The sequence below is a fragment of the Malus domestica genome, chromosome 09, assembly GCF_042453785.1.
Source record: "Malus domestica chromosome 09, GDT2T_hap1".
In the NCBI taxonomy this organism is placed as follows: Eukaryota; Viridiplantae; Streptophyta; class Magnoliopsida; order Rosales; family Rosaceae; genus Malus; species Malus domestica.
The window spans coordinates 837,386-938,832 of record NC_091669.1 but is presented as its reverse complement, the minus strand read 5'-3'; the positions used below and the strand labels follow the sequence as shown (position 1 = coordinate 938,832).

The following is a 101,447-nucleotide window of genomic DNA, read 5'->3' as shown; positions in this document are numbered from 1 at the left end:
GACTTCCTTTTTAATAATTAAAAAAAAAGTCCAATCACATCAACCAGCACATTATATGATTTACAAAAAAATGATCATGATAAAGTGTAATTTATGCTTGCCTTGATTTTTCATTGGAAAGAAAAATGAAATCCTAGTTCAATTGAAGGTGTTGGTTTCTCATAAACTAAGTGTCTTATTTTTTAGGGAGTTTTAACGAAAAGCCCACGGTACTGTTCACTTTAACGAAAAACCACATTTTTACACTAAAAAGTCAAACCTGGTACTATTCATTTTATACTTTATTTTGTCCTTATCATTAAAACTCAAAGTTTTCAAACTATTTTCATTAGTTTTCCTTATTTTTTAAAGCTATCAAACATGAGAAAGCAAGTAATTTTCATTTTACGTGCAGTTGCTCTAAAGCCTATATGTTAGATTTCGTGAATTATGTTATTATAAGGAAAAATGTTAGGGAAATTATATTCTTGTAATATGTCGGTCTACTATTAGCAAACATAAAAGTAGCGAAGATGATAATGTTTCATTGGATTTGTGGGGACACAAGAAATGACAAGATTAAAAACGAGGATATCCGAGATAAAGTAGGAGTAGCCGTAATTGAAGATAAGACGAGAGAAAACCAATTAAGGTGGTTTGAACATGTGAACCGAAGAGTCACAGATACTCCAGTTAGAATATGTGATTATGAGACAAAGACTTATGGCAAAAATGATAGATGGAGACTTAGGAAGACTTCGAAAGAGATTCTAAGAAAAGATTTGGAGTACTTGAAGTTAACAAAAGACTTGGCGCAAAACTGAGCGCAGTGAAGTTCTAGAATTCATACAGTGTACCCCACTTAATGGGATAAAAATTTGTTATTGTCGATATACATACTATCTAATGTATTAAATGATGTGTACATGTCATATTTTTAACATCCATGTAGTACAAAAATGTCGTTTTCCAAACATCAATCTATCACAAAATGTTTTGGAGATATCCGTCATCTAATTTATAGGTTAATTAGATTATTTTGTTATTATAAAATGTTTTGGAGGCATCTGTATAGACTTTTTAGATATATGCCAACTGCAAAGGTTGATAGGGCATCTGTATATTTTACAATTACCAGTGCTTAGGTGGCCTCACTTAATCGACTCACGTACGTCTTCAGTTTAAACCTAATCAAAGTGTACGAAATGTTAATACTACTAATTAAGAATTTGGAATTTTTGTACCAAATGCATGCCTCGTCCAATCAAAACACTGAGTCCACCTCTCGCTTTCTCATGTTTTATGTGTATTGTTAATGGTTGGAATACATCCCTCCCTCAAAGAAGAAATCAGTACTTAATTGAGCAAGTTTCACCAATCAACATTGGGTGAATACTGATTAATTAATTATTAAACATGGAAGTCAAACTTGTGAGCAACTGGACTTTCATGGATAATCCAGAAGACTTAAAAGTATATTGACGTTTATTTTGAAGGAACCAAATAGAGATTAGATATGAAAAGAATTAACTTATCGCTTCTTATCCATTTCAAAGAATTGGAATAGATAAGTTTCGTTAATGAGTAATCTATATTATCTTCAAGTTAGACACAATTTTATCTCTTTCTTCCACATACTGTGAATATAATGGATTATCTATTCCAATCCAGTCCTAAGACAAAAGAAACATTGAGCTAATTAAGTGGATACAGAGAAATAGTTGTCGATGTTTGATGAAAGAGTGACCGTCAGATAAAGAACCATGCAAAAGGAGAGTTGGAATCAGGCAATATCCTTGAATGAGAAAGAGTTTCAAGAGAACGATCGAGATACTGATTACAGTGCATGCAGCCTTGATGGTCAGTTATGGAGGATGATATGTTTGAAGGAATGAAGAAAATATTGAGAAGATGATCATCACTAAAAATATCAAGCAAGAAAGAATAAAGGAAAAGAAATGAGGAAGGAAGACGGGTTATTGCCTTTGTTACATTGAGGTATTTAGCACATTTTTTTTGTAACCATTTCATTTGTAATTAGTTTTTAGTTTTTTTATCTTTATGCATCTGTTATGGGGAAAGCACATAAGAGAAGGAATGATGAATAAGAGTGGAGAAAGGACGGTTTGATAGATGTAGAAGAAATGTATAAGGTAACATACACAAATTGAAAACTAAAACCAAAATCTATTTTGAGTTGTGCTTTCGCTTTCGAGATTTTGTGTTCATCTTATTCATCCTCTCCCTCCCACCACGCTTCTTCATTCATCCATTATCTCCTATACTTTATATCTCAAGCATGAAAAGTGAAAACTAAAATTAAAAGACGAAATGGTTATCAAATTGGCACTTACATTTTAATCTCTGGATAAATAAGATTTATTTTTCATTAAACCAACTGTTGGATTGAATTTTGATTTTATTCCTTTGATTAATTACATTAGTTTGAATACACACACACACACACAGACAGCTAAGAGTAACACGATTAAACACTATGAGCATGTAATTACCTACGAGAGATTTCGTACCCATTCAAAATAAAGTACCTAATTAGGATGACTAAAATGAAAATCCAATTAACACCCAACTTTAATTAAGTATCTGATTTTCTATTAAGCAGAAGTTACGGGAATTTTATGTTTTGCTAGTTTTGTTAGGGTTTATTAGCTTGGAATGCATATTGCAATTAATTTAGACTGTAAATTCCTGTTTTATTTATCCAGCTAAGCAGATTGTATTATCCCTTCTTTTCAAGTCATTGCAGTGTATTTTATAATTTTCTTTCTTTTAATTACTGCATGCTGATGATGAAAATACGTACGTAATTATCCACCAAAAATGGAAAAAATTTAAGAAAAGAAACGAAACAATTCAGAGACAGATCGAAAAGCAATATATATAATTATTGGACATCGATTAATCTCTGATGATAACATGTGCATTACTGCATTAGAAAAGCATAAACATACCAGCAGTTTTTTACATAGCTTGCTTGCTCATACATTATATATATACGTACTCAAACCTTTAAGGATTTCATCAGCAGCTACTTTAATTTGCTGCTAAATCAAGAGTATACGTACAGTAGAAGTGGAGTACGTACTGCTTCGTATCCCTTCTTTTCAACTCAATGCGTTTCTTGGCATTGAAATAATTCAACATCTAATACGTACGTACTGCTTCGTGCTTACCAGTATGTACACTTTCAAGACGCTACTGTTCAATTATTCTTCAGATCCACAGAAGCTAGCCAGCCTCCTCGGGAAAGATCAAACCCTGTTACAATAATTCTAGCAACAAAAATTAAACATTAATTATTATATGCATAAAACAATAATTAACAAGAAATGAAAACAGGGTATATATATGCATAAAACAATAATTAACAAGAAATAAACATTAATTACTATCCTCACACTCTTTTTTATTTCTCACACATATTTCTAATTTTTAACCGTCGAATATGATGAATTGAAAAAAAAAATGACAGAAATTAACAAGAATTTGTAACACGTAAAAAAATATGTTGGATATCACACTTCAAAAGTTAAAAGAATTACACAGAAGATATGAGCTTCTTCTGTAGTCCACTCTATATATCTTAAACAATGTCCCGGGGCAGAGATCCAAAATTCCAAATATAGCACTAAGCAAGCTACAGTTTAAGCAGATATCTCTACTTTTGGAACTTTTTTAACTGTATGATAGAGATCACATCAAGGATACAGTACACGTTAAAATATAATAATATTATTATATATTCCAGCTGGTTCCACGAATCCAAACATTTCTGACTTTTCTTCTGAACCAATTAATTCGCTGAACATGTCATGCATGCAATATAAATTGAATGAAAAGACTGATGTTATCAGATAATACTACAACCAGCGGGAGAAGAGAAATTCAATGAGCTATAATGCAAGGTAGTTGTTTTCTTGGCTGTCATGATGTAGGGTGAAGGAATGTAAGTCTACATGGATAGGTGATCAAGTAAGCTAAGTTCTTAGTTATATAATATTTTGATTTATATTTTTATTTAGCGATAATCAAACTTAAAATTTTTCATTTACAAATAAAGAATAATATTATTAAAACTTAATACTATGCGGCAATTTAAGTACTTATCAGACCAAAGGAATAGTAACTTAGTTACTTAGTTTAAGAATTACAACGCAGGTTCTTCATTTTTCATCAGCAAATGAATGAGGATTCGATCTTGAAAATCTTTTAACAATGGGGGAAATTCTATTTTTATAACACACCCCCAAGGAAAAAAGAGAAAAAAATAGTAGAATTCTACTAGGAACAATCAATATCCACACGGAGTAAATGACAATATACTAGTTATCTATCTGATACCGAGCAATTGTTCCAATCATCTCCTCTATTCTATGTAAAAAAATAACTTACAAGAAATAAGATCACTAAACTTACAAGGCATTAATTAATTATGTGACACCAAGTAAAAAAGTTAAAGCATATAAAAATGTGTAATATGTGTGGGACAATGCCACCATTTTTGTGTTATCGGCTCATGTAAGTCTCTCTCTTATTTCTCTTATTAATTATGTGCATATGTGTGTATAAATATATATGTGTGTGTGTGTGTGTGTCTATATATATATATATAAGAACTATTTTTTCAAGTATTGATAAATAACATCATTCAGATAACCCATTGTTGATTGACCACTGGAATCTAATTAGGGTTCAAAAGTTCAATTTAGTAATTGACTTTCCCATGATTAGAGATGATATTTTCAGATAGATAAATATATATATATATATATATACACAATTTGTTAATCGTTTCGTTTTGCCTATTAATTAGTATAAACATCATGTTTCTGGCAAAGACGTGCACCAAAAGCATGATGCCATGTAAGCCAACCAGCCAGATGGTTATATATAGAAGGATCAAATTAATTTAAGGGAAAGTTGATATAACTCCTATTTTTGTAGCAAATAGTAGGAATAATCCAGTTTATTAAAATAAGTCCAATTCGTTAAATTTAATTATTTTATTATCAATAATTATCTCTTAAAAGAAAAAACTTATTGTAAAAATCAAATTTCTTTCTAATTATCTCTTTGATTATTTCTTTTCTTGTTATTTCTTGTTATTCCTCCTGCTTTAACCCATTTATAGATTTTTTTTTAATTTTTATAATCAACCTATATCACAAATTAATTGTATTTATCTACCTATATGACAAATTATTTTTCATAGTCAACCTGTCACAGATTAATGTGTCTTGCTTATAAGTATATTATGTTTTTTCTCTACCTTTTAGTTAGGTTTCATATCTCACTTATAGGTATAATATACATTCATATATTTGCTACTTGAGTTAGGGGTAAAATGTTTTGCAGATGGATTTATGTTAGTATATTATTATTTTTTTGTTTATAAGATATTAATTAAATATTTTGGAGTTGAAAAATGCATAATATTAAAAGATTTTAATTGATTTTTAATATTTTTAGAAAATATAAAAAGAGTATAAAAGAAATAAAAACATATAATTAGATAATTGGAGTCACTCCTAAAAACACTTTATGTTTTTAGACCTGAATCTAAAAGCCCCTTAATTTAAAGGGTTAGATGTAGATGAGATGACTGTGGCTAAAGTTGGCATTACTGGCAGGATAGAAAGAATAGGGCAGTCTCTCTTTATCTTACCTGGCAAGAAGATCAGAAAAAAAAGGGGATTAGTCTTGGCTCAAGCTTAATTAATACAATAAATATATCAGAGATATGGTCATAAATTAACCTGGTCTCTTTTTAAATTATCCTGGTGTTTAAACATTGGTTCTTGTTAATTTGAATAATTACTTAATTAGTTACTCGATGGCCACGACTCTACCAATGAATTAAAAAGCAAAAAACTAAAACGAAATGGTCATAACTTTGTCCCACCTACACCACAAATAAAGTTTTGCCAGATATAGCTTGCTCTACCACTTGTTTAGGAGTACTTCTTAATCCGTGTTTATCTTAATTTGCGCACTTAAATTAAGTTTAATTGGCGAAGTTAATGACCAAACCAACTCAAATGTTTATAATATATATGAATGCAAATTATATACCTGAGATCGTAGGCTTCCATTCCATAATCTACTGATAATCGTATCCATAAATACGATTACAAACGACTTCAAATCAACGGCCCAGAGTGAGAGCAGCGTTAACGTCGAGCCTCCATGCAAATCCTCCATCGTCCATTCTCCACAAATCACAAGGCACAGTTCGAGAGCACCTCTCCTTACCCACCGTGTACTGCAGCTTTACTTGGCATGTTATTAACGCTGAAGCATCCGCGTACGGCAGTTTCTCCTTCACCACCAACCACACCGCTATCTCCGCCCCGCGCTTCTGCTGGCTCACCATCCTCTTAAACGCCCCGTTCAACCACTGCACCCTGTTCTGACCGTCCGATATAAAACCCGGACACGTGTCCCCCTCCAGATCACTCTTCATCCTCTCGGCGTCCCTACTCCTAAAACTTCCAAACGTACCTTGCACATTCATGCATGTGCCTGTCACGCACTCCACAGTCACCCAAGACTCCACCGCCACCATCTGCCGCATCCCCTCCGTCGGATCTGATCCTCCTCCACCACCCATGTAATTCCTCAACCACATGGGAATTCCTAGGCCTAAGCCCTCATCTTCTTTACCAGTAGGATTACTATTTTTGTTATTTCTATGGTTATTATTGTCCGTCACCGTAGGATCTAACGGACGCCAAGATTCACCGTTCGATGAGCCGTTGTTATCGTTTTTCTCCGGCAAGAGCTGCAGAGTCGTCACCACGCGCTGAGGATCCTTATTCTTCGCCCTACATACATTATTCTTGGAAACCCTAACGTACTTTCTCTTTCTTCTTGCACTCGTCAAAATACTCGCAACCGAGTTTTCGTTATTACCAACCTCTCCGGCTCTGTTCGTCACCGGTTTCGGTGCAATCGGCCGAAATCTAAGCATGTTCGGGTTCACGATTGCAGGCGCATCCTGCCCCCCACCATCTCTTCTTAGCATCCGCCGCCGTTCTCCGCCCTCCATATCAACAACCTTTACACAATCTCTCTCTCTCTCTCTCTACTTTCTCTCTCTCGTCGGATTGGAAGCTAAGAATAGCGATGATTATATTAATAGGCGGCAGGCAGAAGTAGTAACAACGACACGCGAGAGGAAGCGCGTGTAAAGACTTGTACCACCAACGCCCCTTCCCCACCATGGGCTAGGGTTACAGCTCCGAAACAACGACGGGATCCAAGTGGTTAAATCCTTTTCACCCCTAGTGGGGCCCACTAGAACTCATGTCCCTCCCTCCCATCCAATGAGAGAGCAGTATGTGTCAGCCACTTTCAAAAGCAGACGTCGACGTGGGGCTGCCTCGAGCATAGCGTACTGCTGTTGCCCTTTGGGGAGGTTCGAGGTATCAAATACGTGGTCGTCTTCCATTCGCGAAGAACATCAAAATTCGGTTTGCGAAAGAGTAACATTAAAAGCTTTCACGCGAGACACACCGCGTGACGCGCAATCTCGCGTGGACGGGCTCTCACTCACGACAACAATTAGAAGGGTAGGTGAACGACGTGGAGTTTGTGCGAGTGAAAGAGATCAAATTGGTGCTTTTACGATATGGACGCGTGGTTGGTCGGATGGACAAGTGAATCTTTGGGCAAGATTTTTTAGGTTTATTTTGGTTTTAATTTCCGTTTATGGAATAGAACATTTTCTATTATTGGATACCTGTGAATTGTGATCGAGCGCTGCCACGTGATACCTGTGATCGACTGCTGCCACGTGTTCTTAAAATATCTGTTGTAAATCCTTAGCTTTCTATTTGTCAAAGTTGTAAATTCATAGCTAGATCTACTATTTGTGAGAGTATTATTTTTAAAGAAAAATTAATGAAAAATATTTTAAAATTTTATATTCTAATTAAAAGTTATCTAATAATTTTATGAGAGATTATACTCACACCTTAAATTACTTTTTTCATATTCTTTTAATTTTTTAATATTTTTCTATCAAGTATTAGTGGTGTTTAGAAAATATTAAAAAATAAAAAATATGTGGAAAAAGTTATTTGGGGTGTGAATATAATCTCTCTAATTTTATTTAATAATTAAAATAAAAAAACATAAAATATAAATATGTGTGCCCAGCATGTGTTAAATTTTATAAATAGTATAATACCGTTAAGTTTTATAAATAATGTAGTAGCGTTAAGTTTCATAAATAATATAATAAATATCATAAATAGTGTAGTAAATTTCATAAATAATGTAGTAAATTTCATAAAATACAGTTAAATTTTATAAATAGCGTAGTAAGTTTTATAAATAGTACGTGTGAGGACCAGTAGTAGAACGTCGGGGAAACATCCACTCGAATCCTCCGACAGTGGGCATCTGGCCTGATTAGGACCAGACTATCCACCCCACAACAGCAGCTAGCTAGGTCACCACCAAGTCCCTCATTAGAATCCAACATCCTCTTCCTCCAGTCTCTCTCACTATCATTATACTGCAAAATTCCAGCCAAACCATCATCCTCCTTTGATGGTTGAATCCATATGAAATCCTGGGAGGGGGGGAGGGAGGGTGGGTGGGAGGGAGGGAGGGTGTGTGGGAGGGAGCGAGGGAGGGAGGGAGAGAGAGTATAAAATCCTGGGAGACAGAGAGAGAGAGAGAGAGAGGAGACTTGGTCGGCGTCTATGAATATACGGAGTTGTCGTCGGCGAGGTGGGCTGGTCGTGGTTTTGGGTGATTCGGTGACTATCGGTAGAACTGAAGAATTTGGCGTTTACTCTAAGTTGGTATTTCTGGGTTTTTTGTTTTAATTTCCAATACAAAATAATAATGTTAACAGTGTTAACCTTTTATTAAGTTAGAAGACAAGTGTCAAGCTATTAGATAAGAGACACTAAAAAGATAAAATTTAGAGACAACGGATTTTAGGAGTGATATTCACACACTTATTTTTACATCTCACATATTTCTTGTTAATTTCTATCATTTAATATTTTTTAATTCATCTGATCTAACGAACTAAAATTAAAAATGTGTCAGAAGTAAAAAGTGATATTCTTCTATCGCTTGGATTGGTGGACATTCGTGATACAGGTGGAAACGATTTGCATCTAGGCCCCAAGTTTTCTAATTTTTTATTTTTTGAGTCGCAGGTCGGGCTACTCTCGTTCTTCCAGTAGATGACCCTGAGCAAGAGGAGGCAGAGCACGACACCACCAGCAAATTCAGTTTGAGGAGGTTGTGGGTGAAGGCGACGAGGCCCTTGCGGAGGCCATCGAGGCTGGGGATCGTAAGGATGGGCACTATGACGACATGACGACTCTGCGGCGGTGGGGCAGCCAAGGACAACTCACTTCAACGTCATCAAATATCTGTGCTGATTGTTTTTCTGGTTCTTGCTTTTATTGTTTTTTGTTTGGAAAATTTCAGAAGTATGCTTTGCTTTGTGATTAACTTCTATCGATTTTAATTTGCATTTTTGAAGGGAGAACGATGAACTTGGTTTTATTATTTTAGTTTCAATTGTAGGTCTAATTTTTTATTTCATTATTTTGAATAAATTACAAAAGTTAATCAATTATAAATGAGTGGGAGAACACATGACAGCCTAAAAAGTGTGTGATTAAGATACATTACAGTTAATGTGGACGAGCTAAAATGCTCCTATTATTTTTTAATCTAAGGTTCAGGGTAAGTTTACCACATTACTGCATATCCATTGAACGATACTATATCCTAATGCTTTATTTTTTTATTGTTTACATAGAATGACAAGTTTCCAAGGACAGAATATTGTATATATTTATCTGTAATTTATTTACTAAGTTTGGAGATGCCTATGTTTGGTATTCAGGGCGTATAGCATTACTTTATAAGCTGTTGGACCATCTAAAAGTTGGGCATATATACCTAAACCCCGGCCTTGGAGGGATGCCCTAGAGACCTCATTTTCCATTTTATTGAAACAGTTATATTGCCAGTGATGTTCAGTTAAGCAACATAATACATTATCTATATTATTGAACTCGTTCTTCGATATAGTTGAATATAAAATCCATTACTTAAGTTTTTTATAATAGTTCAGATGAGTTTAATTTTGCTATACAAGAATTCGACACCTTGAATTTAATTTTCAATAACACTATTCATGATGTGAGGTTGGTAGAGGTTAGGGCTAGATTGGGGTTAGGCGTAAGAAGGTTTTGTAAAGCAGGAAAGTGTTTAGTAAACTATAATGTCGTGAGTACTTTTAACAAAAAATAAAATGATGGGGGTAGAATAGTACTTACGAAAGTTTCATTAATTGGTATTATTTACTTGCCTCCAAAAAAAAATTGCTTTATAAAGAAGAATATGTAGTGCTGTTTTGGACCCATGATTTTGAAAAAAAAAAAACATTTTTTTTTCATTTACCAAACACAATTAAGACAACTTTTTAAGAAACTGCTTTTAAAAAAATTTAGGCAACTTCAAACTAACCCAATTTTAACTATTGGGGCACCCATCTATTTTTTCCCTATTTTATAATTATTTATTCCCTTTTCTCTCTTACATGGTTTACCAATTATTTAATAGAAATCAAACTCATAATTTTAATATATTGAAGGCTAAATAGCTAAAATGGTCCATGAGATTTGCATAATTCATCACTTTGGTTTCTAACATTTCAAATCGATAAAAGTGTTTTATGAGATTGTCCACCATCCATCATTTTTGTCATTATGTTAAAAAATCCGTTAAGTGTCCCAGAGCTATTGCCCGGAAGTTTGGACAATTTTCAAAGCTTTGTAACTCAATCATTTCTTAACCAAACTCGATCCATAATGTATCAAAATAAAGATAGGAAAGTGTAGAATAAGATTATACATATTTGGAAGCCTAATGACTGTCGAAGATTTTCGAAAAATAACCTTAAAGTTAACTGGTCCGAAGGAAAACTCGTCGGAAATTGGGTAAACTTTAAATGATTATAATTTATTCAATACTCAATGAAATCAAGTGATTCAAAAACAAAAATCATACTTTTCGACGTGAATAAGAGAATGATACCTTTTTCGACGGCTAGCTCACCATGGTTTGGCCAGAAAATGGCTGTCTTGATCTCGAATTAGCTACTTTCGAGGCGTTTTCTGGCCAAATTAGTGGTTTAGCAGCCTACAAAGGTACCATTCTCTTAGTCTCGTCGAGAAGTATGATTTTCATTTTTGAATCACTTGATTTCGTTAAGTATTAAAGAAATTATGAACGTTTAAAGTTTACCCAGTTTCCGGCGAGTTTTCTAGTTTTCCCCAGACCAGTCAACTTTGAGGTTATTTTTCGGCCATCTCCGGCAGTCATTGGGATTCTAAATAGGTATAATCTTATTCTATACTTTCCTATCTTCATTTTGATATATTATGGATCGAATTTGGTTAATAAACGATTGAGTTATGAAGCTTTGAAAATTGTCCAAACTTCCTGCCAAGAGCTCCGAGACACTTAACAGAGTTTTAACAAAATGATCAAAATGATGGATGATGGACAATATCAAAGACCACTTTTATCGATTTGAAATGTTAAGAATCAAAGTAATGAGTTATACAAATCTCAGAGATCATTTTGACTATTTACCCTATATTGAAACAAAAATTTGAAATATATCAACCACGCTGGACTCAAAATATTCGACGAATTATAAGAATTTGATTCTTATATAAAAAAAAATACTACTTAATTATACGTGGGGTTCTTGAAAACATCTCACAACAGGAGAACGTACGACACACAGCAGCCAACAAAAGATAATATTTCCATCAGCTCCTTTAATTATATATATCTTTATCTATATCTATATCAACATAGATGCTAGGTGTGGCTCAATGAGAGCAACCACGTGTTGCTTTGTTTGAACTTCTCTTCCTCTCCTCCTTTCCCTTTCCACGGTTTTAGATCGAAACAAAAGCTTTTACCTACTACCTGTAAGCTTTCATCACATATTCAGTATTTATTTGACGGATAATGTCTCCGAGACTACATTTTGATTGTGATACAAAATGTTAACCGCCGAGAGTCCCAAAAGAAAAGTAAACCAAAGCTTTTACCCCTGTACTTATATGTCTATAATTCTATGTTTTGGTAAGTTCGCCTAAGCTTCCGTCCGTCGTCCGACTAGCGTCTAACATATTTCAGAACCTTAATGATTTTACACTTACTAGTAAAAGTGACACATATAAAGACGTTATCATCAGAGATTGAGCTTTGTTCCCTGTGCGAGTTAGTCTATCGTTTAGTAGTTTGCTTTATTCAAAGGTTTATATTAAAAACCAGAATTAATAAACATATACCTGATTTTTATTAGCACCTTCTGCTCCCTCAAGCTTTGCTTCTCCTAGCTTAAAGACCCAAACTAAGCGCCGCCGTGATATCCAGCCTCCAAGCCAACCCACACTCCATCCTCCACACATCGCACGGCACCGTCTTCGAGCACTTCTCCTTCTGCAACGTGGAGTACTGGAGCCTCACCCGGCAACTGAACATCGGGTGAGCATACGGCAGGCTCTCCTTCGTATCCAGCCACACCACAACCTCCGCCGGCGGCAACTGCCCCTCTACATAGCTCACCATCCTCTTGTACGCCTCGTTCACCCACTGCACTTTGTTAGAACCGTCCGATATAAACCCCGGACACGTGTCTTTATCCAAACTCTTCATTTTCTCCATGTCCGTATACCCTAACCCTCGTACTTCCATGCACGTGTCTGTCACGCTTTCCACCGTCACCCACGACTCCACCGTCGTCACACGAGGCACCACCGCCGCACGATCTATCCTGGACCGGCTGTCCTCCTTCCAGACGGACCTGTTCATCTTATGGTTTAGGTTCTTCCACGTAGGAATCTCCCTGTTACCCCAAGATCCACTACCTGAAAAACCTAGAGAGTCTGTTTTTTCCGGCATCAGTGGAAGAGTGACGACATCCGGCGGATTATCATCTGTGGAAGATCTACTGTTGATTAATTTTCTTGCGCTGTTATTATTCTTAGGGTCCTTCGCGACCCTAATGTACTTCCTCTTTACTCTCTTGCTTGCAGAAAGGACGGTTTTACCATCCGCCGAAGTCGGACCGGAGGAAGAGCCGCCAGCCGCCGGTTTCGGAGCGATCGGCCGGAATCTGAGCATTATCTGGTTGATTATCGTCTTATCCGGAGCACCAGTCTCACCGCCTGCCACGCGCCATCCATCTCCCGCGTCCATCCACTCTCCTCGTACGATGTTCCCCTCCTCTCTCCCTCGGATGCCTGATCTCTGTCTGTCTGTCTCTCTTTCCTTTCTCTCTCTATCTCTCTCTCTCTCTCTCGTCTCCGGAGGACAGAAGCGATAATCATAGCAGGAGCGTGGTGGCTGGGTGAGGAACCACCACGTGTCTAGGGCACCACTCCAGCAGTTGTGACTACCCATTGGCTGATTCGTTTGCCTGCAGGGCCCGCCTAACGTTTGGCGTATCTAGGAAGAATATATATATATATAACACATAAGACGTATATATATATATATTACACGAGTAATGCTAATGAAATTAAATTTGAAGATTAAATTTTAAAAATTAAAAGACATATATGTTGATGATTGGTTTATAATTTAAGCATTGAAAGACGTGTTCATTTTTATTAGTGATATATCATTTAGTTTACAATTTTAATCTCTAAATTTTAGTCCCTAACCTTTAGCATTACTCATATTATTTTATGTGTCATGATAAACGTTGACTGGGTAATTGGACCAATTGGCATGTCTTATGTATATAAGCTATACTAAAAACAAATACACAATGTTACCAACACATTTATTTTTATTCCCATATAACCTTTTTAATTTTTTACAGTGGGATCTAATAAATTAAAAAAAAATTAATATAAATAAAGTTGGAGTTTCACCGTGAAATTAAGTGACAAATTAAGAGTAGTCTAATTTTTTGTAAGTTCTCGCATGTTTGGTCATACGTGGAGAATTTTAAAGTTTAACATGTGGACAACATAAAAAGTGTGGCGTAAAGCACGTGTGACAGTTAGGCTTCACATATGAGCAAAATTTCTCTAATACCAAGAAGAAAATAGGGGGTTTCACTATAAAACTAATTGATAATTTGAGGAGTACCAAACTTCTCATAAGTCCTTGCATAATTTGGTTATTCATCAATGTATGACAGTATTTTGACGTAAACGTGTTTCATATAAGTTGTTCTCGTATATTAAAAGCGTAATCGAGTTCCATGTTCTGGAGTTGGACCCACATGTTGGCCAACCAGGCATCTGAGGGTGGGAAGCACTCTCACAAAAAGGAGGGACACGTGGAGTTAGGTTAGGGGGAAAGTATCATGTTTTCCAACCGAAGTGGAAATTGAAGTTTCCTACTTTGTGATTGAGAACGTTCGAGAATGTCCACACGTGTACCAAAGAGATTAGCCAAAACAAGTAATATGGCCTTTCAGCACAGTTGAGGAATGTGGGTGACACGGTGGCCCGGAAGTGCGTGAGGTTTGCGGACCAAGGCGTTGGTTTGACAGTACGACTTGATTGGTGGGGTGGTCGGACTGGACCACCTGGCTTTTCCTGCAATTCATGAGCGTATCGACGCGTGGATGGTTTCAAGAGATGACAGTCAGACAAACGCATCACCTTTTGTAAGCCAATGACCTTATATATATATATATATATATATATATATATATATATATATATATATATTTATGAACGGTTATTGATACTCTAAAAATTTTATTCTAAATATATAAAGTTTGAAGTGTAGAATGAGAATTTTGAAGTGTCAATAACAATTTTTTTTTGAACTTGGAAGTACTTAAGAAATGGGAGATCTTAATATGTCGGCTATTATATAATTTTAGGTGTTTATTATGCGACTGTAATGAGATCGGGTGTAGTCGAAATATCCAGAATTTCATATTTTTGTAAGAGTTTAATAGGTGTTTTACGAATGATGTAATTGAAGTATTCTCTACCCAAATATTTGTGGACCGTTCATGGCAGAGTTGGTTATTGGTTGCCTTGACTCTAACAACTTCAAAAACTCAGTGTATGATTGTTGGTGTATTGTATTTGACTCCTATAAACAGTTAGGGCAAACTAAATTACAATCTCCTCCAACTTACTTGTTCCATTTTCTCCTATCATCTTTGTTTTCCTATTCCCTCTTCTTGTATGCGACTTTATTGTGTGCATTATTTGCTCAATTAAATACTTTAGTTGATAAGCCTTAGTAGCCTTCAACATTGCTCCACAATATCCTACAACTACCCTCAGCAAGCCTCCATAGATAATTGTAATTATCGACACATGTTGGCTTAAGTTTTCAGCATATGTAGGGCCAAATTAGCAGATGCCTACTAAATGTTTGACAAAATGGTCTAATAACGGTTTTTTGATTTATATCATGACCTATTATTAAAGAATTACGACTCCACCCCGAGTGGTGTACATATTTCATCGCTCAAAAAAAATTTAGAAAGTAATTTTGGACACCGATTTTCTCCTCATGCAAAACCTTGGTATCTTTGACCTTTATGTTGAAGAAAGCAAAGAAGAACAAAGGAATAGGAACTGAATGTGTACCAAATGTAGACAGACATGTGCATAACTTAGGGACCACTATTTTACTTGTACGAATAAAACGGAGGTGTAAGCACTTGAGATTCATAATTTGTAGGGAACAAATGTTGCCACGTGGGTCTATGACAGATAAGGGTTATGAGTCAGCCTCGATTAGTAGGAGGCAGATTCTCTGTCCTTCCACTTTTCGTGCCTTTTATTTGTATGGTCACGGTTAAAGCATGTCAACATTTTATATTACTATTCATTTTTGTCTTATTATTTCTATAAAAAATTATATATATATATATAAAATATTAATGTGGTTTAACCGTGATCACATAAAACAGAAGGGCACGGAAAGTCCCGATCAGTAATCTCTTGCCGCTGATTCGCCACCAATCCATCTCACATCTCATCCTCATTCCTCACATCTTCTAGAATTTAATATTGGATTGGGCTTTATGGAGACTACGGGCCTGATATAGTTGGGCTACACTTTAGCTTCTTTCTAAATAGAGAGCCCATTTATGGACATTTCCGATTAGCTAACTAGAACATCAAACAAAGTGTCCGGATCTCTCTCACTCGAACAATCTGGATTTTCTGGTCCTTAGGCACCAAACAGTAAGGTTAGGATTAGGGATGGGCAAATACCCATTGGTTATGGATAACCGCGGTTACCCGTCCATTTAAATTAAACGGTTACGGTTATGGGTAACCGTTTAGATAAATAAACGGTTATGGGTATAACCGTTTACCCGCATAATTTAAATTGGTGGTTATGGGTATTAACCACGGTTATAAACTGGTAACCGTTTACCCATTTATTTTATATATGTAAAACTAACACAAATCATGTTCTCGATCGAATAATACTTAGCACTCAATAAATTAGCAAGGAATTCATCGGTCATTCTCTCAATAATACTACTACAGGAATGATGATTCTCATCATCAATGAATTGGCCAAATTAATTTAAATTCCTTGCGGGTAACCGTGAAATTGACAGAAATGTCTTCTAAACAATTTTTGTAACCCAATAATACTTAGCAAATATTATATTTACCTTCATTGGTAACAGTTAAAAATATCATTCGTAAACTATTATTTCAATTATTGGAATGGTATAAGGACTTAAAAAATTAAAATATGGAAATGTATGATGAATGTACCTATAACGGTGTTTAATTGTCAAACAAAAAATTATGACAATTTTTTTTAAATTTTCAAGTTGTTAAAAAACATGTAGATGAGTGAAAAAAGGGTAATAGTAAAAAAAAAAAAAAGATAAACGGGTTAAAAAAAATAAATGGGTAAACGGGTATTAAACGGTTACGGTTAAATAGGAATGCGGTTATGGGTATGGTTAACCGTTTATAAACGGTTATGGATATGGATATAACCGTTTAGGCAATTATCCAATGGGTAAACGGTTACGCGGGTATGAGCATAAACGGTCATAGGTAAATTAACCGCGGTTACCCGCCCGCATAACCATTGCCCATCCCTAGTTAGGATAGGATCCAATTTGGAAACGACAAATCCTTCGTCCAAATAATGCATTACCACATAGAGAAAAAACTCACACAAAACAACGGATTATTAGATCCAGACGCTATGTGACGGTGAACCAATTCTATGCAAGTCTTTCGCTCAACTTTTGGTATTATTTGTTACTTGGGCGTTGCACCAAAACAAAAAAATAAAAAAAATTGTCTTCAATCTAGAAAATGGAACAATATCTACCGGTACACATGAAGACTAACTGTAATCCAACGAGTAGAATTCGGCACTTGAAGAAAATTTAATCAAAATTCACATGCCCAAGCAAGGAAAAAAAAAAATTCCTTGTGTATGGAGTAGCTTATTCTCTCTTAAAACGACATTCCTAGGGTCACTCCATCACCAATTTCGGATTCGAGCCAATTTGACATGGAAGAAACGAAAGACTTTGATTACAATGTGAAAAAAAAATATTTCCAAAACAGGTCCTCCCAGAAGCAAAACATTGAAAGAAACCAAAGTAAGGCGGCTTAGTTGACAACGTCGAGAACCAGCTTGCGGGACTTGAGAACTGACCACTTCAAGCGCCGGTAGTATGCAGCTTGAAGTAGCGCCAGAGAGAGAACAAAGATCCATTTGAATCCCATCTGCATTTTCAAGGCTCATCGTGTCAGGATTTAAATAGTTTCAGGCTTTCAGCATTGTCAATGAGGGAAATTGCATAATGAAACTTACGAGTTTCCTCTCTTCCATTTCTGGTTCCGCGGCCCATGTCAAGAATGACACAACATCTTTCCCCATCTGCAACATAGCAATATTCGATTAGTTTGAGCAACCATTCAGAAATAAGATTCGCACGTAATATATACAGATACTTTAACCATAAACCAACCTGAGCCTCAGTTGCAGGAGTACCATCTTCGTACTCAACAGCACCATCATTAAGCATTTTAGGCATAGCAATTGCTCCCCCAGGAAAGTACGGATTATAGTGCAGGCCATCTCGGATCTACAGAGACCAGAGAACATTTTGCAGTTGATAAGAATTAGAGGACATCACCTCCATTTCAAAGAACCACAAATTCGCAAACTCCATACACAAACATAATTCTCAGTAGGTGGAACTAAGCACCAGATTGAAGTTCACCGTTCAAATCTAATCTAATCTAATTACAACACTGATTGATGCAAACACCAGACACTCACCGCCAAACAACAAATTAGCAACGACAACAGCACAACACAACAGGGACCAGGGGCCCAACAAACATACGAAATGTTATTTCCATTTTAGTCATAACTCAGAAATAGATGGGTATTAGTTGGCTTCGTAAATAGCCATATATACATTTTGCCATAGTTCTACAAAATCAGGATAGTGCAAATTCATATAAACATGTAAGCCTTCTTTCTTTTTCATGACATCGACAATTTTTTTTTCAGAATAAATTTAAGAATAGAAGTTACCTGAACACCAGCTGGAGGATCACGGTAACCGGTGAGAAGGGCAAATACATAATTCTGACCATTGTGACGAGCCTGCAAGGATATGGGTGAGATATTTCCAGGGGAAATACCAAAATACAAATCAATAAGAATTTATTAGCAGAAGACTGAGAGCACCTTTGTAATAAGACTCAAATCAGGAGGATATGCTCCACCATTAGCAAACCTAGCTGCCTGCTCATTTGCATATGGCTGCGGGAATCGATCACTAAGTTTACCAGGGCGAGTAAACAACTCACCCTCGTCGTTAGGCCCATCTGTTACCTCAATCTCAGCAGCCATAGCCTTTGTCTCCTCTTCGGTATAAGCAACACCCACCAAATCACGGTAGGATATTAAAGACATGGAATGGCAGGATGCACAGACTTGTGTGTAAACCTGATGACCACGACGAATCCTGCAAGTAGAAAAAATTGAACTTCAACCATCAACGACCCACATCATGATATAACATTTCAGATACAATAAATATGGGATTCTTGCTTGAGGGGTACCAGAGTGTAGGGTAAAATCTGAAGGCTAGAGATATAAACCAAAATGTTTGGCAAAAACCAACGGAGCTCAAAATATTATAAGACTTGACACCTTTAAGCTTCGGTTGCATCAAGTAAAAAACAACTTCTATTCACAAGAAATAAATAATCGAAAAGAGACGCACACACACACACAGAGCATGGATTCTGTTTTAACTCACGAAGCATGATCATATGAGCTAAGGATTCCTGCATGAGGCCAGGGGTAGTTTGGGCTCTCTAATCCGTGTTCAGCCTCATCTGCAGATGCAACAGTTGCAAAACTTAACAGTCCTGAAACACCTGCTCCAAGGAGCGCAAGTGCTCTGAGGGACCTTGCCCCAGCAGAGCCAGCATCATCTTTCTTATGTATTAGAGAAGCCAACAATGGAGAGGCCTGCAATTAAGTGGCATACAAAAACCATTATTATGCTAATCTAGAACTAAGATTTACGATATTTCCACGAGAAAAAAGGTAAAGAGAGACTTTAGTTAGAGACGGAGTTACTAACATAAATGATTGATTTCCTTCTTTCAACAAATGTAAATGGAAATGGCATTTACTTTAAAAAGCATACATAACTCACAAATGAAAGTTAAACTAACATAATCCTAACAATTTCTGGATGCTACCATAAATTTCCAATTAAGTAATGTAGAGCATCACGACGGGAAACGTTGAATGCCGAAGAAAACATAAAGGACAACGATGCGGGACGAAGATCTTACAGTAGATTGAGAATGAAGCTTCCTCCTCAATAACTGGTGGATCGCTCCTCCAGCCATTTCAGTCAATATTCCTGTCAATTACCGAAATCCCAAAACATAAATAAACTTGCACAACTCGTTTGCTCAAATTAAACCTCCAATTGAACAATGGAACTGCGCATACTAACAAAATAACGATTACAAAAACGAAATATAATTCTACAACAATTCAAAGAACATATAATTTAAAAAAAAAAATTGGAAACAAACAATCATAAAGTTCAAATTTTGACCGCAGTAACAGTTAAAATTTGGATTGGAACAATCATAAAGTTCAAATTTTGACGGCAGAAATAGTTGAAATTTGGATTGGAACGATCACAGATAAACAGACACGAACCCTAAGTCGGAAGGGGAGCACAGATCTGGGGAGGCATCAGAAATGGAGAGGGAGAGAGAGAGAGAGAGAGAGAGAGAGAGAGAGAGAGAGAGAGAGAGGGATTGAATAGGAACTCACAGTGGGAAAGCGACGTCGTCTGAGATAGAACGGTCAAGGAGCTGCCGGAGCTCGGAGATCGAAATGAAGGGGGAGAAGCAGCAACCGAGGAGGAGGACCTTAAGAACTGTTCCTTCGTTCGCCGTATGCGAGAGAAAATGTGGGACTACGCCTTTTACCACACGCCCCTCTCTCTCTCTCTCTCTCTCTCTCGTTGTAGCCTGATAGAATCGTGGGCCAATGGTGGGCTGAATAGCCCACGTGTGGGACCCGGCGGCTTCTGTTTATGGGCCGGGCTTTTACGGTAATCCGCGGTTAAAAACCGCGCCACGGTTTCCTGTGTTTTCGGCCGCAAGCCATGGTTTCTTTTGAGGGACCGTCGTTTTCGAATTATTATTGTGCTTTCATGGTTTGTGATTGTGATGAACAAAATCATATAATTAATTTTAAGAAAAACAAAAACTTAAGGGTTTGTTTGGTATTATACTTTAATCCAACTTTTTAAACTCAAAAATAATTTTCAAGTTTTAGATCTTAAAAACTTGTTGAGTATGACTATTTTAAAAAACTGAACTCAATATTAACTCAAAAATATAGTCTATTATTTAAAAACATAAAAAGTGAGTTTTTTCAGAGTTTTTAAACTTAAACTCTCTTATTTATGTTCTATCTCTCTTTTCTTCTTTCTCTCTCCTCTTTTTTTTTTACCTTTTTTGTCTCTCGTCCAATCCGTTATCTTCATTCTCTTGATTCTTTCTCTCACTCATCTTCCTCTCTATCTTATCCGATCCTCTTCTTTCTTTTTCCTTCAATGATCTCTTACTTTCTTTCATTCTCTCTTCTCTTTCTCCCTCTCCTGCGACCCCTTCTTTTTAGATTTCTTTATCTAGTTTAAGTAAGATTTAAAAAATTTAAATCACAAACCAATTAAGTTTTCAAGTTTTAAAGAAAATTGTTTTCAATAAATGTTTTAAGAAATGATAAAAAAAAATTCAAATAGGATTACAAGCAGGTTCTAAGATTTTCAAATATTGGGCTTGAAAGTTGGACTGGACCTATGCATATGGTTCATAGTGGGCTTATTATGGATGGGGCTGTTAGGGCCCATGAACGTTGCTGGTAAGGAGTCAAATATGGTGTCGACAAATCATGAGATGATAAAAACTTGTGTAGATGTGCTTAGATCCGTTAGTTGGGTCATACTTCATCTCTAAATGTGAGAATTGTCTTTGATAAATAAAAAAAATAAAAAATAACAGCTAATGTCTTAGAAGTTGGCAACATGACAATGTGACATTAAAATTTCTCTATGTCCATCCTCTGACTGCCTCATCAAAAGATGGTCGGACCACCTGATGAGATGATGTCACATGCGCAATTTACTTTTTAGCTAGGCGCCCACTAACAACATATCGACATGTAAATAGTCGAGAGGGAAACGACTTTAACTTATGTTTGTTTCAAGAGTAATGGTAGACAAACTTTTTAAATCAAAAATTTAAATTGTATTACGTTTCATCAATAAAAAATAAGTACGTTAATAAAAAATTAAGCACTAATTCAATAATCAGTAATCATGTTATATTATTTACAAAATTATATTTAAAATTTGATCTCTTTAATATTACTGTTTTAATAAATAAACACTGAATATCAGAAAATAATAAATAAAATAATTAAAATGTTTGTTCATCATGTATCATCCTATAAAATGTTCCCAGCTGTGAGCTGTGAGAGTGAGTCCACACAACACCACCACCAACGCCAAACAGTATCTTTTCCCTCCAATCGGATTTACGCTGCCAAATTCCGCGCTCTTATCCCTCCCAATCCCCCCTCACTCCCTCTCTCTCTCTCCCCGTGAATTTTTCAAATCCCCGACCCTCCGCCATGGAGCTCACTCCTCCGCCCCACCGTTGCATTTGGTCCTCGCCGATTCGTTCGTCCTGCTCCTCGCACCGCCCTCTCCTCGTTTCAATTTCGCCTCGGAAGACCAAGCTCCTTAGGTCCGTACCTTCTTTCAGATCGATTCGCCGGAGAAATTTGTGCTCCGCCTCCAGCTCCGAGACGTTGGTTGGGTCGCGGAAGGAGGACGGCGGCAAGGAGATTCAGGTGGTGAGCAAGAAAGACGAGGAGGAAGACTTGAAATCTTGGATGCACAAGAACGGCCTGCCTCCTTGCAAGGTCGTGCTCAAGGACAAACCTTCCTACGACGAGAAGCTCCGGCCCATTCATTACGTAGCTGCCAGCGAAGATCTTGAGGTGATGAGACTCTCAATTTTCCATTTCTGTAAAGTAATTCATAAAGTTCATTGGGTTTTAGTTCTTTGAGTTTCTTGGTGATGGGTTTTGATTTTTGTGTTCTTTGAATTGTTGTGATTGCTAGGTTGGTGATGTCGCATTTTCGGTGCCGGATTCTTTAGTTGTGACTCTCAAGAGAGTGTTGGGGAACGAAACAATCGGTAATGTGCAGTTTGTTGTTCAATTTCTCGACTTTTCTAATGAATGTTCATAGTCAATGGGGATATGCAGGCATACGTTAATGTGCATTATGCGTGTTTTATTCTGCAGCTGAATTATTAACTACGAACAAATTATCGGAATTGGCATGCTTGGCATTGTATCTGATGTATGAGAAGAAACAAGGAAAGAAATCATTTTGGTATCCCTATATAAGAGAGCTCGATCGTCAGCGAGGGAGGGGTCAATTAGCGGTGGAATCGCCCCTTTTATGGTCAGAAGCTGAACTGGCCTATCTTACAGGCAGCCCCACAAAGGTATCTTATGCTACGATCACTGTACATCCAAGTTTAAGTAAGTTATGAAATTCTTCAGTATTTCATAATGTTCTTACCCTACATTCTTGTGATGATGAATCAGGCTGACGTTCGTGCAAGGGCCGAAGGAATTAAAAGAGAATATAATGAGCTTGACACTGTCTGGTTTATGGCTGGTTCCCTATTTCAGGTATCACTCAAGTGTATTTGACTGGCACTAGTGTTGTATCCAATTATATGGACTCAAATTTTCTTCATTATTTCATTTTGCAGCAATACCCATATGACATTCCCACAGAGGCCTTCCCATTTGAGATATTCAAACAAGCTTTTGTTGCAGTTCAGTCGTGTGTTGTGCATTTGCAGGTAACTTCCTCATTCTATCGGCAATATGTTTTCTTGTTACACTTAACCAACTCAAGATAAGAAAAGGGTATACGTATTTTCTTAAGTGCCCCATGTCTCCTCTTTGTGCCATGCATTTGTAATCAAGCCATCTGGATTTCTTACATTTTTTTCCCTTTCCGACGCAGAAAGTTAGTTTGGCTCAAAGATTTGCGTTGGTTCCTCTTGGGCCCCCATTGTTAGCTTACGGAAGCAACTGTAGAGCAATGTTGACAGCTGTTGATGGTGCTGTTCAACTAGTGGTTGATCGGCCATATAAAGCAGGGGAGTCTATTGTTGTGTGGTACGTTATTTGAATTTTTCAAGGTTATGTAGCTACAGCGTGGCCTTATCATGTTACTTCCATGTAGAAACCATAAAAATGTAATTTTGTAAAATATTATAGGTGTGGACCACAGCCTAATTCAAAGTTGCTTATAAACTATGGTTTTGTTGATGAAGATAATCCTTATGACCGTTTGGTGGTTGAGGTAAATACTGGACAATTTCATAAGCTTGCTGGTTCTGTTCATGTCAAATGTGTATGTGTTTGAAATATCCCATATGTCCTATGTGTTCCAGGCAGCTTTGAACACTGAGGATCCACAATATCAAGATAAAAGAATGGTTGCTCAAAGAAATGGAAAATTATCAGTACAAACTTTTCAGGTGTGTACTTAAAACTATTTCCCTTAAGAAAGTTATAACACGATGTTCTACATTAGTCTTTAATCTGCCTCATTGCTTTCAGGTATATGTGGGAAAGGAAAAGGAAACGGTCTTCGATATGCTTCCCTATCTGCGACTGGGCTATGTTTCAGATCCTTCAGAGATGCAGTCTGTTATCTCTTCTCAAGGTCCAATTTGTGCAGTAAGTTAACTTTTATGTTAAGAGCAAAGTGATTTTCATCAGTAGAATTTGATGGCACTACACCATAAGAGACTGAAGCGTAGAACATTTGGGGACCTTGTTAAGGTTTAATAAACATTCTAAAGGTTGTTATCGTCAAGTTATCTGGCACGTGGTTGTTGATATATACTATGCCTATGATTGTATGGAATTCAAAATTATTCGATTAACTGGTGAATATGTCTCTTGTCTTTAATGAAGCCAAAAAATTAATGGTGATAAATGATGTTGACTGCTGGATGTTATAAACTTATAGGTGAGTCCTTGTATGGAACGAGCGGTGTTGGACCAACTTGCTGATTATTTTAGGACACGGCTGGCTGGCTATCCAACTACATTGAGCGAAGATGATTCTTTGGTAATCTTGGCTCTGTCAAATTAGTAGTGGTACCAGGTTATTGCTAGCTGAATGAAAATTAATATTCTCACTCTTGTGCAGTTGGCAGATGCTAATTTGAATCCAAAGAAGCGAGTTGCTACTCGGCTTGTTAGGTTAGAAAAGAAAATGCTCCATGCATGCCTGAAGGTGGTGGTTGATTTGATAGGCCAGTTACCAGACGACACTGTATCACCATGCCCAGCTCCCTATGCCCCCTCGTTGAAATAAAAAGGTGCGCGTGTTGCTTATTGGTTCAAATGGGAGAACGTAATCCAGTTAAGCTGAAGGAATTTTATGAATCTGTTGGGATACGGGAAAGAAAGAGAGTGCGTAGGAACGAATGTCACTCAGAATCTTAAAAGCAGTGGTCTTTTTTAAAAGATATCTGAAAAATGAATGTCTTTGGTTAAATTATTTTGGAATGAACAATCTGAATCTGCAACCAAACCTAAAACACTAAATCTTCTGTTAGAGTTGTATCTTTCCGCTGCATAACATATGATGTCTTGTTGTCTTCAGAACCAATCATTATTTGTGTTATTTCCCTTGATAAGATTTTACCGCGTTTGGTCCGTTTGCATCTGGATCTTTAATGGTAATTTCTGATTGTTAACAGAATAGAAAAGTTTCATAGTTGAACGAATGCATCCTACTAAGTTCCTTTCCAAAACTATTTATCTTTGCAGATGGATCGAAGGAAGCGGGCAACGCATAGGGCAACCAAGGAGAACTGGAAAATGTCTCCGGCTCCATCAGGCATCAAAGAGGAGAGAATCAGGCATTCTTTTTCAGTAACATGTAAATTCCTTCCCACTTGTTTGTCAGCATACAATATAATCCGTCCCGACACTCTCCATCGTACATTCTCCCGAATTCATTTTCTTCCTCCCTCAGATGAATGGGGTGCCGGAAAAAAGAAACGAAAGGAAATGAAAATGATATGAAGGATGAATGCCTTGATGATTTTGGTAGCTAATGTAATCTTTGGTCGTTCTCTGTAAATGTGAATCGGGACGACCAGACTCTTAATCCGTTTGTGTTCAATGTACATTACTTTGTTCGGAATACGCATAACCCTTCTCGTAGAAGCTTGCTCTGCCTCCGCCATTTTAGTCGAATATCTGCGTTGATTGTCGAAAAACCGATATAAATCGTAGGTTGTAACTCATACATCAAAACTTGATTGTTGAGTTCTCGCAAAATCGTTCATGGATGATCAAAAGAAAAGCTAATATAAAGCATGTTCAAAACTGGTTCTATAACTAGACAGTAGCCAGAGATATCTACTTCTCATCCGGGAGAAAATGACCGAAAATTTTCCATCTCTTTGCAAAATAAGGAGCCAAAAAAACAATTCAATGCTGCAGCATGTTTGTTCATCGCCATTCTCAACTTCAAGTCGATATGTTGGGTGAACCTGCTTAATTCATATGTTAAACTTCTGAGGAACGCCATCATAATCATCGAAGTCAAATCTCTGCCGCTCTCTTCCAGTCTGAACATATATGCAGGTATTAGTTTGATTGACGAACTAGCTAGTTCAGTATCACCACGGAAGCAATTCACTCACCTTTGATAGGAACAAAGGATCAGTTGAGATGTTTTCATCAATAGCAGTCAGCTTCCTTGACAGAGCCATTATCCTGGATGACGAGGGGAACCGCATTTAAAATGGAAAAAAGCACACCACCTCTCCCGCAGACAAAAGAAAAGAACAATGCGAAATTTAATTGACATTCGGGCAATTTACCTCTGTATTGATGAGTCAATGTGTTCAATCATGTGACAGGTTTTATATTGCTCAGGATCCTCAAGAAATCTAACCATTCCATCCTTCTGGTTGATTGTTGCGAATATCTGACCATCTTCAATCTATACTTTGGTAAAAGAGAACATTAGGGTACAATACAAAAGATTTGTAATACCGATACTTTATTGCTGCTAATTTTGATTTACCATTTGTAGCACATGCATTTCTGCTTCCTTAGCGCTGTTTAGTTGAACGCTGTTGGCTATATCTTGAAGGGAAAGAGTCAAGTATGTCTGAGTCAGTCTCTGAATGTTTCGCTTATACTGGGAAGATAATACCTGCTTCACCAGTCCAAGATTGTTGTCCTAGAGAAAAACACAATTCGAAAGCCAAATTAAGAAGGTTGAAGAATTCAAGTCAGAGACTTGTAGGTTACAGAGGAATCATGTTGCATCCACTTTTTCTTTGACACCATGGATACGACATACGAATAAAGGAAAAACAACAGGATGAAAACATTATAAGAACTCACATTTTCATACTTTTCCTTGTGTCTGTCAACCATTGCCTCCAAATGTACAATTTTTCCGCTGACATAGCAGTGCGCCAATTCAATGTAGGGCTGCTCGAAAGGGAGTTAAAAAAACCAAATAAAGTCATCGGAGCTGGTAAGTTTAAATGCTAGCCTACTATGGAATGCTTGATTATATCAGGATTCAAATAAAGCAATCCATTAAAGAAAATACATGCAGCAAAGAGCAGCGCTCAACTTTGCATTACCTGACAATAGTTTTTTAGATTCCTCTGACATACTGAGGAGGTGTATTTAGGGAGACTGGTGCAGAACTATCACCACGAAAAGAACAATCATCAAATTATCCTCAAACAAATTTACAGCACAAACAGATGAACTTGTCAAGTCAAAACCGAGTCAAATTAAATGTCAAGGTAGATGGATCTATAAGAAGAAAGGCATACATTCCAATTGTGAATGAGTGAAACCAATATATGCTTTTTGTACGCTTCAACAGCTATTGCATTAAAAGAAGTCATTGGTGATGTTACAACCTGGAAAATATGATTTGCAATTAGAATGGACAAGTAAATCAAACTTCATAAAGAACATAATTTGAAGAGTATAAGAAGGTAAACTGAATATAGATCACAGACATTGTGAAGAAGCTCCAATGCTTTGCGAAAACGCTTTTGTCCGATGCATATCATCCCCCTACAATGATGTCAAAAGTGAAATAGTGTCAAAAATTTCCTTAGCAACACAACACCCCCCCCCCCTAAAAAAAAGATTAAAGAATTAAGAAGGAGCAAAACATGTCAAATATGTCAAACGAAGCAAGGACACTTCCAAGAAGAAAATGAAAGTAATTTCCTCAATAATTAAAAACAGCTAACTCAAGTGAAAGCAAACTGAAACAAAGATAACACTGTTGAAAGAGCAACCGACCCGTAATAGCAATAGAGAAAAAGATCCCTTGGCTGATCAACCTCAAATATGTCATCATCTAAAACGGAATATCCAACTTTATAGGATTTTGACAACAAACAAAGCAGAAGAAACTCTGGATGCAAAGAAGTCAAATGTTCTGAGGAGGTCTGAATTTTCCGAATAGCTGTCAGCATCGGTGCCACCCCCCGCAGTGGTGCTTCAAGAAGCATAACATGATCTTTGAACCTCTTGCAAACAGATATGACTGCAAACCAAACAAATCCACAGAAAGAGGAATGAAATATGCCGTTTAACGTTTACGCAAATCAAATAAAAGAGTAAACATGAATACATTTATCAGGTTGCAAACGAATCTGCTCCGCAACACAGGAGTTGATAAATCTAGCAATGGGCAGGACCAACGCACTCGCCTGCTCTTTTGAAATCGAACCAGATGAGCATGCCTCCCTGTCACCACATTCACAAACCCATGATACTGTCAATTTCCACCAAATTTTCAAATGCTGGTGACTAGCAACCAGGCGGAATCTTAAACAAATGAACCGCACACTATACATGTTTTCGACAATCAAATTTGTGAACACAATTGCAATTTTCAAGCACTGCCAGAATTCTTAATGCAAATTATGTAATATCAAATTAAAAGATGTGTCTGAATTCTTTTACTCGATCACCATCGCTCCCACATCCCCCAACAATCAAACCCTAGCACATTGCGAACGACGCCGTCTGACCACACCCTAGGGCATCCAATACTGAAAACGAAAAATACACATAAAATTCGAAAACGAGGAGTGTCAGAGTGACGAAGAGGCTCACAGGATGTAGAGGTATCCGAGAGAGTGCGTGGCGGGGTCGAGCTGGTCGAGAACGGGAAGCAACCGAGTCGACTCGGCGTAGAGTGACTCCTGCGCTTGCTTCAGAAGGACGTGGAGGTGCGAGATGTCGCCGGAGCTCGACAGCCCTTGGATGTTCGTTACCAGAGATTGCATGGCTTCCATGGCTTCCGGTCAAGTTTCCGATTTCTGAGAATCCGGGAGCGGAAACGAGAGAGAAAGCTTCGGGAGCTAGCTCTGGTTTTTGGTTGCGTGTGTGCGTGTTATACGAGTTGATAAAAAACACGATCAACTAAGCCCATTAAAATGGGCTGTAGGCCCAGTAAAGAAAACAATGTCCATTTGTTGGGCCCATAATAAAAGTTGGCCCAAAGTGAAGGATCTCTCTCTCTCTCTCTCTCTCACTCTCACTGGATCTTTCACTCTCGCCCTCGCTTCTCTTTCTCACTCCTAAATTGGACGACGCCATTGACAACCAGAGGAATCAATTTTGAGCTTTTCTTCTCTTCTTGCTGTTTGAGGCGAATACCAGAGAGAGAGAGAGAAATGGCGGACTATCACTTTGTGTACAAGGATGTGGAGGGAGCATCGACCCAGTGGGACGACATACAGAGAAAGCTCGGGAACCTTCCGGCGAAGCCACCGCCGTTCAAGCCGCCGAAGTTCACACCAGCTCAGGACGAAGCCTCCCTTCCCAAAGACAAGTCCTGGATCGATGAAAAATCCGAACAGGACCTCGAAGACCTCGAGGACAATCCCGATCTCGATGACGATCGCTTCCTCGAAGAATACAGGTCCTTACAGTTCAATTTTTTTACAGAATTACTGCTTAATTTACTTGCAATTGAAACCGTAAATGTGAAGAATTGGATGTTGGACAGGAAGAAGAGGCTGGCGGAGCTGAGAGAAGCAGCCAAAGTTGCGAGGTTCGGATCGGTGGTGCCGATTTCGGGATCGGATTTCGTGCGGGAGGTGTCGCAGGCGCCGCCGGATGTGTGGGTGGTGGTGATTCTGTACAAAGAAGGAATCCCCGAGTGCGGGGTTTTGATGCAGTGTTTGGAAGATTTGGCGACCAAATATCCGGCTACGAAATTCGTCAAGATAATATCGACGGACTGCATTCCGAACTACCCTGATCGGAATGTTCCGACTGTTTTAGTGTACAACAGTGGGAATGTCAAAGCTAATTACGTCGGCTTGCAGAGCTTCGGCCGCAGATGCACACCTGAAGGTATTTCATTTATGCTTTATTTATACAAAGCGATAATTATTTAAAAGGAAACTGAGAAATGGTTTGAATTTAACGATTTGAATAAAATAAAGAGACAAGTGAATACTATCAGATTGACTTTTTAGTTTAAAAATGTGATTTTTTGTCAAAGCGAACAGTACTAGAAGGTTTTCGTTAAAGTTTCCTTATTTAAAACTAATCTAAATTGCGGGGAGGGGATTCAGACTCAATTTCATAGGGAAACACATTCGCTCGAGCTAATGTAGTTACACTCATGTCTGCAATGAAATTTTAAGCTTTTTAGTTAACATATGGTTCGTTTGGAAGTGTTTTTAAAATCTAAAAGCGGTTTTAGTGTTTTTTGAGAACGAAAATCTATTTCAATAAAAACGTTTTCAGTTATTTTAAAAGCACTTGTAAACGAGCCATAACGTGTATATAGAACACAAATTATTGTGGGAAGTGGATTCAAGTTAACATGGACCGTGAGGAAGTGGAGTTTTTCATTTTGATAAAACGACATTGTAATCTACTCTGATCTACGGGGAGGGGGATTCGAACTTGGGTGATGGTGCGGGTACACCACAAGTTGTGGCCTTCTGCTGCGATATGAGATCGTTTTGGTTTGGATCCCACAGATGATTGTATGCTGAGGTCTTAATGCGAGCCACTTAAAACTCTTTTGAATAAATCTTTCTGTGCTCTGCTGAAATATCAGGTGTGGCATTACTTCTGTGCCAATCAGATCCTGTACTTAATGATGGCCTGAGCGGAAATGATCGGTCGAGGCAAGCTGTGATCGACGGAGTTCGCAAGAGGTTTATAGAGAAGGTTGTGACAGAGCATGAAGATGTTGACGATGGATCCTCGAGCGATTAGAACCTTGGTAACTTTATTTTGGGTTTCTGTAAGAGTTTGCGTTTAGATTGGAATCAGATGACTTGTTTTTTCTTCTTTTTTGTTCTAGTACGGCGGTTCTGGTTTCTCATTGCTTGTGAAAGATAATGTAGATTTGCTCATCAACACATTATACACGCCTCCATGAATTTGAGTTTTGAGATTTGTGACGCGGGGTAGATTAAATCAAACTCATCCAACAGCAGAGCAGTCGACTTGTTTGAAAACAAAATTGTGGCAAGTGATTTATATATCCGTAGAATTCAAAAACCGCAACAATACCCAAAAAGATTATTGCTGGACGAAAACAAGAACTTAAAATTATGACCCGGCGAACACCATCAAACATTGTTATAGCAAAAGTGTTACTCCAAAGAGTTTATGACCTTTTTTTTTTTGGTCGAATATGACATGTTTACTTACCTAAAATTAACAATTACTTCGTTCCTTGTGGTTCTCTAATTCCAAATCTTAGAACGCGTTTTTACTTTTTAAATAATTAAAAGCGCTTTTAGATAAAATATTTTTAGATCCAAAAGCACATTAGGTGTTTTACTTCTTGTAGAAAACATTTTAAGTATTTTTTTTTAAATTCACTTACAATTTTACCAAAAATTGATTCCAAAAATATTTTCACCAAAATGGTTGAAATGAAAACATATTCAAGCAAGTATTTCTTCTTATTCCTTCTCCGCTCATCTTTAATATTATTTGTTGTTTTTATTTATTTATTTAATTTGATGGTAAAAAATTTAATATAAAATATGCGGGAGGCTGAAAATAGTACTTAACCAAAATATTTCTAGGATCAAGCATGGTTCGAACCGGTTCAAATTATGGCTACAACCTTTCTGACTGGGCCCGGTTTGGACCGAATTGGTAAATGGGTTTACAGAATTGGAGATTCAACAAAAATAAGCTCCACGGTGGTTGCTGAGAGTCTTTGAAACTTGAATCAACAATGGCTAAACCTTTCGAAAAAACACCGAAATGTACGAAGCATGGATACGGATACGGATATAGGGATACAATACGACACGACATGGCAAATATTCTAAATGTAGGATACGCGTATCCATCGTGTCAAATTCGTGTCCATCAACCAAGATAGGTGTCGGATGAGTATCCGTGAGTATCGGGCAACTATCGTATCCGATCAAGTATCGGATACGGGCTACAGAACCAAACAGAAGTATCCGTGCATCGTAGCGTACAACTAATAAACTTGCTGCAAAGGAGACCATACGACTACGAAAACTAGCGCCGTCTACAATTTACGCAGGACGATCCGAACGCTATGCACGCACGTACATAGTTTCTGAGGTGCCTCTGTTGACCATATCGTCATCTACCCACGTTTTGTCCCGTTTCGGACGTTTTGAGATCAGTATATCACCATAGGAAACATCTTGCTTCACATTCACATACCCTTGAGTCTTCAACACCTGCAGAAAAAGAAAAGACAATGACGTGCTGCACAAGGTTTTGCATCGGCATGTTTGAAAGTTGCAATTTCGGTTCATGAATTCTAAAACAACTAAAATGAAGCTGGCTCGTGGACGTAGTTAAACGAAGATTCTACACCATATCAGCGCAGAAAGATCGTACCAGTAGCTCGTAAAACAGCCTTGCAGTTTCTTTCTTTGTTCCTCCTTTCGAAACCTCCAACAAGTTCACTTCCTCCTTTCCTCCATTTTTACAATTTGGAAAGCGTCTATGCAAGCACCTTGCGACCAGTCTGTATGCACAAAGTTTAACATGTTGAAGAAAAAATTGTACAAAGAATGAATAACCCTGACATTTATGCCAAAAAGAGTTTCAGGGGGCCGATCCACCATACCTGGTTCTCCCAGACAATCCCTCTGCAACAAAAAAAAAATGGTTTCGAGATTCAGTTAGTGAGAAAAATATACAAGTAGAAGCTTAGCTTAATGAAAACAATTTGAGACTCCCACCCAGTTGCGGGTTGACTCCTTCGGATGAATCAATGTCCTGGGGCAAGATAGAAATAACAAAGTTAGGAAAAATAAGGAACAACGAAAGATACAAACTGGTTCAATTCTGGAACCACATGAGAAGCAACTTAATAACGTGTAGCGGCATCAACATCCTACATGCTCATTTCAGACCTTTAGTTTGGTATGTGCGAGCTTGTTACGTGCGCTAAAGATGTTTAGTACCACAAATAGAAAGGTTTAGCGAGATGGCTAGGCGGTATGCAAACGCAATCATTATTACTATACCTCATTCAACAAATTAAAATCATGTTCCTGATCCCTGTCCAGAAATGGTACTTCTTCTGCATATCCAGATGGGGCAGGTTGCTCCCTGCTGCCCAGGGGTGGCTCCTCTTTCTCTCTCTCTCCAAATGTCTCAGGTGTTAAGATTTCCATGTCAACAGCGTCAGGGCTCTTTGGAGTCCCAAATGATTTCACTGATTGTGAGCGAAGAACGGGTGTTTCTGGTGCAATTTCTACTTGCTCTGACTTAACACCACTTGGAGATTCTGGCGCATGTAACTTTTCTGGAGGGGCAACTGGTTCGGCTGGTGCTGTAATCTTTAATTTCGTTTTGCAGAAGATGGATCTAAGTTCTCGCGAAACAGCAGCTGAAACTATATGGTTAGCAACGGTTCCACGAGGACCAGGACTGATGAAACATAAAGTGAATAATGATAGAAAATTACCAGGTATCAATGGCTCCGAGAAATCATGGCAAAGATTTGCAATTCGACTGGCTTTCCAGATAGCAAGGGCAGTTTGAGGAACTTTCTTTCTTTTAGAAACCAAGTCACTTGCATCATTTATGCTTTTCCTGATTACCCTGTGAAATTTTTTGTTGCAAATTTACATTCCGCGGTCAACTTATAATCCATTAAAACATAGCCAAAGCATCCTGAACGATTTTATCATGAACGATTTTATCAATACACAAAACAGAAACACTTCAACTAACACATGTAAAGGGGAAGTAAACCGTTGCGTACTCATTAGGCAGGACTATCATATCATCCATGACACATTTTCTTTTCCTAGAAAATCGAGCAAACTCCTTAGAAGCTGGTGTATGAATAACCATAAACTTTGGTGCACCTGCATTAGGAGAAATTATTTCAGACAAACTTGTTAAGAACGCGAGAAAGCTTTAATTTCGCATATATTGCAAAGCATAAGATGGAATTTAGAAAAGTGACAGGCCACGCAAAATAACGTCCAATTGTGTATGTTAGGGTGCAAAATAAGCCCTTTACCACAGACGTATAAAACTAAGGAATTGACAATGTTGTACCTGCATCGGGGATTTTGACACCAGGAGTTCCATCACATGAAACAGAGAGAGGATCTCGATCTTCTTGCATGATAATTTGACGTTCTTTACTATCCGGTGAAATCATCTCGGGTAATTTTTTTGGCTCTCCATCGTTATGATTTGCTTGACCAGATGAACAAACAAGTCCTTGAGGTTGCTTCGCCCCATTAAATGTATCAATGTCCATGTACTCTTCTTGAGAAACTGTACAACTCTGCAACTTTTCCATGCCAGCTTCTACGGTGATTAGATTATGGTCTTGTACTATATTTGGACATGTCTGACTTTCTGGTTGTACCAAATCTGGTTCCATAATCTCCTCCCGATCAATTTGATGACCTTCACTGGATGATTTAACATGGTGGGAAGGTTCTCTCTCAGTCCCATCGAATGTCTCAAGGTTCAAACCTTCGTGAGACAACCTAAGGTCTTGAAGCTTTTCCCCCGGGTTTGCTTGTCCTCGAATAGCAACATCAGAAAGTGCTACATTAGTTTCTTGACCTTCACCAGATGGTTTAACTTGTCTTGGAGGTTCGTCCTCAACTCTAAAAGTTGTTTCTAGGTCAGCGCATTCTTCTTGATAGAACATCTTCTCTTGAAACTTCGCCACAACTGCCGCTGACTTGGTTCCACTACTCGATGCTCTTAGCTCCGTGTCAAAACCCAACCAGTGAGACGAAAGTACACTGAAATAAGACATACCTGTCAAACATAAGATAAAAGGAAAATATTGCAAAACTAATCTAGAATTTGAGCATCTGGAAAGATTGTACATACTCTTTGGCTGGGGTGTCACAGGCACCAAATTCCTCGTAATCATGCTGCGCAAACACAAACGCAGTCATATATGCATGTTCGCAATACAAATTAATCAAACCTATGAAAATGCTTATGAGGAAATTTGGAAATCATTAAGAACTAATTGTTACACGAAAATGAACGGCTTGAAAAAGAAACGTGAATAACATCGAAGTTTAAAGACGAAGAATGATCAAGTGACGTACCATTTCTGAATAAAATTGTCCTCTTCCATTCCCCTGCGCACTATCTGTTTCATATCATGCTGAATCATGTAAAACTGTACAAATAAGACCAAGTAAAATAGTATTCGAGACCGCAGATTAATACCTTTCATTGTGATTTCTTCATCAGCCACCATATTGCCTCTGTGAATTAATCGAAAAACACATGTTAAATACGAGTACTAAATACAGGAATATCCTCACACAGTTTTATAAGTTACACAGCTTACCCACTGACATCTTCAATTTCAAGGATCCCCAGATCGAAAGCATCAAGTTCAAACCTATCAGGTAGCGTAACAGCGTAATAAGGTGCACGCAGCTTATCTGCGTCTGCATTCTTTTTTGTACTGACTACAAATTTGTTGATTTTAACCAGCACTTCACTGCAGTCATCATACAGATATTCAACTTTCTTAGAGTATATTCGAACGACGCCAAGAAGAAGGTATGCCAGTACCCTGTATGCAACAGCATCCCACTCATCCTGCAAAATTTCATCTGCGGCAACAGAATCCGGTTTCAGGACAATCCAGGCTTAATGCTGAATAACATGCATGATTTTTCCCAACACTAAACCTGATAAACTCGAAGCGAATGTCCTCAACCCTTATGAATGTAACACTTTAAAAGGACAGAATCCCATCCGAAAACTACCACTCTAAATAAACATGATCGAGTTGAAATAATACTTTTACTTAAGATTATGTAATCTGTTAGTCTTTCAAGTTCTGTTTCAAAATCCCAGATATCATATCCACTTCTCCTTGCATTACCAAAACCCGAAACGCAAGTAAGACTGTCCAAGAAGCAATTTGCAATTTTCTTTTCGCCAATAAGTGATTCGGTTTCTTCTAGCGAAAGACTTTGCGCAAAAGCATTCTAGAATTTATACAATCGACCCCACTTAATGGGATACGGCTTTTGTTGTTGGAAAATTTTCTGGTAACTTCTGTTTCGAAATTTTCTGTAATTTCTCCAAACAACAAAAATTACTACAGCAATAAAATTTTCCCAGATGGTTGATAACAGAAGTTAGTGGAAAACCCAGAAACCAGATAACAAAACTGATCAACGTCAATGCAAATATGCATAATTAAGCACCAAAATATGAGAAGAGAGAAAGAGAAGAGAGGAAACGAACCGATGGAGGAGGAGATGTCGGTCTGGTTGACCTGCGACCTCTTGAGCTTTTTGAACGAGTAGGCGGCAACCCAAATGCCGCCCAACGGCCCTTTTCTCGACAGCAGGCGCTGCGAGTAGAACATCGTCGCCTTTGAAAAGCTTGAAGCCTTTCACTCTCTGCGATTGGTTAGTGTGCTCGCTTCTCTTCAGAGTCGGAGATCGAAGGAGAAAGAAAAAAAAACAGAGGAATGCGGTTATGTCAGCAACCTGCTAACAAATGTAAGTGCGGGCCACGGAGGGAGGGAGGGAGTTAAAAGACAAGAAACGGTCGACTGGTGGTGTAGTGTGCCTTGCAAGTCTCAGACCGAAAAGAAAAAAAACAAATTAGCAAAATCTTTTTTATTTTCAAAATTAAATGTTAAATTAGTGACAAAAAAATATTTAATCACATTTACCCATTTTGCGCAGTCACAGTGGTTAGAATAGATGTCTTCGCTCCAAAACACGCGAGTTTAGATTCTACTTTTTAACGTTTCCATAATCTGAATTAATTTAAAATAGAGTAGTACTTAAACAAAAGAATAAAATTAAAATGCCAATTAGTTAGGAATGCATTTTTGCTCACCACCATTTAGTGTGATGTATGCTCACCACCCTATTTATTACCGTTAGATGAGTTTGAATATTGAGATTTGTGTTTATCCACTACACGAATCTCGAAATTCAAACTCATCTAACAGTAATAATTAGGATAGTGAGCATACATCACACTAAATCATGATAATGAATCGCCTAAAAACAAAAATACATAAATGATGGGCAGCCAAATTTGCATGAGATACCATTTTTATTGCAAATACATAAATGATATTCCTAAAAACAAAAATACATAAATGATAAAAGGGAAAGAAATTGGTAGGGTGTAAATTGAATTACTATATTTAAAATAAAATAAAAAAGTTTAAAGAAAAATATCTGAATTTGGAAACAAAAAGTTAAAACTTTATGCTAAAATGGGAAAAGACAGAAGAACGCCAGGACCAAGAAGATAATTTGATATTTTGCTTTAAAGTGCCTACTACGTGTCATTCCACCATCCAACTTTAACCACCCGACCAATCATTGAAAAACCAAGACCTGCATTTTTTGTGCGCTGACCTCAAATTTCGAAGAGCAAACTTACTAGTTACGACTTACAACAGTGGTTTTCGGTACTAAACGCCCCGTTTGTTTCACCTCCTCGGCTAGGATTATAAGATCATCTCTAACCAAACGTTAGCTTTATAGTCTGGCAAGAAATTATATTTTAATAAATAATACTATATTATATTTTATATCATCTCCAACCGAGGAGACCAAAAAGTTATAGACCAAACATAGCTATTTGACAAAAAACCATCTTCAACCGAAGGGGCCAAGGGGCCATAGACCAAACATAATTTATTATTTTATTTTAATTAATATGGTTAATTAAATTAAATTACCATATTAAAATAAGGTTTTTTTTATTGTCACTTGTCGTTAAATGAATAAGCTTCTGGATTTCTTATCTTTATATGATCTCAATAATTTTTTTGGATATGATTTCGAGTGACACGTGGCTCTAACGTTAGTAACTCTCCATATTTCTTATCTTTATGTAATCTCAATAATTTTTCGGATAAGATTTCGAGTGGCACGTGTCGCTATAGTAAGTAACTCTCCATATTTTTTATTTTTATGTAATCTTAGTAATTTTTCGAATAGGATTTCGTGTGCCATGTGTTGAGATGTAATTGGTTGTGCAAATTTTAGATAGGATTCTTATCTACGTGACACTTCTTATCTTTAGCTTTCAATGTTGTAAGAATGGTGTAGGTATTTATAAGAAAAAAAATTAGATTTTTTTTTTAAATTCGTCCAAATAAAAAATATTCAAATTTCAACAGTAACCTGACGGTAGCATGACATTAGCTAGCCGTTGCTAGATGGCGTTATGCTGACACCAGGCAATTGGCATTCATATGGGTTGAGTTGGAGGGCTGGCAAAATGTCAAGCTTGACATTCTGGCACTGGAGGGCTGACTGGTTAGGTGGAAATGGCTAGCCCGCTGGCTTGATTTGGGGGTTTGGGCCCGGTGGGGCCCATAAGCCATTTGGTCTAGCCTTCGGTTGAAGACGGTTTTCATGTCATTCCAAGTTATTTTTAGCCCAATGATTCTTTGGGCCGGGTCGGTTAGAGATGGGCTAATATGGTTGCTTGGAGGCCCAAATCTGAGGCCTCGCAGCGCGCGGCGGGGTTTATTCAAAATCTAAAACCCTAGAGAGCTCCACCCATGTCGATCTTTCTGAGACGCGCGCTGTCATACCGGGACCTCTTTCTCCTCCGTAGCTCCCAGCTGCTCAGTCGCAATCTCCGTCAATGCAACCCCGAGCCACCGCACAGGGTTCTCTCTCTTCCGGGCCTTGAATTCTTCAGAGAAAGCCGCAGAGGCTTCGCCAAAGGCCGCAATCAAAGTACCTTCTATCTCCAGCTCTCTCTCATATGTAACTTCTTCACTCTTTTGATGTGATTTTCCAATTTTTCCACATTTTCAGAAAAAGAAAAGGAAGAGGAATCGGCTGCGAGTACAGTTGAAATTTTGCCAAACATGGGGCCAACGATCAAGGCGAACGCCACCTTGCATATGGAGGCGGATATTGCAGCATTAACCGCCGATTTAAGCGAACTGCGTACCGGAAGAGCAGCTCCGGGTACACTCTCAGTTCCTCCGGTGCCAAATCACTGTTCATTTACTCAGTTTTGGTTCTTACTGTTCTAAGTTGTCTGAAATGTTTATGCAGGAATGCTTGATCACATCATTGTGGAAACCGGCGGTGTGAAGTTGCCCTTGCATCAGATAGCCGCTGTTTCGGTCATTGATTCAAAAACTTTATCAATCCACCCTTTTGATTCAACGGTAATGAAGCAAATGCATGCGCGTTCCAGTAACATTTTGTTGTATTTGTATGTTGTGGCTTGTGATTTTGGTAAATCTCAAAAGTACATTTTTCCCTCAAATGTTTATATTTGGCTCTGTAGATGAAGATGCATCGCCAACTTCGAAAGAAGATACGGAAATTTTTAGAATAACTTTAGACTGTATACACATTTGATGTAATTTTCCAAGCTTTCAAAATGAAATAAGCTAACTTTTCTGCTCTTCGGGTTGGGATAAGCGAGATCGTAAACATCTGGTAAAAAAAAATTCCAATAACCTGACTATCTTATGCAGGCCATATCAAGCTTGGAGACTGCCATTGTTGAATCTCCATTGGGGTTAAATCCTAAGGTGGACTGGGACCGACTGGTTGGTTGCAGCTATTCCCCCGTGAGCAGGCATCTGATTGTCACTCATGCTGTCATGAATTTTTGGTTTTTATAATTTTTCAGCCTCTTAGTTCTTAATAATAACTCGAAAATATTCGCCAAGCTAACTTGGACTCAGCCATGTGTTTGATTACTTGACTAATTTTATCTCTTCTAATTTTTGTGATGGCCAGATTGACGAAAGAGCATGTTCGGGTGACTTACAACTGCTTTTCCCGTCGTTGTTTTTGTTGTTCTTGATAATTACCATATAAGATCTTATCAGTGAACGTATCCTACCAGGCTATCTGTAAAGTGGTTACCAAGTCCTCTGAAGATGGCAAGCAGAGTATTCGAAGAGCTCGCCAAAAGGTAACAGAAGTAAATTTTGTTTTTGTAATATATTGCATATTTCATTGCACGATATCCATCTAACAGATTAACTAGACGATATTCTGCACAGTTACCATCACATGCTTCAATTGCAAGTTTATACATGTTAATAACGCAAAATACTTTGTAGTAAGAAATGATCCTTCGTTGCGATGAGCAATTTACCAGTACTATTGGACAATTAGTAATATCTCTAGTTTCCTGGTCTCTTGTCTGGTGGTCTCAGGAAGAAATGTATCATTAGTAGTACTGAAGACCAAAACAGTGAGGGATGTAGAACGATCACTCGTTCTTGGTATGTGTGTAACATCCTACATCGCCCAGGGGAGCGATCCTTAAATGTATATTCCCATCCCTACCTAGCACGAGGCCTTTTGGGAGCTCACTGGCTTCGGGTTCCGTTGGAACTCCGAAGTTAAGCGAGAAGGAGGCCGGAGCACTCCCATGATGGGTGACCCATTGGGAAGTTGCTCGTGAGTTCCCAGAAACAAAACCGTGAGGGCGTAGTCGGGGCCCAAAGCGGACAATATCGTGCTACGGTGGTGGAGCGGGCCCGGGAAGTGATCCACCCCGGGCCGGGATGTAACAATTGGTATCAGAGCCTAACCCTGGCCGTGGTGTGCCGACGGGGACGTCGGGCCCCTAAGGGGGGTGGATTGTAACATCCTACATCGCCCAGGGGAGCGATCCTTAAATGTATATTTCCATCCCTACCTAGCACGAGGCCTTTTGGGAGCTCACTGGCTTCGAGTTCCGTTGGAACTCCGAAGTTAAGCGAGAAGGAGGCCGGAGCACTCTCATGATGGGTGACCCATTGGGAAGTTGCTCGTGAGTTCCCAGAAACAAAACCGTGAGGGCGTAGTCGGGGCCCAAAGCGGACAATATCATGCTACGGTGGTGGAGCGGGCCCGGGAAGTGATCCACCCCGGGCCGGGATGTGACAATGTGAATACGGATTCTAAAGTTTGGCCGCTTTGCAGCACAAATAAATAGCAAGGCCGGCCTTGAGATTTTGGGGTCCTGAGATTTTATTTTTTATGATTATTTATAGATTGAGTTAAAGAAAAAATTTCTTTCTGTGGTTAGATATTTATTTGCTATGTAAAAGAAAAAAAATTGGTGCTATGTTTTTGGATTCGAAACTCTTTATTTTAACATACCCAATAAAAAGCCCTTAGAGGGTCTAACATTTTGTTGCTATGTTTTCTTTTACATTTAATTATGATCACATATAATTGAGATGATGTAAGGAAAACAAAAATCTTAGTGTGGCTGTTAGGTACCTATTTACATCCCCTATGTTTTTGGGTTTGAAACACCATGCTTTAAATTAAACAAAATTAAAACAGAACTCATTCTTTTAAATACCAAAACAATTAAAATAAAACACAAAAGAAATTAAAATAAAACATTAAATAAACACCACATACCCAAAAAATTAAAAAAAAAAAAAAAAAAAGGCGCCGGGTACAGTCGAACCCAGTTTCATGGACATGGATTATGGATAAGAAGCGGAAGACAATTGGGCTATGAGAAGACTTTGGCATATCATTGCAAATTTAAAAACTTATACTATATCTACAGGTAAAATAAAATCGTAATCGGGGGCCTTTCTGAATTGGGGACCCTGTGCGGTGGCATCACTTGCACACCATCACAGCCAGCTCTGCTAAATAGGTTGTTGGTTTCTTTTACAGGCAATGGATACGATAAAAAAGTTGACCAAAAACTACTCCAAAGACGACTTAAAAAGATGGGAGAAAGAGGTGAGTTTAACTTAAGAACAAACTGCTCCCAAATTGATATGGGGTTTGGCTACAATACACCGGAGTATGGCATACTCCGGCATCTAGAGCCGTTATATCCAATTAGGTTCAATTCAAAATTGGATCCAACGGTTATTGCAGAAAATTTAATTGATATGATGCAAGTTTTTGTTTTGCTCATTGGTTTTTCGGAATGGCTACATTTTCCAGGTTGATGAGTTGACTAAAAAGCTTGTCAAGACAGCAGAGGAGTTATGCAAGGCAAAGGAGAAGGAGATCAGTTCAGGCTAAAAGGTGGTGTTTTCGGTGTATTTTGAATCTGTTTGGCGCTCGATCCCACTCCCTTCCGAAAGAGCTCTACCCGAGTTCGTTTCAATGGTTACAAAGATTTAGTTTCGATTCAAACCAGTTAATGGCCCGCTTGGTAATCATTTTGTTTCAGTTTTAATTTTTGGTTTTCGATGTCCCTTATGACGAGAACATACAACTGCGGGATCAAAACCTTTACAATGAAAAGAAATCGACTCTACTTCTAAATACTTCAAGACGAAGTATTCCTGGAAACCTCTCTATACACCATCCTACTTCACCGGTCACCACCGTTCACAACTCCCTCTGTTTACCGAAAAGAGCCTCCCTGGTCACGAGCTTTATGCCTCTCACCCAAAGCTTGGCGGTTTCAACTCCGCCTTCAGACACAAAATGCACCTCCTTGTTCTTGGTAGTCACCACCCTAAACACTCCGGGTTCATCTGCATCACTCTGGCTCCTCCTATTCCTCCTAAAGGCTGGACTAGGCCCCACCTCCGCCTCCCGGCATTTCACATTTCTCCGGTTTGACTTCCCCCAGCACAGCACCCCTACAGCTCCCACCATCCTCACCTCTTTCCCATGAGGGCTTCCTTTCCCTCCCCTTGTATGCTTCCGGAGAAGCGCCCCTCCTAGCACCAGCTTGCGAGCTAGCTCATCTAGTATCACCCGCTCCGCATCATTTTTCAAACCGCGGCTTGTCCTCGCAAGCGAAAGCGGTGTTTCACCTTTGGCATTTTTGACATCCAAGTTTGCTCCGTAAGAGATCAAGAGTTCACACACGAGACCATAACCTTCCCTAGCCGCTAACATGAGCGGAGTGTTACCATCTCCGTCAGGGACATTCACATCATATCCCCTACTTGTTAACAATTTGACTGCATCGACATCCCCACGGCGTGCTGCGCAATGCAGAGCGTAGAACCCTCCAGCGTAAAGATTGCCCTTTTCTAGTGCATATTCGAGCATTACCTTCTCAAACAGGTCACGGTTTTGGCTTATTTCTGACAGAGTAATTGCAGTCTCACCAGACTTGTTACACAATTTTACATCAGCCCCTGCATAAACCAGAAACCTGAATGCTTCAACGTGTCCCTTCAAAGCAGTGATCATAACGGCCGTGAAACCTTTACCGTCTTGATAATCAATGTCAAATTCTCCTGAAACAACTACGGCTTTCAAGGCCTCAATATCGCCGGCTTGAGCTGCAAACATTAGGGGAGAGAAAACAGAAAAGTTGCTGGATTTGGGCATCTTTCCGTCCCTTATTACAGACATCAACGCCTGCTGAAAACCAAGGGACCACCTAGCTATCCTGGCAATCGAACTAACAGACTGACCAGCCGCGTTAACCAAGCCAAAATCAGCACCGGCTGCCGCCAATACTCTGAGACATTCTTCATGCTTGTATTTTGCGCAGATCATTAGAGCTGTCTCGCCGGAATCAGTCTTGGAGTTCATATCACATCCCGATTCAATTAAACATCGAACGACTGTTGGCAAGCCAAGGCGGGCAGCCATGTGTATCGGATTAAACATGGTACTACCGGTTGTTTTAACGGGTGATTCTACATTGGCACCGCAACTCAAGAGCACGCAGACGGCTCCTGCATTACCGCATAGAATAGCGTGGTGCAGGAGAGTTCTTCCACAATGAGGGGTATCCGGAGAACGGCCCTGGAGGAGCACGTGCAAGACAGAACCGCTTGCTTCAAAATACTCTACTGCACACCAGGTAATGGGATAAGGCTCCGCCAGCCCTGCCCCAACCCGCAACTCTTCCCCCGTAGCCGGGTCCCAGGACCATGCTCCCAATCTCACGTTGACATCCGTCCTCACGCCGGCCTAATTTTTCAGTTTTGGAACAAAGAACAAGCGAGGGTTGTTAGTCATGTGGAGTGAATAGAAGAAGGATACAAGGACAGTAGTAATTTAGAAGATGAAACAGTAACAGTACTATTGTCCTGTCAGAAGGATAGAATCAGAATCATTTTCTGTTTAGATCTTACTGCAATCATAGAACTGTGTACCACTCTATCCCTATTGAAAGGTACAAATCCAGCTGTCCAGGTTAATGCACCTCCTTAGAGGGGGCCTACGGTTGGAATCTCAGTTGAAAATTACTTACCTACAACAATTAAGCCTTATCTCATTAAGTGGGGTTGATCCTGTCGAACCCTGGACCTGGTGGGAATGTAAGGTTCATGAAACCACCAGGACACAAAGGACGGGTAAAAAAAGCGGAATTTCATTTAGGATTCATATAAGAGGGATTCGAGGTGCAACTACTTAACGCACTCCCCCTCCTCCTTTATCCGAGCTTAAGACCGGCAGCGGAAGATTAACTTACACTAGCCAAGTTTGAAAATTACTTCTCTACTATTGCTAAATTATGGGTTTCGGGGTCGTATCTGATCAATCTAATGATACGTTTTTAGGCTTAAGAATGAAGGGAAACTGACAGTAAAACAACCTGGCCGGCTCACCCTTAACTTGTCCATATGTCCATCATCATTGATTTAAACTAAGCAAATTGAAAGTGATGTGGGAATCACCTGTAGCAGCAAACGTACGATGGGGACCTGCCTACTCACAACTGCAGCCACAAGTGCACTACAGTCAACATTAGTGTGAAGAGCTGGCTTAGACGATTGAAGTAGCGTCCTATCAGCCGCACTTGCATCCACACCGCACTGCAATTGAGCAAGACGGACAATGTTATTGTGCTTATAAAATCTGGTTAAGTATCGTAATAGTTCTAATTCATGAGAGTGTCAGCTGTATATATGAACCCTAGAACATCATTGCGCTCGGTTCAGCACCAAGTTTTCCAAATTTACTATATGCTATCTGCTGTGGGATTCAGAAAGTTGCTGCGGAACAGCTCTTATGGGAAAATGAATACGACGCTCTACCTTCATGAGAGTGTCCACCACATCAGCAAACCCCCTGCAGCTGGCTGTGACGATAGCATGCACAGCAACATGGGGCCGGATCAAATCAGAGGCCATAAGCCGCTCCACGAGCCTAGCATGTCCATGACAACTTGCCTCCAACAGAGCTTCCTCACAAGCCGGTTGAGATGCTCCAGCTTTCAGTAGGATCTCTAGAATCTCAAGGTGGCCCTCTCTCACTGCTGCCGTTGTCGCGAAGCCCCTGAAGAGTTTCTGATTTACGTCAGCTCCAATGCTCTGCGACTCAAGAAAACGCCAATCCTTAGTACGTTACAAAGCCAGAAACAGTAGCAATTTCGCAGGCAGACATAATACCATTCAATCTATCACATTCTTAGTTTTGTGAACACATGAAAAATGCTTTGCAGAGAATGTGATTAAGCGGAAAACGATTCAATCTCCTTCAATGAAGTACTAATACAACTTCAAAATCAGTTCAAATTCTACAATCCAAACAAAAAAAAGCTTCAAATCAATTGATATAATCGTAAAAATTGCATAAATAGTTCAAAATAATTCAATTTAAACAGAAAAAGCTTTCAAATTCGGTGAGAAATCAACAATGTGAAGAAAAAACATTCAAATCTCGACTTCAAGCACAGTGATCTGGCAACACAGTCTACAACCAAAGCTTGAATCACACATTACCAGCAGTTTCTTCACCAAAGCGACGTTTCCAGCATGAACGGCGAGGAACAGAGCCGTGACGTCGGTTTTGAACTCCTCGTAGTCGACGCGGACTTCGCTCGCCGACTCGTCGCGCAACAGCACCTCACACTTTCTCGTTTTGAGACTCACAGCGCCGACGAAGTTGACGTCCACGAACGGATCGGCGACGCACTCCAGCGCCGATTTCAGGTCGCCGGAGAGCGAGGCTTCGAGAAGTCGCTGCGAAACCTCGGCCTCGTAGTCCACCGGGAACACCTGTTTGCCGGAGAACACCGTCATTTTCCGGCGAACACGTGGCGGAGTTTGAGCTTGGAGAGTGGCGGTCTTCTTTTCTGGTGCTGCAAACTCGAGTGCGAGATAAAGAAGAGAAAACTTCAAGTGAGCGCTAGAGGGAAGGGGGAGAGGTTGCAAATTTATCGGGAGCGTTTAATTTTAAATTTTGATTTAACCACGGTTAGGAAAGACGTGGGTTAAATTATTTAACCCAAAGGTCGTGTGGTCCAAAGGCTTCTGTGGGAGAGATTCTTCATTTTGCCGAAATCACGTCCTTGTATACTAAGTTTCATAATTCAAATGATTGACAATTTGTTTTTTAAATATCTAACAATTTGTATTATGACACTTGACGTACCAGATTGTGTTCGCAGTACATTGAAAAAATAATCATACTGCATTAATGTGAGTTGGTCACTTTGTTTGGACTTGAATTGGAGAAGGATTTTATATGGCACGCTTATAAAGTCACATTGGTGATTTATGTCAATAAAAATAACAATGTATGTTTCCTTTTACACGGTATTTTTTTTTTTAGTTATAAGTATGACAGCGTATCCGTGTTATATAAGTTACTCTTCTTTGAGTTTTGTCAGTATCACTAGAAAAAAAACTTCATACGTATGCCCTAACTAAGTTATTTGTAGGCCGCATCTCACAATTGTATTAACTCCGTGTATTTTGGTTCCGTTCAACCTCATATTTATTCCACTAATAGCTTGTTTACTTACCATGATTGGAATACAATGTAGGAGTATCATTGTTATTTCTCACATATAGAAGTGAATCTCACATTAAAAATATGCATTTCATTCTCAAAATTTTCAACCATGCATTGTTATCAAAAGGGGTATATTTATGTTATACATGAGATATTGTGTGTCATTTTCATATCACTTTTCATGCATTAAAATATAAGTAACGTTCATTATATTTATTGAGTAAGTAGCTCTAATCAAACAGCCTTATCGAAGATTTACTCATGTCACCATGCTAGTAGACTAGTGACTTGACTAACATAACTCCTGAGTTGGCTTGAATCACGGACAATTTTCATCAAACACCTTCTATTTAGTTTTTTCAAGTTGCATTAGAGCAAACTGAACTGTAACATATTCTAATCTTTACCCGTTACAACACCTTCCCGCACCATTTCTTTTCTTTAGAGATTCATATTATTCTCCTAAATTTATTAGCGAACTATATACTGTGAAGAAAACAAAATTGCTGGTGTGGTAGCATGGCCTAGTATATGAGCATCCAATGCAAAATTAAACATGTAAATATATACATGCCAAAAATATGAAATATAAAATACATGTCGGTGTCATGTAATACGGGGACAAAGGCACACACAGTCCATACTAACACCGTTATGTACGGGACACGAAGAGATACATGTATATACACAATGCAGGCACCCCATGCAATGTCTAGAAGATCTTTAACAGCACCAGTACTCGACAGTTCATGGTCTTCCGAGTAGTTGTTGACGAGCTGGTGTCGGAGGTGTTAATTTGGCCTATCTGAAGCCATGTATAAAAGAGAGTGAAAGCAAAAGGGCAGAATAAAGTTATTGCCTGCATGCATGCATGGTTCTGTATGTCTACCGTGCAGTCAATTCAATACGAGTACTGAAGAAGCCACCTCTCTCTCTGTCTCTCTCTGGAAAGTCTGGAACCTTGAACGCTTGATATTTTCAATGGAGGCATCTTTGATCTGATCCATGAGGAGGAGGGTTTCTTGGTAGTTTCTTCTACTATTATATATATACACACGTGCGAAGCAATTGCAGTGTGTGTGTGTGCGTGTATCTTCCATGCAATGCGTGGATGGTTCAACGCCTTGTCGCATACACAACCACTCGCGAGATTAGAGACTCAGAAAATAGAAATTAGGGATAAACTGACAGTAATGTCCATATGACAACTTTGACACACTATACTTCAATTAGAGAATTGATCAAAATCCAATAACAGACGTGGCTGTCATGCAGCTGCTCGTGGACATTTCAGGATATGCAATTACGTATTAATTATTTACTACCAACAAGGTATAATCAATGTTTAAATATTAGAATCGATCGGTAAAAATATCAATGAGTATATTGATATCGGTTATCTACTTTAAACTGCAATGACAATTCTCCTAATATAACTCTTTCAGATCTTAGTAAGATCCTTCTTATTTGTTGGCAGCTTCGTGGCGGACGCAATTACAATCAGAGGACATGCTACAAAATGATTTGCAAGTTTGGTTTTATGTTTTGCCTCATGAATCTTTGTATGCCTAGCAGTTTGACTTCTCCGGTGGGGGTTGCTGTTCTATCTCCTCCTTGTAATTTTATTCTTTCTTATTGAAAAAATTATAACTTGTTTGGACCATCACCTAGCTTGTTTTCTCTTTCTGATTTGATCTTATTTGACTCAATGAGATTAATTAACGTAGTATTTATTAATTAGTCTCGAAATATGATAAAGAGATGCTTACACGAATGAATCCAACAATGTCCTTATATAGTTGTTAGTGATAGCTCCTTGATACTGATGACAGTTACCAAACAGTTAAAGGTTGAGCTGATCTACTACTAGCTAGGATCAACTATATAAAATTTAATCATTTTCTTTGTAATTATTCTTACTTAAAAAAGGAAGAAGAAGATAAACTAGATTAAGAACATCATTCATAAATCATACTTGCATGCATATTCAAACGGTAAACTAATTATATATAGGATAATATAAATACAGGGCTGATATGTAACATTACTTTTTTTTACACAATTTTGGGACACGTTTTGTGGGACTCATATCGTAATATATTCTAACGATCTAAACCGTCTATCTTTTAGAACATCATTCATAAATCATACTTGCAAAAAATTAATTAGACAAATGCAAAATCATTAAAACATTCATTTGTAGTAAAGAAAATAGACAAATACAGTTTTACAAAGAAACCTTAAATCCTTAATCCCCATAATCATACGGTTTCAAATTTGATGAACTGGTATTTAGGAGAAGATCTAAAATAGAAAAGTTCGGATCGTTGAAGTATATTACGAAGTGACCCACACAAAAACACATGTCCAAAATTGTATAAAAAATTAAGTGTCACGCATACGCAATATATGTGAGACACATTTGACTGTGGAGAGAGTAAATATAAAATCTAAATTTTTGGGTCGTGTCTCCACATACGCAACAATTCAGCCGCATGATTCGATCTGTAGGTCATTTGAATCCTCGATGAATGGTATGAAATTAACAAATAAAAATAAATTAAAATTCATATGCCAAAATTATGAGCAAATTTTTTCAAATTAAGCGTGAACTAATTAATGTGAAACACTAATTCTCTTATTGAGATCGACACAGATATTTGACATATGTGTGCATGCATGCTAAGATTAATGTTAGTACGAAGTTTCCTATCTATATTCGAATTTTGTATATTACATTACGAGTTCAATTTTTCATAGATCCTATGGTTCAAAACTATTTTGGTCAACTATAGTTCGGTCTTATAATCTAACGATGGAAGAGAAAGTATAACTACAAAGTTAAAATTATCACTTACTGTTAGATCAAATGGTGAGTGATTATAATTTTCTTAAATCCTAAAAGAATGGGTATGATTACATGCATATAAGCTACGATAAAGGAGTTTTTAAATTTGTGTACAAAGCATGAAGCATATTGTTTTAGTCAACTTGTTCATAAGTCTACAATTTTTTGCCAAGTCTGCAAATAAGTATTTCTTTTTAGTTTTAGGGTAAATTATTCCAAAGCGAATTTTGAGATTTAGATGTTAAGCTTTGCTAATTTGATCATTCTAATATAAACCCCATTAACGGGAGGAAGGAGTGTTCACTTTATACAAAGGTCCTAATTACTGAGAGATTTTCAGTGTACTAGGAACATAACTTGGTACATCAAGTGTAATAATATAATTGGTTGGAAACTTTAAAAAAAAATCAATCAATTGTAATATGACACTTAATGTACCAGACCGTGTTCTCGACATACTAAATTCAATTTTGCACTAGTTTGCTTGGGCCCTCAAAATTGACCCTGACGAGGAACTAACTAACTGGGCCCTCAGAATCTTGGGCCGGCCGGTGTGTTGGTGGTGGAGACTGGAGATCATTCAAGTTGTTTTCCACAATTGGCACAACTAATGTGTTTGCTTCTTTACCAATTCATGATCCCTAGCTTTGTTCCTTTTTAATTATTTCTTTTTTCTTCCTAATTAAGCCTAACCACTGTCCACCTGGACAAATCAGTCTTAAGTCTTAACCTAACATTTTCTCAGTGCGGATTTCTTAATTCAAATAATTAGTTTTCCAACTTTTGGAGACCATTTTGTGTGTAAAGTATCTCGGTTGCCAAAAGGGCACAAAACCGAAGAAGTTGAGATTTCAGTATAAAATCAATTAACAATATGAGAAGTACCTTAATTACTTATATGCATATGCATGTTCCTCCTTTCCCGAACGTGGGATTCACTCTCAACATGCCTCCTCACTGTGGCAAAATTTCAAGTCTAATACGTGGATAACACAAATCAGGTGAAGTGGACCACGTGTGGTATTCACTTTCACACATGGGACAACCTACTCTGCTATCATGAAGAAAGTTGGAGCTTAATATAAACATTTTGTGGACCTTTATAAGATTTCAAATGCGAATGATCATCACATTTGTTCCATATTCTATTTAATTTTGTCCATTATTTCTATTTACTTATTTGATTCAATGACTAGAATTAAACATTGAGTGCGTAAGAGGAGAAGAAAAAAATTGTACGATAATAATTTCTCATTCAAATAACTTTCATGCTCAATTTTTTTTTTACAAACGATCTTACTATACTAAAGGAAAGAGAAATGTTTAAACTTGAAATGCAGTATATCAAAGATAAAAATTCTATCACCACAGCAAGCTACCAACTGCAGTGTCTTTTTCCTTGAGTTATAATTAACCAACTCTGCATAAGTAAGAGTTGTCTTGAAGCCACATATATTTGCTTGAAGTCTCTAATTACTAATCAACCATAAATATGTAAATTATTTTATAAGTTGCTTTGCTTAGCTTTGCTTGTGGTTCAATTACCACCAAATCATTCACTAATGGAATCAACATGCATGTTTATTTTCTATGCCCCACATATCGTCGTCTGTACATAATCTTAGGAGCATTAGCAAATGCTATGCTTCAAGGAGCCGAAATCCTTAATGAATGGTCCAAAAAATGAAGAAGTGATGGGATAAAGATTGGTTTGGTGGGAAAAATGTCTGATAAAGGAGACTGATCGTCTATTGGACAAGCAGTGCACTTTTAAACACATACAAATGTTTATTAAACTATTGCGCTATTGCGACCAAAAATTGATTGTATCATTCATGTAGTAATTGTTTCACCTAGACCAACGTAATGATATCTTCCTTGTCTTCCAAGTTTCCTTTCAACTTGTAATGATGACATTAACAACGATGGTATGCATCCAAATTAGTCTCAAAACGTGTGTTGTTGATACACTAGAGCATTAAGTGGACAACGAAAACTAAGACCTGAAAATTTGGTAAGGAATTTTGGTAAGAAAGAATCATAATGTCTTATATGAGTAGCAAAAATGTACTCTTCTTTTCCTGTGATTGTATTCAGGCAGTGAACTTTTATTTTTTCTGAAAGACAAAAGTCTCATGTGTTTTTCTTGCAGCATTTAATTGTTTTTTATTGCAGATTTTGCGAGACATTCTACAGATTAATTACATATTGAAAACAACTGATATTAGAGATTTTCTAGCCACACCACCGTTTAACTCTTGGCACCCAAAAAATTAGTGTAAGTTTTAATTCTAGTTATGTTTTCGTCTGAAAAGACAATAAAGGACAATTAATCTCACCCACCACTCACGCCAGAACCAAAGCCCTCAAAACTCTACTCCATATGGAACCATTATTTTCAAGATTTATGTTTGGAGAAATTTTGGTTTCGAGAAAATGTTCCGACATATCAGGATCGGAAGGTTTGATGAATTTTCGGTGGTGATAAGCCGAAACAAGCAGCCGAGTTCGGTCAAGATCATGACTAACTGAGCAGTGTGCACAAACAAAAATATGTTCTCCAAACCGAACTTCAATATAAGGTTATCTCCAACCAATCCGGTCAAAGGGTCATAGGGCTAAAAACTCGTTTTGACATGAAAATCGTCTCTAACCAAGGGCTAAACCAAATGATTCGTGGTCCCTATAGGGCAAAAAATGGGAGAACCGGCCAAAGGGCTGGCCAACAGCAGCCAACCTGCTAGCCCTATAGCCGAGCCCTCCAACGCCAGAATGTTAAACTTGACATTTTGCCAACCCTCCAACGCCAGAATGTCAAGCTTGATATTTTGCCAGCCCTCCAGCTCAGCCCATTTGAATGCCAATGGTTACCTGGTGTCAGCATGACGCTAGCTAGCAACGGCTAGCTGACATCATGCTACCATTAGGATACTGTTGGATTTTTTTTTTTGACGAATTTTTTTTCAAAAAAAATCTAAATTTTTTTCCTATAAATTCCGAAGTCATTCTTACACCATTTCTCACATAATTTTCACCATTTCATACTATCTTATCTCATTTTATTTCAATTTTTCACATTCTATTCTCTAACCTCTTCCAATAATCAATCCTTTAATTTTTTTCAATAATTTTCAAATGGCTACATCTGTAATGAAAAGAAGGGCTTGGACCTGAAAAGAAGATGAAGCTCTTTGAAGGGCTTATAAATGGGTCTCAGAAAATAGTGTCAAGGGTAGTTTTCAAACAAGTGAAAGTGTTTGGAGATGTGTGAATTCTACCTCAATATCTAGCCAATTTATTAACATTGGAAGCTGAAGATAAGAAGTGTCGCATAAATAAGAATCATATCTAAAATTTGCACAACCAATTATATATCGACACGTGACACTCGAAATCTTATTCGAAAAATTATTAAGATTACATAAAAATAATAAATCTAGAGAGTTACTCACTTTGAAATCATATCCGAAAAATTATTGAGATTGCACAAAGATAAGAAATCTGGAGAGTTATTCACGTTAGCAACACATGTCACTCGAAATCTTATCCAAAAAATTACTAAGATTATATAAAGATAAGAAATCCAGAGACTTATTCATTTGGCGACAAATGACATTCAAAATATGTTCGAAAACCTTATTTTAATATGGTAGTTTAATTTAAGTATCCATATTAATTCAATTAAAATAATAAATTATGTTTTACCTATGACTCTTTGACCCTTTCAGTTTGAGATGATTTTTTTATCAAATGACTATATTTGGCCTATAACCTCCTCGGTTGAAAATGATATAAAATATAATCTAATATTGTTCATTAAAATATAATTTATTGCAAATCTATGGGACGAAAGGAAACCTTTTGGTCGATGGCCTAACCATTCGATCCTGTCAACCGAACGTAGTTTTTACATTTGACAGCTGAAAAAACATACTGCGGAAAGCTGCGATATTACACCCAGCTGCCCTCGGCGGATCCCAACCGCATCTCAATCAGCCGGGCATTGAACTCGCCATCACTGACCTTCAGCATCTCCCGCAGCGGCAGTGAAAAGCCGTGCTCCACCAGCAACCGGTGCCTAGGCTTAATCTTCCCCTCCAAACTAAACGAAAAGTACTGCGGAAACCTCTTCAGTTCCGCCACGTCCCTCTTCATCTCCTCCAGAAAAAAGTCAACTTTCGGCTTATAATTGTTGTTTATGCTGAAAGTCAACAGCCCCGGCGACCTTATCACCATGTTCACCACCTCCTCGTAGCTCAGCCCCAAGCTCTGCAAATACTCGATTTTGGGCAAAAGGGTAAATTCCACGCTCGAAACCAGCAGCACTGTCGTCTGGCACGTGATGGAGCTCCGACCCGAAAACCCCAATTGGGTCAGGAACTTCAATGCGGGTCGCAATTGACTGTCCAGGTCGGAGACTAGAAGCCTCGGGCACCTGATTATCGACTTCCGGATATCCGGGAAAGGGATTCGGACCTCGGTGAGGAGGAAATCGAAGATTGGGTAGAGGGCGGAGTGCGGGTCCGCGGTGAGGAGCTGCGGGTACATGTCGAGGATGCGGCCCTGGGCAGAGCGCTCGATGCCCATGGAGGAGAGGCAGCCCTCGACGGACTTGAGGGAGGAGAGAAGGCAGGAGCGGAAATCTGGGTTTTGGTGGAGGGCTTTTTCGGAGTCGACGTTGAGGTGTTGGAATTAAATAGAATTCAGTTTTGTTCAAGTGTTTAAGAAGGAAGAAATCAATAGAAAAGTGTATGTCTAGTCTCATAAGACAAGTGTATGCTTTAGATCTTTGTTTTGAATCAAGGGCTGAGATTGCTCTAGATTAGCTTGTAAGGAAATATCCTATAAGTTGATATTTATTGAAATATCTGTGATTACTTCACAGAGAAGAAACCTTTCACATTCCTCCCGATTCTGTGTTCTCTGTTTCATTTTCTTGTCTGCCTCCAGGAACCAAACTAACTCACCAGAATTTATCATGGCCTCAGAGCTTAGGTTCTGATCAAATTCAGGACTGGGCGTTTTGTGTGTGTGCTTCGTATCTCTGAAAATGAAAGGGGGAAAAACATACCCAGATCGTGAAAATCTCATCTGTTCTTACAAAGCCTCACATGGTTACTTCGAGCAGTGGAGGAGATCTGAGGGCTCCTATTTTCAATGGGATCAACTACGATTTTTGGTCCATCAAGATGAAGACCATATTCAAATCACATGATCTCTGGAATTTGGTGGACAAGGGTTATGAAACTGTAGAAACTGAAAATGATTCTAGCGATGAAGATCAACAGTCTGTGAGGAAGATAGCAATGAAAGTTAATGAAACAAGAGATGCAAAAGCTCTTGGTATCATTCAAGGGGCAGTGTCTGATGAGATCTTTCCTCGAATCTCAAACTTTGAAACCTCCAAGACTGCATGGGATGTTCTTCAACAAGAATTTCGTGGTGATAAAAAGGTTAGGTCTGTCAAACTACAATGTTTAAGAACAGATTTTGAGTACACTAGGATGAATGATGGTGAAGCTCTATCTGTTTATTTAACAAGATTGACTGATATTGTGAATCAAATGAAAACTCTTGGTGAAGAACTGACAAATCAAAGATTAGTGCAAAAGATACTTATTAGCTTGCCTAAATCTTATGATTCCATCGCATCTATTATAGAAGAAACTAAAGACCTTGACTCCATTGAGGTTCAAGAAGTGATTGGTACATTGAAAGGCTATGAGCAGAGGTTAAATATGCATTCTGAAAACTTAGCTGAAAAGGCTTTTACTAGCCTAAGTGTGACTGAGAGAGATAGCAGTTACAGGGGTCAGGGGAGCAACTCAAATCAAAAGAAATTATGGAAAGGAAAAGGGAAGAAATGGGACAACAACCATACTTCACAATCAAAATCAGAATCTAGCAGTGAGTCTACCAAAACCAAGTGTAAAATCTGTGACAAATTACACTATGGTGTTTGCTAGTTCAAGGGAAAACCCAAATGCACCAAGTGTGACAGATTTGGCCATCTAGCAAAAGATTGTAATCCAAGAAGGAACCAAGTTGTCAACTATGCACATAGAGCAGAAGAAGAGGAAGTAAATGTCTTTTATGCTTGTAGTGTTGCAAAAACTGAAAACAAGAAAGGAATCTGGTATATTGACAGTGGATGCAGTAATCACATGACTGCATATGAATCCTTACTGATCAACATTGACAAAAGCTTCAATTGCAGAGTTAAAATGGGGAATGGACAACTAGTGGAAGCTACTGGAAAAGGAACTCTTGTTCTAGAGACAAAGGGTGGAAGAAGATTCATCAAGGATGTAATACTTGTACCAGGTCTTGATGAGAATCTCCTTAGTGTGGGACAGATGATTGCTCATGGTTACTTCTTACTTTTTGGAGACAATATGGTGGAGATCTTTGATGACAGAAGCCTCCAAAACTTGGTAACACAAGTTGGCATGACAGAAAACAAAAGCTTTCCACTTATGCTAGATTACAATGATTCAATTGCTCTAAAAGCAAGTGTTGCAGAAAACTCTTGGTTATGGCATAAGAGGTTCAGACATCTCAACTTTCACAGTTTAAAGAGATTGGAGAAACTACAAATGGTGACTGGTCTTCCTGAGTTACAAGAGACTAAAGAACCGTGTGAAGGTTGCATATTGGGGAAGCATCACATGGACTCTTTTGAAACTGGAAGTGCATGGAGAGCAAGTCAACCTCTAGAACTCATACACACAGATGTGTGTGGTCCAATGAAGACACCTACACTCAGTGGGAACAGATATTTTCTGCTATTCATTGATGACTGCACCAGGATGGTTTGGGTATATCTTATGAGAAACAAGAGTGAAGTCTTTTCAATCCTCAAGAAATTCAAAATGATGGTTGAACTTCAGAGTGGTCTTAAGATCAAAAGACTAAGAAGCGACAGAGGTGGTGAATTCACTTCACTTGAGTTCCAAGAATTCTGTGAAGGAGTAGGATTACAGAAGCAATTGACAGTGGCCTACACACCACAACAGAATGGTGTGGCTGAGAGGAAGAACATGACCGTGGTTGAAATGACCAAGTCAATGCTCCATGATAAGAAAATGCCACTTTCTTTTTGGGGTGAAGCTGTCAATACATCTGTGTATCTCCTAAATAGGTGTCCAACTAAAGCACTTGAGAAGAAAACACCGTTTGAGGCATTTAGTGGCAGAAAACCAAGTGTAAAGCACTTGAAGGTGTTCGGATCAATCTGCTATGCACAGATACCATCTCAACTACGACACAAGCTTGAGATCAATAGTGTCAAGTGTGTCCTTGTAGGTTATGGAAGCTGTGAAAAGGGCTATAGGCTCTACAATATTGAGTCACGTAAAGTGATTCTCTCAAGGGATGTGGTGTTCAAGGAGAATGAAGCATGGAATTGGGAAACCAATAACATATACACTATCTCATTTCTACTAGCAATGGAAGAAGCACAAACTGAAGTGCAAAATGTGAATGAACCTGTTATACAAGATGAGAGTCAAACTGATTTTTCAACTCCAACACAAGGATCTCAGTCCTCTACTTCAAATGCAGAAGGACAAGAATTACAGGATTCCTCCCCTGAAACAACTCCATCGAGAATGAGGAGTTTAAATGAGATCTATGCAGTGTGTAACTATTGTGTTGTTGAACCAGAGAGTTTTGAAGAAGCTGAGAATGATCAATCCTGGCAGAAAGCAATGAGTGAAGAAATTGCCATGATTGAGAAAAACTCTACTTGGAAATTGGTAAATAGACCGAGTGATAAACCTGTGATAGGTGTGAAATGGATTTACAAGATCAAATTGAATTTGGATGGATCAATACAGAAGAACAAAGCAAGATTAGTTGCCAAGGGCTACTCACAACAACCTGGGGTAGATTTCAATGAAACCTTTGCCCCAGTGGCAAGGTTAGACACCATTAGAACCTTGATTGCTCTTGCTGCCCAAAAGGGATGGAAACTTCACCAGTTAGATGTCAAATAAGCTTTTCTAAATGGCATTTTGGAGGAAGAAGTGTATGTGGATCAACCACAAGGATTTGAAGTGCCAAATAAAGAGGAGAATGTCTACAAGTTAAACAAAGCATTGTATGGACTCAAACAAGCCCCCAGGGCTTGGTACAGTGAGATAGACTCCTATTTCAGCAAGAGTGGATTTAACAAAAGTCCTAGTGAAGCAACATTATATACAAAAACTGGTGAGAACTCTGAGATGCTTATTGTGTCTATATATGTTGATGATGTGGTCTTTACTGGTAATTGTGAAGAAATGATTGAAGAATTCAGAAGGGAAATGATGAGACAATATGAGATGTCGGATCTTGGCTTGTTGCATCACTTCTTGGGAATTGGAGTAATACAAGAAACTACTGGGATTTTCATACATCAACAGAAGTATGCACAATCACTGCTTGAAAGATTCAATCTGAAAGGATGCAAATCTGTGGCAACACCATTGATCACGAATGAGAAACTTTGTAAAGTGGATGGTTCTGAATCTGCTGATGAATGCTTATACCGAAGGATGGTTGGAAGTCTGCTTTATTTGACTGCTACAAGACCTGACATTATGTATGCAGCCAGTCTCTTATCAAAGTTTATGCATAATCCCACGAGAATTCACATGGAAACTGCTAAGAGAGTACTAAGGTATATCTCAGGGACCTTGGATTATGGAATCAAATATGAAAAGGGAGAAAAAGCAATTCTGGTAGGCTTCTGTGACAGCGATTGGGGTGGCAGTGAAGATGACATGAGAAGTACCTCAGGATATGCATTTACATTCGGTTCTGGGATATTTTCTTGGGCTTCTGTCAAGCAACAAAGTGTTGCATTGTCTACGGCTGAAGCAGAGTATGTAAGTGTTGCAATGGCTACCTCCCAAGCTATATGGTTGAGGTTTGTGTTAAAGGATTTTGGTGAAATGCAAGTGGATGCTTCACCACTTATGTGTGACAACACATCAGCAATAGCTATGACCAAGAATCCTATTTTTCATCAGAAAACCAAGCATATCAAAAGGAAGTTTCACTTCATAAGGGAAGCCTTGCAGGAGAATACCATTGAACTGATCTACTGCAAATCACAGGATCAAATGGCCGACATCTTCACCAAAGCTCTACCGAGGGAAAGGTTTGTCTATCTTAGAGGAATGCTTGGGATCAAAACCAGAATTCATTTAAAGGGGAGTGTTGGAATTAAATAGAATTCAGTTTTGTTCAAGTGTTTAAGAAGGAAGAAATCAATAGAAAAGTGTATGTCTAGTCTCATAAGACAAGTGTATGCTTTAGATCTTTGTTTTGAATCAAGGGCTGAGATTGCTCTAGATTAGCTTGTAAGGAAATATCCTATAAGTTGATATTTATTGAAATATCTGTGATTACTTCACAGAGAAGAAACCTTTCACATTCCTCCCGATTCTGTGTTCTCTGTTTCATTTTCTTGTCTGCCTCCAGGAACCAAACTAACTCACCAGAATTTATCATGAGGTGGGTTTCTAAGTAGAGGACCTTTTCGCGGAAGAGGAGGCCGGGGTCGGCGGAGGTGTTTGGGTGGTCGGAAAGTGAGGGGTAATTTGGAGAACTGAGGGTTGGCCTAAGGGAGTTGGAGACTGATTTGGGGATAGGGTAAGGGTTTTTGAAGGGTTTTAGAGATGGAAAGATGGAAGCTTGGGGTAGGAAGGTTTGAGGTTGGAGATGGCGAATCATGGTGGCCGACGGGGGCTGTGTGTAGGAAAAGTGAAGGTGGTGGACATCCCTTTATCCCATTAGCCGGCCTAGTCCGGTTCAATGTTTTCACTTCCTCTAAGAATATGCATATGATTGGTTGTATAAGAAGGTAGTGACAAATTGACAAATCATTTCTCAAAAGCCACATTAATATGATTATCACGCCAAAAATGTCCAAGAATTCTACATTTATTTGTTAACATAATAATATTTTAAATTACTTTGGTTTACGTAAAGGAAATTCAAACTCGGTTATATAGTGCATTTTCTTGACTAACCGGCTTAGTTCATATACATTCTAAAGGTCTCTGTATTTTGTGTTATATTCTACGGAACTTATTCATTATCTTGATTAATCATCATCTACCTTCATTTTAACAATTTTGTTATAGAAATTTATCTTATTTGCACACGAATTTATCTTCAAACTCTGAAACTGCTCACTTAATCATAATTCTTTTTTATTTGAATAATACTTGCATCCTGGTGAAAGAATTAACATATACCACCCTTACATGTAAACACAACGTCTAAAGGAATCGTCCATTAAATAAAAGGAAATCTAATGAAAAGGGCTTGAAAACTTTGAGTTTTAATGATAATGACGAAATAAAGGGTAAAATGAATAGTACCAGGTTTGACTTTTTAGTGTAAGGCCATCTCCAACCGATGGCTGGCCAGAGGTCTCGTTTTGAGCCCTCTGGCCTTCCAAGATTCTCCAAGATATTAATATTTTAATGAACAGTACATGGCCATATTTGCCTCCGTCTCCAATCGAGAGCTCGTTTTAGCCCTGTTACAAAAAACCGTCTCCAACCGAGGACCAAAGGGCCATAAGGCCAAACATAATTTATTATTTTAAAACTATAACTTTAATGTTGTATAATGGCTTAGGAAGTTATAGGAAAAAAAAAATAGAATTTTAAAAAAATATGAAACAAATTTTGTGAAATAGAAGTTATAGGAAAAAAATGGAATTAAAAAAAAATGAAAACAAATTTTGTGAAATAGAAGTTATAGGAAAAAATGGAATTTAAAAAAAAATGAAAACAAATTTTGTGAAATAGAAGTTATAGGAAAAAAAATGGAATTTAAAAAAAATATGAAATAAATTTTGTGAAATAATAGTTATAGGAAAAAAATGGAATATGAAACAAATTTTGTGAAATAGAAGTTATAAGAAAAAAATGGAATTTAAAAAAAATATGAACCAAATTTTGTAAAATATAAGTTATAGAAAAAAAAAGGTTTAAATTCATAAAAACAAAAAATAAAATTTGAATACAACGACTAATGATTGGCTAGCCGTTGGAATTCAAATTAGAATTCAAATTAGTGTCGGTTTTAACCGACACTGTTCAAACTGATATTACACTAACATCGCTATTAGTGTCGGTTATAACCGACACTAATAATATAGTATATATTATTTCTGTTGGCTATAACCGACAGAAATAACAAAGCATTAAAAAAAAAATGGCCAGCCCCGGGTTGGCTGGCTGGCTGCATGCAGCCAGCCCTCTCCGATTCCATGGGGCCCTCCTTGATTCCAAAGCCCTCTGACCTAACCTTCGGTTAGAGATGGTTTTCGGGCTATTTTCGACCCTCTGGCCCTCTGGACTATTCGGTTGGAGATTGCCTAAAAATGTGATTTTTACACTAAAATGAACGGTACCGTGAGTTTTTCTTTAAAACTTCATTAAATAAAACCGGTCAAATGTTCAAAATTGCCTTGTTCCAAAATATACAAATTAACATACACTTGTGGATGTGGACTCTCCAAGGTGCCTTTTTTTGGGTCCCAAACAAATGGTACATAAAGTTCATAAAGCAAAAGTTCTTTTTTATTATTTTTTTAATGAAACTATAGATGATGTATTCATAACCAAAACCATTACAAGGCTAATCATGGCCAGGGACATCCTCAATGGGGGCGTCCATGATTAAACTCGGTAGGGAATCATCCCAAGTACAATCATGATTAAGCGTAAGACCAAAACGAGCAAGTCTATGAGCAACTCCGTTAGCTTGTCGGCAAACATGGGTATAGGAAACTTCAGTGATTGTCCTCAATTATCTAACTAAGAGAGAAAAGATTGGTTGAGGAGTCCTTCCACAATCTGAAGTGAATTAGATTAAAAAATGATACGATGAAAATCCCTCGATATTGCCCACAGGACTGCTGCACGAAATGCCAAAGCCTCAGCTTGCTGGGGAGAGAAAGTATCCATAAAATGGCCAGCCATGGCTGTCACAAAAGAACCAGAATCATCTCGAATAATTAGCCCAAACCCAACCCAACTAGCATGCCTTTGCCTTCCTCTGCCTCCTTGTCTGGGCAACGATAGCATGCAACAATTAACAATCCTCCAACTTCTATGCGCCTTTTTAGGCACTCGAGTGAGATCTCCAAAGTTGAATTCTACTTCTACTGTAATCGTATCTCAAGTCAATAACACATAATATTATGTGATTTATTTAAATAACATTAACATCTAGTAAGTAAGTTTCTCTTCTCTAATAAAAGTGGAGAGAGGCATATTAACGAGTGTGTGGGAAATGAAACCTACCACCAAGACAAGTATATCCAGACTCATATATGTGACGATATCTCAATCAATTACATACAACTCTACGTTATTAACTTAAAACATCACAGTAAATAAGTTTCTCTCCACGACCACACACCACACAATGTGGTGGCAGCACAAGAAGAGGGAGGCCTGGAGGCATATTGGCTTCTTGATGGGTAAAATTTAAGGAAAACTAATTAAAAATGGTTTGAAAACTTTGAGTTTTAACGATAAGGACAAAATAAAGGGTAAAATGAATAGTATCAAGTTTGACTTTTAAGTGTAAAAATATGATTTTTCGTTAAAATGAACAGTAACACAGACTTTTCGTTAAAATCTTTTTTTTTTAATGAATATTTCATTCACACAGAGTAATAGTATCATATACCAAAAAACAGTAGAATTTACGTTGATTTGATATACCGTCATAGTAACAGTTAAAGATTACAGTAGCAGGGCCAGTCTGGTCATATCAAACACCTATCAAATGGAACCACCAAGAGAGGGAAAAACCACGTGATGCCGTTACTGCAGTAACCACCAGCGGAATGTGATGCGGTTCACGAGAATCAACGAACAACAAAACCCAGAACACCAACAATTAAAGAACCCAAAATTTTCTTTTAATTTACAGATTTGGTGTCATATTTTCCACCGTTTCTTTCACCTTCCAATCCTTTTGCATTTCTACCTGTATCTGTCTCTCTCAGTGAAAAATCAGCCCCATTTATGTCGATGTCAGTTTCCACCCCCACAGAAAACCAGAAGTAAATGCCTCGACGTCGACGCTGTCCTGTACGGCCTTTTCCAACCAACCACCCATTATATCCCACACTGACATTCGTTCACTGACCACTAACATCACTGTGGGAGCTGCTCTCTAATGGTGTTTTTTGGTTCTTTCAACTCTCAAGGTTTGTCTCCTCTTCCTCCTACCCTATCTGCATTTTATTTCTCTCTCCTTTTTTTCTCTGTTTTTTCCAGAAAATTTCTTAAAGGTGCTTCCTTTGAATGATTAACCCTTGTTTTTCGCATGGGTTTTTAACTTTTTAACCAGCTTGTTCAAGCGTCCAACATTATCCAGGAAAAAAGGAAACTTGCTCAGTAAAACTTTCATGGAGGAATCACAGGATTTTGGGCACCGAGGAACTTTCATGAAACCTTGAGATTATCAGAAAGCTTAGAAGTTTTAGTTGAGCTGTAAGAATTTTTACTGCAATGAGATATTTTTACTTCTTCGTTTCAGTAATTGTGGCATGGGTTTTGTTCCTTCCAAGAACCCATGAATTGCAAGCTTCTCAAAGGCAAGTGTTGTTTCAGCTGAGAAAGCATTTAGAGTACCCTCCCTCATTAGAAATTTGGGCAAATTACAGTGGAGACCTCTGCAACCTGTCTTCCACTGCTCATGTGAGCATATCATGCCAGGGCAATTCAGTCACTGAGCTCAAAATTATGGGAGATTATAAGCTTGTTAATGTGAATGGTTTCAATGGATTTGCAATTCCCAACAAGACATTGTCTGAGAATTTTAAGGTTGATTCTTTTTTCACCACTTTGTCAAGGTTGCCTAGCTTGAAAGTTCTTAGCTTAGTGTTTTTGGGGATTTGGGGACCACTTCCTGATAAGATTCATCGGTTATCTTCGCTTGAAGTGTTAGACTTGAGCTCGAATTTCATGTTTGGTTCTGTTCCGGTGAAGATATCTAGAATGGTGAAGCTTCAAACTCTAACTCTGGAGGGCAATTATTTCAACGAAACTGTGCCTGATTGGTTGGACTCGTTGTCGAATCTCACAGTTTTGAGCTTAAAGAACAATCGGTTGAAGGGCGAGTTTCCTTCTGCGATATGCAGAATCAAGACACTCACTGTCATTGCTTTGTCTCACAATGAGCTTTCTGGAAAGCTACCTGATATGGCTACTTTAAGCGGCCTGCATGTCTTGGACTTGAGAGAAAATCATTTACATTCCGAACTACCAAGGATGCCGAAAGGGTTGGTTACAGCTCTTCTTAGCAAGAACTCATTCTCGGGAGAGATTCCTGCACAATTTGGTGTTTTGGGTCAGCTTCAGCACCTTGATCTCTCATTCAATTATCTTAGCGGAGCACCGCCCTCTGCTTTGTTCTCTTTGCCAAACATCAGTTATCTGAATTTAGCATCCAATATGCTGAGTGGAGCATTTCCGGACAAGCTAAAGTGTGGTGGAGAACTTGGGTTTATTGATATTTCTAATAACAAGTTAATAGGTGATCTTCCGTCTTGCCTAGGAAGTACTTCAGATGAAAGAGTTGTTCAAGTGAACGGAAATTGTCTGTCAGTTGATTCTCAACACCAGCATCAGGTTTCATATTGCAGAGAGGTTCTTGCAAGGAACAAACACTCTAGAGGAAGAGAAACTGTCGTGCTAGTTGCTGTTGTCACTGGAGCTGTTCTTGTGTTACTACTTTTGGCATTTGGGGTTCTTTCCTTTTGTAGAAGATACCGTTCTAGAAGGACAGTTGAGCACAACGTATTTCCAGAGGTCGAGCCAGATCATTCACCAAATGGTTATTGCTCTGAACTCGTCGCAAATGCAAGTAAGTTGTAATTAATCAGGTTATTTTGTTATTATTGTTGCCCCAAACCCAAGGAATGATATTTCATAATGCATAATATCAATTTTATGCTCTGAAATATGTGAATACAGACATGTTTGAGTAGCTACGAAAGCTTAACAAGGTAACATTTGTATTATACCCCTTGTAGGATTCGTATCTCAGGCAGCGAAGTTAGACACACACGGTGCCCCAGAGAGTCGTATATTTTCACTTGAACAGTTGAAGGAAGCAACAGACAACTTTGATTCATCTATGTTTTTGGGTGAAGGCTCTATGGGAAAGGTACCCTTCTGATTTAAAAATGCTAGCTAGGAGTTTAATGTGCTCGGAATTATTTAGTGATCACTTAAGCTCTCCTTATTCTTGATTTTGACCTGCTATTTTCGTTCTTTTTTGCTTTCAGCTTTACAAAGGAAAGTTGGAAAATGGGACCTATGTTGCAATCCGCTCGCTCACTATGTCGAAGAAATATTCAATTCAAAGCCTTAAAGTTCGACTGGATTTGCTCTCCAAGCTTCATCATCCTCACTTGGCTGGCCTCTTGGGTTACTGCATTGTCAGGGGTGGACACAATGATTCCAGTTGCTACAGAATCTTCCTTATAAATGAATTTGTCTCTGGTGGGAACTACCGAACCCATCTGTCAGGTCAGTATTTGCATATGTGTGTGACAGCGTATTTTTAAAGTTTACCATAGGTTTTCATATTGAATTCTCTCAAATTCTAACCGAGCTGTGCGCATACGTGTAGAAAACTATCCGGACAAGGTTCTCAAGTGGTCTGATAGATTGGCAATTCTAATAGGAGTTGCGAAGGCTGTGCACTTTCTTCACACCGGGGCTATTCCAGGTTGCTTCAACAACCGACTGAAAACAAACAATGTGTTGTTTGATGAGCATCGGATTGCAAAGTTGAGTGACTATGGAATGTCCATCACCACAGATGAAAGTGAAACACTCGAGGCATGTTTCTTCACCCTTTTTACTTTTCGACTTTGCAATCTTAAGTACGGTTCCAAGTGGTTATTCTGATGCCGTTCTATTTGTTCTGCAGGCAAAGGAAGAAGGCCCGAAAACAAAATCTTGGTAAGAATGTAACCTATTGTCGAGAAAATAGCTCTCCAGCAGATTACTGTTGTTTTAACAATTCAAAAGTAAGTATAAATAGTTAGTTTTGTTGTTCTTTTTGCAGGAACAAAACAAACATGGAGAGTGATGTTTACAACTTCGGATTTATACTGCTTGAATCACTAGTTGGCCCTATCGTAAGCGGAAAAGGGGATGCATTTCTGCTAAACGAAATGGTACGCCAAAGTAAAGTTTCGAAATATTTCATGTGGAACTGTTTTTTGATGTGTACTGTGATGGACCAAAATGCAGGCATCGTTTGGCAGCCAAGATGGTCGAAGAAGAATTGTGGATCCAATTGTGTTGACGACTTGCTCGCAAGAATCTCTGTCGATTGTGGTATCCTTAACAAAAAAATGCATATGTCCTGAAGTGTCAGCTCGGCCCTCTTTCGAGGATGTTCTTTGGAACTTGCAGTATGCAGCTCAAGTGCAAGCCACTGCCGATACTGATCAGAAATCCGATTCGACGTCCTAACACTCCTCCTGGTCAGTTGTAAGCTTACAGCCTACGAGACAGCCTGATAGCTGAGAAGTGAGATCACATTAACATGTAGCGGTGTGACTGTCACATTGAGAAAACATCTCTTAGCCTCCTGCTTGTAAAGATAACACTAGGTAGTAGGCCTGCACTTGGGACCATGTAAAAGTCGGTGCAAGAAAATAAGCGGATTTGTAGCTCAGCTGGCTATAAACGCTCACGATGAAGGACGAGGTTATGTTTTTAACTTCCTGTCCCTAAACATAGCTTGTATCAAAGAAAAAGAAGTTAGCATATGTGGTATATAATATGTATGCACGCTAATCACTAAAGAATGGTGATTGTTAATTGTAAGATTAAGTTAATCAGGGTGGGGAATTAAATAAAAAAAAAACAATGGTGGCTCTCACGTTACAAGGACAGAGAGGAACAATTTCTCCAGACTGCTCACGTGCTTTCCTCTCTTTCTTCCTTCAAAAGCAATCTGCAGAATTGTGTGAAGAGGTAACGTGGGATACTTAAATAATAAGAGAAATAAAAGAAGATAAAAATTCGAATTTAATTTTCATGCATTCCCAAGATGGATGATCCACTGTGAAGTTCTTGTGTGAGTTCCCAAAAACAAAACCATGAGGGCGTGAACCACAAATAGTCAATTCTCTTCTAATCTATACTATATATTAAGAAAATCCTCCTTGTCAACTTTTTGCCATTTTTTTTTTCAATTTTGCCCTCACTTTTGAGTCACACTTGACAAAAAGGAGGCCAAAATGATAATTATGTAATATTAAGAAAAATATGCCCGTATTAAGAGATCCCATCATCATCTCATACTCTTTTTAAAATTTTTAAAAACTAATCATTCTCCTTAATAAAAAACAAAAAAGAAAATGAAATTGTTCACACAAAAATGTGTGCTCATCTTTTAGTTTTATTTAAAGGAAAACTAATGAAAAGGGCTTGAAAACTTTGAGTTTTAATGATAAGAACAAAATAAAGGGTAAAGTGAATAGTACCAGGATTGACTTTTTAGTGTAAAAATGTGGTTTTTCGTTAAAGTGAAAAGTATCAGGTGATTTTCGTTAAAGTTCCCTTTATTTAATTCAAAAGTTAAATATAAATAGAAGTGTACATGAATAAAAAAACGAGAGTTGCATCTGACTCAAATCATAATCCGACCCGAAAAAAAAAAATATTTATAAAGTATGAGAATCTAACCAAAGGTTGGTTGTGTTCCCCAACCTCAATTATAAATTTTGAATGCATTTTGTTAACAACCTAAGACCAAACCCCAATGTCTTAACCTTGAAGTGGACAATGTTGTTTGGTGAAAGTGGACATTTTAACGTACTACTAACTTACCTCCTCCTCCACTAGAAGCTTATATATGCCTTGTAGCAGAACTTGCTTAGATTTTAAGCTCATAGATACTTGATTCCATGGCCAGGGAGGCAGTTTGGTGACAGACTGAAAGGTGAAGGGTCCAATTCCAGCTCCAATTCTATGACACTAACGTTAATGACATTAATTCTTTGTCTTCTAAGTTTCCTTTCAACTTGTAACGATGGAAGTGACAGTACGCATCCAAATCAGTCTCAAAATGCTAGCTATTGAAGCGATAGTGCTATCCACACATTCTTGTTAATTTTTAATTATTGATTTTCTTCGATCCATTTGATTCGATTGCTGAACTAAAATACATATGTTTACAAAAAAAAAAAAATGACATTGCCAAATAAGCAGTAAGCCTTCGAATTTGCATTTGACATTTTTTTTTACAACGCCCTCTAACGGAAGGAGATCCTCTCCGGATACACTTTGTGGGGATCATCGTGCGGTTAGTTTTCGTCATATACTATTTGTGTTTAATTTTATATAAAAAAAGTTAAATAATTTCTGACCACATAATACACGATAAATAGTTAAGATGTGAGAATCCATAAGATCCCCATAATTTGTATTCGGATGGAATCCAAATCCCGCTCTAACAGCAGCATTGTGTTTGACCCAAAAAAAAAAAAAAAAAATCAACGGCATTGTGTCGGCGAGTATTATCCAACCATGCAACAAAAGCGAGCGCATCACCACGCTCAAAAGCCCTCGCGTGCATTTCACGCTCGGATTCAACCATCTTTCTGCGCGACGGTTACACACGCTCTCGGATTTTCAACTGCGAGTTGTTAACTGCAATTTATTAGGTAAGAGGAGCATTTCAGCAGCGGCGTCGTAATCAGGCCAACGTCAAAACGACAACGACCATCAAACACCGAACCAAATTCCAGCCAGCACGACGTCGTTTCAGCACCCCTTTCGGACAGATAAATTTCCTCGCGCTCAACAACTAGTGATATTATATTTTATTTTTCTGGAAATTCCCGAGTCGCTACTGTCAGCTTCGCTTTGTTCAACTCTCTCTCTCACCGTCCGATAAAACGAATCGTCCCTCTCGTCTCGCTCCCTCGCATTTCTCCGATTTTTGGCCACTGATTTTTCTGGTAAATTCTCTATATTTTTCTTATTTATTCAGCTAATGTTTTCACTAATCTTTTCTTTTTCTTCTTGTAATCTGCAGTTTTTGTTGCTTTTTGTTTAATTTGATTGCATGCGTTGTGATAAATCTGTTTGCTTTGAGCGAGCTTGAGTTTCAAATATGTGGATCGGATGCTTTTGGAGCAAATTTTAGGAAATATTTTAGTAGTTGATAACTCAGCATTGCTATTTTTGTGAATTATATTTGAAGAAATATTATTATTTATGCTCTCTTGTGTTGATGAGCTCAGGTTGTGATTTTTGAGCCTTTTTTTTTTTAACTAGTTTCAGTCCCATTTTTCTTTAAAATTTACTAATTTTTATCTTTTGAGTGTCGGTGACCGCATTTGATGAGTGGAGTGACGTGACGAAGCCACCGACTGGTTACTTTTAAAGAAAATATCAAGCACTACCTTTTTTGGTGATGAATGCGATATTTTCGAATCCTAAGATTGACATTATTTTTCTGGTTTTGTTTGCGTCTCAAGTGTTTGAAGTGTAAAGCCTTGTGAGTGTGAATACTTGAACGCATTGGAGAAGAGGTCTGCTGTGTGTTTCTGCAACCATGGGGCTAGGAGTGAAGGCCAAGAACCACCGCGGCAGCACGGTTCGAATCGATTATCTCATCCATATTCAGGACATTAAGCCTTGGCCGCCATCACAGTCGCTCAGATCACTCCGTTCTGTGTTGATTCAGTGGGAAAATGGCGACCGCAATTCGGGGGCCACCAGCCCTGTTGTCCCCTCAATTGGGTCCGTTGTTGGTGAGGGAAAAATTGAATTCAATCAGTCTTTCAGGTTACCGGTGACTCTGCTGAGAGATATGTCGGTTAAAGGTGGTGGTGGTGGTGGTGATACATTTCAAAAGAATTTGTTAGAGTTGCATTTGTATGAGCCTCGGAGGGACAACCCTAAAGGCCAGTTGTTGGCCACTGCCATTGTGGATTTAGCTGATCATGGTATCGTCAAAGAGACCATAAGTGTTTCCGCTCCAATGAACAGTACGAGGAGCTTTAGGAACACTGATCAACCAGTTTTGTACATCAAGATTCAGCCTGTTGTGAAGGGCCGCACTAGCTCCTCATCTAGGGGTAGCTTGTCGAGAGGGGTATCACTGGACAATGCTGGTAGTGAATCCGTTTCGGCCTTGATGAATGGGGAATATGCTGAGGAAGCGGAAGTTGCCTCTTTCACTGATGATGATGTTTCGTCGCACTCATCTCAAACAATTTCTTCCGCTTTAGAAACAAATCACACTATGTCTCCTAAAAAACAAGAGGTAATGATTCCAACTTAGTTTTCATTTTTCCTGTTTTGGATGGAAACTTGTCACTGTGACTGCTAAAATGATTATCTAATACGTCATATAACATTTTGGTATTTGGATTGCAGACGGGACAAGAGACGGGGCCTCATAGCACCGAAGGTGATAATGAGAAACGTACCTTACCCTCAAAACTAGAGCTTGAAAAATCAAATTTAATGGCTCAGAATGCACTACATGAATATATGAAGGGAAATTCGTCATGCTCATCATCAATCGACCTATCTTCTGACCCTGGAAGCCCAGTAAATGGTAATGCTTCAGTAGCCAACTCTCCCAACTCAAATTCAAGGATCCTAAAAACTGTTGGTGCGGAGACTCTGCCTTCTCCATCAGCATCTTTTAATGGAAAGGCCGAAGATTCCAACTCCAGCATGAGAAGCAATGGCCATAAACACTTAGCTCACGAGGTTAATGATAAGGCTGTTGATGGCAGGGGTTGCCTGGAGGCTGCAGTTAGCGATGACAGCTATGACAGTTCTGCCAAGGACAACGAAGGAAAACAACAAGAAGAAAACAGACATGAAAGACAAAGTTTTGATGAGGAAAAGCATTCTAGGGAAGGTGAATCATCCATTGCGCATGAGGCTAATGGAAAGCAAGTTCCTATCGGAATGAAGGAAAATACGAAGCATGTTAAATCTGTTAGGTCACTGATTGACTCGGCTAAGAATGCATTAACTGGTGTTCAGGGTGATGCACAGAACAGTGCAGGTATCGTAAGAAAAGATGCTAAAGTGTATCCTAGGGATACAAGGAGTGTGATCTTAGAAAGCAAAATCCATCAGATGGAACACAGAATTAAGTTGCTTGAGGGAGAATTGAGAGAAGCTGCGGCTGTTGAGGCTGCTCTTTATTCAGTAGTTGCTGAGCATGGAAGTTCCATGAGTAAGGTCCATGCTCCAGCTCGGCGCCTTTCTAGGCTGTATCTTCATGCTTGCAAAGAAAGTCCCCATTCTAGAAGGGCCAGTGCAGCTAAAAGTATTGTCTCAGGAATAGTTTTGGTTGCAAAAGCGTGTGGGAATGATGTCCCAAGGTACATTGCTTATTTTCCTGTGTTTTCTTTGTCTTATTTACAGTCATGTTGCCTTTGAGATTGATCCTTTTTTAAGAGAGTTTCTTGAGCCTGTTAACGTTGTGTGAATTTTTAACAAATTGGTGGAACTCTCGTGGTGGATAATAATTATATTGTTAATTGATGTGAAAATCAGGGCACTTACTACATGAGGATCTGTAGAAGAACTGCATATATGAAATGCATGAATGAAGTTTTCATGTTCGTTTTATGGACTCATTCATTTTCCTTTTCTCCGATTACAGGCTTACATACTGGCTGTCAAATTCTATCGTGTTGAGAACAATCATAAGCCAGGTTATTGGTGAATCAGAATCACCTATGTCGGCAGGGCCTTCTATTGACAGGAATGGTGCTGGAAAAATAAAGAATAATGTATCTTCTCCAATTAAATGGAAGGCTTCATCTTCTGGGAAGAAAGAAGGATTGAAGCTCTTGAATGGAAGTTTTGGTGACTGCGAGAACCCACAAACATTTATGTCTACACTGGAGAAGATTGAATCGTGGATCTTTTCCCGGATAGTTGAATCTGTCTGGTGGCAGGTCATAGAGTAACTCTTTCCTCTGTTTTTCCGCATTGAATTTTCTTCAAATCTAACTATTTTATCGAATGAATTTCATGAGGTCTTGCATCTGAATCTTTCAATGTTATATTTTCAGACTTTGACTCCACATATGCAGCCTGTCGTTGCAAAGTCAATCAGTGAAGGTGCTGATTCTGGGTCGAGTAAAAACTATAAAAGGACATCTAGTTCAGTTGATCAAGAGCAAAGTAACATTTCATTGGAGCTTTGGAAGAAGGCTTTCAGGGATGCTTGTGAAAGACTCTGTCCAGTACGAGCTGAGGGACATGAGTGTGGCTGCTTGCCTTTGTTGGCTAGATTGGTATATCTATATATCACAGATATTTCCACATTACATATTGACATTAATAAGTATCTTCTTTTTTTCTTCGAAGTTAGATGAATCTTGTGAATAGCAATGTCACGGGATGTTTCTGTTTCATATGTTATTGATTGATGAAAATTTCTCTCTTTTAAATTTGGCATTGCAATTGCATCACATCTGTGTCACTGTCATGTGTGTAGGTAATGGAGCAATCTGTGGCTAGACTAGATGTGGCAATGTTCAATGCTATTCTTCGTGAATCGTCTGATGAGATCCCAACTGATCCTGTGTCTGATCCCATCAGTGATTTGAAGGTTCTTCCAATTCCAGCTGGGAAATCAAGTTTTGGGGTTGGTGCACAACTGAAGAGTGCGGTAAGCCATTCAAATCCCTTATGCACCATAGTTGCGTGGCTTATTCGTGAATCTCTAGTGCACTAAATCGTTGATTCAAATGAGCAACTCTTACAAATCAGATAGTTATTTGCATTGGACTGAAAGCCATATTGGACAAAACACTTCCGAGTCCCATCAAATTCAAATCCTGTATAATCCCTGAGTCTCATTATTCCTAGTGTACCATTTTCCCAAAAAAAAATTATTATTAGTGTACCCCGTCAAATTTTGCATCTCTATTATGTTATATGCAAGGAATTCTAACTTTTTTTTCTCCATTTATGATCATGGTTATCAGATTGGGAACTGGTCAAGATGGCTAACTGACCTATTTGGCATAGACGATGATGACTCACTTGAAGATGTGAATGACGATGATGACAATGATGAGAGACAAGATACATCATTCAAGTCATTCCATCTCCTTAATGCGTTGAGTGATCTCATGATGCTCCCGAAGGACTTGCTCTTAAGTAAATCCATCAGAAAAGAGGTTCAGTACATTTCTCAGACCCTTCTATTAGACTCTGAGCATTGTCCGGTTCTTATTCAAAGTGCTTGGATTTTTTTGTTTTTTTTTTTTCTGAAGGTATGCCCTGCATTTTCTGCACCACTGATCAAGAGGATTCTCGACACTTTTGTCCCGGACGAATTTTGCACTGACCCAATTCCAGGCGTGGTGCTTCAAGCCCTGGAATCTGAGGTAATCAGCCGTTTCAAAATGATTTCTTTAGAAGAGCTGCATGTTTTGTGGTGAAATTGAAATAGTTACAATCCTAATAAGGCTGCAGTCTACGTTAAATCGAAACCAATTTCGGTCGCTTTTATCTTAAAATAGGACATTCTTGAGGCTGGGGAGGAGGCTGTCACAAACGTCCCGTGCACCGGAGCTGGTACAGTGTATTTTCCACCCTTAACAGCTTCCGTTGCGAGTATTATTGGAGAGGTTGGAAGCCAATCACAGCTGAGAAGAAGTGGGTCTTCAGTGCTCAGAAAATCATACACCAGTGATGATGAGCTTGATGAACTAAATTCACCCTTGGCCTCAATCTTCATCGATTCTTCCCGGTCTTCGCCAGTTTTAACAAAGCCCTGCTGGATATCGAAGAGAAATGGCAATCAAACTTCTTTCAGGTACGAACTCCTTCGGGAGGTTTGGATGAACAGCGAGTAGCTGTAATATATAGAAATACATGTCGAATAATAACACAATAAAACCAGTTGCGAGTAGAGAAATGCTTTCATTTTATACGATGTCACGGTCTTCACAGGCCAGTTTTTCATCTCTCATTCACTACATTACAAACTCTCTAACTCTCATGCTGCACGCCACGCGACAAAAATAACACTTAGACGACCAAAATTTCAAAGCTGAAGTCGGAACATTCAACACTCATGAACTCCAACCAAACTCTGTAATTCTCACATCTTATATATATACGCGTACTCCCGGAATGCATACCAAGAAAAAAAGACGCAGATGAAGCGTAATCACGCAGTGAGCTTCTGGGAAGAATTGACAGCATTTATATGCTGAAGATGTAAAGCAGCCAACAGCCCCTGCCAGGTTTCTCCGGGCGCGGATTTGACCTGAAAATTAATGAGTTTGTGCTGTTTTCTGTAGTAATCTTCCGGCGACTTGATCTGCGATAAGAGAGAAACGGATTACAACCCATTTTTCGATGATTTCCTACGTCTGTCGAAATCACCAAACAGATATAAACAGAGGACAATGGCCATACCTGCTCTGCATCAGCAGGGGAAGATTAAGCAGGGAAGTTTCCCGTTCCTAGATTCTTCTTCACCAAGTGCTCATTTGTGTGTTTCAAATTCACCACTAAATCAGTATCAGCAATTCGATCAACAATCTCCTGTAACAAGCAAAACAAATAAAAACATTTAGCATCCTAATCCCACAGAAATTACAGAACTTCTCCGAAAATATGACGGTTTAGTTTCCCTCGGATTCAATTTAATTAAAAGTTTGTAACCGGTTCTATCTGTGCAAATTGCACATAGAAGTTAAAACTCACAGCTTGAGCTCTTGCTCGAGGAATCCCATCGAGGATGAACCCGTTTTCGCCGCGATAGCATCCTTCTTCCAACCTCTTCGACAACAACGCAAATATCACTTCGTCCGGGACAAGCTTCCTTTCATTCACTGCATTCGCAAGAGGGATCCCATAGAGAGAAGAGCGAGGGTTGAGCTCCTGGCGGAAGAGGGATCCCGTAGAAATGTGCGGAACTTCCAGCAGCTTCGAGAGCCTGTCGGCGTACAAGTGCTTTTTCGCGCCTCTGTCTCCGATCAGCACCCACTGCACACCTCTTCCCGGGACCCACCCGTCCGAGTCCAGCATCCGATCCGACTCGTCTTCCTCCGTTCCTCCTCTTCGTCCTGATCGTCGTAGTAATAGTCGTCGTCGTCCTCCAACTGAGCCGCCGCCGATCCGTAGTCTCGGCGCTCCAGATTCCCCAGGCCGCGACACGTGATCTGGGACGCAACTACTTGGAGGCGGCTCAGTAAGGGTAGGGTGGCGGCCGGCGGTGGCTAACTCACTTTCTCTAGGGTTTTAGAGGGTGGAGATAGAGAAAGTGTTGAGGTTTTCGTTAATGTCATATGTCAAAGTCAATGGATGCCAGCAAGTGTGGGCGCGGATCAGGTGTATCAGGTGCAAAAGTTATCGTGCAATATCTAGGTGTCAGAATCTTACAAGTTGATTGCGCTGCTAAAGGTTGTAGGAAATGCATCCCGGAGAGGGGGAGACACGTGTCAACTGGATGTGATCAAGGACTCCACAGATGGTGGAGGGTCGTTGTCGGGATGCCACGTGGGTGATAGGCTCTGGTCAATGCTTTCCATTGGAATAGAACTGCTTTCTGTTGGCCACGAGTCTCTTCCTTCTCCCGGATTCATGGGCCATTTTGATTTACTAAAAAGTTAAGCTCCGGATTTTACATCAAACGAAAACATTCCCAATTTTCGTAGTGGTCTAATAACAGATGGTCGTCTGCGTCCTAATTCAAAAGGCTATTCAATAAAAAAAATAATACACGTATTATGATTTGACTGAAATAGCAATACAAAGTATCGGCGTCGAAATTGATCTCAAGCTAGCCAGTACCTTGTGTGTTGTTGTAGTCCAACCAATCTTATTAAAGACATAATTTTTTGTGCAAAATGTGAAAGATAAATTTGCTCTCAAAACTCCACCCTTCTTCTGTACGATGACAGAAAATGTTGAAAAGAACTCTACCCTTATCATGTGGTTGAATTTTTGCTTTAGAATTAAATTACATTCTTAAAGAGTGAGAATTGTTCTTTGCGCAAAATGTGAAAGATATATTTGATTTCAAAACTCCACCCTTCTTTGGTACGATGATAGAAAATTAAGATTGAATCAAACTCCACCCTTTTAGTGTGATTTAATTTTTGCTTTAAAATTAAATTACATTCTTAAAGAGTGAGAATTATTAGTGTACCACTCAAATTTCCATCTCTATTATGTTATATGCAAGGAATTCTAACTTTTTTTCTCCATTTATGGTCATGGTTATCAGATTGGGAACAGGTCAAGATGGCTAACTGACCTATTTGGTATAGACGATGATGACTCACTTGAAGATGTGAATGACGATGATGACAATGACGAGGAGGCTGTCACAAACGTCCCATGCACCGGAGCTGGTACAGTCTATTTGCCACCCTCAACAGCTTCCGTTGCGAGTATTATTGGAGAGGTTGGAAGCCAATCACAGCTGAGAAGAATCGGGTCTTCAGTGCTCAGAAAATCATACACCAGTGAGTGATGATGAGCTTGATGAACTAAATTCACCCTTGGCCTCAATCTTCATCGATTCTTCCCGGTCTTCGCCAGTTGCAACAAAGCCAGCTGGGTATCGAAGAGAAATGGCAATCAAACTTCTGTCAGGTACGAACTCCTTCGGGAAGTTTGGATGAATAGCGAGTAGCTGTAATATATAGAAATACATGTCGAAGATTCAGAAGTATATATAATTTGCCTCTCTTCCCCGTTGGTATTTGTAAATCTGTTCTCCGATTTTGGTCACAACATTATATCATTGATTGTCGCGTACAAAAAGAAACGTAAAACGTCGTAGCTCAAGTGGTTTAAGGGTGTTATTTGTGTGTTGGATAGTGGTCAAAATTAGCGGCCAACTTGCAAATGCCTTTTGATTAAATAAATAAAAAAAAAAGTGGACAACATCATTGTGTCCCTTCCTTGTTTTGGAGAAAAAAAGGCACCTTGTCTAAAGTTATTTGTTTGGCCATCAACACCCGTGGGTTTTGGTTCTTAACAGGGTGATGTTGCCTTTGGAGCAATTGGAGAGAAAATGGAGAGCACCACAGAGAGAAGTGAGAGCTGCCGAGAGCAGAGAGAGATGCAGAGAGCCTAAAACAAGAAAGAGCTGCTGCTCTATTTGTTAGTAATCATCCACCAAGGTAGTTGTTGTTGTATTAACTTTGAGCTTCGTATGGAGAGGAAATTATTCACAATATTTCATTCTCTATTTATTTCTTTAGTGTGTGAGAGCTATTGGATGTATTAGGCATTTGGGTTGTGAGCTTGTCAACACTTTGTAAACTCCTATTTGGTTGATAGTGGATTATTAGGTGAGCTCCTACTGCTCCAAGGACGTACTCCAGTTAAATGATGAAAAAAAACGCTGACGGAAGGGGATATTTCTTCTCGATTTCGAATAATAACACAACAAAACCAGTTGCGAGTAGAGAAATGCTTTAATTTACACAACAAAACTAAGTAGGAACATTCAACGCTCAAGAACTCCAACCAAACTCTGCAATTCTCACATCTTATATACATATACTTGTACTCCCGGAATGCATACGAAGAAAAAAAGACGCAGATGAAGCGCAATCAAGCAGTGAGCTTCTGGGAAGATTTGACAGCATTTATACGCTGAAGATGTAAAGCAGCCAACAGTCCATGCCAGGTTTCTCCGGGCGAGGTTTTGACCTGAAAATCGATGAGTTTGTTCTGTTAATCTTCCAGCGGCTTGGTCTGAGACAAGAAGAAACGGATTACTGCCCATTTTTGATGATTTCCTTCTGTTTGTACATTCAAGATTCACCACTAAATCCATATCAGCAATTTGGTCAACAATTTCCTGTAACAAACAAAACAACCATAGACACACAGCATTCGAATCTCCATGAAAACAAAATATATTCAAATTTCCCACCGAAATTAAAAAATTCTTCTAAAATATGCAACGGTTTAGTTTCCCTCGCGTTCAATTTAATTAAAAGTTCGTAATGGGTTCTATTTGTGCACATTGCACATAGAAGTTAAAACTCACAGCTTGAGTTCTTGTTCGAGGAATGCCAACGAGGATGAGTCGGTTTTCGCCCCGAAAGTATCCTTCTTCCGACCTCTTCGACAACAACGCAAATATCACTTCGTCCGGAACAAGCTTCCTTTCATTCACTGCACTCGCAATCTAAATTACCAAAATAAGAGAAAGCATTCAATTTTCTTCCCAACAAAATTGGAAAAGATGATATTTTTACTCCAGAAAAATCCTAATTCTTGCAAAAGAAACTCAATTGAAGTTAAAGACATAATTTTTTGGGCGAAATGTGAAACATATATTTGATTCCAAAACTCCACCCTTGTTCCGTTCGATGCCAAAAAGATTGAAACAAACTCTACCCTTTTAGTGTAGTTGAATTTTTGCTTTAGAATTAAATTATATTCTTAATGAGTGAGAATTATTCTTTGCCTCTGCAACGAAAAAATTATGTTATTATTTGTTAAAGACATATTTTTGTGGGCAAAATGTGAAAGATATAGTTGATTTCAAAACTTCAACCTTCTTTTGTATGATGCTACAAAAGATTGAAACGATCTCCACCCCTTTAGTGTGGTTGAATTTTGCTTTAAAAATTAAAGTACATTCTTAAAGAGGGAGAATTGTTCTTTGCTTCTACAACGAAAAATTAAATAGTTAAAGACATATATATTTGATTTCAACACCTCACCCTTCTTCAGTACGTTGCAGGAAAAAGATTAAACTTGACCCTTTTAGTGTGGTTGAATTTTTGCTTTAAAATTAAATTACATTCTTAAAGAGTGAGTATTGTTCCTTGCTTTTGCAAAGAACAAATTATTTTCTTTGTTAAAGACATTATTTTTTGCATGAAAAGTGAAAGATATATTTGATTTCAAAACTCCACCCTTCTTTTGTTCGATGTCATAAAACATTGAAACAATCTTTTAGTGTTGTTGAATTTTTTGCTTTAAAATTAAATTACTTTCTTAAAGAGTGAGTACTGTTCTTTGCTACTGCAACGAAAAAAATTATGTTATTTCTTAAAGACATCATTTTTTGGTCAAAATGTGAAAGATATAATTGATTTCAAAACTACCCATTTATGTACAATGCCATAAAGGATTAAAACAAACTCCGGCTTTTTCATGCAGTTGAATATTTTGCTTTAAAATTAACTTACATTCTTAAACAGTGAGAATTGTTATTTGCTCTTGTAACGAAAAAAAAATACGTTCTTTGTTAAAGACATAATTTTTTGGGGCAAAATGTGAAAGATATAACTGATTTCAAAACTCTACTTTTCTTCTGTACAGATGCCAAAAAGATTGAAACAAACTCCACCCTTAGTGTGTTTGCATTTTTGCTTTAAAAATTAAATTACATTCTTAAAGAGGGGGGATTGTTGTTTGCATCTGCAACAAAAAAATTGTTAAAGACATAATTTTTTGGGCGAAATGTGAAAGATATATTTGATTCCAAAACTATACCCTTCTTCTGTATGATGCCATAAAAGATTGAAACAAACTCCACCCTTTTAGTGTGGTTGAATTTTTTGCTTTAAAATTAAATTACATTCTTAAAGAGCGAGTATTGTTCTTTGTTTTTGCAACGAACAAATTATGTTCTTTGTTAAAGACATAATTTGTTGCTTGAAATGTGAAAGATATATTTGATTTCAAAACTTCACGCTTCTTCTGTTTGATGTCAAAAATGATTGAAACAAACTCCACCCTTTTAGTGTGGTTGAAGTTTTGCTTTAAAATTAAATTACATTCTTAAAGAGGGAGAATTGTTCTTTGCTTCTACAATGAAAAGAAATTATGTTCTTGTTAAAAATATTTTTTTTTGGCAAGAAATACAAAAGATATATTTGATTCCAAAACCTCACCCTTCTTCTTTACAATGCCAGAAAAAATTGAAACAAACTCCAACCTTTTAGTGTGGTTGGATTTGTGCTTTAAAATTAGGGAACTTTAACGAAAAGCACCTGGTACTGTTCACTTTAACGAAAAACCACATTTTTACACTAAAAAGTCAATCCTGGTACTATTCATTTTACCTTTTATTTTGTCCTTATCATTAAAACTCAAAGTTTTCAAGCCCTTTTCATTAGTTTTCCTTTAAAATTATAGTACATTCTTTTGTTCAAAAAAAAAAAACATACATTCTTAAATAGTAAGAATTGTTCTTTGCTCCTGCAACGAAAAAGAACACAGGTCACTACACTTTTCCTATGCATATGACGAAAGATATACGACAACCATAATAAACATGCATGTATCGTCATACGCTTAAAGAGCGGTATTAGTTTCCGTTATTGGGTTCGTTTGGATGTACTTTTAAAATGACTGAAAGCGAGTTTAGAGAAAATGTTTTTTGGTTCCAAAAACACCTAAAGTGCTTTCTGCAAGAAGCATCAGTTATGTGCTTCTTCCAGGAAGCACTTTAAGTGCTTTTCCAGAATATACTTACATTTTTACTAAGAATTAGTTCTAAAAACATTTTAAATAAAAGCGCTTTCAGTCATTTTAAAAGCACATCCAAACGAGCTCATTATCTTCTTCGGATGATGAAATTCTCCTGAGGAGAAAGAATGTACTTGTCGGTTCTTGCTTATTATTGTATGAATTATTTTGGTTGATTGTGTTTACCGTTGATTTTTTTTAGAGCAAATTGGAATTTAAATTAAACCAAGAATTTGGAGGTTTTAAATAAAAGAAGTAGGGCTTAGTAATGATTAAAGGATTATAGTTGGATAAAAGGAGAGAAAGCTTGTTACGGTTAGCAAATTATGATTAAATTAGAAGTAGGATAAAAGAAACTTTAGAGCTTTAAAGTATCCAAGAGATTTAACATGTCGAATTATGATGGTGCTTAATTTAAGATCACATTTGTAAGGGTATTGCTAGGGAAACCAAATTTTTAGACCAAATTTGCAAACTAAATGATGTGTCACCAATAGAAATAAGCACGTTAAAAAATCACTTTTTTGTATTCTCCTTTTTCTTTTCTTAAAATTGGTGTCCTCTCTCTCCAAAAGCTCTCTCCCTCAACAAAACCCTAGCCGGCTACCTCCATCGTCGCTGGCCTTTGGCTATGGCTGGGAGGCGGTGGCAGCTTCCCTCATAGCCTTTTCTCTCTTCCTCTTCCCCATCCCAGCCTTCTTCCCCCTCTCCATACATGACCTTCTTTCCCCCCAACATCATGCTGACTTCTCATTTCTGGCCTTCACCTACCTCATCTCCCCTCTTGTGCTTCTCTCCTACCATTTTGTGTGCAGCATTCTTCAGATTTATGCCTTGTACCCTGATCTGGGTCTTGCTTTTTCAAGATTTTTTTTTTTTGATTCAGTGTGGCTTTTCTTGGTGTGGGTGGATTCGGGTTGCAGGTGGGTTGGATCCACCTTCGTCAACTCATTTACAGGGTGGTGTCCCCTTCCTCACTTGGTTCCGGTGGTTGAACTGACGTGTGCACTCAGATCTGGCGGCTCAGCTTAATCTGGTGGCTAGGCTTGTGCGGCTCGGACCTAGTGGCTCCACTGCATGTTGCAGCTAGCCCTTTTGGTGCTAGATGTGTGGATACCGGTACCTTACTCCAGCAAATTTGTATGTGGTCTTGGCTTGACTGGCTCGTCCCCCTCTGTGATCATGAGCGGACTAACGGATCCCTTCTCAGAGTAGTGTAGTTTTTTTCACTCACCTTATGTGCACCATGGTGGCGCTGTTGTTTTGGCTAGATTGGTCTTCGCCTTTATGCAATGTGTTAGGTAGTCTCATTTGTCAACGATGACTTGATGTGGTCTCGCTCTATCACGATGACTTTATGTGGCCTCGTTATTCAGCAATGACCATTGTGGCTGCCTGTATTGCTCTGTTGCGGCTATTATTTATTGTGACATTTTTGTACTAGTGGCACTTGTGCGCTTGGTGATTGTGTGTTCGTGCTTGTGGTAGTCTACTAAGGGTTTACTCTTATTTGTTTGTTTGCACAAATTCACTCCAGATCAATTTATTGGTCACTGGAGCTATGTACCCAATAACACCCTTGTATTTGTTTTTGTTGATTAATGAATTACCACACTATCGTTTGTTGTAAAAAAAAAAAGCACGTTAATCAAGATTAAAGTAATAATCAATCATCAACCACCACGTCATTTGATTTGTAAATTGGCTTTGAAAATTTGGACTCTTTAGAATTACCCCATTTCTAAAGGTAACAGAGATTAGATTATTCAATGGTATTGATAGAGTAGATTATCCAATGATATGAAAATATAAGTGTTTTGAAGAGGGACAAAAAATTGGAAATAAATGGTTATTCATATTCCAATTTCGATGGATGTATATACTTAGAAAGTCTATTTTTAGTTGGCTTTTTAGTCAAAATGGTCCGTGAGATTGTCGTCACTCCTTACTTTGGCCTTTGAGATTTCAAATCGATAGAAGTGGTCCCTCAGATTGTCCACCATCAATCATTTTGGTTCTTCTGTAAAAAATCTCCATTAAACTGAAGAAAAAAAACCACCAATTCAAGTGGATAAGTTGATTTGATAAAAATACTTTCAATTTTAATGGAGAGTTTTCATTGAAGAACCAAAATGATTGACGGTAAACAATTTGATGGACCACTTCTATCGATTTTAAATCTCATGGACCAAAGTGAGGAGTTATGCATATCTTAAGAACCATTTCGGCTAAAAAAACCTTTCTAGTTTTGTGTTGTATTAGAAGGGGGTGCAAAAACATGGACAAATGTTAAGCAATCAACAATCACTTATACTCTACATGTATGTATGCTTAATTCATGGGATGTTATGGATGTCTTGAGATGCTAAAGATATGTATTAGGGTTATTTTTTATGGGCAAGAAATCTAATAATCTCACTCAGTCTCACCTATAAATGTAAAGCTTAGGTCTTCACTCTCATACACAATATTCTAGCACAAAACCTACCCCATATAGGAGTGCATATTAATGGCTTTTCAAGGTTAGTACTTTTAGAGTGCATATTATAGAAGACTTACAATTTGATCTGCTGAATCTTTTTCTAATTAACGTCAACCTGCATGATTGCATTTGTTTGATTTTCAGGTACATGTTTCCCATCCAATTTTATTCCATCATTCTGCACTCATGTCAAATTGTGATATCAGGAATACAAGGCTACCTGCTTCTAAGCGAATGCGCTCAGTATTATCCTTTTTAAAAAATTCTTCAGAATTTGTTTCGTTGCAATTTGGTTCAGAATTTTTAAAAATATCTAGTCATGGAAAGTAAGAGAGAAATTAACGAAGTTGATGATAGTATTTCAGTGGTTGTAGACAATGATGGTATTGTAGATGAATTGAGAAACAGCATCGAACGAAGGCTTCTCAGTGATTCACCAATGCCAGCATTCCGCTCCATCTTCAAAGTTCCCGAGAAGATACGGAGCAAAAAAGAGCCAGCATACAAACCTGACATCGTCTCAATCGGACCCTATCACAGTGGCCCCCATGACGATTCTGGCAAAAAATTCCGACTCATGGAAAATGTGAAGCACTGGTACTTGCACCGCCTTCTCTCACGCGGTAACATAACTTTGGCAGGCTTGATCAAAGATGTCATGGATTTAGACAAGCGCGCTCGCGAATGTTACGCAGACCCATTCGATCCCAATATAAACTTCGTTGGCATGATGGTACTCGACGGATGCTTCCTAATCGAACTATTTCGAAATGGACCCGATCACAACGACATGAACGACCCTGTTTACAGTGTGTCCTGCACGCGGGATTATCTTTGCCATGACCTTATCCTGCTAGAAAATCAGCTTCCATGGTTTGTTCTCCAGCGGTTATACTATTTAACTTCCGTGAAGAATTTTACTAGCGAAGAAAATGCCTCCTCCTCCCTCATCCACCTTGTCCTCAGATTCTTCGAACGCATCATCCCGAACAAGAGTACTCCAAACCCGAAACGCCCTCACCAAATCCTGCACATACTCGATCTCGTAAGAGCCGTGATCGTTGCCCCATTTAAAGCCCCCAAAGAGCAGGAGAAGAAGAAGCAGACAATTCCAAACGTGACAACTCTGTCCAAAGCCGGCATTAAATTCCAAAAAGGTTCCAGAGATTGCATACTGAACATAAATTTCAAAAACGGGGTGTTCACTATTCCACCACTACCATTCGCCGAGACGACAGAACCACTCTTCAGGAACCTCATCGCCTTCGAGCAATGCCACTGCAAACGCACCCACAAGATAACGTCTTACGCCGTCCTGATGGAGAGTTTCATTGATTCGAGCAAGGACATCGACCTTCTTTGTGAAAGACATATACTGGGGAACTGGCTGAGCGCGCAAGACGCTGCACAGTTCTTCAACTTGCTGTACAATGACGCAACGGTCGACAAATTCTTCTACAGCGGACTCTGCGCTGATGTGAATGACTATTACAACTCTAAATGGAACAAGTGGATGGGAAACCTGTGGCGCGAGTATCTTGATACACCGTGGGCGATTATTTCTTTGATTGCGGCGTTTATTCTGCTGGTTCTCACAACGTTGCAGACAGTATACACAATGCATCAGTATTATCATCCTCCTAAGTAGTTATGTTAACTTGGATGTAAGTTAACAGAAATGTTCCGTGTGTTATTGTCTTGATTTTCTTTCGTTGCCAACGCTTAAGGCTTGGACATGTAATGGGTTTTTGTGTGAGTGTTAGAAACTTGTGAGAGCTACAAGTTTCGTCATTTGAAGTTTTTTTGGACAACCCTGTTGTGACGGCTTCATCACGTATCTTGTCCGACCACCAAATAATATGTTGTCACGTTGTTATATCTTGTATTGCTTGTTGAAGGTTTTGTTTGTTATGATTGTTATCATGATTAAAGTTAGACCTTATACCCTCTTTGACAGATTGTATTTTCCTTCTCTTTTTAATAAAACTACCTCGTTGTCACTTTCTATGATGGCAATGCTAGAATGGGATCGACTTTGTGACCGAGAATTATGTAATCGAAGTAGGGGAAGCTATATGACCTTCCAATCGGACCTTCTCGTTTTGGCTCTCTTTATCTTCCATCAATAACATGTGAGTAGTTAATAACATATCGATACGTTTGTTAGTATTAAATATTAATAATGCATTGGTATCAATATGTTTGTAGATATTGAATAATCAGACTGACCACGAGCTTAGATACTTGTATGAAATATTTAGAGCACTACTGGATATAGAGAACAATTTTAGTCATCTGAACAGATCACCACCAAACCAAAGAGCTTGAATATAAATTCAAGGAAGAAGCTGCTTGCTACTTTCGTTTATTTTTTCTGGTGGTTGAGACGGTTTTGACCGTTGGCGACAGACAGCTGGCCCATCAAAAAAAAATCTGTTGCTTCAAGAAAGTTATAAATTAAAGGTTAATTCTCACAGCTTAAATATATACTTGTACTCCCGGAATGCATACGAAGAAAACAAGACGAAAAAGATACAGATGAAGCGTAATCACGCAGTGAGCTTCTGGGAAGAATTGACAGCATTTATATGCTGAAGATGTAACGCAGCCACAGCCCCTGCCAGGTTTCTCCGGGTGCGGCTTGGACCTGAAAATCGATGAGTTTGTTCTGTTTTCTGTAGTAATCTTCCAGCGACTTGGTCTGAGGTAAGAGAGAAACGGATTACTACCCATTTTTCAATGATTTTCTAATAACATTTTTCAATGGAAATAAACTACCACCATATAAAACGGAACAAAGTCGAAATCATCAAACAGATATAAACAGAGGACAATGGCCATACCTGCTCTGCATCGGCAGGGGAAGACTTCAGTTCTTCCTTTGACTGCAGTTTTAGATTTCGAACGGAGAATTTAACCTCCTTGTAGAGAGAAGAGCGAGGGTTGAGCTCCTGGCGGATGAGGGATCCCATAGAAATGTTCGGAACTTCCAGCAGCTTCGAGAGCCTCTCGGCGTAAAAGTGCTTCTTCGCGCCTCTGTCTCCGATCGGCACCCACTGCACACCTCTTCCCGGGACCCACCCGTCCGAGCCCAGCATCCTATTCCGACTCGTCTTCCTCCGTTCCTCCTCTTCGTCCTGACCGTCGTAGTAATAGTCGTCGTCGTACTGCAGCTGAGCCGCCGCCGATCCGTAGGCTCGGCGCTCCAATTCCCGAGACCGCAGCGCGTTATCTGGGACGCAACTGCTTGGAGGCGGCTTAGTACGGCCATGGTGGCGGCCGGCTGTGGCTAACTCACTTTTTCCGGGGTTTTAGAGGGGGGGTGAGCGCGGGGTTTTGTTAATGTCTAAATCAATGGATGCCAGGCTGCCAGCAACTCTATTTACTCTTTGATTTCAGTGTGGGGGCGGATCACGTGTGTCATGTGCAACGGTTATCCTGCAACAATCGACGTGTCAGAATCTTACGAGTTGATTGCGCTGTTGAGGGTTGTAGGAAATGCATCTCAGAGCAGGGGAGACACGTGTCAAAAGTATGTGACCAAGGACTCCACAGATGGTGGAGGGTCGTTGTCTGGGTGCCACGTGGGTGATAGGCTGGTTAATGTTTTCCTTGGGGACGTGGATCCTCTCTCCGGATCCAATTGTCCTAATCCTAGGGATTAATGAATTCGGACCATTGAAATTTGATCCAACGATTAAAGTTATTATAATTTTTAGAGGAAATCCTTATTTGTAGTTGTTCGATCAAATTTCAATTATTCAGATTCATTGATCTCTAGGATTAGAATAATTGGATCCGGAGAGGATCCATGTCCTTCCATTGGAATAGAACTGCTTTGTGTTGGTCACAAGTCTCTTCCTACTCTCAGATTCATGGGGCATCTTGATTTACCAATAAAGTTAGGAGCCTGTCAGCAAATTAAATTTTAGGAAATCGGAAGATAATAATTTTTCGAAATTCAGTGGTCGAAATTGACCAAATTATTACTACGTCATCGGCATTTAATCGATATAATCGTGGTACTTAATTAATATATTGTTAATATTTAATTTTTATCTGTTAACAATTAAAATTTGAGTTCTTAAGATTTAAGTGAATTTATTTAGATCACATTGTATAACAAGATAGAGACTTTGTATGATGTTATTTTTTCAAGTACTATAGTATTGATTGTGTTTAGGGGTGGTTTGAGAGTGAGGTGCTTAAAAAAAAAAGCACCCATGAAAAAAAGCTATGAGGGTTTTAGGTGTTTGGTAAACTAAAAAAAATGGCTTATTTTGGAAGCTACTCTGAGAATAAGTTGAAATCAAAGGAAAAAGATGAAACATCTATTTACAGCTTTGGAAAACTAGCTTTTTTTCAAAGCACACGGAGTTACAATGCTCCTTTAATGAAAAGACCCACTATCAAACTGCTTTTTTTTTTCCAAATGCACTTTTACAAAAAAATTTACCAAACACTCTACTGATTTATTTCACAGCCGCTTATTCTCACAGCAGTTTTTTTTTCAAAGCACAGCAATACCAAACCAGCCCTTAGTCATATAGTCCATGCCACGGCTAGTTTCATTCTAAATTTTTCATAATTTTCATGGATCTATTCAATTGTAAGTTTAGCTTCCCAGTAGACGTACATTTGCTAGAATTTCTCCTACACTAAGCTCCATATATTACATTAAGCAAAAACAGGCCTAGTTTTGCCAACAATATAATAGACAAATGGTTGTCTTCAATCCTGACTCAACCATTCTTCAATAAAAACAAATACATATATGATAATTTAAGTGAAATAGTAAATACAAAATAACGGCGCTGAAATTTCTCTCAAGTTTGCTAGTACCTTGTCTGGTGTCATATTCCAACCAATCTTGTTGGGTCATCTCTAATGGAGAGGGTTTAAGGTTCAAAAGCCAAAAAATGACATGATTTGCCCAAAAATTCATATCCAACAGAAGACTGGGCTATAATTCTAAAGAGCTCACCAAATATTATTTGGCCAAATGGGCATTAGGCTGGCCAATGTAGCCCATTTGAAAACATCCAAAGGTAATTTAATTAAATTAACTAATAAATTTAAAATATAAACTTAAAACTAATAAATTATTGAGTTGGCTAGTCTTAGCCTCTTTTGGTTGAAGATGGTAATGAGTATAGGCTGTATATTTGGTTCTCTCGATTGCAGATGACCTTAAGGACATGAATTTTTACGCAAAATATGAGAGAGATATTTGATTTCAAGACTCCACCCTTCTTCTGTATGATGCAGAGAGAAGATTGAAACAAGCTCCACCCTTTTAGTGTGGTTGAATTTTTTTACTTTAAAGTTAAATTACATTCTTAAAAAGTGAGATTTTTCTTTGCTTCTGCAACGAAAAAGAACACATGTACGTGCTGCCTTCTTTTTGTAATGTTATTGCTACACTTTTCCTTTGCGTATGACGAAATATGACCACCAGAATGAACATGTATCATCATACGCTTGAAGAGCGATATTAGTTTTCATGGAATCCGTTCTTATAGACAACAATGCTATTGTGGAAGAATTGACAAACACCATTGAAGCAAAGCTTCTCAATGATTCGCCATTGCCAGCATCCTGCTGCATCTTCGGAGTTCCCAACAAGATTCGGCGAAAAAAATTACAAGCATACGAACCTGACATCGTCTCAATCGGACCCTTTCACAGTGGCCGCCGTGGCGATCAATTCCAAGTCATGGAAAAAATGTGAAGCGCTGGTACTTACAGTGCCTTCTGTCACACGCAAACATAACTTTGGCAAGCTTGATCAAAGGTGTGGTGGATTTTGACAAGCGCCCTCGCAATTGTTACGCAGAGCCATTCGATCATCTCAACGAGAAAGACTTTGTTGAGATGATGGTACTCGACGGATGCTTCCTAAGCGAACTATTTCGAAAAGATTTTCAGTCGATCAACGAGACGAGAACGACCCCATCTTCAATGTGTCTTGCATGCTGGAATATCTTTACCATGACGTTCTCCTGCTAGAAAATCAGCTGCCATGGTTTGTTCTCGAGCGGTTATATAATTTAACCGCGGTGAAGAATACTACTTGCGAAGGAAATGACCCTTCCCTCACCGACCTTGTCCTCAACTTCTGCAGACAATCCGTCACGGACGATCGTATCTTCAACTCCAGTCTGAATCTCCCTTCCAAAATCCTGCACATACTCGATCTCATAAGAAGCGTGATCGTTGCCCCGTTTGAAGATTTAGGCTCCCAAAAAAAGGAAGAGGATGAGCAGAGGATTCCAAACGTGACAACACTGTCCGAAGCCGGCATTAAATTTCGAAAAAGTTCAAAACCCCGGTTTGCATAATGAACATGAAGTTCGAAAACGGGGTGTTCACTATTCCACCACTTGCAATCGACGAGCGGACAGGGCCGCTCTTCAGGAACCTCATCGCCTTCGAGCAATGCTACCACGGCCACCTCCACAAGATAACGTCTTATGCTGTCCTGATGGATAATCTCATCGATTTGAGCAAGGACATCGACCTTCTCTGCGAGAGGGGAATACTGGTGAACTAGTTGAGCTCGGAAGACGCCGCACAGTTCTTCAACGAGCTGTACAATGACGCGACGGTCAACGAATTCTACTACGGGAGACTCTGCTATGATGTGAATCAGTATTACAACACTGACTGGAACAAGTGGATGGAAAAGCTGAGGCGCGAGCATTTCGGTACGCCGTGGGCGATTATTTCTTTGGTTGCGGCGTTTATTCTGCTGGTTCTCACAATGTTGCAGACAGTATATACAATTCATCAGTATTATCATCCATCCTCCTGAGCAGTTATATTAAGTTGGATGTAAGTTAACAGAAATGTTCGGTTTGTTATTGTCTTGATTTTATTTCGTTGCCAACGCTTAAGGCTTGGACATATAATGGGTTTTTGTATGAGTGTTAGAAACTTGTGAGAGCTACAATTTTCGTCATTTGAAGGTTTTTTGGACAACCCTGTACATAGAATTTACGTGTGATGCCTTGATCATGTGTCTTGTTCAACCACTAAATAAGATGTTGTCATGTTGTTATATCTTGTATTAGTTGTTGGAGGTTTTGTTTGCTATGGTTGTTATCATGGTTAAGGTTAGGTTTTATGTCCCCCTTGACAAGTTGTATTTTCCTTCTCTTTTTAATAAAACTACCTCGTTGTCATTTCCCATGATGCATGGTAATGCATGCTGGAGTGAGATTGATTTTGTAATTTTATTGAAAAAAACAAATGTTGTCACATTATCATTTACCTTCTACCTAAACTTTTATAGACAAATCGAGAACTACGTAATCTAAGTAGGGCAGGCTATATGACCTTCCTAATCAGACCTTCTCATTTTGGCTCTTTTTATCTTCCTTCAGTGCTGCTTGATGATCGAAATGTCTATTATTCGATTCATCCTATAAAGATTAATTGTAAAAATCAACCAAATTAGAAAGTGTGCAACATTGCAGTTGAGAAGAAAAGTCGAGAATGTTCAAATTAGATTTAAACATAACAAGTTGATAGCATATCTCATCAGAGTATCGACATTGTCATTAATATAAATAACATGTGAATGGTTGATAACACATCGATATGTTTGTTGGTATTAAATAATTAATAATGTATCGATGTCAATATGTTTGTAGGTATTAAATAACCAGACTGATCACGAGCTTAGGTTCGTGGCTGACCCAAATTTTTCTAGGTGAGCTAAAGAGAAAATAAAAACAAGTAGCTCCAATGGTATCAAATATTTGGGGCACTAGTGGATGCAGAAAAGCAGGAATATAAATTCAAGGACGAAGCTGCTTGCTACTTTCGTTTATTTCTTTCTGGTGGTTGAGACGATTTTGACGGTTGGCGCCAGACAGTTGGCCCATCCAAAAAAAATCTATTGCTTCGAGAAAGCTTAAATTAAATTAGAATAATGCGAGATAGACTGAATTTATAAATCAAATTATGGATCACCAATAGAAAATGAGCATTCTTATCAACACTTAACTAATAATCAAATTATCAATTTTCATGTCAATTAGTTTACAAAATTTTATCTACAAATTTAGTCTCTTTAACATTACTCAAATCGAATTTATGTAGAAAAACTCAATGACTCCTTTGTTTTTAGAGTTTGTTTTAGGGTAATGCTACGAAAACTAAATGTGTAAACTAAGTTTTGTAAACTAAATGACATGAATGTTAATGGTTAAATTATTACTTAAGCATTTGTGACAAAAGGCCTCTACAGATGGTGGAGGGTTGTTGTCTGGGTGTCACTTGGGTGACAGGCTCTGGTTAAAGTTTTCCATTAGATTTAAAAGTGAGAATTGTTCTTTGCTTCTACAATGAAAAAAATATGTTCTCGTTAAAGAGATTTCAAAATTCTACCTTTATTTTTTACGATACTAGAAAAGATCGAAACAAACTCCACACTTATGTACAATGCCAAAAAAGATTGAACAAACTTCACCCCTTTAAGTGTGGTTGAATTTTTGCTTTAAAATTAAAATATATTCTTAAAGAGTGAGAATTGTTCTTTGCTTTTGCAACAAAAAAATTATGTTCTTTGTCGAAGACATAATTTTTTGTGCGAAATGCGAAAAATATATTTGATTTCAAAACTACACCTTCTTTGGTGTGATGTCAGAAAAGATTGAAACAAACTCCACCCTTTTAGTGTGGTTGAGTTTTTGCTTTAAAATTAAATTACATTATAAAAGAGTGAGCATTGTTCTTTGCTCCTACAATGAAAATTTTATGTTCTTTGTTAAAGACATAATTTTTTGCGTGAGATGTGAAAGATATATTTGATTTCAAAAGTGCACCCTTCTTCTGTATATCATGCCAGAAAAGATTGAAACAAACACCACCTTTTTAGTGTGGTTTAATTTCTGCTTTAAAATTAAATTTCATTCTTAAAGAGTGAGAATTATTCTTTGGCCCCGCAACAAAAGAATTATATTCTTTGTTAAAGACAATTTTTTTGCAAAATGTAAAAGATATATTTGACTTCAATACTCCACCCTTCTTCTGTACGATGCCAGATAAGATTGAAACAAACTCCACCATTTTAGTGTGGTTGAATGCTTGCTTTAAAGTTAAATTACATTCTTAAAGAGTGAGAAGTGTTCTTTGCTCCTGCAACGAAAAAATTATGTTCTTTGTTAAAGACAATTTTTTTTTTTTTGGAGTGAAATGTGAAAGATATATTTGATTTCAAAACTCCCTTCTTCTGTACAATGCTAGAAAAGATGAAACAAACTCTACCCTTTTAGTGCAGTTGAATTTTTGCTTTAAAATGAAATTACATTCTTAAAGAGAGAGAATTGTTCTTTGCTTCTGCAACAAAAAAAATTATGTTTTTTTTTGTTAAAGACAATTTTTTGTACAAAATGTTAAAGATATATTTGGTTTCAAAACTTCACCTTTCTTTTGTATGATGCCAGAAAAAATTGAAACAAACTCCACCCTTTCAATGTGGTTGAAATTTTTTTCTTTAAATTTAAATTACATTCTTAAAGAGTGATACCTAATCTTTGCTCTTGCAAAGAAAAAAATTATATTTGTTAAAGATATAATTTTTTGTGTAAAATGTGAAAGATATATTTGATTTCCGAGCTCCACCCTTTTTTCGTACCACGCCTGAAAAGTTTGAAACAAATTCCACCCTTTTAGTGTGGTTGAATTTTTTGCTTTAAAATTAAATGGGTTAATCTTAGTTTACTATCCTGAAGTTTCTTGGTTTTCAACATTTAATATATGAAGTTTTTTTCATCCTAGAGTAGTACATAAAGTCATAATTTTGGGACATTTTCATACATCCGTTAAGTTTGCTGTTAAATCAGCCGTTAATTGGTGACATGGCACTCACATGGACAATGATTGGGCACCACGTGTCAAAATAGGCCCATATGGAAAGAAAAAAAAAACCATCATCTCCTTCCTCTTTCCCTTACCCTCCACCCCAATCCCAGCCAACCTTCTTTCGTTCTCTCCCACCTTACCCCCTCCCCTCGTGAGAATCATAGCCACACATCCCTTCAGGAACTCGGTGTTGTCTAACAGCCTAGCAACGACCGCCATGGAAATGCAGCGGTGTAATTCTGGGCCTCGCACAGACCGCCGACCACCGATCTCACCGCAATCCTATTCATCTTCACCGGTCCAAGAGAGTTCTAGATCCTACACATTATACAGAGGGATGGTTGGGTGAGCGCAGAGGAGAGAATGGAGGGAGGGTTAGGGGAAAAGGGGGCGGTGAAGACGATGGGTTTTGGGAGAGGGAATTGAGGGTGGGTGTGCAAAAATGGTGTGCAGAGGAAAGAATGGAGGGAGGGGACAGCCCAATAACTTTTTTTTTTAATTTTTTTTAAAATATTTATGTGGGCCTCTATGACACGTGGCGTCTAGTCATTGTCCACGTGAACGCCAAGTCACCAGTTACCAGTTGATTTAACAGCAAATTTAACGGATGTATGAAAGTGTCCCAAAATTATGACTTTATGTACCACTCTGAGATGAAAAAAACTTCATATATTAAATGTTAAAAACTAAGAAATTTCAGAGTAATAAACTGAGATTAAACCCAAATTAAATTACATTCTTAAGAGTGAAATTGTTCTTTGCTTCTGCACTGAAAAAGAACACATGTAGCTACACTTTTCCTTCACATATGACGAAAGATCATACGACCACTAGGATAAACATGTATCGTCATATGCTTAAAGAGCAGTATTAGTTTCCGATATTATCTTCCTCGAATGATGAAATTCTCTTAAGGGGAAATAATGTACTTTTCAGTTCTTGATTATTGTATGAATTATTTTGGTTGATTGTGTTGACCTTTAATTTTCTTTTAGAGTATATTGGGATTTAAATTAAACCAAGAAATTTGAAGGTTTTAAATAAAGGAAAACTAATGAAAATGGCTTGAAAACTTTGAATTTTAATAATAAGGACAAAATAAAGGGTAAAGTGAATAGTATTTGAATTGATTTTTTTGTGTAAAAATATGATTTTTTGTTAAAGTGAATAGTAACAAGAGTTTTTTTTTTTTGTTAAAGTTTCATTTAAATAAAGCAATAGTGATTAGTAATGATTAAGAGATTATATAGTAGGGGAAAAGAAGACAGAGATTATCCAATGATATGAAAAAGTAAGTTTTGTGCTGTCTGCAAGAAAACTAATCTAAGTTTTCAAAAGCGACGAAAAATTGGAAATAATGATTATTCATATTCCCATTTCGATGGATGTTCTATTTCTAGTTCTGTGTTTGTATTAGAAGGATGTGCAATAACATGGATAAATTTTAAGCAATCAACGATTATTTTTAGAGTTTGTTTAGAAATACTTTTAAAATGACTGAAAGCGTTTTTAAAAAAAATATTTTTGGATTCCAAAAACACTTTAAGTGCTTTCTGCAAGAAGATGCAGTTATGCCTATCTTAGAAGAAGCACTTCAAAATACTTTTTCAGGATTCATTTGCACTTTTACTAAGAATTGGTTCCAAAAATATTTTCACTAAAAACACTTTTAGTCATTTTCAAAACATTTCCAACCCATCCCTTACTATACTATGTATACTTAATTCATGAGATGTTATGGAGCTCTAATGCATACAGATTAATTAAAATTTTGGGTAAAGTACAAAAAACTACCTCAAATATTGGTGTCACGACACTTTCATACCTCATCTTTTAAAATTGATAATGTCATACCTCATCTTTAGAATTTGGTCCAATATTATACCTTCTGTTACTTGGCCGTTTATTTTTCAGTTAAATGCTGACGTGGCTTGATCCAGATCCCACTTTCTATTAAAAAATTAAAAAATATTATTAAAAACTAAAAAAAAAAATCATTTAATAAATTCTAAATATTAAAATAATAAAAAAAAAGTTAAAATAAAAAATGAAGTTATTTTCGTTACCTTCCCCCCCCCCCCCCCCCGGTTTCTCTCTCTTCTCTCCCATCTTCTTCTTCTTCCTCCTTCTTTTCCCCCTGTTTCTCTCTCTTCCTCTCCCATCTTCTTCTTCTTCCTCCTTCTTTTGCAGATTTGGGCTTTTTATTTTTATTTTTTTTATTTCTTCTTCTCTCCTCCTCCTCCTCCTCCTCCTCCTTCTTCTTCTTCTTCTTTCGTTGCAGATTCTTTTTTTTTTTATCCTTCTTCTTCCTCCTTTTTTTCTGGGTTGCAGGAAGGGGACTAAAAGGAAGAAGAAGTTCTTCTTCTTCTTTCTTCGTTGCAGATCGGTTTCGTTTTTTTTTTTTTTCTTCTTCTTCTTCTACCTCCTTTTTTCTGGGTTGCAGGAAGGGGTCTGGGAGGGAGAAGAAGATGAAGATGGGGGATCTTCTTCTTCTTCTTTCTTCGTTGCAGATTCGGTTTCGTTTTTTTTTTTTTTTTTTTTCTTCTTCCTTTTTTTCTGGGTTGCAGGAAGTCAGCTGGAAGGGAGAAGAAGATCTTCTTCTTCTGTTTTTTTTTTTTTTCTTCTTCTTCTTCCTCCTTTTTTTCTGAGTTGCAGGAAGGGAACTGGAAGGGAGAAGAAGATGAAGATGTGGGATCTTCTTCTTCTTCTTTCTTTGTTGCAGATTCGGTTTTTTTTTTTTTTTTTTTCCTTCTTCTTCTTCTTCCTCATTTTTTTCTGGATTGCAGGAAGGGAACTGGAAGGGAGATGAAGATGAAGATGAAGATGGGGGAGAAAAGAGAGAAGGGGAGGGAACGAACATAAGTTTTTTTATTTTTTTAACTTTTTTTTATTATTTTAATATTTAGAAATTATTAAATGATTTTTTTAGTTTTTAATAATATTTTTTAATTTTTTAATAGAAAGTGGGATCTGGATCAAGACAGGTCAACATTTAACTGAAAAATAAACGGTCAAGTAACGAAAGGTATAAATTGGACCAAATTATAAAGATGAGGTATGACATCGTCAATTTTAAAAGATGAGGTATGAAAGTGTCGTGACACCAATAATTAAGGTAGTTTTTTGTACTTTATCCTAAAAATTTTCTCCATATCCAAGTCCATCAAGTATTTGTTAGAAAGAGAAAAGGTGAGGCAAGGATATACAAGTGTTGATTATATTGGCACATAACATATGCGACTATATACATATTAAATAGAGTAGTTCCTCATTTAGCTTTTCCAAAACAAGTTACCAGCAAGGGAGAATTATCAAGCTTTAAAGATATGTAATATTAGTGGGAGCTATTTCGCTTTTCAATTAAAATTTTATGGATATGCATTAAGGATTGATGTGTTTAATTTCTAAATACTTACTTCATTACAGTTAGTTAATGTTTGCTATATATCAAGATTGTCTTATTAACATGAGGGCTTATATCTAATCATTAAGGAAGATCACTTTGTGATCGTAAATTGGACCATAAATGTGTTAAATACTCACTTTAAGCTCACTTATCATATATATACTTTTGTTCATGACTTGTTGGTACTTTATGTGAATTCCGATGCTTGTTTGTGATTATATATAGAGGTATGTATCCACTATATTAAATATCACGGTCTATTAGTCCTATGAGCTATATCTGACACTACATTTGAATATATTGTTATCAAATAATTTTCTATAGTTGCACGCATAAGGTATTTGATTCTTGATTTAAAGAGAACGTCTTGAATAGATGTCACTCCCAAGTGGAAGAATGTAAGACTTTTATTGGCCTCACATCTATTTAGGAGTCCTAATTGATTAAAAATAAAAAATAGGATGCAATATTTGATTATCCCGAATTGCTTGACGATGAAGTAAAGCAATAATTAATGGGAATATATATCCTATTAGGTCATGAATTCTGAAGGTGTTAAAGATACATATTAGGGCTTCCTTTATATGCAAGAAACCTAATACTCTCACCTATAAATATAAGGCTTTAGGTCTTCATTTTCATACACAATATTCTAGCACAAAACCCTACCCTAAATGTCATGTAGAGAGAGAAAGATCTTTGCTTATTTAATTGCTGCCTATTGTTGAATCTTGTTCATATCAGTGGCTTCTCAAGGTTAGTATTTTTAGTGTGTGTATTATAGAAGACTTACAGTTTGATCTGCTGAATTTTCTTCTAATTAACGTCCTACGTAATTGCATTTGTTTGATTTCCAGGTGCATGGTTTCCATCCTATTTATTCCATCATTCTGCATCATTCTGCATCCATGTCAATCTGTGATATCAGAACTATAACTTCTAAGTGAATTTGCCAAGTATTATCCTTTTTAAAAATACTTCATAATTTGTTTCGTTTGCAATTTGTTTCAGAATTTTTAAAAATTTCTAGTCATGGAAAATAAGACAGAAATTAACGAAGCTGATGATAGTAGTTCCATGGAATCCGTTCTTGTAGACAATGATTATGATGGTACTGTAGAAGAATTGACAAACAACATCGCACGAAAGCTTCTCAATGATTCGCCATTGCCAGCATCCTGCTGCATCTTCAGAGTTCCCCTCCAGATTCGGCAAAAAAAAAATACAAGCATACAAACCTGACATCGTCTCAATCGGACCCTTTCACCGTGGCCGCCATAGCAATCAATTCCGACTCATGGAAAATGTGAAGCGCTGGTACTCACATTGCCTTCTCTCACACGCAAACATAACTTTGGCAACCTTGATCAAAGGTGTTGTGGATTTGGACAAGCGCACTCGCGATTGTTACGCAGAGCCATCGGATCATCTCAACAAGAATGACTTCGTTGAGATGATGGTACTCGACGGATGCTTTCTAATCGAACTATTTCGAAGAGGACCTTCCGTCGATCACCAAGACCAGAACGACCCTGTTTACAATATGTCAGGCATGCGGCTATATCTTTACCATGATCTTCTTCTGCTAGAAAATCAGCTGCCATGGTTTGTTCTCGAGCGGTTATACAATTTAACCGCCGTGAAGAATACTACTTGCAAAGAAAATGCCCCCTCCCTCACCCACCTTGTCCTCAACTTCTTCAGACATTCCGTCGGGGACAACGGCATTTTAAACACGAGTGTGAATCCCCCTCCTACAATCCTGCACATACTCGACCTCATAAGATCCGTGATCGTTGACCAGTTTGAAGAGCGGAACGAGGGGAAAGAGATGCAGAGGGTTCCAAACGTGACAACTCTGTCCGAAGCTGGCATTGAATTCGAAAAGAGTTCTCCGGTTGGCGTATTGAACATAAAGTTCGATAAAGGGGTGTTCACTATGCCACCACTAGTAATCGACGAGCGCACAGGGCCACTCTTCAGGAACCTCATCGCCTTCGAGCAATGCTACCGTAGATGCGAGCACCTGATAACGTGTTACGCCGTCCTGATGGATAATCTCATAAATTCCAGCAAGGACATCGAACTTCTTTGCGAGAAGGGAATACTGGAGAACTGGTTAAGCCCGGAAGATGCTGCGCAGTTCTTCAACGAACTGTACAACGAAACAACAGTCATCGGGTCCTACTACGGGGGACTCTGCGAGAAGGTGAATCAGCATTACCACACTGACTGGAACAAGTGGATGGAAAAGCTGAGGCGCGAGCATTTTGATTCGCCGTGGGCGATTATTTCTTTGGTTGCGGCGTTTATTCTGCTGGTTCTCACAGTGTTGCAGACTGTGTATACAATCCATCAGTATTATTATCCTCCTAAGTAGTTATATTAATTTTGATGTAAGTTAACAGAAATATTTGGTTTGTTAATGTCTTGATTCTGTTTCTTGGACATGAAATGGACTTTTGTGTGCGTGTGTTAGAAACTTTGAGCCACAAGTTTCGTCATTTGAAGTTTTTCTGGACAACCATGTAGATAGAACTTTGGTGTGACGGTTTGATCACGTGTCTCGTCCAACCATTAAATAAGATGTTGTTACGTTGTTATATCTTATATTAGTTGTTGAAGGTTTTGTTTATTATGATTGTTATCATGGTCAATGTTAGGTTTTATATCCCTCTTGACTGATTGTATTTTCCTTCTCTTTTAATAAAACTACATCGTTGTTACTTTCCATGATAGCAATGTTGGAGTGAGATTGACTTTGTGGATTTACCAAAAAAAAAAAAAAAAGTTGTTGTCACATTTTCATTTACCTTTTACCTGGACTTTTATAGACAAATCAAGAACCATGTAATCGAAGTAGGGGAGGCTATATGACCTTCCTAATCGGACCTTCTCATTTTGGCTCTCTTTATTTATTTTTTAATGTTGCTCGATAACCGAAACATCTATTTTTTGAATCCCTCCATAAAAATCGGAAAGAGATCCTCTCTAGATCTCTTCCACCTAAGCCTGCGGATCAAGTGATCCAGGCCTTTGAAAATTGATTCAACGGCTAAAAACAAAGGTCTGTTTTAAAAGTTATAATAATTTTAACCGTTTGATCAAATTTCAAGAGCCCGGATCACTTTATCCGCGAGCTTAGGTGGAAGAAATTTGGAGATTATCTTTTTCCATAAAAGTCAACCAAATTAGAAATTGTGCTACATTGCAGGTACGAAGAAAAGTCGAGAATATTCAAATTAGAAGGTTGATAGTATACTCATCGGTGTATCGATTGTATCAATAATATGAATAACATATAGATAATTGATAACAAATCGATATATTTGTTTTTTTTTTTTTTTTATTTCATAAAAATGGTAACGTTACACGCCGGTGGTTTATCTAAGTTTTTCTGGTTAATCCTTTAAAGAAAGGAAAAAAACAAGTAGCTATTTGTATTAAATACTTAGGGCAATAGTGGATAAAGAAAACAGTTATAGAAATCTGAATCGAATCGCCACCAAACCAAAGAGCTTTGAATATAAATTCAAGGAAGAAGCTGCTAGATACTTTCGTTTAATTTTTCTGTTGGTTGAGGCGGTTTTGACGGTTGGTGCCAGACAGTTGGCCCATCCAAAAAATCTTTTACTTCGAGAAAGCTTTAAATTAAGGTAAGTCGGTCACTAAAATCCAATTTGTGTAGAAAAACCCAACGACTCGCCTGTCTCCTCTGTTTCATGAGATTCCATTTATAAACAGAAAATTGTTGGAATAATGGGATTAATTTTAGTTGAAAGAGTGGAAATGTTTTCTTGTTATCAATTTATTTCATGATAAATATTTATTAGATGAGACAGGATGTGATTAAGAACGATGGTATTCGAGATAAAATAAAAGTGACCGTAATTAAATATAAGATGAGAGAAAATTAATTAAGGTGGTTTGTACAGTAAACTGAAAACCTACATATGACATGGCTAGAAAATGCTAATATGAGCCGGAGGCATAGGACAAAAAAGGTAGAAGAATATCTAAAAAGATTTGGATAGTTTGAAAGAGACTTTAAGAAAAGATATGAGTAATTGGAGCTAACATAAGACATAGCCTAAAACCGAGTACAATAGCATTGTAAGATTCATATAGTCGACCCCACTAAATGGAATAAGACTTTAAAGTTGTCGTTTGACACTACTAGCATTATAGTCCAACAATAATTTACTCTATTTGTAAATCGAAAATATTAAATTCAACTCACATGAATGTTGAATTCGATGCCTAAATATTAAAGTCGTTATATCAAATGACTTGGCTAAAATATTTTTCTTAAATAGAATATTGTCTCGCACACGTATTTACGAAAGTACCCAACACCTAGCATCCCGTCCAGCAAGTTGGTTGGTCAACCACGACACGCGGCATTGTCTCATATATGTACCACATTAAACCCAGAACCCATCGCTTACCATACACAACAATAACACAACTTCCAGAAAGAAAAAGAAAAAGGCTTCTAAATAATGGAAAAAGTAGCACAATACGAGCGCGTTTTCAAGCAATTTGATGGCAACGGAGACGGAAAGATATCACCTATGGAGCTGCAACAATGTGTCGGAGCGATAGGCGGCGAGCTCTCGCTGACAGAGGCGGAGGTGGTGGTGGAGTACCTAGACTCAGACGGCGACGGGTTGCTGGGGTTGGATGATTTTGTCAAGTTTGTCGACGGAGGATGCGACGAAGAGAAGGTGTGTGTTTTGAGGGAGGCTTTTAAGATGTACGTGATGGACGGGAGTGGGTGCATTACGCCCAAGAGTCTTAAGAGGATGCTGAGTCGACTCGGCGAGTCCAAGAGCGTCGACGAGTGCAAGAACATGATCGCGAGGTTTGATCTCAACGGTGATGGGGTGCTCAATTTTGATGAGTTTAAGGTCATGATGTTTTAATGGATGGTGTATGAAGTGTGATTTTTAGTTTGTTTTTGCTACTTTTGTAAATTGTTCATTCATTGTTAGTTGGCTTTATGGCTTGAGTGCTGGTTTTCAGCTATCTAACTTGAGACAGAGATTGTTACGTTCAGTCATTTGCTTCTCTACTGCATATTTGGATTAGGCTGGTTGATTAGGACATTATTTCCGAGTACAAATCGCCTACTCCTTTTTCCCTCTTTACAAGGGTTGGTATTGTTCCATGTTCATGCAGTTTAAGTTAATCATGCATTTTATGTACTAACTAGTTTATGTTACATTTTGTCATTGGTCTGGGATACGACGATCATGACATCTCATGTTCAAGAGTCTTCCCTCTTGTTCAATGTTCTGAAATATAAAGGTCTCGTTTGTAATAAAAAATGAATTAGAATAGATAATTCTCTACCTTTCTTTTGTACGACGTAAATAAATATTGAAACAAACTCCACCCTTTTAGTGTGGTTGAATTTTTGCTTTAAAATTAAATTACATTCTAAAATATTGAAACAAACTTCACCCTTTTAGTGTGGTTGAATTTTTGCTTTAAAATT

General features: G+C 38.1%; 15 protein-coding genes, 1 long non-coding RNA gene and 2 pseudogenes across 20 annotated transcripts; 9 read left to right on the top strand and 9 right to left on the bottom strand.

The window, feature by feature from the left end:
- Positions 1-2,862: 2,862 nt before the first annotated feature.
- On the bottom strand, positions 2,863-7,171 carry LOC103442155 (uncharacterized). Its single transcript, XM_029107650.2, has 2 exons — positions 6,073-7,171; positions 2,863-5,665 (listed from the first exon to the last, which is right to left on the bottom strand). The coding sequence occupies exon 1, from the start codon at positions 7,046-7,048 to the stop codon at positions 6,146-6,148; it is 903 nt and encodes a 300-aa protein (XP_028963483.1). The 5' UTR covers positions 7,049-7,171; the 3' UTR covers positions 2,863-5,665; positions 6,073-6,145.
- LOC103442154 (uncharacterized) lies at positions 2,863-13,665 on the bottom strand. Of its 3 annotated transcripts, none has more exons than XM_029107649.2 (2): positions 12,351-13,665; positions 2,863-3,272 (listed from the first exon to the last, which is right to left on the bottom strand). In XM_029107649.2, exon 1 carries the CDS (start codon positions 13,462-13,464, stop codon positions 12,400-12,402), a length of 1,065 nt encoding a protein of 354 aa, XP_028963482.1. In that variant the 5' UTR covers positions 13,465-13,665; the 3' UTR covers positions 2,863-3,272; positions 12,351-12,399. The 3 variants fall into 3 exon arrangements, with proteins under 3 accessions (XP_028963482.1, XP_008379135.1, XP_008379134.1); XM_008380913.4 differs by lacking the exon at positions 2,863-3,272 and adding an exon at positions 11,688-12,271; XM_008380912.4 differs by lacking the exon at positions 2,863-3,272 and adding an exon at positions 11,688-11,982.
- On the top strand, positions 8,669-9,450 carry LOC108174175 (uncharacterized). Its single transcript, XR_001790974.3, has 2 exons — positions 8,669-8,809; positions 9,180-9,450. It is a non-coding gene; the product is annotated as an uncharacterized lncRNA (long non-coding RNA).
- A 3,709-nt stretch (positions 13,666-17,374) lies between the features above and the next one.
- On the bottom strand, positions 17,375-20,723 carry LOC103442156 (cytochrome c1-2, heme protein, mitochondrial). The gene is made up of 8 exons (XM_008380918.4): positions 20,359-20,723; positions 19,863-19,933; positions 19,316-19,530; positions 18,739-19,018; positions 18,583-18,654; positions 18,008-18,124; positions 17,851-17,916; positions 17,375-17,762 (listed from the first exon to the last, which is right to left on the bottom strand). The coding sequence occupies exons 2-8, from the start codon at positions 19,917-19,919 to the stop codon at positions 17,646-17,648; spliced, it is 924 nt and encodes a 307-aa protein (XP_008379140.1). The 5' UTR covers positions 19,920-19,933; positions 20,359-20,723; the 3' UTR covers positions 17,375-17,645.
- A 1,231-nt stretch (positions 20,724-21,954) lies between these two features.
- LOC103411127 (uncharacterized) lies at positions 21,955-25,854 on the top strand. The gene is made up of 12 exons (XM_008349781.4): positions 21,955-22,599; positions 22,724-22,799; positions 22,909-23,114; positions 23,218-23,304; positions 23,388-23,480; positions 23,648-23,802; positions 23,905-23,989; positions 24,081-24,167; positions 24,250-24,369; positions 24,665-24,766; positions 24,848-25,019; positions 25,474-25,854. The coding sequence occupies exons 1-11, from the start codon at positions 22,228-22,230 to the stop codon at positions 25,013-25,015; spliced, it is 1,551 nt and encodes a 516-aa protein (XP_008348003.1). The 5' UTR covers positions 21,955-22,227; the 3' UTR covers positions 25,016-25,019; positions 25,474-25,854.
- Positions 25,855-26,000: 146 nt separating this feature from the next.
- On the bottom strand, positions 26,001-29,202 carry LOC103411126 (COP9 signalosome complex subunit 3-like). Its single transcript, XM_008349780.4, has 11 exons — positions 28,822-29,202; positions 28,334-28,449; positions 28,000-28,246; positions 27,708-27,765; positions 27,516-27,605; positions 27,318-27,383; positions 27,070-27,159; positions 26,744-26,902; positions 26,538-26,659; positions 26,358-26,430; positions 26,001-26,282 (listed from the first exon to the last, which is right to left on the bottom strand). Exons 1-11 carry the CDS (start codon positions 29,001-29,003, stop codon positions 26,214-26,216), a joined length of 1,272 nt encoding a protein of 423 aa, XP_008348002.2. The 5' UTR covers positions 29,004-29,202; the 3' UTR covers positions 26,001-26,213.
- A 182-nt stretch (positions 29,203-29,384) lies between these two features.
- On the top strand, positions 29,385-31,136 carry LOC103411125 (uncharacterized). The gene is made up of 3 exons (XM_008349779.4): positions 29,385-29,632; positions 29,720-30,069; positions 30,788-31,136. Exons 1-3 carry the CDS (start codon positions 29,385-29,387, stop codon positions 30,946-30,948), a joined length of 759 nt encoding a protein of 252 aa, XP_008348001.3. The 3' UTR covers positions 30,949-31,136.
- A 648-nt stretch (positions 31,137-31,784) lies between these two features.
- Positions 31,785-36,703, bottom strand: LOC103411301 (sister chromatid cohesion 1 protein 2-like). Its single transcript, XM_029107557.2, has 13 exons — positions 36,442-36,703; positions 35,528-35,798; positions 35,404-35,441; positions 35,280-35,323; positions 35,053-35,096; positions 34,255-34,961; positions 33,953-34,058; positions 33,653-33,789; positions 33,210-33,574; positions 32,922-32,958; positions 32,807-32,828; positions 32,575-32,704; positions 31,785-32,411 (listed from the first exon to the last, which is right to left on the bottom strand). Exons 1-13 carry the CDS (start codon positions 36,563-36,565, stop codon positions 32,262-32,264), a joined length of 2,175 nt encoding a protein of 724 aa, XP_028963390.2. The 5' UTR covers positions 36,566-36,703; the 3' UTR covers positions 31,785-32,261.
- A 2,003-nt stretch (positions 36,704-38,706) lies between these two features.
- On the top strand, positions 38,707-42,357 carry LOC103442723 (uncharacterized). Its single transcript, XM_070827364.1, is given in 9 exon segments — positions 38,707-38,918; positions 39,000-39,155; positions 39,246-39,361; positions 39,677-39,751; positions 39,753-39,772; positions 39,945-39,966; positions 40,054-40,122; positions 41,841-41,909; positions 42,120-42,357. Coding segments are annotated over 9 exon segments (789 nt in total). The 5' UTR covers positions 38,707-38,737; the 3' UTR covers positions 42,201-42,357.
- LOC103442724 (uncharacterized) lies at positions 42,286-46,226 on the bottom strand. Its single transcript, XM_008381538.3, has 4 exons — positions 45,821-46,226; positions 45,134-45,409; positions 44,774-44,911; positions 42,286-44,063 (listed from the first exon to the last, which is right to left on the bottom strand). Exons 1-4 carry the CDS (start codon positions 46,118-46,120, stop codon positions 42,513-42,515), a joined length of 2,265 nt encoding a protein of 754 aa, XP_008379760.3. The 5' UTR covers positions 46,121-46,226; the 3' UTR covers positions 42,286-42,512.
- A 7,244-nt stretch (positions 46,227-53,470) lies between these two features.
- Positions 53,471-59,403, bottom strand: LOC103428994 (transcription termination factor MTEF1, chloroplastic). The gene is made up of 2 exons (XM_070805247.1): positions 59,185-59,403; positions 53,471-54,366 (listed from the first exon to the last, which is right to left on the bottom strand). Exons 1-2 carry the CDS (start codon positions 59,401-59,403, stop codon positions 53,635-53,637), a joined length of 951 nt encoding a protein of 316 aa, XP_070661348.1. The 3' UTR covers positions 53,471-53,634.
- Positions 59,404-62,495: 3,092 nt separating this feature from the next.
- Positions 62,496-66,641, top strand: LOC103428993 (probable inactive leucine-rich repeat receptor-like protein kinase At3g03770). 2 transcript variants are annotated; one of them, XM_008367135.4, is made up of 8 exons: positions 62,496-62,911; positions 63,055-64,572; positions 64,742-64,875; positions 64,997-65,240; positions 65,344-65,555; positions 65,647-65,678; positions 65,785-65,896; positions 65,973-66,641. In XM_008367135.4, exons 2-8 carry the CDS (start codon positions 63,216-63,218, stop codon positions 66,195-66,197), a joined length of 2,316 nt encoding a protein of 771 aa, XP_008365357.3. In that variant the 5' UTR covers positions 62,496-62,911; positions 63,055-63,215; the 3' UTR covers positions 66,198-66,641. The 2 variants fall into 2 exon arrangements, with proteins under 2 accessions (XP_008365357.3, XP_070683464.1); XM_070827363.1 differs by having other exon boundaries at positions 62,753-62,911; positions 63,082-64,572.
- A 1,545-nt stretch (positions 66,642-68,186) lies between these two features.
- LOC103442151 (uncharacterized) lies at positions 68,187-73,694 on the top strand. The gene is made up of 9 exons (XM_070827362.1): positions 68,187-68,695; positions 69,218-70,008; positions 70,122-71,089; positions 71,374-71,671; positions 71,789-72,013; positions 72,217-72,390; positions 72,710-72,904; positions 73,001-73,114; positions 73,250-73,694. The coding sequence occupies exons 2-9, from the start codon at positions 69,295-69,297 to the stop codon at positions 73,583-73,585; spliced, it is 3,024 nt and encodes a 1,007-aa protein (XP_070683463.1). The 5' UTR covers positions 68,187-68,695; positions 69,218-69,294; the 3' UTR covers positions 73,586-73,694.
- Positions 73,640-75,325, bottom strand: LOC103442152 (probable adenylate kinase 7, mitochondrial; annotated as a pseudogene). The gene is made up of 4 exons (XR_011571226.1): positions 75,209-75,325; positions 74,445-74,959; positions 74,154-74,282; positions 73,640-74,055 (listed from the first exon to the last, which is right to left on the bottom strand). The product of XR_011571226.1 is annotated as a probable adenylate kinase 7, mitochondrial (transcript).
- Positions 75,326-77,098: 1,773 nt separating this feature from the next.
- On the bottom strand, positions 77,099-85,942 carry LOC114826865 (probable adenylate kinase 7, mitochondrial; annotated as a pseudogene).
- On the top strand, positions 82,650-84,549 carry LOC103421589 (UPF0481 protein At3g47200-like). The gene is made up of 2 exons (XM_029107646.2): positions 82,650-82,711; positions 82,816-84,549. The coding sequence occupies exon 2, from the start codon at positions 82,991-82,993 to the stop codon at positions 84,317-84,319; it is 1,329 nt and encodes a 442-aa protein (XP_028963479.2). The 5' UTR covers positions 82,650-82,711; positions 82,816-82,990; the 3' UTR covers positions 84,320-84,549.
- A 10,655-nt stretch (positions 85,943-96,597) lies between the features above and the next one.
- On the top strand, positions 96,598-98,556 carry LOC103421586 (UPF0481 protein At3g47200-like). Its single transcript, XM_070827360.1, has 2 exons — positions 96,598-96,703; positions 96,959-98,556. The coding sequence occupies exon 2, from the start codon at positions 97,104-97,106 to the stop codon at positions 98,325-98,327; it is 1,224 nt and encodes a 407-aa protein (XP_070683461.1). The 5' UTR covers positions 96,598-96,703; positions 96,959-97,103; the 3' UTR covers positions 98,328-98,556.
- A 1,839-nt stretch (positions 98,557-100,395) lies between these two features.
- LOC103400191 (putative calcium-binding protein CML19) lies at positions 100,396-101,005 on the top strand. Its single transcript, XM_029107502.2, has one exon. The coding sequence runs from the start codon at positions 100,450-100,452 to the stop codon at positions 100,870-100,872; it is 423 nt and encodes a 140-aa protein (XP_028963335.2). The 5' UTR covers positions 100,396-100,449; the 3' UTR covers positions 100,873-101,005.
- Positions 101,006-101,447: the final 442 nt, after the last annotated feature.

Coding starts and splice junctions, on each gene's coding strand:
- LOC103442154 (XM_029107649.2), bottom strand. CDS start 13,464: ATGGGTAGTCACAACTGCTGGAGTGGTGCCCTAGACACGTGGTGGTTC.
- LOC103421589 (XM_029107646.2), top strand. CDS start 82,991: ATGGAAAGTAAGAGAGAAATTAACGAAGTTGATGATAGTATTTCAGTG.
- LOC103442156 (XM_008380918.4), bottom strand. CDS start 19,919: ATGGCTGGAGGAGCGATCCACCAGTTATTGAGGAGGAAGCTTCATTCT. Junction 18,125..18,582: donor ATCCTCCAGCTGGTGTTCAG/GTAACTTCTATT, acceptor TGGTCTCTGTAG/ATCCGAGATGGCCTGCACTA. Junction 17,917..18,007: donor CTCCTGCAACTGAGGCTCAG/GTTGGTTTATGG, acceptor GCTATGTTGCAG/ATGGGGAAAGATGTTGTGTC.
- LOC103442724 (XM_008381538.3), bottom strand. CDS start 46,120: ATGACGGTGTTCTCCGGCAAACAGGTGTTCCCGGTGGACTACGAGGCC. Junction 45,410..45,820: donor CTTTGGTGAAGAAACTGCTG/GTAATGTGTGAT, acceptor CTTGAGTCGCAG/AGCATTGGAGCTGACGTAAA. Junction 44,064..44,773: donor TCGTACGTTTGCTGCTACAG/GTGATTCCCACA, acceptor CTGAAAAATTAG/GCCGGCGTGAGGACGGATGT.
- LOC103400191 (XM_029107502.2), top strand. CDS start 100,450: ATGGAAAAAGTAGCACAATACGAGCGCGTTTTCAAGCAATTTGATGGC.
- LOC103428993 (XM_008367135.4), top strand. CDS start 63,216: ATGAGATATTTTTACTTCTTCGTTTCAGTAATTGTGGCATGGGTTTTG. Junction 65,241..65,343: donor CTACCGAACCCATCTGTCAG/GTCAGTATTTGC, acceptor GCATACGTGTAG/AAAACTATCCGGACAAGGTT. Junction 65,679..65,784: donor GGCCCGAAAACAAAATCTTG/GTAAGAATGTAA, acceptor TTCTTTTTGCAG/GAACAAAACAAACATGGAGA.
- LOC103421586 (XM_070827360.1), top strand. CDS start 97,104: ATGATTCGCCATTGCCAGCATCCTGCTGCATCTTCAGAGTTCCCCTCC.
- LOC103442155 (XM_029107650.2), bottom strand. CDS start 7,048: ATGGAGGGCGGAGAACGGCGGCGGATGCTAAGAAGAGATGGTGGGGGG.
- LOC103411301 (XM_029107557.2), bottom strand. CDS start 36,565: ATGTTCTACTCGCAGCGCCTGCTGTCGAGAAAAGGGCCGTTGGGCGGC. Junction 35,324..35,403: donor TGAAGAAATCACAATGAAAG/GTATTAATCTGC, acceptor GATATGAAACAG/ATAGTGCGCAGGGGAATGGA. Junction 32,959..33,209: donor ATTTTAATTTGTTGAATGAG/GTATAGTAATAA, acceptor ATCTTGCCCCAG/GACATTGATTCATCCGAAGG.
- LOC103411127 (XM_008349781.4), top strand. CDS start 22,228: ATGGAGCTCACTCCTCCGCCCCACCGTTGCATTTGGTCCTCGCCGATT. Junction 23,990..24,080: donor ATGACCGTTTGGTGGTTGAG/GTAAATACTGGA, acceptor TATGTGTTCCAG/GCAGCTTTGAACACTGAGGA. Junction 24,168..24,249: donor TATCAGTACAAACTTTTCAG/GTGTGTACTTAA, acceptor CATTGCTTTCAG/GTATATGTGGGAAAGGAAAA.
- LOC103442151 (XM_070827362.1), top strand. CDS start 69,295: ATGGGGCTAGGAGTGAAGGCCAAGAACCACCGCGGCAGCACGGTTCGA. Junction 72,014..72,216: donor TGCCTTTGTTGGCTAGATTG/GTATATCTATAT, acceptor TCATGTGTGTAG/GTAATGGAGCAATCTGTGGC. Junction 73,115..73,249: donor TTCAAGCCCTGGAATCTGAG/GTAATCAGCCGT, acceptor ATCTTAAAATAG/GACATTCTTGAGGCTGGGGA.
- LOC103411126 (XM_008349780.4), bottom strand. CDS start 29,003: ATGGAAGCCATGCAATCTCTGGTAACGAACATCCAAGGGCTGTCGAGC. Junction 27,766..27,999: donor TTTCTCTATTGCTATTACGG/GTCGGTTGCTCT, acceptor ACATCATTGTAG/GGGGATGATATGCATCGGAC. Junction 27,160..27,317: donor ATCTAAAAAACTATTGTCAG/GTAATGCAAAGT, acceptor CCTTTCGAGCAG/CCCTACATTGAATTGGCGCA.
- LOC103411125 (XM_008349779.4), top strand. CDS start 29,385: ATGGCGGACTATCACTTTGTGTACAAGGATGTGGAGGGAGCATCGACC. Junction 29,633..29,719: donor CGCTTCCTCGAAGAATACAG/GTCCTTACAGTT, acceptor GATGTTGGACAG/GAAGAAGAGGCTGGCGGAGC. Junction 30,070..30,787: donor CCGCAGATGCACACCTGAAG/GTATTTCATTTA, acceptor CTGAAATATCAG/GTGTGGCATTACTTCTGTGC.
- LOC103428994 (XM_070805247.1), bottom strand. CDS start 59,403: ATGATTCGCCATCTCCAACCTCAAACCTTCCTACCCCAAGCTTCCATC. Junction 54,367..59,184: donor TCCTCTACTTAGAAACCCAC/CTCATGATAAAT, acceptor TAATTCCAACAC/CTCAACGTCGACTCCGAAAA.